This window comes from Pelecanus crispus, chromosome Z (genome assembly GCF_030463565.1).
Source record: "Pelecanus crispus isolate bPelCri1 chromosome Z, bPelCri1.pri, whole genome shotgun sequence".
Lineage (NCBI taxonomy): Eukaryota > Metazoa > Chordata > Aves > Pelecaniformes > Pelecanidae > Pelecanus > Pelecanus crispus.
The window spans coordinates 72,843,030-72,987,208 of record NC_134676.1 but is presented as its reverse complement, the minus strand read 5'-3'; the positions used below and the strand labels follow the sequence as shown (position 1 = coordinate 72,987,208).

The 144,179-nt window shown below is 39.8% G+C and overlaps 1 protein-coding gene across 1 annotated transcript; it reads right to left on the bottom strand.

The window, feature by feature from the left end:
• Positions 1-85,828: 85,828 nt before the first annotated feature.
• On the bottom strand, positions 85,829-87,679 carry LINGO2 (leucine rich repeat and Ig domain containing 2). Its single transcript, XM_009493366.2, has one exon. It carries the CDS (start codon positions 87,647-87,649, stop codon positions 85,829-85,831), a length of 1,821 nt encoding a protein of 606 aa, XP_009491641.1. The 5' UTR covers positions 87,650-87,679.
• Positions 87,680-144,179: the final 56,500 nt, after the last annotated feature.

Here is a 144,179-nt window from a genome sequence, read left to right as displayed (position 1 = left end):
AAATTAAAGCAAGACAGAGCATCCTTCACGGGTCACTGTTCGGCCTAGAGCATGTTATAAATCTCCCACTGGCTACAAGTTGTTCTATTTAAGTACAGGAGATGGCTATAGGGATGATAATTTATAAAGGCAGGGCTTCTGTTCCTAAAAACTACTGACCTGTGTCTGTCCTGTTTCAACCACAGAATGACCCACCCCAAAATGTACAGAAAGTGCAGAAGGAGATTCGCTGTCATGACTCTGCTACAAATCAGTTTAATAAACCACAGTTGTCTGCATTACCCCCTGTTTTCCCTCTTATCCTCCTTCCTCCAAGATGATGTGTCTTGAAAGTTGGTCTTGTGTCTAATATACAGAAAGTAATTTAAGGAGTCTTTGGTTTTGGCTTTAATGAAAACACATGATGTCAGAAAGTATTAACCATGTAGTCCGTAGCACAGGGTTGGACAAGTTAGAGAATAAAAAGATCAGATCAGTAAGTTCACCCAGCTGGCAGGGCAGAATATAATTTCCTGAAGAAGTATATAGAGGTTTCCAAGCAGGTACGGTACAGGACTTTATGCAGGGGAAAAGGCAGGAAATTAGGATTTTCCAGCCGATCCATGCCCATTGCTTCAATAGGACTGAATTGGCAGTGTCATGGTATGGGCACCAGATCTGGAGCAAGAACTGGTGTTGGAGGGGCATGGCCAATACTAGTGACAGCTCCAATACCTAATGACAAGGGAGAGGGAATCTCTTCTGTGTTCTGGAGTGTGAGAGAAAGGCGAAGGATCCTGTGGTTATGAAGCTGTCCCTTTTAAGCTTCTGTGTGGCCAAGAAGTATGACTTGGAGCAGGTCACTTGCTCTTTATCTACATGCCTCAATTTTTCAACTCTAAATGTCACTGCTCTCTGTGCCAGGAGATTTTATAAAGAGGCATGTCAATTATCAAAGGCTGCACTGATATTATGGTTCCAGGGCCATGCTGTGGATCATGGGCATTGACAATGCTACCAGGCTAACTGGAAATTTGTTGCTGGACTCTTTGGATGACCACTGGAGCAACACTTCCACTAATTACAGAAAATGAATTGTAACATGAACAGTCTGAATTCTCCCTACACATCTTTGATAACCCTTGCTAACCCTTACACACTATTTTTCAAGACCACAGACTAAAATGCCGTGGCAGTTAAAGGATGAGCAAAGTTTAAACAGCTTAATATTAGATGTATCAATATTAGATGCTGTTAGAAATTATTCTGAAAATAATAGCATATCTGAAGCAAAAAATCAAGCTGAAAATGGAGTAGGTCGTACCATCAAGTCAATTTGAACATCGAGTCAGATCTTTATTTAATATGAACTTCACGAACTCTCCTGCTGTCTGAAGCCAGACCTTCCCAATGGATATCAACTTCCACAGGGAATCAGGAGAGAACTGCAATTTAGATTTTCACTTTGCAATGGGCAGAGACTGAGAAAACACTTGCCTAGCTCATCTACTATGACAGCAGTTTGGTCTGCCCATACAGAAAATATACCCTGTAAAAACACCTTATTTTTCGCCTTCACTCTCACAGTGTATGTCAAATACACATCTTTTACAAGGAATAGAAAGGCAACATATTGCTGAGATAACAGGAAAACTATAATGGCTTTGCCCTAACAACAAACCAAGGGGAGGACAGCACAGCTTATTTGGCAGTTTTTCTACCTTCACTTCCATTAAAAAAAGATTGTAGGAGGAGAAATTTGAAGTGTAGGCACAAATAACCAATCCATATTCTGTTTGGAAAGTAAGGGCAGATAGGGTTTTTTGCATGGAATATTTAAAAGAGAAGAAAGTACATCTCATATTGTTCTGACAAGCAGTCTCTTTACTTTGGTACATTAGATAGCAGAGTCAGGAGGATGCTTGCAAAAAAAGCAAAGACAAGACAATCTGTGATCACACCATCTCCTCAGTCAGACTTTTAATCTTGCTTTAACTTCCATCTCAAAGTCAGTGCCGTAAATTAGTTTTACACATGCATCTGCACGTGTGTATATACACCCTAGGTTTGTGAGACTTTACAAAACTTGCCAATCTTTCCCATGTCCTGTGCCCACATTGGTTCTAGGGTCGTTCTTCTTTCTGTATTTGGTGTATGGAGTAGTACCACAGTTACCTCTTGCTCACATGCACCCTACTGATAAGAATAAAAATGTACTCAATTCCATTTTGCCCTTTCCTACCATCTGGGTTTTTAAGTGTTATTTTTTGGGTTGTATTTATTACTAACTGGCCTGATAGTATTTAAATCTGGATCTCTCTTGTGTGTATTTTTGTTGCATTTATTGTCATCTACCCACTAGGTAAGACTTTTCTAACTCCAAACTTCCAAATTTTGATGAAAAGCCTCCTAATAAATTCTGCAGGGAAAGTCTCATAACACAGTTCCTTTTAGAAGGGACATCCTAGCCAAGAAGTGGTAACTTTGCAGCCTTCATTGGTACAGCTCTGTTCTGTGTACTAGTAACTCATGCCACAGCTCTTTAAAAGGTACACTCTGATGACAGACCTGTATTCATCTGCATGCTGCTGATTGATGAATCCAGCTGCAGCTGGCTCAAACACAATTCTTAAAGGCAGAGGTATGATGCTAAGAAATTCCCACATTATTACATGACCAACACAGTGTCCTTATACTAAAATTAAGAATGATTTCTGAGTCTGAAAGTTTGGTGTTTATTCCAACTGTATCTGTTGGAAAGAAACAAATACTACCTCTCAGGCAGACCTTAAATTTTGAAAACCTAGCTTTTCTGGCACATGGTAATACATGCTGGAGACTAAATTAATTTTGCATCCTTTAGCTGTAGTTAAAACATTTTGGGTTTTTGCACATGTACAAAAACCAATGTAACTTCAGAACACTAGGGAGGCTTTGGGAAATATATTTGATAGGGGTGCTGAGAAAACAGAGTAAGAAATACATGATAAAAGTAAAAATTCATTGTCTTTTTAATGAAAGACTTTTGCATAAATTGTCAGGGAAGTTCACATTGTTAATGAGCATGATAGAAAAAGAGTGAACTTCTGTTTGCTTCCAAAATCTTGGTAAATGTATTGATGTGTAACTTTAACCTTGCAAGGAAATCTGGGTTTTGAAAGGAAAAAGACAAATGAACTTTTCCAGACAAAGCAAAAATCTAAACCTTATGGAGAGATGAGGTAATGAAAACCAGTTTTCAGATTATTTTCTATAATAGCCTTATTTATGAAAAATGAATTTTTGTAAGCCAAAGAAATAACAGTCTTAGCAAAACTAGGACTGTGAGGAAGCCAGGACAAGTAATGTTTCTAGCTTTCTCCATGCAGGCTAGGACATATTTTGACCTATGGTGGGTTTTCACTCAAGACATCCATTTCCAAAACTTCAAGCAACTGAATTTAATTGCCAGATAATGAAATGCTCCACATCCTGATAGTTGAACTTTATCTGAGGATATCTATTGTCTGTTGTTTATATGTGTTGCAATTATTTGAGAGAGCTTAAAAGCTCTCAAGGCATTGCCATGTTAAACCCCAAACCTTTCTTCTCCCATGACCCAAAGGGAGTGCATAACATGTGTCTATAGAATCCCCCCCTGCTCCCATGTTCCTCCCCCCCCCCCCCCTGCCCAAAAGTGACCAAACGAAATGAGTCTGCTTTGAGTCCCTGCTGCACTTACAGCTTGGGACTTCAGCTCCGGAACAGCTTTCCAGTGCTGCTGTCATGCAGCAATCAGGGCCAGTAAGAGGAAACAGCCTGCTATTCCCTGTGTAATTGTCATTCTTCGCTAAAGTGGTATCTCATGCAGAACTTCAGAAGGTGTAAGAACATAAAGCTTGCCAACTTCATTATACAGAGGACATAACCTCACTGAAACTTTTCTTTCTTGAGGGGGAGGGAGCTGAAAATATTCCTTACTGAATATTGAGACTGTATGGTCAGGATTACAAAACGTTCTGATTAAGGAGAAAATGCTGATTCATTTCCATTATCTGTCACAGTTATTATTTCCAGGGAGTGGTTTATGACACAGCTGGCACCAATACTCACAGCCATATACAACACATCAATACAATGGCTGTATCATTTTGACTGGCCCTTGCTTGAGTTATAGTAATGCTTGCTGGCGTTGTCTTGTTACAGGAGGCTTGTGTCAGCAGTTCTGCTTCTGCATAAAACCATTTGTTTAGGGGATTATAATAAGTCAGCCCTAAACATTATTCTGGGGTTGAATTATTATTATTAGCAGAAGTAATACTAATAATACCTTAAATTTATATTGTGCTTTTCAACCACAAGAATCCCCAGGCACTTCAATGGATTCACAGAGAGTATCATAACTTTACCAATCCCCCAGCCTAGGTACTTTTCATGACAAAACAGAACAGTCATTCTGAACTAAACCCAGAAATTTTTAATGGGGAAGGAAACATGTTTAACATTTTCTCACGAGCAACAAGCCAAATACATTTATCTGTATGCCCATCCCTCCTAAATATGCAGTGAGACCAAGATTGCATACAATGAATTCCTAATCAAGAGTGCTTCTTAATTTCAACTTTTGTGTTAATGTAAAAAAATTACATAGTATGTGAAACATTAAGGTTTACGTGCTTTACAAAACCTGTGTTCCCAACCATTACCATTTTATGGACAGGTGAAAATCAAATTGCTTATAAATTAAACAAGAAATACTCATTCGCCTGCCCAAATGGGGAGAAACCGGGTGGATATATAGGAGAATTGTGGAGCAGGCTTAAACCATCTGTCTAAGGGAGAAGAAGAATTGAGGATCAAAGAAGTGTCTACTCTACTGCTGTGAACTCTCTTTAAGGAGCCAAGTCAGATAGCCCCGATACGAAAAACATTTTCTCCATACATTATTTCACTTAGGCCACTAAGATAAATTAAGTCATTTCTACAAAAGCTCAAAGGATTGAAAGACTTACATTAAAAACTGGCTACCTGGAAAAGCTGTGGTCCATTGAATGCAAGGGAGACTGTTTGGCATCCATAAACACATCACCACCAGTAAGCTGAGAAGTAAGACAAGACTGGCAGTGGGGAAGATTTTGGCAGGGAAGATTGTTGCAGCATGTTGTTGCAGGACTTTTCCCAGAATGAGATAGATCCCGTCTTCTCCAGGCATGACAGCCTGCCTAGGACCTACAGTAGGGCAAAGTCAACTGAATGACCACAGCGGTTCGTTCTCCTGCAGTGATCCTGGAGCTGGAGCAGGGATAGAGAGGGTAAGGCCCTCCCATCCTGCCCAGGAAGCACAGCTCTAGCAATGAAGGGTCACACTATGTATTGGTCTGCAGGGACCTACTATAATTACAGTTTTTGCAAATGTGAGCCTATTAAACCTTGCAACAGTCAGAAAAAGTTCACTTCAGTCTATTAGACAATAAAATGTGAGAAGCTAAGGTCATACTTTTCTAATATACACATGTGCAATAATGTCCCATTTTTAAAGTGTCTAAAGAAAGCAGACTGACTGAAAACAAGCTGTCACTGAAGCACATTGAATAGCAGCCTGTGATGAAGTGACCTCATAAGACCACAGAATCATCCACAAATGTTTTCTCTGGGAACTCAGGAGCTGCATGAACCTCTGTCTACTGGAGTGGTAGCCTCTCCCCAAGCTGCCATAGGGAGCACTTCATCCAAATAGTACTCCTTTGGGATTCAAGACAGGCATCCCATCTATACAGGATCCTTGAGGCAGATACCTTGTTCCTGAATACCCCCGCAATGAGGAATATAGAGATCCAGATTTAAAATGTTCAGACTTGTCTCAAACTATATACATTATGGAAAAAGAAACTGAATAATAGAACAATTTTAAATTTGTCACTAAAAGAAGATCACTGGGCTAATATCCTTCTTTTCAGTATTAAAGTAATGAGAGAAGATTTAACAGATAAAATTGATATCCATCTACAGTCTAACTTGACTCCTTGATGCTAAAAATCTCTGGGCAAAATTTCATGGCTGATGATAGTCAAGAGATTAAACTAGATAACCATGATGAATCTTTCTGGTCTTGAGCTGTATTATTTTAAAATATATTTTAAAAACAGTCCCTCTGAGCACAACACTCAGTGCTGAAGCATGACATGCACAAATTCTTTGCTGCAATCTAGTCAGCATTTGAACCCACTGTTAACATAAAGTTCAAATAATGCCCTGCTCCAAAAGGTTGCGTGGTTTCAAATTTAAATTTAAATCATTCTTAGCAGAATAATAAGGTGAAAGAAGGGAAGCAAAGACATTTGATAGTACAGCTCTCACATTCCCATATCACACTTACTGATATTGGCTTGATAGAGCTTTCTGAACACATGACAACTTAAAAAAAATTAACACCTTCATAACTCTCAGGAGGAGTGACAAAGTTACGATCTTTAACCAGATGAAGAGAATCATGTTTGCTAAAGAAGAAATACTCTTCTGCAGCTGTCTGGTTATGGGCAGCATCTCTGCCTGTGGTGACATTTCCTGGCCTTGGGGTTTTTTTAAGCCATAGTCAGAGTGACTTCAGTTTTCAAACACTTATTATAATAATGAATATCGCAGTCATGCTGAGGATGGCATTTTATTTTAGAGGGTATTCTATTCCTGTTATGAACACCCAGTGGTCCTTACATCATGGCTAACTCTCCAGACATTTAGAAATGTCCAAGCAACTAGCCAGCACAACTTCATTAAGTCTCTGTAGGGAACAATTGTCATCCCTGTTGTCTGTTATCCTAGTTATCCCTTATTACTCTGTTACCCACCTGTCTGTCTTCAGATATCACTTTTGGACTCACAAATGAGAAGATTAGCAGCTATGGAAATGTGACCACAAGAACTGCTGCCCCTGGCATACCAGAAGAAAAACACACCATGGCTAACCCCAGCCTAACAGCAGCTAATATCCTCTTTTATGGTATAAAATGTTTGAGACAGTCCACCATACAAATACACATCCTTATTTCCTATTCTTATGTCAGTTAATATTCAGTCCTGGGTGTTCTCAAAACAATACAAAAGAGGGAAGCCTAATCCTTAGGAAGGCATACTCTATTAGCACAAATACCTAACTGAGCTCAGTATTGCAAGATCAGAGTTTAAGCAGTAGACCATTAGGCAGTCAGATTTAAGGGTGTTTAAACACATAAGAAATGCAGACAGGCACCCAATTTCTACTGAGAGTCCATGGGCGTAAGTTTATTAGTCCCTGAATATGCAGGAATACTTTAATTTCTTTATGTTTGGCCAAAGAGGACTAGAAGAAGACAGGTCAAACATTGGCAACACAGCTAGTTTTTTTCTTTTTTTTTGGGTCTACTAGGAAAGGTATGTTAGTGTTTGGCCATCTCTTTTGCATCAGTATATTTTCCCAGCTTCACAGCAATTGCCTCTTGTAACTAGGAATGACGTTTTCTTCAGAAGCCAAATACAGGAAGTTTCTTTAAAATAGCATGCCTGAAATATGTTTCAGACCAGAATTTTGATAAATGAAGACTGAATTTTGTATCTCTTTTCTAATGAGTTTCATGACATAACCCAAAGTAATCAGACAAACAAGTACTCACTTTGTAGTTCCTGTTTTATGCCATAAACTTGTCCTGGGTTTCACAACAAGCTCATCTTAAACATCTATTTCAGTGAAATTACTGGCTGCCTGTTTGAAAGTAGTACTCAGGATCTCTTACCAACAGAGGACAAGAAAGCTTATTATATGCTCTCTGCCAGACTAAGACATTGGCGTTTCCTCAAGGTACGCATTATTGTCCCCAGGTGACCACCAAATTTCAGTTTCAGTGCATTGGTCCAGTCGCTCAGACCTATGAACTTGTCTTGCCAAATATTATGATGCTTCTGCCATCACATCACCAGCATATCACTGGTGGCAAATAACCTAGCTATTATTTGCACATCTGCTGAGTAATATTATGTTAAAACATTACATGCATAATTATGTTCAATTATATTAAACAAACCTATTTCACGTAATGCTGAATCTCCAGGGCTTGCACGTCTTTAGTTACAGGAAGTTTAGTGCAGGGTAGCAGATGTTGTTGATTTTTAAGTCAGATAATACATTTAAAATGTCAAGTGCACAACAATAATTTCATAACAGATATTCATTTTAGGCAAATAAATAAAAGTCAAAATTTTTGACTTTTAAAGGCATCAGAGCAGTTGCACAAAATTTAGCATGCCAGCATCTAGTCTTGCACACATGTGAGCAAGCAGGGCATTTTTCAGACTGCAGACAAGTAAACAATGTTTCTACTTTCATTGTGGAGTCATTCCCAAGCTCATTTGCAACATGACTTGAATGTGCTGGGTTCCCTTCTCCTCTTTCCCTTCCAAAGTTTTCTTATCTGTTTATCCTTTTTCCTTCACATAGAGCTTTCTTGTGTCACAGATTTCACTCAGGCATCTTCTTTTGTCCAAAGTCTGTTTCTGGAGGGATATAGGTTCAGACTACAGATTAACACCAACAGTAGGACTGGTCAGTAGAACACCCACTTTGTAAGGTGCAAAATGCATTCCTTTCTTTTGTATCGGTCCCCCAGCCCTAATCCCCAACTCGTATATGCTGGTCACATTGTGTTAGCAGTCTGGCCAACACGCCATTAAGTCCAGAAGTTTTCATCAGGGAGGACAGAGGCTTGGTTGTCATTTGTAGAAATTAGCATGCTAGTGCTTATCACCCAACTCAATAAGGGACCTGTGATCAGTGAATAGTGATATTCCTTTAGGTTTTAATCCTACAAGGTGTTTTTAACACTCCTACTTCATCAAATGCTATAGATGCACAACAGTACTAGAAAGTACTATTACTGTCCAGTTTCATGCACTTAGAATCATAGAATCATAGAATCGTTTAGGTTGGAAAAGACCTTTAAGATCATCCAGTCCAACCATTAACCTACACTACCAAGTCCACATTAAACCAATCAAGGGTAGACTAGACTAAACCATGTCCCAAAGTGCCACATCTACCCGTTTTTTGAACATTTCCAGGGATGGTGACTTCACCACCTCTCTGGGCAGCCTGTTCCAATTCTTGACCACCCTTTCCGTGAAGAAATTTTTCCTAATTTCCAACCTAAACCTCCCCTGGCGCAGCTTGAGCCCATTTCCTCTCGTCCTATCGCTAACGACTTGGGAGAAGAGACCAACACCCACCTCACTACCACCTCCTTTCAGGGAGTTGTAGAGAGTGATAAGGTCTCCCCTCAGCCTCCTCTTCTCCAGACTAAACAACCCCAGTTCCCTCAGCCGCTTCTCATAAGGCCTGTGCTCTAGACCCTTCACCAGCTAATATACTTATAATCCTTGCCACACATGTGGGGTATTTACCCCTTGGTTTTCCTTCTGAAATCACAGATAGGAGAGTGTGGCAATGCTGAAGCTTATATTCCAGTCCAATTACAGGAAAATCTGGAATGGACTTGTTTATATCCATATCCCCACCTGATACTGCAAAATATATTTGTGAATAGTATGTATATGTGGAAGCAAAAGTGCTTTTTCAGGAAAATATTGGGGTTTTTTGCATATACCCATTACACAGCACAATGAAGATCTATGGCCTTCAGTACCTCGGGGCTCAGGAAGCCCAAGTGGCAGTCGGCAAGACTGTAGGCTCACTGGAAGTAATGGAAAAGATGTCCAAGACCTTTTTCAGTCCATGAGAGGTCAAGAGCCAGATGAAGAAATTAAAAATTCAGGCCCTCATCCCTCACCCACCCCAATAAAGTAATAACCAAGTGAATAATAAACATCTAAGTCACAGGACATGAAAAATGGTGCACTCTTATTGTGCTGAAGGAAATCCTCCATTTGTTGGCCAACACAGTGCAAAGAAGGCAGATGCCTTATTCTGTAACTGGCAGAGAAAAAGTGTTTATTTTGAGAGCACCAGCTCCAGGTAGGGCTTTGCAAACTATAATATGCCCTTGTCAGATACTCTCTGTCACATAACTTTTTGCCACACCCCGCAAAAAAACCATGAGGCAATAAAACTTTATAAGAGATTTTGTACATGTGAATCCTGGTCACTGTGACTAACCATCTGGCAAAAAAACAGAGCTGCCAGACAGATTCCCCCTCTTCCTACCATAATTCCTAATAGTTTTATTTCAGTTTGCCCCAACTCTGTTATGTACCATAGAAATATTATGTTACCATAGAGGCTGTCTTTTGCTTTCCTGAACTGGAAACATGCTGGGGGTGTACTAGCTAATACCAAAGCTAGCCTTAGGAAAAGATAGTGAAAAAATATGTTGGTACTGAGGGTTAATTGGGGAAATGCCTCCATGATATGAAAAGGTCCTCTGTCCCTGTCCTGTTCAGCCATCCATGGTCCAGCATCCACCAGGCACAAGCAGGTTCAGGGTTATCTTCCATTTTAGCCTGAGCTTAAATAGTATTAACAAATCCCAGGGCTGGGGCATGCAAAGGTAACAAAATACCACTTTGATTTTCCCTCTGAAATTGTACCTGTTGCATGTTAGTTGATTCAGAGGTGCTTGGTGATGAGTTATAAAGGACGGGACAGCACACACCCCCTTCCCATAAGTCTCAGCAGTCTGGACCAGCTCTGTTGCTTTTTGAGGCTCTGTTGTCCTCCTTGTGTCCCCTGCTGTCCCCCTGCTCCAGAGGGGACCAGCCAGTGCAACAGCTCACTCCCCATCTTGCCTCCTGCTGCAGATATGTGATTCCACATCTGTGATGAAGGAATCTCCAGGGGCAATACAGGTCAGTACAGTGGTTCCCTGTAAAACTGTTTTGTCCTTTTAATCATGCTAGGTCATTCTACCTCCAAACTCAGCCTTTTCCCTAACTCCCTGCAACCACTAAAACAATGTACATTCCTCTCCTTCTGCATTTAATGAAAACAAGGCTGTGTCTTATAAGGCATCTTCTCCTCACTCCTGAATTGCAAGCAAAAAAGCCAATTGTTTGTAGCAGGGGTCGAGCCTCTGACTTTCAGTACTGTAAATAAATCTCATTTATCTTTCTCACTTGGGAAGCCAACAAGCAGAAATATACATTTGAGAAAGGAGACTACCTTGCTCTGTACCTTAGGAACAGTAGCTAGGGACAAGGAAGACAGGCAGCTAGTGGAGGAGACCACTGGCCTAGATTATTTATAATGATAAATGGAAGTAACTTCGCTTTCTTCCAAAATTTTACAAGCACCAAATGGAGCTCAAAGCTGACTTGCTAGCCTGTTAAAAAAAATAGCAAAGGCCAGTTACATGAAGACCTCTATTGTTGCATGGTTAATGCATTTTGATGAGGAGGAATTGTGCTCATCAGCAATAAAATTGTTTAACTGTAAGTTGACACCTGAGTCTTCAGGAGCAAGGTTTTTATGCAAGATTTTCATGAGGATAAACAATATTTGGAGTCTTGGGCTGCTCTTTCTAACTGGGTAATTAACCCCAGGATTCATTTAAGAGGTTAAAAAGGATAATTTGTTTTTATAGTGTGGGAGCACATTTTATTCCTGTTCTACTTCTTTTAGCTGAAAAGACAATTTGGCTGCTGACTAGTATAACTTCCTTCATCTCAGAGCCTTGCCTTTAGCAGCTACAGAGCAAAATTTGGGGAGTGCTCAAGAGTAGCAGGAGGATCAAGACAGACCTCCTGAGTGAGTAGAGTATACCAGTGGGAGCATCTTGGAAGCGGTACTGAAGGAGTCATAGGGTCAAGCTTTGTTTCAGGTGGTGCTTTGGGGTCAGGCACTTCATGTTGTAGAGTTGTTATAAATGCAACATGGAGGATGGGTACTCAGTTTGCCTAGGTTGGTGCCCATGTAAATGCTGCAGGTGCTGAATTTCAAGGTGAATGCAAACCTTCCCCCTCTCCCCGCGCGCCCCCCCCCCCCCAATCTGTCTGATGCGGTGGGGGAAAAGAGAGAGAGGGAGAATTACTAACAGACTGAGTGTGATTCTGCCAGTTTGCATCAGATTGCAGTAGTTTATGTTGGGAGGAACAAGTCTTTTGTGTGTATGAGCACAGCACAGATTTCCCTCTGCAAAGGAAAAATTATTTTTTTTGAAGTGAATCATTGCTGGGAAGAAAATCAAGAAAACTTGGTTCAAAGAGCATAATGCACAACAACAGCCATGACTAGTGCCCTCACTTGAAACTACTGTGGAGACATTTACCTTAGGGAGGTACACGAAAGCCTTGAGATTCTTCCTGCTCATATGAGAAACTGTACCAAGCCTCACTGACCTATTGCTCAAGAAAGCCTGGGGCTTTGTCATAATGAAGTAAGAAGGAAGCTGAATAGATTTATGCTTTGTGGAACAATGCAGGAAATAACAACCAAAAAACCACCCAAACTCCAAACTTCTCTGATGAAGCAGAATGCCAATATTGCTTTAACTAAATTCTACCTCCTGCAGATAAGCATTCAGCAGGGACTCCCTCAGAGATCCCTCATTAAGAAGGCATGGTTGGTAGGCCAGCAGAAGCCCAAGTATATCTTTCAGCTTTGTGACCTCTTTGCAGATGAGCATGTGTCCATTATAATGTTTTCCTCCAGTGTGTTGCAGAAATGAATCACTCTTCTGCATGCAGAAAAACTCTCCGCACGTTGGATGAATTTTGCTTGCCACACACTGTACACAGAAGCTAGCCATATGCTTTCGTACCCATGGATGATTCCCCAGAATGCAAATAAGGCCACTTCCAGCCAAAAAATCACACATCAGAGTTAACTATAAAGACAGACTAAGCCTTCAAAAGTACTTTCACTTTACAAAGTGCAGTTCTGCCTCCATAACTTCTTGTCTTTTAGGCAGGAATCCAGAAGAACTAATGCCTTCACACTCAACTTTTCTTCCCCCTGTTCTAGCTTTGGACTTGCATAGCGCAATGCATAACCCACTTGCTCACTGTGAGATCACAGCAACCAAAATACAGAAGCCTGGAGTGAAGATGAAGATCTGACCTTACACTTTGTCTTTGAAGCTCGTGAGAGGTGAGGTCTCAAGGGTGGAAGAGGAAAAATGAGCACTGTGGCAGGAGACGGTTGCCAGGGGAAGTATGAAATAAATGGGTGCATAAAATATGAAACAAAACAAGAACAGCCCAAGAGTGCAAAAGGGAAGAACAGGAAAAGAAAACCATGCAAAGACAGGAAACAGGAAGAGAGAGAGACCCACCTTTCCTGAAGAGATGCTGTAGGTAGGCAAACACATGAAAAAGGAGAGGAGACAAGCCTTCATCCATTTTCCCAAAATCCTAGTAATCCTGTTATGCAGGAAACTAAGCCATGCCTTCCCCTAAATGCTTAGCTCTTCCTTCAGCTGTCCAAATCTCAGACTGCTTCACAATGGCCTTGATTCATATGCCCATGGGTGGGCAGGGTGTGCCCCGAAATCTGAGGGGGGTAGGAGGGGCAAAGTCTAAGCAGAAAACCTTATTGTATGGGTCAAAGAGGTGATACTCCCAGGCCTAGGCATGGCAGCTGTGGGAGACACCACCCTGGTCCACCTTGGCCAGTGATGGGTGCTGCTCTGCTGAGAGCCACCAGCTCTTAATGCAGCACAGAGATGAGAAACCTGCATTTCAAACACACAAGAAAGAGAATTAAGGATCCGTGTTGAGGACTTGTGAGAAAGGTAAGGCACTATGTCATTCAGAAACCCACACTACACGGCAAAAGCTTAGCTTGGGTGACCTTGGCATCCGAAAGATACATGACAAGACAAGAATTAGAAGGGGGAGGGTGAAAGAGCTGTATCTGCAGCTGCCTGTATAGTGAAATAACTTGATAAAATTCAGGGGTGGAAGGCACAGAATAAGGCATACTACAGCTGCATATCTTAGCACATGAAAACAATTGGTTTAACATGCTCTGAAGAGCTCATGAAATCACTCCCAACATTAATTTAGTTTACTATGTTTTTTTTATACCCATGAGAGAAAACATCCCCCCTCCCCTTCACTCCTCTTTCTCCAAGAGATTTAAAATTTCCCAGGACAGCACAGGTTACTGTACCCAGAGATTAACTAGCAAAGAAAATTATAGCCATTAGAGTTAAGGTGGTGTCAGCATTTCTTTTATAAACTTCTATTTTTATAGGGTTTATGAGGCTGACACAGCCATAAAAATTCACTGTAACCTGACCTACAGGACCATGCCCTGAGACCAAGAGGTCACTATTCTTCATTGTCTCCTCTCAGTTATTATTGAAAGCTTTTTTGGACTGTTTTTATAAAAGCCATAGAAAGAAAGAAATGTAACTCATGTGTCCCCATTTTGTAGAAAAATGACTGAGAAACTAATGTTTTCAAAATTTAATGAACTGAGCATTTATTCAGTAAGTCTTTCAAAATTAAAAGGTCATAAAGCTTTGGAGTGGCTTGGCTTAGTGTTCCTACATGGCTATTGGATTAACAGAATACACAGACAGCTTTTATCGAGCCCTAGGTGTATGTTTCATGCACTAAAAGAAAGCTTCATGACAGAAAGCACTGTTGGCAAAAACTTATTAAGCCCTCTTTAACCAATCTGCTTTTGGTTGGTTATGGGACAGAGAAACAGTTTACTTCTCCTCCATATCTCCATTCATCTGGTTGTGCAATGGTGGAACGGTCAAAAATATGGGACTTCCCACAGTTCCCCAAAAACCATCAGGCCCATATGCCTCGTGTTTTGGCCTCCTACTGATCCTGCAACCCCAACAGTCAGATTAAGGAGGAAAGAAAAATTTTGTCCCAGGATCATGGAGATAGAGAGAAGCTAGGAACTCTGCTGGCAGTGCGTGATTTGCTTGTGCAGTAGCAGCATAGTAATAGGGAATTGTGAAGTAGGACATTGACAGGTCAAATCCCAAGAAAATCCTGAGGCAAAGGCCATGGGTTGGATTCGCATTTGCTGTCAGCTGCTGCAGTTTTGCTGATTTGTGTGTCAGTAAGAGCCGAGTGAGGGATCTTTTGCTGAAGTGCTGATCCACCTTGGTGAGGTGTTGATAGATGGGTTCTCTGTGCATGTGTGATGTTTTAAAAACATATTTGGATTCAACTGCCTCTGCTTGCACAGAAGGTGGCTGGCACATTTTCTCCATTGATTTTTTTCTAACAAATCCATGTCCCTTCTGAGCCTGTTTCTTTGCTGTAACAAAACCAAGACATAGCCCCAGACCAGAGAGCTCCTTCACCAGCTTTTGGGGATTTACTTCCAAAGAGTTGCAGAGGCTACTCTCCCATCCCTTGCTTCAGGATCTGCTGCAGGAGTCTGTCTTCTCCTGAACCATCTCTGCAGCTTCTTTCACAAGGAATATCTGGCCAGGTCACAGGTGGGGCAGATAATTTCATATGGTTGCCCAAACCCCAAACCAGTGTGCAAAAAAGAAGCAGATGACTTTTTTCCCAATCCATGGAAAAGAAATCTCCAAGAGATATTATATTTTTCTCTTTCTTCTTCTATTTTCAATAAACATGTATACACATAGGCACCCCACTGACTTCTGCTTAAAATTAAGGATATAGGTATCTGAAGGCTATTTAAGTTGGAAACCATCCAGCATGGCAGACTAGTGCCACATCCTTCACTTAAATTACCATATGACCACCCTTCCAGCTAAGAATACACATTTTCAAGATTTGTTAGCATAATTCAAGGCATTTTACTGTGAATTGGCACTGACAGTTTACTGGGTACACACCAAATACAAACAACCTGTATCCTAGTCTTGAGGGTACACTTATGTGGGTTGCTTTACGGTAAACAGATCTCATAAATCACTTCCATGCACTAGCACTTAATTGTCAATGTATTCCTTTTAAATTGGGACACTTAGGAAAGACAGAAAAGGAGACATTGTTTCCTGGCACTGGTATCTTTTGAAAGAATCAACGTGTTAGTATTGTGACTTGTGTGTGAAATTGTTCCTGCTGAAGTCCAAGGCAATTCGTGGAAGCTGGGCTACTAGAGCAGCTCTCTGATCTCTCTCTCACAGTTCAGCTGGGTATCAAAAAGTCTTGCTTAAGACAACACCTCCAAAAAAAATTCTGTAGCTGTATAGTATAACTAAATAAAGCAATTCTCCAAAAGAAGACCTGTATAAAGATGGGAAGGCTGAAGAGGTGATGCAGGAGGAAAAGGCACTGGCAAACGTTGATGAGTTTCTGTTCCTCTGATATTGTTATTACACCAGATGATAAAAGGCTATTACCACCTCTCATGATAGAAAAGATGAATGCCAACTGCAGTGAAAAACTCCATTTATTTGAAAAGAGTTACAATATATTGTGTTACATAGAAAAACTCTAGAGGCATATCCCAATTCTCCTCACAGATCTGTCACTGTTATGGCTCTACAGATTTATGGGAACCAAAGAAAAGTCACTGTGGTCCACAAAGCCGTCTGCAGATTAACTGCTCTCCTGCCAGCTTCTGTTCCACAGGACAGGACCCTCCCTTTGTATGCTACATGCACTTACTTATGAGTGGGGAACATTACTTGCTGAAGGATTGTTATTGTACCAGTTTATGACACTTACTCTCCTTGTGATATTTAAGTTAATGACCTAGACCCATCTATTCAGGTGGGACTCTGTATATTTTGCTCTGGAAACAAGACCCATTTATTTAAGTTCTTCAACTGCTTTATGATCTAATGCAATATGTTTCTACCATTTAAGAACCATTGACCACCACCAGAAAATTACAGCCTCTTTTTCCCTAGAAGGCATGCTGATTACCAGAGCTTCACACCCTGTAAATGTTTTCAGTCTTAAAAAAATGCCAGCACCAACTGGGCATTTATAATACAACAATACTGCAAAATACAGTACTGCAATACAGTATAAATAACATGGAACATTTCTGAATTCACAGGAAACTGTGTAATAATGTCAGAGATGCTGTACATAGAAATGTGCCTAGAAAGGCATCCATTGAGCATGCATACAGGCATTTACTACACCTGTTAAACTGCCAAGAAATAAAGATCTTCTGTAATAAAGACCACTTGGGGTTCAGCTTGCACTTTTTAATCTCAGGTTTGCCATGGTGAAAGCAAGGAGATGATCAGGTACTTTGCTTCTGCTGAAACATGGTATTTCAAACAGTATTAAGTGGCTATATGCTGTGCCATTAGACTAAATGCTCGTAAACAGACTGGATCTTGGAAATAAGATGACATAAGCATCTGGGCATTTTAGAGGTAGAGTTAACCTGGCCAGAAAGCTGACAGTAGTGGCAATGGCACAGCATTTGGTATGAGACAGATGCTGACTAGCAAACCCTCCAGTGACCCAGCATCGTTAGGCTCCGGTCTTGCATCACTGTGCCTTCACTGCTCTTCTATGCTCTTGCCTTCAGCCCAGAAATAAGCCTACAAGAACTGTGAATCATAGAGACACATTGCACTTTCAATGACTTTAATTTCTTCAGTTATATTCAATGGGATCATACTTAATATCCTTTGTGGTGTGTCTGACCTTACAGTGAGTCCTGCCTCTAATAAAGCTATGAAGCACAGTTGGTTTTCTTTTTTCTTTCTTCTTTTTTTTTCTTAAAGATTTCAGATAAGGATTCCATTCAGGTTTAATATCACAATTTTGGATTTAAATGAACACTATCTGTGTTACTTACACATGACATTGCCTTCATCCATTATGCAAGATTCACAATTTCATTTAATATTGAGAATGCATAGCTTTTGTTATTTAGAAGCTAATACATGCTTGTGCTTTAAAAATACTTGGAAATAAGGAAGATGTAATTACAAAGGGTATGCTCCCCATTAACTTGTTTGTACACTAGAATATGTCTGGTCTTAGCTGTAATGCCATAATAGTTTTCCCAATGAACCGAAGAGAGAGGGAGAAACAAGCACACAGTTCCAATTTCAGCCTGAGCTTCAGGAAGGGATTAGCCTTTAATCCCCAAAGACAAAGATACAGTACCAGCCCTGCTGTTTGAGGTGCTCAGTTTCTTGGTATTCAGACACCCTCTATCATTCAGTGGTAGCTGCAGGTGCCTCCCTCAGTTCAGTCTATCTCAGCTCACATGTTACAGGAACAGGGAAAAAGAGCAGTGCTTAAATAGGTGTTAGCTAAACCTCCAGTTCGTATAACTAAGCATGCATTCTACTTCAGATGCATTTAGGCGGCAGTGTAGGTTGGTCAGTCCTAGGAAACGACCACCCTTCTCATGAGTTGGGGCAATATAGCCCTACAAATCTGCTTGGTAACAAATGGAAATTTTGCCACCTGAGCCTTTGACTCAGGATCTCTGGGGCATGCAGGGCAATGATGGATTTCCCTCTCTTTGGCTAAAGATGCTTGTGACAAGAGAGCAGAGTTGCTTGCTCACTGTTCTCTTGCCTTTCAACTGTTAAAACAAGTAAGGTCATAACAGCAGAAGGGAGCAGGGCTACTGGCAACCCCACAAACTTTCCTGAATATGGAAACAACCTTGGTGAGAGAAGCAGCGGAACAGCATGTGCTGCTAATGGCTTCCCTCTGAGAAGTGAACAGTCATGTATCCACTGTGAATCCCAGCAGACCAGAGCTAGAAGAAGGGGTCATATAGATTTCTCTATACTTAATAAAGTCCTTAGGGTCCTACACATATAGACTGTGGCACAAATAGGCAGTTTTAGGTACACTTATGACTCTGAAGCAATCAAGGTATCATCCAAGTAAATAAGCACTTTCACTCCCAGAGACCTTAGGAAATTAATAATTCGCCCCATAACCATGGCTATTCTTGGAGCAATGCACAGGCCAAACACCCTTGCATATTGCTGATGTGTAGCGCCTCTCTGCAAAGACTTTCAAAGCTGCTTTAAGTGGCTTGAATGCTAAATGAGGTTTTACCTGCAATCTATTTATATCAGAAAAGGTCCATTTCTGAGTTATGACTTGTATGTTTGAAAACTGCCGCGTGCAACCTATCTATAGCCACAAAGCAGCTCAAGGAGTTAACACATATTGTATATACCAAAGGGGAAGAGTTTAGCATGATGAAGCTATGGTAATTCAGTACCAGTGAGCAATTCCCTTTGACATGTAACACTGTGTTAGATTTCTCTACATTTTGTATAACATGGTGTCGTGTTTTAACCCCAGCGAGCAACTTAGCACCATGCAGCTGCTCTCTCATTCCTCCTGCCCTGGTGGGGTGGGGGAGAGAATCGGAGGAGCAGAAGTGAGAAAACTCCTGGGTTGAGATAAGAACAGTTTAATAATTGAAATAAAATAAAGTAAAATAATAATTATTAATAATAATATAGTAATAATAATATACAAAGCAAGTGATGCACAATGCAATTGCTCACCAACCACTGACTGATGCCCAGACAGTTCCTGAGCAGCGATCGCTGCCCCCCAGCCAACCCCCCCAAATTTATATACTGAGCATGATATCATATGGTATGGAATACTGCTTTGGTCAGTTTGGATCAACTATTTTGGCTGTGCCCCTCCCAGCTTCTTGTGCACCTGGCAGAGCATGGGAAGCTGAAAAGTCCTTGACTAGCATAAGCAGTACTTAGCAACAGCTAAAACATCAGTGTGTTATCAACATTCTTCTCCTACTGAATCCAAAACACAGCACTATGCCAGCTGCTAGGAAGAAAATTATCTCTATCCCGGCTGAAACCAGGACACATGGATTAAGTTCAGATGTGAATTCCAGATTTTCAAACTGATCAAGAATAGATCACTCTAACTCCAAAACTGGTAATTATAGTGGAAAAATTATCACACAATAATAATCAGGGGGAACACTTCTACAGGCACACAGGATTAATAAGATATATTTACCTGTGTTTATCTATGAAAACCTCACACTAGACTAAGGAAAATATAATTTCAACTTCTCTGTGAGACTTCTTGGTCACTTTGTACCAAACCTGAAAACAGGTCTGCACTTCATGTCTTTGGTTGCAGCAAGTTTTACCGGTGTGACTCTTGACTCCAGATTTGCTTTTTTTGGTGACGAAGGAAGAAATGGTTTGTTATTTTTATCAGTACTAATATTCCATATGTGGCAGAACTGTAACATCAAGGTACCCCCTTATCCTTCTTCTCTGGTGTGCTTGCCACTCACATAGTCATGAAGTGTCTGGTTTTGCCCAACTTCAGTTTCATGTACACTTACACAGTTTGCAAACTAGCCAACTGTTTGTTTGAACTAATATATATTTGCTGAAAGAGAAGTCATATCTGACCCAAAGATGCATTCCACTGAAAACAAATCCATTAAAAGCCTGAAAAGGAAACTAACAATTTTTTAAGGGTTAACATATATTTTGATTGTCGGAATCTAACCTTAAATGTATATTCAATAACCTGTTCAGAGCACTGAAATTTAGCATAGCCTCACTTACCTTAATGAGGATACGTTAAATGCCTTAAATTTTGAATCCACCCTGAAAAAGTCTGAGCTAAAAAGAGAAGTAAATGATCTTTTAAAGCTGGTAGGTGAGGGTGAAAAAGAAACTGGTTTTGTGTAAGAGAATAAATACAGATTTAGGAGCTTAACTTTATGCATGTGGGTTTGCGAATTTTGGCCTTAGGCTACAACATCACAAGATGGGCAATTTCTCCTTGGAAAGCTGAAAGTACATGATTACAAAATCCAATGGGTCTGTATTGGCTTTACTTTTTTCTCTGTTTCTTCAGCATCTCAAAACCTCTTATTTTTATGATAACAGATACACAAATTGGCATAAGGCAGTCATTCACTAGAATCAATTTGCGAAATTAATTTTATCCAAGAAAATAATTTAAGTAATCAAAAAAGGCACTAAACAGAAGGTTTTTCTGAAGAATTACAAACTACTTTAGGCACTCTTTCGAAAAACATACTCCCCTCTCACTAAGAGATGGAAATAGGCACTAGGCCAAATAGCTGCTAACAAATATTTTTTAACAAAAGCCACCTATTCCTATATTATTTTCTTAATTCAAAGTTCTTAGGGATAGTCTTCTAAACATAGTAGTTAACACTTTCTAGCTTAGTTTAAACTTGTGTTGTGCTGTGAGTTGGGTAACTTTCAGCTATTCCATGATTCTTTTGTGTCTACGACTTACAAAAGATTTCAGCATATGAATCGGCAAAACCCCTTCTGAGGGGCTGTCACAAATTAAAATGTTTCAGTATGCAGGGGTGAGTCCTGTCTCTTCTCATCTCATGGCTGTTCTGCATGGGCTTTTCCTCTTGCCCCACTTAAACCACTCTTTCTAACAGCTGATTTCTTAAATAATGGAGTCTTGTGAACAGTGCTGCTGGGACATGTTTTGCGTTTCCTGAGCATAGTTCTTTCCATTATGTTAGAATTATTTTCTCACCCCAAATATATAACAAGAAAATGCAGTTGACTGTTTATTGGATACGCTGAACTATTATTAACAATAATGCCTATACTTTTAGTGAGTGCTGGGTTGTGTACAGCTTCTTTTTAATCTACAACCCATGTACATCTGTCTTTTTATTACAGACACAAACCTCTTTGCATTACGCTTAAAAGACACGATCAGTTCTGGTGATAGAGGAAATGTAGATTTTTCTTTAAAATTATTTTCAGTTCATTATTTCATTTCTGAAGTTAATATGAAACTACTGAAGAATTGTCAGATTCCTTACAGTTAGTCTTAATAAAAGATGTATTCTACTTCTGTAGGGTTTTTACATCAATAATTAAGACGAATGCAATATTAAGTCCCCTAGAAGGAACACTTGTCAAATAGTTTAATATTATCTATTCTGAAGCTTTCAGTTGAATCCAATTAATATTGCTGTGCGAGAGTGGAGGACCTTCAGCTGATGCTTTTCAAATCCATCAAAAATCGTAATGAATACTTGTATCCATATTATGGATAAGCCAAGTCCATCTTTCTGAAATGAAGGAGGATAGGAACTTTGCCAGTCATAAAAAGCCACATTTTACATTTAAGTTGTTAATCCTGTGCTATCATTCATTGTATGTAATTGGTTTCTTAATTGCATCTCTTCAAAAATCCAATCTGTTCAAAGTTCAGCAAGCTCTTGTTGGTGAGACCAGCACAGTACAATCTCCAGTTAAATGTGTTTGCCTTTTACAGGTGTTACCAGGATTTCAGTAATGAACTCACTGAGATGCACCCATCAAAGAGTAGCTAAGAGAAGAATGGGATGATTCATTTTGTGAAGCATTTCTCATGCTTAAAGGAAACCAGTACAACTTTATTTGCAATAATGAAATTTTATTAACTTAGATTAGTAGTTTTCAAAGTTTTTTTCAGCCTTCCAGTGGGAATGTGCATCCCTGTAGAGCAAACAGGCAGACTGGCAGCAGGCTGGATTTCCTTAGCTATTTTGAGAATCGCTGTGTCTGTTTCCTCCACACATCAGAGATAGGCTGATTGAAATCTGTTGGCTCGGCAAATAATTGAAGAAGGCAGGATGTCTGATTAGAAATGCTGGGAGGAAGGAGGATGATATAATGGCTAATGAATTTATTTCAAGTTCATTGTTCTGCTGCAGGACTGTACCCAAGTAAGCAAATCCCAAATTTTTGAACATAAGTAGAGAAACAGCTGCGGAGAAATGAAGGCATTTCAATGCCTTGGAAGACTGTCCATCTGTGCAGTTGCACATTCTGGATAGAAAAATAACTCACCCCCTTTGAAAAAGAGAAGGAAAGAGGTAAACTTAGTATGAATATAAATGCATGAAACTCATGGAAGATAGAATGATAGGTTTCAGTTCATGAATGTGGTATAAATTTGATTAGGTACCTTGCTTGCCATGAAGTCAAATTTGCCAGTGGAAAGTACTGACTCTTGTATCTAGCCATTACTAGCTCACCCAGTCACCTGAGTGTCATCTTGGTAAACCATGCCACTTCCCTGACAAGTTGGTTATCTTAGTTCATATTAAAATCCATGTAAACTCCATGAGATTGTTTAAAATGACACTAAAACATATTACATACAGAACAGTGCCACAGAGGTACATGGAGACTAACTCAAACAAAGGACAAGATCAAACAACTTTATTTCACAAAACAGCCAAAACCACACAACAGAAACCAATGAGAAACAGGGGTAAACCAAAAATCAATCAATGCTCCGACAACATTTAACACATAACAGGTCTGAGGTGTCCGTTGGGATATGGTTACTACATGTCAACACATTTGAAGAATGATGAACCACAGTGGGTGTTAAACTCACCAACACTGTGCCCCATTTTTAACTTTGGAGGCAAGAGGCGACTGTGCCACCACTCCAAAGAAACCGGTCGGATCATGACTGTGGTCATGGGTGGCTTGTGTGACAGGTACACGCTGCCTCCCGTCCCCCATGAAGATCAGGGCTTTTAACACGGCGATCACTGGCTTTTCACACCTCTTTTTCGCGCCTTTTGTGCTCCACCATGTCCCCAGGCACACACAGCCCTCGGTAGGGGGAACAGGAGAGGCAGATAGGGTGCACAGCCAATGAGGCGCCTTGCCTCAGAGAGGCTTCTGGATCATGACCAATTATGACCACAGCTCAGACCCAACCCAGGGTATAAACGGGGCACCACCAGAGACCCCCTTTGAGCAGTCTTCTCAGAGCAGCGGGTCTGTGTTCGAAACCTCTCCCCTTGGGTTGGGACGCTGCCTGAGGAAACTTGCCAGGTTTGAGTGCCCTCACCTCCTTTCGATGAGTGATTTCTTCTGGATAGATCCTTGAGTGAGCCCTCGCTCCTCCTCCCCGGTGGAGCAATGACATCTTGTGGGTACCCACGAGAGAGAGTTTCCCCCTTGTGAGTGACCATGTGCACACACTTTGGATCATCATTCTTGTGTGTGTTGATGTGTAGTAACACCCCGACTGACACCTCAGACCTGTTATGTGTTTAGTGTTGTCGGAGCATTGATTGATTTTTGGTTTACCCCTGTTTCTCATTGGTTTCTGTTGTGTGGTTTTGGCTGTTTTGTGAAATAAAGTTGTTTGATCTTGTCCTTTGTTTGAGTTAGTCTCCGTGTATGTCCATGACAAGCAGTAGCTTAGACTTGTATGATTTCAGTTTTCTCTATACTTCTCAAACAAACAACTTTTCCATTTTAAATAATTATGAATGCTGTTTAGGTATTTTGTGCTTATAGTACACAATGGTATTTTGCATGCATAGTTGCTGAGTTTAATTCAGAAAGCAGCACTGAATGACCATTGCTTCCACACTGTTAAAGTGCAGAGACATATAAACATGTAGGTATGTGTAAAGCTGTAGGTGTGTTATAGATGCCTGTAATTTTTAAATTTTATCAGGATGGGCTGTCAGTTCTTCATCTGGCCACTTAGTTTCCTGGACACAATCAAAGGAGCTGAAATAGGATGATAAAATTAAAGTTACTTTGGAGGAAGGATGGGGACAGAGGAAGAAGATTGTCTGAGGAAGACCAATGCAGGGTAAAATGACTTATATGGCATCCTGGTTGCAAAGTAAACAAAAGCAAATGGCCTCATTTAAGCAAATGGCCTCATTTAATAGCCATTGTTTTCCTGATCAAAACGTGTCTTCTCTTTGTGTAACATTTGTGTGTATTCATTAGTGTGATTTATAGCAGTTTTCTTTCCTGCTGCACTCCTATGTCAGCAGGCAATTGCTCACGTGATGATCTATCATTGTAATGCAGAAGAAAAGCAGCATCTTGCAGAATCAGTGAACAAAGATTTTGAGGAGAGTATCTCAGCTGAGCTAAGAAACAGGCATTTCAGTGAGCAGTTACTTGCAATTCAATTTGAGGTACCTCAGTAGCTTTGAAAACATGCTCTTAGATCACAGAAAGAGCACTAGATGAAAGCAAAAGGTTGAGGAGCCACTTAAGCAACCTCTCTGTGAGTGATGTAGTAAAACCTTGCTAAAACTCAAACTGGAGCCCTTGGCCAGCTCAAGGGCAAGCTGGGATATGCTTCTCCCAGAGCAGAGGCATGGTCACCTCTTTGAAAGTCTGAAATAGGACTGGAGGTACACACAGTATCTGTTCAACTGAGATATGCAAAATGATAGCAGGTCTGTAATTCCAGTTTTTCTGGACAGAAGCAGGTGCTGCAAGTATGGAGAAAGTCTCCACGGGACAGCAATTTTCAGAGCTAGCTAGAAGACATTTTCTTTTGTGGCATGCAACGTATTTTGTAAGTATATGAATTAATTTCTCTAATTCTGTCAATTTCATCTCTCAAAATATTTTAGTATTCTTACTTCCTATGTGACAGTAACAACTTCATTTTTTGACAGGACTACAAAAAACACTATAGGACTATTCAAACAAGTCTATTTTCCTATTTCTATAATGAAATTCAATTCTAGCAATTGCATCTAGGCACTTCTTTTACTTCTCTTTTTATAATTCCGTTGACTAACAGTAGGATAAAGTGTACATTTCTGGACCAATTATATTTTTGAAAGAATCATTCCACTCCTCTTTCTGTCACTCCTTCCCCTAGTAAGCATAAATTATAAACTCTGGATATCTCAAAGATTCAAAGAAAAGTTATGATGTTCAATGCAAAATTTCACAGGTGAATTTTAGTGTTTGATATTCTCACAGACTTTAGCAAGTCTGGGTTCCCTAGAAGAACTGCTCTACAAAAATATGTCAGCAAGTTACTGTAAAAGTAATGCACTTACAGAAATCACTTACTTTTTACATTTTATTCACAAAAAAGCAAAAGCAATCAGATCTGCAATATTACTAAAAAAAATTTAAAACTTTTCTTACAGAAAATGTAACATGGCAGGGAATAGAAGATATCTGTGGGAAAAAATCAAACTTGTCCTAGGATAGATCTGCTTTCAGAAGCTCTTATTCTGTTTTGTGGTTTAGTGAACAGTGAGAGATTTCAATACTAAGCGAAGTAGTAAATCAAGAAGAAGCTCTCAGTGAGGCCCTGGATTAAAAAAGTGTTTTTGTGCTTGAACAGCCCATGCTGTCCTACCAAGACGTTCTTAGCCAAAGTTCCCAAGTAGAAAATTACTTACATATTCACACCTTCTTTTCCTACCACTAAGTATCCTCCATCCCTGGCCCAAAAGCTTTTAATCTACTGTCCAATTTCAGTCAAACTTGGTGAGTATAGAGAATAGAACAATTTGGGGTAACATGACAACAATCATGCTTCATTATTTCCCTTGCTTATAGAATGATTTGTAAATTGCTGACAAGAAAATTAGGAATCTGCTTTTCTCTCCAGCCAGGCTGGCCAGCACTTTCTGTCACTCAATTTATCTGATATCAGCCTTTGTTACTGATGCAACATAGTAAGCCCCACTTTTGCTGACTTTAACATCTTATGTAGCCACGTAACCCACCCAAAATATTTTATCAGACAGTTTGGTTTACATCTTTGTTGTACAGGTGTAAATGATTATCCAGAATGCACAGGAGCACCAGGCAAAATGAACGTGTATCAAAGATGCACAGCATCATAGTGTAAAGAGCATCATTCATGCAACAGGCATCCATTTAAATCAATAATGTGCAACGGTATGCAAGACACTTCCATTTCACTGAAGTCATGCCAAAATTCTGGCTTTGAATAAGAATTAAGAGGCTGTTTTAAAATATCTTGTACATCATTTTAGTTCTGGTCCTCTGAAACAGTAGTTAAGATTTCTATAAAGTTCAATGACATTAGCAGGGAATATTAAAGTGCTGAAAACTCAACCACAAAAACTTCTGTCAGCATAGGAAGGACTGCTGAGATGACTACAAAAGAGGCCTAGTTCTGTATAATCCAAGAGACTTCAGTGGGCAATGAATGACCTCCCATCAGTTCCCTGGAGCAGAGCTGAACTTCATGGCCTTCCAATATTGTGCTGAAACGTTCTGGATAGAAGTTTAGCAACAAATTGTATAAAAATTATGCTATTTAACTTATGGTTGGACATGGTTAGATAGCTCTATCATCTGTGTAAAAATAGAATCTTGAAGTGTTCCAAATCAAGAATCACCATGTAAATTATTGAAAGATGGATCTGAAATTCTTCTGAAACTTTAACTGGGACTCCTTGTCTTTGACTAGAGAGGGTTTTGAGCCTGCAGGATAGAGCTCTGTGCATTTTTTCAAATTTTACTTCCAAGCCAAGACAACTAAAAAACTTGAAAATCATAAAAGCAGAACTTCTTCTGCAATGCTGAGTCCAGCAAAAAGTTGTAAAAATAAACAAACAAAAGAAATTGTAAAAGTCTGAACATCATGAGTCCTGTAGAAATCATTTTAGCTGACAATACTGAAAAAGTCCTTTTGCAACATTGCCAACTCTTACCAAGCAAGTGTTTTTTTTCTGTGTTGTTTTTTGAATATGAATTAATCTTTAATGGGCCATTGCTGGTAAGCCTCTCAGACACAGTCTATTATTGTGCACCTGCAGCAAGACTATGAACCTAGCATCAAAGTCTATAAATGTGTTGTGGCTGCTTTTTGTCTATAATGGAGGGCTGGTCATGAGACAGGATCTTTGAGCCCTGGAAATTTTGCTGAATGCAACAACAGAAGTTTGGCCCCTTGACTGATCGTCTCCTTCTTTTTGCCCTCTAAAACTTATATAAATATAATATCAAAGAATTTAGAACCTACATAGGCAGCTCTGTGCCAAAGGCAGCAATGTCAGATTTTGTCCAAATGCCAAGGCTTGGTGTTAATATGTTGATTTCTGTGCAACTGAACCAAATTGCCAGGGTGAGACTCTTTCCTCATCCAGAGGGGCCTTGACCCTGCTAAATCTTGTTCAGAGGAGTCAGACTTCTCCTACTGCCTGGTGTTTGAGGGGAGAGGAGGGGAATGAAGAAGGAAATATGCAGTGAAACAAAAATTTGTGGATACTATTCCTCAAAGTCTGAACCTCTCCGTAGGAGGAAACGGAGTATTCAGAACGTTCCTGAAATAAAACTCAATAGCAACAAAGTTACTATTAAGCAGGCATCCTTTATTACAGCGCTGGGCAGCACTGTGGATCATTCCACCATGAGTGCTCCAACGATTTGGCAAACTTCCATAGATTATATACTATAAAGCCATAAATATTCATAGGATTTCTGAGAATACATCTACATAAACATGAGATTTCCTGGAACTCATTAATATATGCGAATGTCCAATCCGCAGGCGTAGTCGCCCTCTTTGGTGGTCTTCGGGGGTCCTCCGGTGGTCTCCAATAGTCCTCCTCACTTGTCCGCTAGTTGAACTTTGGGCCTCCTTTGTCCATATATGGTCATTGAATTAGCTCATCAGTCCTTTGAATGTTACAAAACGAGTTCCTTGAGTGCTCATCTTGGCACAGGTATCCTGAGTCTGTGTTATCAGTGCTTTACACAGGAAGCCTAACGAGCTTGCTTAAGTTCTGTTTTAATTGTGCCAGACAAGGAGTCACATTCTTCGAAATATCTGTCCTATTTATCTACTCTGCTCAGCAAATAACTAAAACTATCTGAGTCAGGGATAGTCAGAGGTTTAGCCCCTTTCAGGAGGACTGTTAAATATAAAGAAAGTCAAAGTAGTTCCATCTCGCCTGGATGATTAAACACAGAATATGGATGACTCTAACAGAGGCCATCACCTCTGCCACTCCTTTTTTATTTCCAGGCTTAAAATCAGTATTTGGTGGCTAAACCATGTGAAACCATTTCTAGGTACAGTAGAGCTGTACAAGCCTAAGGTTGTTGCTGTGAACACCTTTCATTCTTCAACTCCTCATATCTGATATATACTCATCAACTCAAAGAACCTGTGATGTTATAGAGATTCTGGCTTTAGGAAGGGCATCAAACAGCAGGAGCAGATGTGTTTCTGGGACAAAAATGAAATTGTTTTCATTGAAATGCATTCAGAAAGAAGGCAAAAATAGTGCTAACACTATCTCACTGTCCTGTGAATATTCTTGAGAGACAAATGGTGAACTTAGAAAGAACTTTTAGGTAGTAACAGATAAATCAATCTGTATTTAGATAGGAAGTACTTTAGGAGTTTTGTTCATGTTTTAAACAGGAAAGGATGTTTGTTGTTCTTTCTTTGGCTGTATCTCATATCCCAAATGCTTGTTCATGTAGCTTTGATTCAATTGATCTCCATGACCACTTCTCATTGCCACTCTATTTTAATCTTTCAGCAATTGAAGGGTACCTAAATATGGAAGGATTTTCTTATGCATGCAGTGGAATAGTTATTCATTTGTACTAATTTTTCATGATCTGTCCTTTGAAAATTAGAAGCTTAGCAAAAAAATAGCTCAGTGCAGCCGGATGCCAGCAAAACTGCACCTGTTTTTGCTTTGGATTCTTGTGCTTTGATGGAGAAGGAAAGAACAGAATTATTATGCACTCCATCCCTGGTTAAATAGATTATGAAGGCTCAAAATAGTCTGACAGTCAAAGAAGTGGTTACCAGACCAAAGCTGCAGGAACAGGTTATGGATGTGGACCAGATGGAGTAATGAACATAACATCAAAGTTGTTTCTCTTAGGATGTTAAGATTAAGACATTCACAAGGGTTTAGTGATTCTGCATAGTTTAGGCCATCAGTACCTGAAACTTAGATTCCCACCAGGACTAAATCTCATCAAATATCTAGAAAATTCAGCTGTTTCAAGTGATGTCTCAAGTTGTCAAAAGCCTCGTCTCTGTAATTCTGTGGTTAAACTACTGTTGTGGTTTGCTTTGAAAATAATTTAAGGTTCTCCTATTCGTGCTTCCATATATCAATCTTCACTGAAGCGTTCATGTGAAAGTGGTTGTCTAAGACCACCTTCCAGGTTTTTCTTCCATAATACATGTTAACATGTAGCTAGACTTTCATAAAGAATGAATAAGTTGTTAAAACTGTGAGACAATACAAAGATGCCCTCCAGAAAAAGCTACAGAAATTATCTGTATGGCTTTTATGGTGATGGATGACACAATATTAATAAATACGGAGATTTGAATATGTTGGAGTTTAAGAGAAATCAAACCTCCAAACCTACAACTTTGTCCAAGTCTTCATAACAACTAAATGTGACTACAGAAATCTGTTCCTGGAAAAACAATATAAATCAATCATAATTCACAAGTCTTAACAAGTTCTTTCACAAGTCTTAACAAGTTCTTCTATATTGGTTTGATAGTATTTGCCTGGGATAATCCTCATATGGCCCCAGTGGATCTTTGCTCTTCCAAGTTAAACTCTGGCAATCAGACTGTATAGTCTCACTTTAGAAAAGTAAATGGTAACAAGCAGACAAATGAACAACAGGCATAGTTGACCCTTGAGCACAAGTCAGTGTCTAGGCACACTTTTTGTGGACATCAAGATGTGATCGCACACCTTGGGCCTAACTTAACAACATGCCACAGAAATCTGTCTGAAGCGTGGCTGTGGCAAATTCACACTGCGTTAGGCAGACTTACTAGACAACTGTTGAAGACATCCGTCCAGGTCAAAGTCTGTCTGTTTTGTTATTAGAGAAGATCAGAGGAATCTTCACAAAGTGTTTTTAATGTAATCATAGTTACAAGCTGTGCTTTTTGGCTCAAGTAACTCATTAATGGCATGAAAAGGAACAGCGAGCCAGCTCTTCTTTGAGAAAATTATGTGGTAATGATAAGCTGCCTAATCCTTCAGGAGAACAGTCCATTTTGCAGAACAGATAATTTCCACGTAGTTGAAAGAACACCATGAAAGCCGCTTGAAGACTGGCAGCTGACTACTGTACAGAGGGATGGGGTTTTGTTCTGTGTTTGCCAGCCAGTCTAGGCTACCAGCCTAATAACTCTCTCAGTGCCTTATAACAGCTCTATGTAGACTCATTCAGAGCCCTTGATCACACCAGAAAGAGAATAAAGAGCCCTCCATACTCATGCAAGGAGGAAAGAAACCAAAGCATCTGCTTCTGTGAAAGCAAACCCATATAGCTGCTAACAACGCTTTACAGCAGCATCAGTGGTGACATGAATACCAGAAGTTTGAATACCATTTCTCATCTTGATGCTCTTTTTCATTAGTCAGCAATGGAATAGCATCATGTAAGCTGCAGCTGTTTTGGGTCTGGGCAGGGAGTAGATAGCTGTCAAAATGCTGAATTTTGGTGGACCAAAAAGCTCAGAAAAATGTGGCATGCATTTGAAGCTGTTGAGAAACTAAGCTTGTTTGAATCCAGCCACACACCTAGGTTTATAGTTCTGTTGTGAAAAGTGCATGTACTAAAATAGTGATAATGAGGAGTAAACCAGCTTCACTGAGAACTGGGGTTTCCCTTCTAGGCAAGGCAAGATCGAGCAGTAAAAGTGAAGACTCTCTCTGAATAGCATGGAGGAAAAAGGAATATGTAACATAACCCTCCACAGCTTCCCATGTGCCCAGATGGCTTCACTGGCAAAGCTTGTGCACGGAGAGCACAAACTGAAGTTCTTCAAGGGTCTGTGGTATGTGTGTATTAGATCCCTATGAAGAGACTTGGGACCAAACGTGTTAGGAAATGCTAGACTAACCAGTAAGTGAAGTCCAGTACTACAAGAAGAAAAAGTCATTGACCCTTAAGTCACAGTTTTTTTGTAGTCTCACATTGTTTGATGGACTTGATAAAGGATAATAGGCTCTCAGCTGGTTTACTGAGGAAGAAAACATAGTGTGTGCAACTGTGGCTGAACTCATGCCAAGCAGAGCTCTGAGGGGGAGCTGCTCTCAGTGATCTTATCCTGGACCTATGCAGTTGCACTCAGGGAATGCATAATATTCCCCCTGCCAAAGTTTTCACCCCTCCCAGCATGCCGCAACCAGGTGAGAAACAGGCAGCCATCCTCCCTGGCCTAGCCTCTCAGAGGTATACAGTCAGTCAGTTCCGACTGAACAAATAAAAAAAATCTTATCTGCCACCTGTTACAGGAATATGGCATCTTACAAAACTGTATGGACAGTTTTTTCTAGATACTTTATATCCTCTTAGATTACCTGATTTACTTGTGTGTTTCTCCATTTCTCACTGCACCACAGTGGCTGTAAGGAAAGGATGATATTCACAGGAATCACAGTGAACACAAGCGAGCAATGGTGACTGGGTACAGTAATCCTCTAATTTCAGACAACAGCCAATAACATTATGTGTGCCAATGTCCTAATGACAAAAAAAGGCCAGGGAGAAGCCATGCAATGATGATAAATGCTCCACTAGTTTATTCCATAATTGAAAGGTTACCAGGCCATTCTACACCATAAAAATACAAATAGTCCATGACTAAAGATCTAAGTTTTCAGATAAGTGCTATATACATTTCTTCACTGAAAGGGTAGTCAAGCATTGGAACAGGCTGCCCAGAGAGGTGATGGAGTCACCATCCCTGGAAGTGTTCAAAAAATGGGTAGACGTGGCACGTGGGGACATGGTGGTGTTGGGTTGACGATTGGAATGATGATCTTAGAGGTCCTTTCCAATATTAATGATACCTAGTTTTTTCTTTCATTATAAATAATCCAGCCATCAAGCCAGGAAGCATGAAATTGCTACTCTCCCCTTAATTGGTTTAGTGGTGGACTTGATAATGTTAGGTTAATGGTTGGACTGGATGATCTTAAAGGTCTTTTCCAACCTAAACAATTCTATGATTCTGTGATTTGTGTAGCATTTGCACCAACAATCCATCCCACATGGTGAGCAAACACAGAGGTGTAAATGAACTATTGCTTCTCTGACCCAATTGAAAAATCTCTTTGCAGGAAAGGCACTAATACAGACATGGGCACTACTGTAGAGAGGACTTAGGCTTGCTGATAAAATGCTAAAATTAAATGTAAATGAAGCTGTAATACATAATAGTTGTATTTCAGGTCATGGACAGCTGCCTATTCTTTACTGCACAGGTTGGATTGATGGAAGTGAGGGATTAGGCTGAACTCTGAAGAGCAGAAACCTGGCTTTGTGCTACAATATGTGGTGCAACAGATTACACAATTTCACACACAGAGTGAGGAAAGCTTAGGATCAGCTAAACTTCTTTAAGCTTTCCTATGTCTAATCTAAGAATGAATGTCAATAAACAACAGAAAAACTGTTGGCATTATTTACCACAGAGTGAACTGTGTCCTGGTGGGTTGTGGGTTTGCCATGAAGATTATTCTATTTTATTTTCTTACAGTCAATATAGCACCTTGTGAAAAACCTTCTGAAAATCAGATGTGACTGACCCCTTAGCAGTTTCTGTTACAACCTCACTGATCAGATGTAGTATCTCTTGGATGGTGGAGATATAATTTTCTGTAGGTGTTGTGCAAGAAGTGTAAAAGGGTATGTGCAGCATTTCAGAGGTCAGTGTGAGACTGCACATCTCCCCTGTGGCACAGGGACAGAAAACCCAGTGAGGGCAGTTTGGGGAAAAGGTTTTAAAAGTCTTTTTGGTGAAGGGACGACCCCGTGTGCATTGACCTGGAAAAGCTGAGCCAGAGAAGTATCCTGGTACTGCTACTGTGTTGGGGAAATTGTTGCTATTGATGCTGTACCTCCAGCAAACCCAGTGTTGTCACTGGCCATGGGGAATGAGGCTATGGGGTTATGTTTGAAGAACTTGGCTCATGCACCTCACATCTCTTCCTAGTGCCTGACTGTGATGCCAGCTGGCCAGAAAAGGACTAGTGAAGGATGGGAAAGAAGCTATGAGATCATTGATTCCCAAAGGAAAAGCCTGCTGGCAGTGACCCTTCGCCCTGGGGACTAGGACTAGGAAAGACTCCTCTTTAGTTTAAGGCCCCAGTCTGTGATTGCCAAACCTGTACTGCCTTTTTTCTTTCCGCCCCCTCCTGCCCCCCCCGCCCCTTACCCTTTCCATCTTTACTGTCTCTAAGTAGCAAAAATGATGCAGACTGCTGTTCAGATTAGGAGGATTATATACAAGTCCCACAGCCAGTCTTTCTTTTGAATTTGGAAAACTTCCATAATGGAATTAAACAGAAAAAGAATATTTAAGCAGCAACAGAAATGCAAGAGAGAAGGTTCTTAATGGATGTTTTCCAAATGACTCTCTGGGAGTTTCATACTGATGTGGCAAATTCTCTGTGAATGTACCATTTGCTACAGAACTCAGTTTTTCCATGACACAGAAAAATAAGTGGCATTGCTGCAAAATAAAACTAAACCATTCTGATGTGTGCATGGGCTCCATCTGCATACATGATATCTATTGTACTAGGGTTTAAATGTAACATGGTACATTTTAATCTGCTGTTTATAGAACCCAGTGGGGTTTTTGTACATAATTTACTCTCAGTGGTTTACGTTAGACGGGAGACCAACTGTAGTCTTCTTTTGCATTGTGCATGTTTTAACTCACAATTGAGAATAAAAACAAAGATGGCTGTATTCAAAGCACTCTGTTGTGGGATCAAAGGGAGATCATGGACACAATGCTTACTTGGTAGGATTATCTACAAGTTGCAATACAGTGCAAGAGTAAACTTCATTAGATCTAAAGCATGAGTCCAAAGCACCTTTCCCAGAATGCTGATGGACTTTGTGGAAGCTCACCATGGCAGTTACAATCCAATATCATAGCTGGAACACTTTTGTATCTAAAAAAGCGAAACAAAAACCCAGTCCAGGCCTTATGTAGTTGGGTGGTTTTTTTTTTTTTTTTTTGAGAGTGTCCATGTGCTCTCAATATCACTCGTGGTCCTACACAGTAAGAGTCTTCTGGAAGACCTGTTACTAAACATCATCTTAAAACGTGTTGCTGAGTAAGGAAGGTTTTCTTGGACTAGAATTACTTAAAGCAACTAAAATTCTGAAAATTCTTTAAGAACAACTACAGCAGAACTGGGGTGCCATTTCTGAGACAAATCAGGTCTCATTCTGGTCTTCATGAGGTATACTCAGTTGCCTCTCCCTTTGTCCTCCTAGGCTGTTAAAATATACTAGTTATGATAAAAAATTATACCAGAGGAGTGAACAAATGACAAAATGGTGCAATAATCAGGGTCAATTCCAAGGAAAGAATGAAGAAGAGACTTTAAGTAAACATAATTAAGATTTAAGATTAACATAATTAAGCTTTTGTTGAAGTAGTTCCATTACAGTTTGTGTAGGGTCTTTTTGTTGTTAATTAAAGCCATTTAAAGATTTTTTTCTGTCACCTCTGAAAAGTCAAGGGAAGGGAACAGAACTTCTTGACAAACCCAAGATTTCTGGGACCAATTCAGTAGGGTGGACAAAATGAAAAGCTGGCATGGGGAATTTTATCCCAAGTGATAGTTCTAAATGAAAAATAACACCTCACCAAACCATGAAAAAGCCTATTCACACATCAGATATCTTCCCACAAGAAGGAATGCAAATCAAAACCAAGAACTAATAGCTGTGCAAATCAATGGATGAGGATTGAGTCTGAGGAGTGGTGTCAGTGCCCGCTGACTAGTGAATTTCCCCATGCTTATGGAAGGTGTAGGAGCTACCTGTTTGACCCTTCCAGAGTCAGAAAATCAGCTGGTCTTGGCAGGGAAAGGTCTACAGGATAGTGTAGTGCTGATCACCTGTAAAATGACATCCAGCAGTCTAAATGAAAGACCTATGTAATATGCAATATATTTTGGGTCCAAAGCACCCAGTAAATCTAGAATATCTGATTTGGAAATCAATAATTCTTTGCTTTAATCACTTTAGTAACGTAGAATAATTACAAACTGTTACTTCTGAAGGAACGTTAAAAATATCAAAAACAATTAAAGGAGTGAAAGAAGCAAACAGTACAGAAAATCTGCCATTCTTATTTATTTATTAGTTATGTAGGTGTTCAGGGAATTAGTAGTTATTAGTAATTACATGCTGATTTTTCTTTCCAATTACATTTTGCAATATGTTTTGGTTTATATAGGAAATCAGAGACTGAATTGAAAGGGAACAAATCTGCAAGAGGATGTTATCGAACCAGAAATGAAGCTTTTTTAACAGGGATTTCTTGAAGAAACACTTCTATAAATTCCAAAACCCTAGCTGGAGACATGAATACAAAACAAGACAAAAGTTAGTGGCAGACTGGCCAGGCAGCCCTTCAATACCTTTAGTTTGAGACCACTGAACAATGGATGAAGGCTTAAATGATTTAGTACATGAGAAACTATGTGAATTTTTGATACAGGATATTTTAAATGTTCTATGTCTCATGTTTCACACCCTTTTGATAAACTCAAGATTTCTCCATTTTGCAATGAAACCAGCAATGGGATGCATGTCAAGGCTTCTGCCTGGAGCACAGAGAAAAAATCACAGAGGACATGAAGTAATAATGCATGCACTGAACAAAGAGTTCGGCAAAATTTGGTTGGTGTGGGCCTGGGAGACAGTTTCAGCTTGCAGACCAGGTTGCTTGTTCTGTACTTTTGCTTTCTGTGTGTATTTTTCCTCCTTGATTTTCAGAACTTGAAACAGAGTCCTCCTCTGGACCCTTGTAAGTCCAGATGCTTCCACAAAGCTCAACGGAGGTAGGGGTGCAAGGGGGAAGCAGATGTGAAAACGTCATTGCATTTCATTCTGCCTATAACTTACAACTTATTATAACTTACCTATAAAGCTCCTTTCATGTTTCCGCATTTCAGGAGGTATTTCCTTACTTGGCAATTTGAAAACACTTGAAAGGAGAGTCTTGCTGTACAGTAGTTGGTACTGCTAAGGTAGTTTCTTTTGCTAGAGTTGTACTCAGGTGCAAATCTGAAACGGCAGCTGCAAGTCATAGCCAGTTGCTGTAATGGAGTAGATTCAGTGGGACTCCCACAAGGGCTTACCTCAGAGAATGACGCAGAAAGCCCTGGTGTGCTCATATGTAGGAGAATTGACGATACATACCATAACAACACAATTACACCTTGTAACTTTGGTTTTATATTCCTTCTGAAAGTCATTCCCCATCTCTATTATTATAATATAAATATTTCCTGTTGCTTCTATAAATATTCAACTCCTCTTTTACCCTTGCTAACACCTTAAATTTAATGTTCATGTCACAGACTCCTAAACTTGATGTATAAAATTAATCTGAATTATGCTTCAGAGATAGATATTTGGGTTTTTTTTTCAAGTAATCCACAGATTTTTAGGAGCTTAAATGCTAATTGCATAGTAGTTTATTAATAACTTTATGTAAAACAGGTAGCATTTATATTAGTAAATGTAGTGATATTGATGTCTGAGAAGACACATTGTTTAACATGCATTTTACACTAAATGGATTTTAGCAGGACAAATATACTGACTAAATTATGCATTCCCTTTCCTTCACAGAGAATTAGCACTAGAGGGGGTGAATAAAATTTACCTATTAAGTAAAATTACCAAGGTTTGTGGGTAAAAAAATATCAGTCATAGAGGAAAAAGCAATCTTGGCTCACAAGTTTGTTTTTGAGAATTTATCAATGGGAGCAATGTTGCCAACAACAAGCATTAAGGAAATATGAACAGAGCCCCAAGAGCTGTATGTTTCTGAGTCAATCTCACATCAGTCCTGAAAGGTGGTTACAGCCCAGTGTATTAATATTTTAATATATACTGCATACTACTGCTACACAGCCAGAGGACGAAGCTAGCAAAATCCATCAAGATTACCACAAGGGCTGATACGGAATTCTCTCTCTCACAAACAATCTGTCTGTTTATTCTCTCCTTCGGAAAAAACTGAGCAGCGTCTTATCTTCAGTGCTGTCTCATTACCTAAACAAAGCAGAGAGAAAAGGGCTGGTGTTAGCCCACTCTGCAGAGGCTATTTGCAGCCTTTAGCACTTTCCCTTTCTTGCATTTAGATCTCATCACCAGTTCCCAGAGCCTGGAACAATGCTGCTAGGAGGAGAAATGGGGGTTTGCTCTAGGAAAAGAGTGGAACTAGGGCACTTGAGGAAAGCAAAGTATGGAAAATAATTAATAGGAAGAGGAAGATGGTTTAATTTTGAGTTGCTGCTCCCTTTTCCTCATAACACAAGACCATTTTAAGCTATTTAACTGTAGCAAACTGCAAAATTATATCAAAAGAGTTCTTTTTCATTTACTTTGTCATCAGACTGTGGAACTCACTGTCCAAGAAGTTATTAAAGATCAGAGCACACCAAGATTAAAAATTTCTAAACCATTAAGTTTGATCTATTTTGGCAAATCTTATGTACTATATATTCTATATAAAGCTTCTTGCTTCTCAGTCATTCACTTGGGTTGCCCTAAAAGGACCAGGAAAAAGGCATTCAAATGGGCATCTGGTACCAGATTCTGTTGTATCTCCTGAAATCTTAATGAATGTTACTTCTAGAGACAAAATCTTCTTGTAACAGGCTGGAGTTAACTTTTTCTGGCCCAAAAAACATATTGCAGAATTTGTAAAAACTTGTAGGTCTTCTGTGGGTCTTCATATACTGTGGTGCCTGCCATTTAAACAGCATTTGTTGCAGAAGGATATACATATTTAAATAATACTTCATTATGAACTCACTGACAAAACATTTTCTTCCTCTGTCATGGCTGAAAATAAGGCTTCTTTGGAAGAATGATTAAATAGCTTTTTAATCTTCCTGTACAAGCCAGCTGCGTGCAGAGACAGTAATATAGTAATAGAATCTTAAATTCAGTTCAGAATTTTACTACATTCCTAGAGACAGTTAAAATAAAGGTGTCAGAGAATATAAGATTTATGGGAGGATTCCCTGGCAGAATTATGTAAAGCCAAGGACAAAAAAAAAAAAAAAAATGTTGAAGGCAAATTGTAACTGGAGGGTAGTTTCTTCACCAAATATTTGGAAACTTGGAATTTGAAAGATTGGGGGGATAAGTGGTCTTATTCCCCATCACCTTCAACAAAGAGATGATTGTTTTAGAGCAGCAAAATGCATGTGTCCTCTTTTCCCATGAGTTTGGGTCCACTGTTGCTATGCACCTTCCATTCCCCTCAATAGCTGTCCCATATTCCTGGACATCCAGGCAGATATCACAGTGCCTTCAAGTCCCACTCCTGGTCTGCTGCTTTCAACTGTTAAGTGATATCCTCATCTAAGTAATATCCTTTAACTGCCAGCTGTGAAGCATGAAGAATGTGTCAGTGCTGCTTTCAAGCTGTACACTTGCTGGATGATCAGTGTGCTAACCTTACTTTGCAGATTTTGCTGTAGATAACATGTGAATTTTTCTTCTCCACATAGCCATGCATATTTTCAAGATTTGTTGGAGCTCTTTCTCTGATATGTTTCCACACCTTGGCCAATTGAAATCTACATAATGACAGTTTGTAAGTTTTCAGGGAGCTGGCAGACCAATCTAATCATATTATATTTGTCTATATAGGAAGGTAGGCTGGAACATGAAAATAAGAATTAAAGGATCAGAAATTACCAGTATTGAATCAGAAGGAATTTTGGGGGGAACCTGATTCTCTATGGCATCATGCTATTTATTATGTAATTGTTTCTTTAACTTTATACAATTTTCCCCTCAGACCTCTGATTAGTCTAATCATCTTTTTCTGCAACATTTCTGATTTTAACAGGTCTTTTTTGAATGCAAATAATCTGAATTGGATACCATATTCTAGGTGTGATTTGGTATAATGGCTTGAATATTGCACTCCATCTGCTGGAATTACCCTCTCTTTTTTTATTACTGCTTAAAAGCACAGTCACCACTGGCTGTGAATGAGATTGCAGGAAAAGATTAAAAAGCCTGTGTGCTTTATAATGTAGTGATTCTTTGTCTTGATCAGAGAGCTATCACTGGTATAGCCCTGGGTACATTAAGGCCTACATTATTCTATGTACATAGAGCAAACCAGCCTCAATAATAGTCTCACAAAGTATATCACGTGCCACCAAAATTGCAAACCTAAATGTATATCAAGAGCATTTGGTAGCTTACAAAGTACCTGTTGTATGCAAGGCGAGGAAAGTTTCTATCTAATTTTTAGGTAAGGAAAAGATGCATCAAGACATAAAAGCACTGACCCAGCCTCAGTCTTTGAGTCCATCTGCATAGGAGGGAGCTGTTCTGTTCCAGGTAGTTGCATGGTCACACTGGACTCCCTCTCCATTTCAATGTTTACACAAATCCAAAACAGAGACTACACTTGCAAAAATCTTGACCGCTGATGAAGTAGAATGACACAGTATTCGTATAATTTTCTCCTCTTTGTGGAAAAAAGGTATTTGCAGCTAGCTGTTTCTTCAACAAAAAACTACAGTTTAAGAATAAGTGCTGTGGGAAAACAACATTTAAAGAGATCTGTTTATCAGTCAATACATCTTAATTAATATTTCCATATGAAAGCTTTTGAAAAAGCATCTTCTTCTTTTGCATATCATTCGATTTCATGCCAGTTTTTTCCACACAATGTTCGCTGATACTGCTGTAATTTTCTTCAGAGCAGACAAACAGTGATTTACCAATAGCGATTATATTCAGACAGCCAGATTCCATTTGTGAAAGTGGAAAAAAAAGGTAAGGTACCACACCAGCACAGATGATAGACATTTGTAGCATAAAATGTTAATGGTATAAAATCTAACTTTTTCCAGCTCTGGCAGAGCCACTAGATCAGACCCACACTAAAATAAGTGAACAGAGACTAGAGTTTTAAATATACTTGGTTTGCCCTGCTTACTGTTGCCCAGGACAGAGTCTAAGTTTCTTGAGAATCACTGGTGACTTCTCTAGTAAAATTTGACTCTAGTGTTTATCACAGTGCTCAAGACTGAAAAAATAGTAAGAAAGATCATAAAGGCTGAAACTGCTGAACTCAAAGCAACATTAATTTGCAAGGGTGGTTTTCACTGTTCAGAAATACTGTCCATATAGCAGCCATTATTTTTGTTGGGCCATAGCGATGGGTGAAACACAGATTACAGAGTAGGACTACCACAAACCAGCTTCTAACCAGACAGAAGCAACCCACAATTAGCATTATTTCTGCATCTAGTGAAAAATCAAAGAATGGCTTCTTAAGCTTTTGCCAGCCACCCTTTTTTCCCCTTAGATCTATCATCTTCTTTCAGACCTATACTGTACTCTGTGTGGGAATACTCCAGAGTAGAAAGAAGCCAGTTTTCTCAAAAGATTTTATTTTCTTCTTGTAGTTGTTTTTAATAGGACTTGGATCAATGGTCAGTCACTGAAGTGTGAACAAGAAGTTCTCTTTACACACCTGTGCTTGGACTTGCAACCAAAACCACACAGGGATAACTGAAGCCTTGTAAAGGTTGTCAGTTTGCCTTGATGAGAACATGCTTGAGCCCCCATGTGTAAATGCAGAGCTCCCCATTTGTGCCATGCAATACACTGACTCACAGCGGTACTGGCTGAAGCAGATCCAAAGCTCCAAGGGCTAAACGGGAAGGTTTGCCCAGCCATGCCTAAGGGTGAATTGGGCAGGAGCTGTTAGCAATAAAGATCAGATGGTCTTGATCAGCAGTCAATCTCAAATGCTTCTGTGTCAATGGGACACTCCCATGCCAGCTCAGGGATCACAATGCTTTGATGACCATGGGGTGGCAATGCATGATCATGCAATTCTCCTTCCAGGCATGATAATGCAGTCTCCTCCTGTGGACAGCTCCCAGTACTGGATGATCCTGCTCTGGGTGGGATTTCCAAGCTCATGGCTCTCTGGACTTATCTTTTGCTCCCAGCAAAAGAATCCATCCACTGCTCCCCTGACTCAGCCCCAGACTAACAGCAGTCTTTTATTCTGTGCTAGTTCTGCACCAAACAGGACTAATGGGTTAAGAGCCCCTTTTTATTAGCACATGTAAGTCTTACAAGGCTCCATAAGAATCAGTGTAAACTTTTAATGTAAGTATGGGGTCTGCACATAGCAACAGCAGAGAGAGAGAAAAGGAGAAGAAAAGAAGAAAGGAAACCAAGCAAGCAGGTCCAAACCCAACACCAGGGACCTTGCCTCCACTCACCACAAAACTTAAGGACAGGCACAATTCTCCTCACTTTACTCATATGAGAAAGTGAAATGGTCTCTTGCATGCACATGCACACTCACACTCTCTCTCTTTTCTTAACGCTATCAGAGACTTCTATCCTTAGTCAATCATCCTTGCTTTAAATTTCTTTAAATTGAAATATGAGAATCTTCCAGATTCCGGGGGGGGGGGGGGGGGGGGGAGGGGAGGGGTAGCCCTTTGTCAGAGTAATTCCTGGGGATACAGCCCCCATTTGATGAAATGGAGAGTTGCTAGATTAGCAGAGGACTGGCCAAACCCCTGTTTTACCAACAACTAGCTTTAAGGAACCCTATAGCAAGTACACATTGTTGTACATTCATGTTCCTGTATTTTATTTTCTGTCAAATTAGACTCTGAATTTATGAATATAAAGATCTGTGTGTGTCTCATTGGGAATTTGGACTTTAGGCTATGCGCTTGCTAGCCTCAGCCTCAGAGCTCTCAAATGTATAGGCACCATTTGATCTACTTTCCCCAAATCAGTTTCAGTTTTGCACTTTCTCTGAGTGTATATGTGGCTCTTAGTCACATGCAAAAGCCCTGCGTGTTGCTTATGGGTTCATTTAGCTGCACTGGGGTGCTTACACTCAGAGAGAAAAAGGAGAAAAACCCACCACTGTCATGGGTAGCAAAGAGTATCTTTTCTTTGTTTAAGAAGATTGTGGTGGAAGGGAAGGAAACACCATCCCTGTAATTGTCACTGCTGAAGCAGTTGATGTTTATGCAGGCAAGACTTGGACTACCAACACTCCTAGCTGACTGGTTAAGAATCAGGGGAAATGTGCATGAAATAGACTTTAGTGCTCTTATGCTCTTTTCTAGATGGTTTTAAAAGACAACTCAGGGCAGAAAAAAAACCCTGTCTTTATATTGTTGATAAAGGACATACCATGACTCCTTTCTTTTTCAGAAACTTCCTGAGGACTTTTTAATCCATTTAATGCTGAGAGTATTCTGTTTTATTACATTGGTGAACATCTGGGATTTTAATATACTCTTTGTCCAGAATTGGGCAGCCCAGCTAAGTATTCATTACTTTTACTACCACCGGCAATCTTTGCTGTTCCTCTTCTGTAGGGGTGCAAAAAGAAGTTATTAATATACACCCCAGAAGCCTCAGAAACAATTACATTCCTCATATTTGAGAAAAGAAAATTAATACTACTAGCTTAACCATCCTTCTCAAAGGGTTTCAGGTCCCTTAAAAGGAAAAGAACTCCCTTATTCAATGCTTTTACTGCATTGTAAGCTTTTTTCTTCTCTCTTACCCATAGAAAATCTTTCAAAGTTATGGAGCAATTTCAGTCAGTGTCTGGCCTAGTGACACAGTTTATGCTTCATGAATTTCATTTAAATTCAGCTGATGAGCTTCCCACTTTGTAGTGTGAACACAGACAGAGCTACCTTTATGCCAAAGGTACTTCTGACTCCCTCCTGCAATTTCTGTGCTCTGTCAAGAGGGAAAGGCTGTTTTTTTCCTAGTTAGCAGGGACTGAATCAGAGCAGTGCAGCCTAGTGAAGCACCCCAGCCCAGGACCCATGCAAAGACGCACATGTTATCTTCTGTAATCCCCTGCATAATGCTTCTCTCATCATTGCATCCCCAGAGCCCAGGTAAACGTGCCAAAATGCAGACTCACAGAGTGTAAATAATATTTGTTTCATTATGCACATAGTGTGTTATCCTCATTGTTACATTTCTAAAGAGCAAAAATTTGAGATATCAGTCTGTGTTTGAACTTCCTGGTAAAGACATTCTGCAGTCCCCAAAGGGCAAATCCAGAATCTGAATTTATTTTGTGGGTTCCAGGTTTTCCTACTTTATCATGTCAGAGAAGAAAGTGTCTAGGGGAGAGATATAGATTCAGAACTACTATTGGGTATTCATTCTAAAGGATAATGTCAGATATACCTCACAGAAAAAGAGAAGAAACTAATCAAATTGTAAATGGTATAAACAGGAGAGAGAATATTATCAGCACTTGATCTCAGATAATCTATGCCTGTGCAGCCTCAGAATATTATTAATCAGCCCAACTATGCAAAAGGAAGACCTTCATATCTGTCAGGCAGCTGTCCCTGGACAGCTTATAAGTGCCTTGCAGTTAACAGGCAATCACTTATAGTCTAGCCCTGATCATTATTTCAAATACTTGAGAAATTATAGAATGATTAAAACAGTGAAAAATCCCATCACTCATTGTATTGACTCCCACATGTCTAATTCTTATATCTACCTCTGAACTTTAAGTCTGCATGTTAAATTTCCCTTGTTCTGGTTAGTATTTATCCTGTTGGATTTTCTCATGGCTTTGCTTTCATCATTTCCCGTAGGCTAGTAACACTCATTCTTAACTGACAGAAAAGGGTGTCCTCTGCAGGCAGCCATCACATCTGCTGCTGTTGCATATGCTACCCAAAATTTTTTGGTAGCCAGTACTTCATTCTGTTTTTCAGCAGTTAAGCTGGTGATGCTATACTCCCAATTGTAAAGGCCTTTTAATCTGGAAAAGGAAGAACAAAATATATAGCACCAAGAAGCTAAATTTTACCTGGAATTAAGAACCAGTTTATATAAACTCCCACTCATGCAGTTACTGTGCTTCCAGAGACAGAATAATATTGTTACATCACCTTTATCTACCATTAGACTGTCTGCTGCATTTTGTACTTTTTCAACGACTTGTTCCAATTGTGTAAAAAGCAGAATTTTCCTAAACACAGATATAGTGTTTTTTACACAATGCATTTGTGTAGACAGTTCCCTTCCAGCCGAAAGAAACAGGAATTTCTCCACAGGTTGCTTTCATTTCAGTCCTTCTCCAGGGCCCTCACTATATCTTCTAATAAATCTGAGATTAGAAGCCTAATACTACAGTGAAAGTGCTTTGCCATAGGATGTGAAATGTTGAATGTGAACAAATACATAATCTGAGCTTGGCTATATTACAAAAAATATGCTTTTGCGGGGAGAGAAAAGGTAACCTTTTCCTAGAAGGCTTTATGAGAGATCATGTATTCTTAGTCTACAATACCCTATAATTAAAACTATCATTTGTGCTGCATGCTAATTTGACAACAATGAGATCATTGGCTTGGCCTGACCTGTAAAAAACTTCTACCACCAGCTGTAGCACTAGCACTTGTAGCACCAGCAACATCTTTAGGACTATGATTTGTATTGATCCTTAATCCAGACTGCTGGTGTGAGTGTTTTGTGTATGCTTGTACCAAAAATACAGGTAAGAAGGGCACATCTAGCATTAATTATACATTACATGCGTTATTGTGTTTTTATACATTTTTTGGTATACATATATACATTTATACATATATAAACACATATATTTACAATATACATAATTATACATTACATACATGCAATAAACATACATTAATTATATTTTTCCAATACAGAGCCAAATCATCATCTGCAAGGTCTTACAGCCATTGCTTAGGACTGTAACTCAATGGGAACCACCACAGACAAGCAGTACTGGGCCAAATCCTCCAGTCTACAGGCTAGCAGAGTCCTCACAAGGCAATGTCTCTTCCAAAATAAGCTAAGTACCTTGTGGTGTGGAGGAAAAAACAAACAAACTAGTAATAATAACACTGGGGGGTAAAGGGCAGTGGGAGCAAAAGAACACATACCAGAAATTTAGTTTGTGCTAGTGATACTGAACTGCTTGATTACTCACAAACAGACCTGTAATATAGAAAGATGATGAAAAGGATGCTACCCTTGGATTTCCTCAGTGGATTTTCTTGGATTTCTACTGGGTGAGCCATGTGTTCTGCAGCATCTGCTAGCAAGCAAGTGAAATAAAATCCCAAGTGCTGATATAAGCAATGAAATTTAGTACTTTTAATAATGTAATTCTTTAATAGATATATATTTAATATTGATAATGTTAGAAATTTTACACAGTCATCTTTTGGTTGAATGAACTATTTTATCTCTGGAACAGCAGTTATTCTAATAGATAAAGCTATAAACATGAGTCATTCATATAATAAATGTTCCAGTGTGATATGCAAGATAGATATGTGTTCAGCCATGATCATCACCAGTGCTGCTTCTGTAGGCTCAGCTGATGTCGTTTAGATCAACAGCTTACTGTTATTAAATCTGTTGTAGATTAAAAGTTCAACATGAAAAGTTTATGAACATGCAAACAATATGTGTTCTAGCTTTGAGATCATCTAACTTACTTAAGTAAAATCATATGTCTTTGAAGACTAAGTTCTAAACCATTTTTTTTCAATAAAATGAACTGAGATTAGACATCCAAATCTTTGTTGGTGAAAGATAAGGCTTTAAAGAACTGTCTTAAAAATACTGTGTGTACCATGAAACCTATTAGAAAAGTTGTAGCAGAAAGAAAATAGTCAAGACAATTAAACCCACTTTTTATACAGTAATCATTTCAGAGCTTCAAAAGCCTCATAATTACTTCGTAACTCTTAACACAGAAACATTTGGCAAAAGCATCTTCTAAAGTGAAATATGCTTATCAGGAAAAAAACCACCTAAGACCTGAAGATGGTAAACACTAGAACTTCAAGTTAAAATAGAATCTTTTTGAATTAAAAGGTGCTGGCAAAATTATTAATGTTTCATAATTCAGTATTTTCAAATTACATCGTAAATATTTCCATTTAGTGTCAACAGATACACAGCATGAAATTTCAGCTGCACAAGTGAGTCCACTGAGTTCAGAGAGGCTATGCACACAAAGAAGTTAAGTCGTCAGTCTGAGTTCCTGAAGTCTGCACTCTCCAAAACAAACAGTTTACACTAATCCTGGAATTGTGTTTGGGCACAGTGTCAGACAGACAGCTATTGGCTGCCCCTCACCACCAGGCATAGTTACTCGCAAATAGGCCTGCTGATTGCAGAATAGGAAAGGAAGGGACCAAACCTCGCAACTTGAAATACCAGAATTGTTGATGTTTGCAGGATGAGCTTAGAAGAGTGACTTATTGTGGACTATAGTCTTTTTTGGGGGTCTGAGACATGTTAATTACACTGCCTTAGAAAATGACAAGTTCATGATTTGTAACATTTTATCAGCATCAATATCAGCTGTGAACAGCATTCCTAAACCAAATAAATATTCTTTCAGAACAGAACTGGTAGAACTGAATCTTCATTGTTTTTACTAGACTAACATATGCATGGAAATTTAAAGGACTTGCATGTCTGAAAGCTTGTCTTTTTTTCCTACTGATGTCAGTTGCTCAAATAGATTTTATCTTCCATGGGAAACCTCCTCACAGAGAACCACAAATTATCCCTGTAATTGGAGTAAACTGAAACACAGCAATGTACTCTAAAGAAATAATTCAGGCCACACCAAATTAACCTGCAGTTTTGGGAGGGCTGTTCCGGAATATCTTCTGCCATTTTTAGAGTAGACATGCATACATTTTACCAATTTACTAAGATTTAAATGGAGTTCATGAACAAAAAAAAATGGAACACCAAATACTGTGTAACTGCTATATTTTCAAGCTTTGCTGCATGCATGTTTGCTAGTACCAAAGACTACATTGTAGGGATTATTTGTTTTCCTGAAAAGAAGCAAATGGTGTTCTACTACTGAAGCTGAGGACACATCTTCAGCACTGTAAATCAGAGACACCTGGAGAAGGCAAGGGAATTAGTCTGGGGATCCTTTCCCAAATCTTTATTATGTATTTTTATATAGATATATATATAATGTATTTTTAAGGACCAAGTCTCTTTTCTTTCTTCTGTTAAAATGTTACATTTATATGACTCTCTTGTTTGCAAACATAGTCAGTAAAGACATGTGTGCTACATAGGTGCATTAAAGAAACCCTTTGGGTCAGTGCAATTTCAGTTTACCCTGTGCCCTCTTTCCTACCTGCCTTGTCCTTTGTAAATCACAGCCGTTACTCCTCTCTCTAAGCTAAAGTCGATCATGAGATCCTGATCAGCCTCTTTCTATACCAGGGAACAACATGTTATATCATTATCAGAATGTTTAAACATTGATAATGGAGCTCTGATCAGGAGCAGCAGGCAAGGATAGTCAAAGAATTGCTGGTGCATTCTTGGTTTTCTGCCAGTAAAGCCTTTAAGCTTGGAAGTTGTTAAGCTTGGAAGAATGGGTTAACTTGGGTTAATATTCAAGGCCAATAAATGAAAATTTATATATCAGGTTCCAGTTAATGTTCAGTCAATTATATAGTTGAGCTGATGTTCTAGCAGTGATACACTACAGGTTATAAGAACTGTCTCATGCATTAGAAAAAGCAGTGCTTCTTGTATAAACTTTTCTTACTGTGTATGGCCACTCTCCATTATATCACATTACTTGGACTCTGAATTTTAGGGGAAGTGCAGGATAGAAACTCTGTCATGTGATGAGATCTCCATAAAGAGTCTATCTCATTTTCCTCTGAGAAAAGATTGAATTAGTGCTTTTCTATCCTGCAAGAAGGAAGTGACATGCCTAAATTACTTTACAAAACTGGGCTGTGAAATTTTAAAATAAACTGAGTGTTAGAAAGACACTACAGAAGTGCCAACTATTTGCATGTATATTGATAGTTATATGTATTACTGCTTTGTATTGATTTCATCACTCCATTTCTCCAATAATCAAAACATGCATTCAAAGTTTTGGGATTGACATAGATTTTGACAGCATGCTATTTAAGACTTAAGAATTTATGAAGTATGCCCCCTTTACATACTTAAGTACTTCCATAGCAGGGTTAACTAGACTAGTAAATAGTTTTCAAGTGCTAATGAGGGATAGGATTAGTGCTTCAGCAGGGCTTATATATTTCTATAAATAGCTAGAAGATAATGTTACATTATTTCTAAAAGCACCTCTCTTAAATTATGCCCATCAATTACACTTACGAACTTCTGAAAAACAATCATTTTTGTAAGATATCTGTCAAAGAAAAAATTGCTAATTTACAGATGAAAGAATACTTTTAATATTTTGACAGTTGTATCCTCCTCATGCCCTTATCTTCAAGCCTTAAACTAGTTCAGTGGTATATAGTTTATTTACTGATATAGATGTTGAGTTGACTATAAATTTTCTATGCAGGACCCTGCACTTATTTGGAGAGTTCTCCATTATGGCCTTCATTATTGATCCGTTGCTGTAGAGAAGAAAAGTAGAGCACATTGTATGAGGCCTTGTGCAGGGATATTATTGCAACATCAGCACTCACCGCTGTGCAAAGTGGCACCTTGAATATCATTCTGCATCAAATATAGTTGATTTGGAAACTCACTCACTTTATGACCTTGACTTCCTTGCCTCTTTTCTCTGTAACCTTACATCATCTTTAAGTGGTCCCAGTTCTTTCCTGAAACTTTTTTTTTTCAGTCCTTTGAAACTCAATAGTCTATTGCAACATGACAATTCAGTGTCTCTGGGGCCAAGGGAACTGCAGTTGAAATATTCAGTAACTAGGGGAGGAGAAAAAGGCAAGGAAGTTGAGGATTTGGCCAGGATATGTCATCATGTTACCATTTTTCTCAGCACAGTCCTGAAAGAGATTGTTGTAAGAAAATCACACCTTTGCTTGAAAAAAGAAAATAAATTGATGTGCCTAAATGAAAAAAACCAAAATGTGGAAATGACATCTGTACACCTGTCTTCCAGAAGGATCTTTTCAAAATGCTTAAATGTCCTCTATATTATTATCTGAGACAGTTGCCAAGATTCTCTGTCCAGACTGAATTTCGCTTTCTGGTTAACTCACACCGGTGCTCTGAACTAAAGTAGGTGCTTGAAAAAACTTTCTGTAGCTTTCTCCCCCACACAGATTTGTCTAACTTGCAGATAGACATTGAGATGCTGGAGCATGTTCAGAGAAGGGCAATGAAGCTGGTGAAGGGTCTGGAGCACAGGCCTTATGAGGAGCAGCTGAGGGAACTGGGGTTGTTTAGCCTGGAGAAGAGGAGGCTGAGGGGAGACCTTTTTGCTCTCTACAACTACCTGAAAGGAGGTTGTAGTGAGGTGGGTGTTGGTCTCTTCTCCCAGGTAGCTAGTGATAGGACAAGAGGAAATGGGCTCAAGCTGCACCAGGGGAGATTTAGATTAGATATTAGGAAAATTTCTTCATGGAAAGAGTGGTCAAGCATTGGAATAGGCTGCCCAGAGAGGTGGTGGAGTCACCATCCCTAGAAGTGTTCAAAAAACGGGTAGATGTGGCACTTTGGGACATGGCTTAGTAGACATGGTGGTGTTGGGTTGACAATTGGACTGATGATCTTAGAGGTCATAGAACCCTTTCCAATCTTAATGATTCCTAGTTTTTACTTTCTTTATAAATAATCCAGCCACCAAGCCAGGAAACATGAAATTGCTACTCTCCCCTTAACTGGTTTAGTGGTGGACTTGGTAATGTTAGGTTAATGGTTGGACTGGATGATCTTAAAGGTCTTTTCCAACCTAAATGATTCTATGATTCTATGATTCTCTTCACAGTGATTTTCATCTCCAGTAGCAGCATACAACTTTGGTTACTTGTGAATGAAATTTCCTGAGATACTTAAACATTGCTTTTTATGTATAGTTTAAATGCCAATAGAAGTATAATTCAAAAGATATAATTTTTCAGAGCATTAAAAACTACTTATCAGAATACTTTTTGAGAGAGTATGATTAATATTTCATATTATTTACTGTATCTTCAAAACTGAACACTTTCAGGAGCTGCTAAACTATCATTTTGCTTTTGCCTGTAGTAGTTTATATATGATGGGTCTAACGCTCATACAGGTGTAAATCAGGAGTCACCCTGCATGTGTGACTGTTCCAGTAGCTCTACCTGTCTTATCCATTTTTCTCTCTGCACACAGGCAAGCTTTTGTTCTTGGGGAGATGTGCAGCTTGGACCGATAGCAAACCTGCAGCATGCAGAAGCAATGCTGGGAAGAAGGGAAGAAGGCATGAAAAAGAAAATTGGTTTGGTTCCATTGTGGTTTAACCCCAGTCGGCAACTAAACACCACACAGCTGCTCGCTCACCATCCCTCCACCTGGTGGGATGGGGGAGAGAATTGGAAAAAAAAAAAAACCCAAACCCATGGGTTGAGATAAGAGCAGTTTAATAGGACAGCAGAGGAAAAGAAAGTAGTAGTAGTAGTAGTAGTAGTAGTAGTAGTAGTAGTAGTAGTAGTAGTAGTAGTAATAATAATAATAATAATAATAATAATAATAATAATAATAAAAGAATATACAAAACAAGTGATGCACAACGCAATTGCTCACCACGAGTGAGTTGAGTACTGATACCCAGGCAGTCCCCAAGCAATGATCACTGCCCCCCAGCCAAACCCCCAAATTTATATACTGTGTGTGATGTCATATGGTATGGAATACTGCTTTGGTCAGTTTGCATCAACTATTTTGTCTGTGCCCCTTCCCAGTTTCTTGTGCACCTGGCAGAGCATGGGAACTGAAAAGTCCTTGACTAGCATAAGCAGTACTTAGCAACAACTAAAACATCAGTGTGTTATCAGCATTATTTTCATACTAAATCCAAAACACAGCACTGTGCCACCTACTAGGAAGAAAATTAACTTTACCCCAGCTGAAATCAGGGCAGGTTCCTTTGAGTTGTGCTTATAAAGTTGTATCTTGAACAGAGGCTCCTGGATGTTGGCACTGCTTTGCCATTTGCGTCGTTAAAGACTACTGCATAGCAGTTGGCACTCAGTACACCCAGAATCCATCTTGTAGTTTCCTCAGCTGCATTCGTGTCAGAAAAGAAAGCAGTATTTTTTAAAAAAGGACCAGGAACATAAATCTGATGTTCCTGTTACACTAGAATCTGTTTGTTGACTTCTCTGTAAATCAGAATTCACTAGAGGAAAAGCATGTCACAGGGAGGTCTTCTCAAATTTTAATTTTTTTCCTCTTGAATAAACATATCCAAGTTACACATACCTAAGGAGTATGTTCCTAGAAAGATAAATATTTAATTTATGTTTGAGTTTATCTTCTCTGTGACATACTGCCATGTAACTGAAAGTGATTTGTTTCCAGTCAGAAGGCAGAAATGGATTATCTGGAGAAGAAAGTGGAGTATGTTTTGTGGGAACATGGTGACACAGTATTAAAATGGCATGTTCAGTTTGGGCCCTGACTAAAATAGATTTAGCATGCAGATGTTTCTGGGCAGCAACCTTATCATAGGCTTAGGCACATGTGACAGTTTAGAAAAGTTATTTTTCTTAGAAGGTGATACATTGCACTGTACAGACTGTTAATTACTGTATTAATATCACCACTAAACCTAGCGAAATCTTACTCATTCTTTTTTTAATTAAAGTGGTTAGAAACTGAGCCAGCTACATGGCATATTCTTTCTCTTGGAATAGAAGAGCCTGTGAAAATCTTATGGCCTATGCTACTCATAAGGTCAGAGAAATTGGTCAAAGAAGCTTCCTCTGTCCTTCAAATCCATACGTCAGCTCATCAAATACCATGTAAAGAAACCATGGTGCTAACTTACACCAGATGATGACCTCACCCTGTAAGTATATAGATTAGGAGGATAATACATGTCTTTAATATCTGAATAAGCCATTAGGGAAGAAGATATGAGAAGAAGGGATTATTGACTACCTTAAGGGGAGCACAGATGGATGGCATGACTGAGGCATGTCATTCTACAAAAGTAGAATGCACAGCCTTTTTCAAGAAAAACACTTTCATATAACTCAAAGGATTAAAATTACTATAATTAATGAGCGGTTAAATATCTGTGGTGCATTTCAGCATCCCAGAAGTGCCTGCAAGGTCAATGATCATTGCAATTGCAGAGAAGAAATCAGCCTAGAAAGTTTTCTCTCTGAAAGCTTTGCGGATATGGTTTAGATTTTTAAAACTTGAATGTTATTTTTCAACTCAGTGATTCTTCTAACTTTGAGAAACACATCATGAACAAGTTCAGTCCTGCATGGGAGTGTGGAGTGGTGTTTATGACGTGAGGAGGGTTTATAGCTTTATTTGGCAAACAGGTTTTCAGATTCATTTCATAAAGTATTGCTAAGGGTGTCAAGGAAACCTGATGCTTTCTGAGTTTCCCTTACAAGATTATAAAAGAAATGTTTTAAAAGAAAGCTTTTAACTTTTCCATGGGGAGTTGCTCTCTTCACTCTCCAGGTCTTGCTAGGACACTTGGCTGCCACACTATATGGGCAGTGCCCATGTACATGCCTGCATGTTAGTCTAGCTCAGCAGGGTGCACAGGAAGAAAATGGCAAAGCAGAAGACTGAATTATTTTTTGTAAATCTCCTTTGACAAGATAAAGGTGCAGTTACTGATTTTAAAGTGGTTACAGAGAAAGTTTATCCTCCTTTACAAAGCAATCAGGTGAAGGTCTCTACTCACATGCCCATGTGAGTAACAGTCTTTACTAGAGCTTTGTCATTCCATGTTCTCACACATGCAAATATTGAATACTACTGGGAAAGGCTGCTGAGGATTTTTTGCTTCATACAGCCACAGTTTGCCCTGGATCTGCTTTAAGAACACAGAACCCTTACAGAAACCAACAGAGAATAAATAACAGCTTTATCTACCCAACAGACCTAATTTGAGCAACTTGTTCAACAAGTTTTTGATCTTCAAACCATAGCATAGGGCTTAGTGAAAGCATAAGAAGCTTCAGGAACCGCTCTTTCTTTTTCATTAGTAAAAGTTTTTTGTTCAGCATAGGAAGAAAGTAGAAGTCCTATTCAGAAAAAAAAAAAAAAAAAAAAGACAAAAAAACCCCAAAGACCTGAAAGCTGTGGGTTGGTCTGCTGTACAGAGTATCTGCTTGAAATAGTTCCATAGATTTATGGTGTGGCTTCACTGAATCATTGTTATGCCTTTCGCTACCCAAATATTGATGAATGACCTTTTTAATGGAAAAGAAGGATCCAAGAAAGATTAAAACACGGTCTTGAAGTTCTCATAACCTAAAGTTGCTCAGATTAGGAAGAACAAATGTAGGCTCTGAGCTAACAAACTAAGAAATCATTACAGAGGTTCCTCATAATAGTAGTAAATATAGAGGCATGTGCCTAACAATACTTGAAGGCCAGTTCTGCAGGGCAATTGAACCCTTTGACCACTGATGAATTTAATCAAAGAATCAGAGAATGCTTTGGGTTGGAAGGGACTTTTAGAGGCCATCTAGCCCAACGCTCCTGCAGTGAGCAGGCACATCATTAACTAGATCAGGTTGCTCGGAGCCCCGTCCAACCTCACCTTGAATATTTCCAGGGTTGGGGCATCCAACACCTCTCTGGGCAGTGCTTGATCACCCTCATCATAAAAAATTTCTTCCTTATGTCTAATCTAAATCTACCCTCTTTCAGTTTAAAACCATTAGCCCTTGCGCTGTTGCTACAGGCCCTACTAAAACTTCTGTCCCATCTTTCTTATAAGCCCCTTTTAAGTATTGAAAGGCTTCAATAAGGTCTTCCCAGAACCTTCTCTTCTCCATGCTGAACAACCCTAACTCTTTCAGCCTTTTGTCAGAGAAGAGGTGTTACATCTGTTTGATCATTTCTGTGGCCCTCCTCTGGACCTGCTCCAACAGGTCTGTGTCTTTCTTGTACTGAGATCTCCAGAGCTGGTGGATCCCACCAGCCACCCCCCATGCTCCATCAGACCTCACTGCTGCTCATAAACATGTTTATGAAAACCTCTTGTTGAGACCAGGCTGAGCTTTCCCAAGACAGGTAGTCACCATGGACTTGGACTGGACCCCATCCTAGTGACTGCAAGTCAACACCTACTGGAGCTGCTCCAGCTCTTCCTCCTGCAGCCATGGTCTATTTTCTACATGACAGATGCCCTTACATGGACCCTCATGCTTAGATCCAACCCTGTCCACCCATCTGTCTTTTTGTCACAGCTGTTCAAGACTGCTGGGACTCTCAGTCAACTATGCCTAAACAATCTCCTGTATGGAGCCACCCTATGGAGACCAAAATACTTTTAAATGAAAACACTATTATGTGGAAGCAGTATTAGAATGTAAGCTAAGATTCTGAACTTGTTAAGTAGATAAAAGTCTAGCTGATGTAGTGTGAGAGATTAGAACTAGAAGGGGTTGACATGCACCTCTTTTTGAACTCTCTGTGTCCTTTCAGAAGACATGTCTTATTTTTAGGCTTGGTTCCAGCCAGCTCAGAGGCTTTCCGGCTTGCAGCATCTGCCCAGCCCCTTCCACAGCCTACGAAGTGCCTTTTCCTTCCCTTCTGAGATCTGCCTACTCCCTCCTGCTCTCAGCAGTTTCTCCGCATGCACCGCAACCCCTCAACAACATGCAGCAGGTCTTCTCCCTGATTTATTGTGCTGCATGGCTCTTTCCCACAAGCAGATTTGTTTCCTCTCCATGGTACTCCCACACTGTCTGAAAGCAATGTAGGAGAACCATGAACTTAACAAAAACACAATGAAACCCCACATTTTTTGTTGTACCCTTATTCAGTGTTGAAAGTCAGATGTAACTTTTTGTATTTAGCCATTTTCCTCTTAAAACCAGACTTTGTTCCACTGTTTCTCCAGCCCTCTCTCTTTGGATGGGAAAAAGGAAATACCTCTCCTCATTCCATTTAATCCCTTGTCCAAGAATGTTTCTGTAGGTGGCTCGTAAGTTTTAACAACGTACTTTCCTGGTTGGTAGGTGAAGAGGGATTTGATCTACCTTAATCTACAGTGTTAGATAAATACTTTTATGTGGGCATTCAAAAATACTGTGTTCTCTTAAAAACTGCCTCTGTCAAACAGAATTCACAGGTGGTAGATAAAAGTATCTCCATTGTTGTGTGGCTGACATTTCAGCTCACTTCTACATCTGCCACATTATGTTCTCCTCTGTCTAACCATAATGTTCACATCACTGTTAAACTGAATGGTTAGCTAGTGCAATGATGCTACTTGTTTTAGAGATCCATTATTTCTCCAGAGAAGCAGGAGGTAGTCTCAGCTCTGAGACTTGCCGTGGTTTAGCCCCAGCCAACAACTAAGCACCATGCAGCTGTTCACTCACTCCCCCTACCCCAATGGGATGGGGGAGAGAATTGGAGGAGTAAGAGTGAGAAACACTCCTGGGTTGAGATAAGAACAGTTTAATAATTGAAATAAAGTCAAATAGTAATGATAATAATAACAATAGAATAATGATAATAATAATAACAATATACAAAGCAAATGATGCATAATGTAATTGCTCACCACCCGACGACCGATACCCAGACAGTTCCTGAGCAGCCATCGCTGCTCCCCAGCCAACTCCCCCCAGTTTATATACTGAGCATGACGTCAGATGGTATGGAATAGCCCTTTGGTCAGTTTGGATCAACTATTCTGGCTGTGCCCCCTCCCAGTTTCTTGTGTACCTGGCAGAGCATGGGAAGCTGAAAAGTCCTTGACTAGCATGAGCAGTACTTAGCAACAACTAAAACATCAGTGTGTTATCAGCATTATTTTCATACTAAATCCAAAACACAGCACTATGGCTGCTACTAGGAAGAAAATTAACTCTATCCCAGCTGAAACCAGGACAGACTCTACACCACAATTACTGTGTGAGACGCTCACAAAGCACCAGTTTTTTGGATCTAGAATATCTTTTCTGTGATGTAGGATTATGGTTCTCTGCTGAACTAAAATATTTACAATTTTGGAATAAGTTGTTTTTACTTGCCTCTGACAAGAATTGACCTTAGACCCCACTGATGTGTTTCATAGAGTACTTAAGCGTTCAAAGAAAGTTCAGACTGAAATTCAGGAGCCATGCATTTTGGCAAGGAATGATGCCATTCATATTCAAAACAAATGAGGATAATTGAGTTGAGCTCAGTGAGAAGACAATTGTGAAGAGCCAGGAGTTTTCCTTTCACTGAGAAATGGAGATATCTGCCAGGTGCCACTGAGCAAAGTGAGGTGACAGCAGCTTCCAATGACTATACGAGACAATGACTGATGAAAACTGCTTCAAGCAAGCACTGCAAGTCTTATGCCAGAAGCGGTGTGTCTGCTGATAGAAAAACAAGAATATTAAAATTAGAATTAGTAGTTTAGACACACAAGAACCCAATGCTTGTAAAACAAACAAAGTGCAAGAACATCTGGCTTGCTTTCTAGCCCCCGTGTTGCTGTCAGTTTCTCTGTAAACTCTCTATATTTCTGAGTATCCTTTAAAAAAATGGAGGGAGTAAGTAAGAGCTGAGGAAAAGCACTCAGCTGATGGACTTGATTATGGAAGGCCTTCTTGGTCCTGTCATGAGCAAAGAGAACATTGATGGCTGCTGGGCTTGTAGCTGCCAACAAATCCCGCATAATATCAGGTCCAGTCTAAAATTGAAAGTGTCCAAGCAGCCTGGGACTGTCATTCCTTCACTGCATCAGTCGACAGGGTACCCGAATACTGCACCTTTAAATGCCATACCTGTGTTTTAAAGCTTTCCTTTTGCTGTAGTGCAAAAGGTGATAGAATTGGAAAGAGGTTATGGAACTACTCTTGTTCTAGGGAGGCATCTTTGATGCATGATATTTTAGGTATGTGATTTTCGTACCTTGGTCAGTTATTGAATCCCAGCTGCTATGGGTTTAGTTTAAAAATAAACACATTTAAAAAGTAATTCATTTTCAGCATGAGAAGTGGGTCAGGCAAAAACTAATTATTTCTCTGCTCCTCACAGCAGGTCGATGTTGCTGGTGTCTGTGAGGAAGAGAAAGCTCAGATTACACAGCTGTCATTATGTTCTTCCTTTCACAGTTCAGATTTTAGTATGTTTAAATATTACTTTGAACTGCCACCATCTTCTTTGCTTAAATATGAAATGAATAGTAGCACTAAACCCAACAGAGCCAATGGTAGTTTGCTTTGTTTTGAGTTGTTGCCCCTACACAATCTGTAAACACAGTCTTTGCAGGTTATAACCAGATTTGTCATGGTATCTGTTTACTTGTGCTGGATTTGTCAAGGTCCAAGGTTTACCTGCAGCAGGTGCTGTACAAATATATAAGAAAGATTGAACTCAAAGGTGATACTCTAGCTAAATGGGAGAGAGCACAGAAACTCCTTTTTTACCTCTCAAGGGTGAGGTGCATGCCAGCAGATATGCACCATTTTTTTTTTTTGATCATGTTTCAAACTGACGCCTAAGCAACACTCTCTTAAAAGCACTGGCAAATAGGTATGGATTTAATTTGTGTTTGGAATTAGGCATGCTCTTAAGCACTGCACAATACACTAGGGATCTGTATCTCTTACAGTTCCCCAGCTATCTCTGTCCTGCAAGTCTTTATGGCCATCCCTGATGGTGCTGGACAACACATGGACTTGACTGCCAGACTGCAGACTGAGCAGAGCCACCTGCACATCTCCAGCTCCATCATGGCTGTCCAGACCATTACAGGTCATCTCAGAACCTGCTTACTGTGCATTAGATACTGCACTTTCCAGGGACACATTTTCTGCCTGGTACTGCCCTTTGAAAGTAGAGCTGTGTCATTTCTGATTGTGAAAATCTCTGAAATTATTTCAGGTTCTGCTGCTCCTTCATGTTCAGCAAGAGATGCTCTTCTCCCCTGGAAAGCATTCACCATGAAGGCTTCAACTTCCCAACTCTCCTTCTTCACCTCATATTACCTTCTGCAACACCTAACTGAGTAGGAGTGCCTCTGATTAAATATGACAGCTTTTTTTTTTTTTGCTTGGTCTCTCCCATCTGTGCTTACCTTAAACATGTTGGAAAGTTAAAGCCATCTCATATCATGATAAATTTCAAGATTTTATGCAAAAAGATGATGATTTCTTCCAACTCTCTGCAGAAAGCATATTTTTCCCCAAAATGTGTGGAAAAACACATTCTAGATTCTTTAAATGTTTATTTACCAAAGTCTCGTACTTCAGCTGGGGACCTCCTATCTAGCAGCCTTCTCCTTTTTTGCATTAAAATTTTCTATGACATTTCTCCCAAGGATTTTTGTAAAGTCCTGTTTTCATATTCTACTCCTCTTTTAGCCTTACTTTTGAGCACCACCACTTCTACTCAGATCTGTTTCTTTATGGGTCACCTTGCTGTTATCTGATATGTGGTACAGGTGGAAAGGTGTTCAGGGAGATTTTTAAAATGAACTTTTCCAAATAAACATTTGAAAGATTGCTTCTACTCCTCCTCATCCATATTCTGTGCCATTCTGAACTCTTGGGTTATACAGTGAAAAGTTCTAAACAGGGCTGAAATGGTGTTCCATCAAGAGAGGCTTTGGAAGGTACCCAATTTATCATTATAAGTCCGGTCACGTTCAGTACACTGAACTATCACGGTTACGGATTCACAAATAACGTAGGCACCTTTCGTCTAGTTCTGCTGCATGAACTATCACGGCCACACTTAAAGCATCTGGTCGCGTTCAATGACCACTATCATGGCTAGACCAATAAATCAAAGCAATTTATTAAAGCAACAGACACACAGGTTCTTTGGATTACCGGTGGTAAATTCACTGACTGCAAGGCACATGCAAATACCAAAGCTTTGGACAATACAGATGCATCAAAAGACATAAAAGCGACTCTACAGAGGTTTCTAAGTTTCCCGGGGAGGCACTTGGTAGGACCAAGTGTTAGATTCTTACCCAAAGGCGTCCCAATGCGGGGGAAGAGAGGCTCAGCCCGTCGACTGATTGCAGAGGTCAGAGTAGTACACGATGGTATCTTCCCTAACATCCCCTCTCTCTTAGGGTAATTTATAGTATTTTTACACATCAGGTGGAGCTTGGGGGACTCTAGTCATACATACTTTTGTTACGATTGGTGTAAAACTTTCTCGCTTCGTTTTAAAGGTACAGGCTCAGGCAAATGCAGAGCACAGGCTCAGTGAGGAGCGGTCTCACCTTAGAGGCGGGTAGGTTTTGGGATGGAGGTGTGTTTTGGTATTATAATGATATTATAATGAGCAAAGTTTACCAAAAGGACAGCATTTTGTCAAAATCATGACAGCTTGTTGGCTCAGGGCATCAATTATGCAGCTTATCAGTGCCATGGTGCTCTTCTGAGTCCCTTATCACAGAGCTTGGCCATGGTGTCTCCACACCACTCCTCCCTCTGGGCAACTCCCCTTAGAGCCAGCACACCAGGCTCCCCTGATGTTGCCGACATCCAAGGTTGCAGGCTTAGGGAACTTCCTGTGGGATAGATTCCTTGCATCCAGCTGCATTCCACCCGGAAAGCTTCTTCAGTGCTGTGCCTTTCTTGAAATCGTAAATCTACTTCTTCAGTGCTGTGCCTTTCTTGAAATCGTAAATCTAAGTCTAATGTCTAAGTTACCTCCAACAATTACTCCACAAATGGGTACTCTGAAATGTTGGCTCCTGGTAGTCTTGGACATGGTGTGTTTCCATTGGCAGGCCTGTAAAGCCTGCAGAGAAGGGCTGGTGCCTGTGCTCCTCCAGGGCTGAGCTGCCTCCAGCCCTTGGAAAGATGGACCTAGGGTCTCCATAGGGACTCTATGTCCTGAGTTAGACCTGCCTGTGGACTCAGTCCTCCTCTTGGGTTTACAATTCGTTTGCATGTGTGAGAACATGGAATGACAAAGCTCTAATAAAGACTATTACATAGCAGGCTACGTACAGCTGCTTCATCTGATTCTGCCCACCTGGCTGTTAGGTGCTTGTGTTTGCAGCTTGCTACCTCTAAGAGCCCAGAATTTTGGAGGTGCTATATACACAGATCTGGAACAGGGTGTAACTATGTAGGAGGATACACTTAACAGATAGATTAGACAGAAGATCTGCAGCACTCATTTATTTTCCCAGATTACATCTTTTTTTTCTAGCTGATGCCATTATTCCCATCTCTAGGAAAAATCACTTTTGCTGAATTGCTGCCAATTACAGTTAACCACTAGTTAATACTTTAATCATTGCAACACTACTCATTCTACCCAGAGCATCTCACTCAACATTTGCTCAGACTATTATGATGTCTTAGCACCCAGCAGACACTTTTAATTTATAGAAAGCTTTTCTCTGCCCTCAACCAAATTGCAATTTTTCTTTCCTCTTATCTATGTTAGTTATTATAATGCATTTTGCATTGAAAGGTTTCTTTTTTTATGTTTTTTTTTCTTAATTCAACCGAACACACAATCATGTTATCACTTATAAGTATCTTGAATCAAAAATTTTACCAAACTGCAGTGTAGCAATTATGCAAATAAGTGGACTGAACGGTTTTAGCATTACAAAATTAGCATACTGTATTTAAGAATAAATAAAAAGTTATAATGAATTTTAAATATTTATGATAAGTTGTTTATCATAGAAAATCAGCACAGCACAAATTTTGTGTGTTATTTCCTCTACTAATTTTCTCTTGGCTTACAACATGCTGTTATGACTAAGAGATTTGAGACATGATCCTCAGCTGGTTTAAATTAGAGGAACCCTACTGATTTTGATGAAGTTTTGTTGATTTATATCAGCCATAAGTCTGCATCTCTTCTACAACATGCTGTGAGAAAGACTGACAGTGGTCTGGACTTCATGGAATAGGTTGTGGTTATTCTTTTACTGAAATCCCTTTTTTTACTTACATTTTGTCAAACTGCATTTAGGGATAAATTAACATTCCACACTTTTTGCATGCTGCAGCTGTATAGAGAAGTCTCTGCTCAGATGCTCCATTAAGTCCTAGCTCTTCTCTGAGCAGGCTTGCTTTCACACATCCCCTGACTTTCTCGGACTTCCTCTCTGTTAGGCTGGGAGAAGACCCACCAAGCAAACCTTCTTACTTGCAACCACTCCAAGGCCTTCAGTTGCTTCAGGAATCAGGTCTGAGGTTTCCAAAAAATGTTAATTTGCAATGGTTAGCCTCCAACCTCTGGCTCTTGGATTGGACCCTCCAAACACCAGTCAGCTGCTCAGCTGCATGAGAAACATAAGTTCAGCATGTCCCTGAAAGGCATTTTCAGATGACCTCATCCTGGAGGTCACCATATGCTCCTTGATTGGCACTCCAGTCACTGCAGATGAGAAAGAGCAGATGAGGTTATCAGTTGCTGTAAGGCATGGCTGTGATGTGGGCTAGACAGGTGAACACAATCTGCCCCATTCAGGATGAATGCAACTAATGTGTACCCTGATCAACTTTAAATGTAGATTACTAGCTAGGGGAGAATAATAGTGTCACTGTGCATACACTGCATATTTCTGGATAATTTTGAATTCTCCACTTTAAGTGAAAGGGTCAGAGGGATAATCAGTGGTACATTCAGAGCTAGAAGTTATATCAAAGCCAGGTGTCCTCCAGATTTTGCTACTCTGAAGAGAGTCTAGACCATTCCTTCCAGCGAGAGGCAGCTATGACTTTTTCCATCCCCACATTTGTTAATCTTTTCTGTATTTCAACAGAAGCCCATAGGAGCTCTTGGGGGGTGTTTTCTCCTGAAGATATGGTTTGGCCATTCTGCCCCCCTCCCTTAACTGATTTTTCTGTTTTTCCCTGTGCTTCATTAGTGCCTAAATAGAAAATGAAGTCAGAGCTCATGTGAAAAGCAATGGGTTTTAGTTAAACATAAAAGTGTCCTTAATATGCAATACAGAAAGCAACAGGCTGGCACTCAGGAGCCTAGCTTGATGGGGGCATGGAGACCCATCTTTATGCCTCATGCTCCCTTTATGAGTAAGGAACACAATACTTGCTGTGGTCAGTGGTGGGTCAGCCCCAACTGAAATCATGGGGAACTTCAAACAGGGCTTTGCATCAGGCCTTTCTTAGCCAATTTTCTGGAAAACACCTGGTGATAAACACTGCCCTTCTCTCCCTCTCTGGCTCTTGCTTTGGATATTTCAACTCCTTGGCTCTGAACCTTGTTTCCAGTCAATTAGCTGATTTTATAGTTTTTAATTCAGGTTAATATTTATGAACAACCTTGCCCACTTCTTCTTTAGACTCCAGATAATTTAATTTTGAGCAGGAGTCAGGTGAGAGCTTAGCTTGGATCCCTAGGGATGGGTGGCCTTAGTCACGATGGAGCCTCAGGAAAGAAATGATCATGGAAGGAGCCATTGAATTTTACAGAAATTGGGAAGGTAATTGCCCACCCAGTGTAATTGCCCACTTCTGTGTATCCTGATTATCATGGAGCTAAATGATGGCAAACAGCTCTGCACTGAGCGCTGGTCTAACAGATCTATACCTCTGTTATAGCCAGTTTATTAGTTACATGCCTGTGGTCTGAACAGTAATGGAGTCTGACAATACGTTATAAAACAAAGCAGTAATGAGGCAGTAGGAAAGATGAGCAACAATGCATACATAAAACGACTCACCCAATCACCAATAGCAAACACAGGATTATAAGTGATGCCATAGCTCCAGCAGACCGCCAGGGACACTTAGTCTCTGGGTCATCTGGTAGCAGCAGTCAATCGTGCAAATGTCTTTTGAATGCAGGTAAGAGTCATGACACCTCTTGTCTCCATTGATGGTAGTGTGGTTTGAGAGAATCATACCTTACAAGGAATGTGGACAGCATCCTGCCTACGCTGCCGATGTTGGTCATGGGGCAGGGTGTCAACACCTATTAATTTTAAGAGAACCTTCAGGGTGGTGTCTTAAAGAACTAACATTTTCATTTTCTTTTTATCTCTACAGTGTTTAAATATTACACTTTTTAACATTTCAGAGAGGTGCAAGGTTGTATTTAATTTTTCACTCTTTCATGATAGTATGATTCACTTGGGAATGGGGCAGAAACATGGTTTACACAGAAATCCACAGAGCTGGACTTTGGTCCCAGACAGACAGATTTCTGTTTGAAATTGCTGGCTATTTGTTGAGTAAAAAGAAAAGTCTCCTATCACCTGGGAGCTTAACATGAGCTATGTAACTAAGAATGCCTTCTTTTTTGTTTATATTCCTGAAAAATACAGTAAAAAGAGACATAAAGTATCGTCAGACTGTTGGAGATGAACAAGTGCTACACACCATTTAAAACAAGGAAGATATCTTGGTAATGTTCAAATGATTTTGCGCACATATATACTGACTGCGCCTTTGTCTATATACTTAGCAGCTTTGGCTTGCAGATGCCACAACAGAGCTAAATTTTCAGTTACAAGTGCAACCCTCTTTTAATGGTGCTCATGATGATCTCGGACAAAAAAATCTTTCAGCTTCATCATTCATTTCAGCCATAAGGGATTATCTTTTCTTTTTCTTACTTTTTTGAGCTATAGAAGTATGGAAAATATGGAAAAACTGGGGGAAAAAATTACACTTTCCCCACAGGTCACGTTTTAAAATGTTAACCTTGTATAACTGGTAAGTGACAGAACTAGAAACTTGGCTTGTAGGAAAGTAAGTTAGGGTTGAAGTTTAAGAAGACTGCTGTAGTTTTCCAGAGTTGGGGTATCCAGAGTGCAAGTAATACATACACTCTAGGATGTGTTTTATTTCAGTGCAAAAGTTGTTGGGCATAGTATAAAACTTATTTCTGGCTGTTCTACAGCAGCTTTAGACCATGAAATATCTCCTCTGGCTTACAAACAGTTTTTTTGTTCAGAAACACATTTGTCCTATTTTTCACTGCCTGAAGGAAACATATTCTAGGAATAATACATAACATTAAGGTTGTTCCTTTCATAGTTACTAACTTTAGGAAGAATTAATAAAAATTCTGATACTTGTACTCAATTATATAAATAAGCTTTTTTCTAAGTTTTTTTCCCCTCCATTATTAGATATAGCCTTTGGTATATCACTATGATGCTATTATTAATGACTGCATTTACAAACTCTCTGTACAATTTTCTACCTGCACTGATGCTGATGGAAGTATTGAATATTGGGTGAAGGGGGAAAATCAGTTGCTCAGCCAGTGAAATCTTCACCCACAAAATGTCCACAGCAGACTGTCAAAGACAAATCTTATTCTTTGGAAAGGACATCAAACTAAACATCATGTCAAATGTATTGATGTGATTGTACACTAGGAAATGTTATGATAACGACTTGGACCCTATTTAGAAAAATAACAAGCCTGACAATACTGTTATACAGACTAACCAGAACATGGAGTGAATTTCTCTGCTCAGAGGAGACTAGAAAATAGGACTCAAAGACATGGAGCACAGGGTTATTTAGTTCTGATTTATGTCACTGTAACAAAAAACACTGACTAGAAAAGAGGGGGAATCTCTGTATCCTCTCAATTCTACAGATGTACAGTTCTTTCTAATGTGTTCTCCAATATATAGGCTATGTATTAATGTAAAGTCAAGTGGAAAAAATAGCATATATGTATGTATTAAATGCCGTACTCATTCATATGAGAGGGCAACAACAAGAGTGACCAGCAAAAAGTTTTTTGACAGAAGCTATACTGTTTTTCAGTCTGATCAGTCAGACAGGACTTGGATTTCCTACTGCTGCTCTTTCAAGGTGAAAAAGGCCATCAGCCAAAGAAACTATAACAGGTGGAAAGTGCTCATTGTGCTTTACACTCTGTAAAATCTGTCTCAACCGTCCTAATTCCATCCTGCAGCCTGAGCTTGCTGAAAGCGAACTATGGGCATCAGAGGCTGTAGATAGGAGATAGTATGTCACAACATGCTAGAACAGCACTCTGTAGCCAGAGGCATCCTACAACTCTTCAATTCCTCTCTATCATTGTCCTGTATTCCAATAATATCTAATATCTTCACACGATGACCTATGGCAGCAATAATGTATTTCAGTGAAGTCTCTATAGCAAATCCCTGTCTGTCTTGTCTCTTTGGGCCTAGGCAGCTATGATGAGATAGAAGAATAACACATAACAAGGAGAGGAGTTTGATAAACTTGCTCTAATTCCCCAGTGTCAGCCCAGCACCCTCATATCTTACTGCATGCTAGTGGGCCTTCAGCTTCACCAGTAGTGATGGCAGTTGCCACTGCTTCTCGTGGTGGCATGGCCTCTTTACCTGCCATGAAGCTCACCTCTCCTGCCCTCTGATGAGTGCTGGCAGGTGTGCCGGGAAACCCCAGAGTCATAGTTTGCAGGTTGACAATATCATGTGTCAGGTAGATGGGCAGATATCCAGAAACCTTAGATCACATCTAGCTCAAGATGACTTAAGGTAAAAATAAAAATGCAAGTATTGATTCATGACATCCAAAACAGACAACACAATTACAGATATTTATAAAATTCACAGATTAAGAAATTAAAGGAAGATGATTCAATCTACTTACAGTAAAGTTACACCATAGTAGCATTCCTTCGGTCCTTAGGAGTAGCCTTTCTCATGAAAGTACTTTAAGTCTTTTAGCAAGAGCCCTCTGAGGGCTCACATGCTCTCTAGACCTTTGCCACTTGGTTGGGAGTGACTCAACACCAGCCTTGAAACTTCAGACTTGCAGTATGTCCTGGTTTTGGCTGGGATAGAGTTAATTTTCTTCCTAGTAGCAGGCATAGTGCTGTGGTTTGGATTTAGGATGAGAAGAATGTTGCTAACACACTGATGTTTTAGTTGTTGCTGAGTACTGCTTATGCTAGTCAAGGACTTTTCAGCTTCCCATGCTCTGCCAGGTGCACAAGAAACTGGGAGGGAGCACAGCCAGAATAGTTGATGCAAACTGACCAAAGGGCTATTCCATACCATGTGATGTCATGCTCAGTATATAAACTGGGGGGGGTTGGCCAGGGAGCAGCAATCGCTGCTCGGGAACTGTCTGGGTATCGGTTGGCAGGTGGTGAGCAATTTGAGCAATTGCGTTGTGCATCACTTGCTTTGTATATTATTATTTTTATTTTTATTTTTATTATTTTATTATTTTATTATTATTTTATTATTATCATTACTATTTTACTTTATTTCAATTATTAAACTGTTCTTATCTCAACCCAGGAGTGTTTCTCACTCTTACTCTTCCGTTTCTCTCCCCCATCCCATCATGGCAGGGTGAGTGAGCGTGTGGCTGCATGGTGCTTAGTTGCTGGCTGGGGCTAAACCACAACACAGTAACAGGGCAAGAACAGCTGGGCACCAGAGGACTGCAGGTCTATGGTTCATGTCTGCATCTGTCAGCTACCATAGGTGAAACCTGGGAATGAACATGATGGTTGCCCTGTCAGAGGCTGAGTGAGTGCTTCCAGTGCTAACACCAGCGAATTTTGAAAATGAGATGAATCACCTTAGATGGGAAAGGACACAGTGAACTGCCAGATAGTTATAATAATGTAGCTATTCTAGAAATAAAACTACTTCTACCTATGGTAGAAGAAATTGCTTGGATACATGTTTAGACTTTTGGGACTCTTTCGTATAGGTATTGCAATTAAAAACCTTCCTGGGCAGATGAATTCCTGTTAGGCATTACACAGCTAAAGAGAGATAGATGATCAGATTTAAGGCTCTGAGATAAACTCAGGAGCCTTCTCAAGTCATTTTTTGCTTTCTTTTAGCTAACCCACTTGCTCTGCTAATCTGGGTGCTGTAATAAACAGATGACATGCTGCCCTACTGTGTGATCTGCTAGGGTTGTGGGAGTGCAGGAGAGGGTTTTGTTGGTATTGTTTTATTTCTCTTCTGGAACTCATTTTATTTCCTAGTTTGATCTGCAAAATCTGATTGTATATTTCATAAATTACAATGCTTATGTAGGATATATCTAATATTTTCTGCCTCTCTCTTCTGTTTGCTTGTTTACAGGAAAATAGAGGGCACAAAGGAAAGAAAACCAGCAAGAGTCTCAAAGGTCTCAAAGTCCTTTCACCGAGAAGATAGAAGCAGCTCAATTAGTTATTTCCATACCCAAAAGCTTGTTCCAAGACAGCATGATGTAGCCTCTCAAATGCATGTTAATAGAGCCCTACACTCACTACATTATGACACTGAAAGAAAGAGGGGATGACAGTCAAGCTGACATTTTCATATTTTCAGTGGTATAGCTTGATGTGTAAATTCCTTGGCAAGCTACATTACCTCACCCTCCCCTAACTTCCGCTACAAATTTATTCTGAAGGAGATGCAGTCAAAAGCAGCGTCTTCTTAATTTCTTTTGCCATCAAAGCAACCTCCAGAAGTCAAACCAAACAAACCAAAAAACTCATCAATACTCTAAAAAATCAGAGGTATGACTATATTACCGAGAGTCTGTTCCATTTGGCATTGAGATACATTTATGGTCTTAGTGTCCGCAAAGCCATGACAGACTTCCGGCAAAGCAGTGATGCCATGAAATGTTTGGAAGAATGTTGTGCCTTACATACTCACAAGAACAGAGCCCTGGGGGCTGGTGGATGGTACAGATGTGCAGATTGATGAACACCTGCTGTCCTCGAGGCCTGTGACCTTGCTTTGGAAGTGTTGGTTGTTTTACAGTCCAGGGAAACTAAAAGTGCCCTGCAACTTCCTCTTAAGAAGTCAGACAACTTGGACAAGCAAATGGACGTGCCAACCCACCTGCAGCACAGTTACCATCTTCTCATTGTTTTCAGGGAAAACAATGAAAGAGCAATAGATATTTCAGTAGCTGAAGCAATACAAATACTTTTTATTTGTTGTTTAAAACTATCCTAATTTAAAAGCAGGTTAAACGGTATGTATCCAACCAGGCAGTGCTGTTTTTGTGCATGAGAAACAGGTAACTGGCTGATGGAGGAAGCTGAGAAAGTGGTGTGCTTTTCATCCACAAAACTATAAGCACTGAACCTTAAGGTATGCACATTCACTGCATTAAAATCAAGGTACTATACTAAACTGATAAAGATGTAAAATGTCTCTTGTGGCTATAGTTCTGTGTACTGAAATAGGACAGTGCTGGGCAGTGAGAGGAGAAACGAGTAATGAGTGAATCCCATAAGGGCTGTTCAGGTAAATAAAGATGATGTTACACTGATTCAATCATTACACTGTGAAAAACTGCCTTTCTTGGATTTTTTGTTTGTTTGTTTGTGGTTTTTTTTTCTTTTTTTCTGTTGCTATCTGGCTCAAGCATGGAAAAATGACAAGATGATTTGAGGGCTTTTCTTTCCATATCCAATCCTTTCTAAAATCTACCTGCAATTTATTCCAAATGACTACAGTGTACAGGAGCCTAATCATTCTGGTACTAAGAATGGGATCAAGACTTCTAGACTGGGTGCTACACACAGTCACAGCTTTAGCAAGATTTTGAGCTGAAATTTCTGTCCAGCCCTTTTTATGAGTGAGACCCATGTATGCAAGTGTTGTTCCCAGATTAAATTTATAGCACTCACAGTTTTCATAAGTAGTTGAATTTAATTTCAAAATTTGGTATTGTCTGTTAACATTTAAATTGCTGTGTACAAACATTAGTTCTAGACAGCAACTAAACCTCACAGTTACAATTATACTCAAGCCTTGTATGCTGTATGTACTTACATTTGACATTCATTCAATTGAATTTCTTGCTGACTGGAGACGAGTGAACTTTTCTTATAGTCAACAGTGTCATAAAGTCCCAAAGAGAAGCTTGCGGAGTTCTGGTCTGTGTTCCCTATGCTAATTATGCATTCATGGCACAACATGTACAGGCTTGAAAGGCATATGTGGTGAATATGTAATAACAATTTTATTAAATTTATTAATGCTTGCCACAACCAGCTCTTGCTAATGCAAGAGAGCGAGTGGGAGTTCTACGTGCTATGTGCTCATTAATTAATAAGCAGGTTGTACAGTACACAGACTCTGAATATTAATGAATTTCTAAATATAAAAATCACATTCTCTTGAAACACAACATACAGACACAATAATGCCAAGGACAAAACTGCAAAAAGTTGCAGAAAAGGATCAGCATGACAGGAAGTGAGACTGGTATTGGCAAAGAGTGATTTGCACTCAGTGATGGGAGTGTACCAAAGTACCAACAGGAAACAGAAAGCAAGAGCTTGGCTCAGACAAAAGAGTACTATAAGAAGGAGTGTTTGGTATGGAGGAAGGGTAGTGGTTGGAGCCATGGCAATGACATAGATTGACAATGCAGATGAAACTCACATAATACTGAGAAGTGGTGCATAGCTGCTTCTTTCGTAAGTCATATAGAGAGGGTGAGTGAGGTACAGACATTGTGAATTGCCTTGCCACATGTTACAGGATCCTGAGAAGGGTTAAAATATTCTTTTCTGTATGCTCCAGCTAAGATGGTGCATTCAGGGTGCAATGTGATGCTCTTCTCATCAAAAGTGAGTACCTTCTCATTAAAAAAAAAAGAAACCACCAAACAAAACTAAAACCCAAGAAAAAGACTAGTGATCTTTCAAAAGGGAGGCAGATTTCCTGATTTTGAGCCAGTGAATTACAAGCATTTTGCTGAAGCCAAAGAAGTGTAAAAATTAAATTAAAGTAAGTTAGTCCTGTATAAAAGTGATGTAGACGGACTTGAGTAGTCTTGGTAGGCTCTTTCTAAAGAGGAGTATCACGTGGCCTGTCATGAGGAAAGCCAGCCACATGTCTAGGAGGGAAGACAATTCTGTTAAGAGCTCAAAGGCACCATAGAGATAAAGACTGTTAGTGCCTTCATTTGATGTAGAGTATGCTTAAACCTAAAAATGTACAAACAAGAGGAGTATTGCCTCATAATTTTCCTGTAAAGTTCATTCAGGGAGGACACAGCAAGAATGAAACCTATCAAACACAGCAAAAGATGTGAATTTTAAAACAAAGCACCAACAAAGGAGAACCTCCTGCATAACTGTTCTGGATAAGAAAGGCCTGGCTGAGTTGTGAGAAGTCCCGATAAGGATGCAAGCTGCCACTAAAAGCGACTGTTAAGAAATCCGATATACTGCTTCCTTAACATGGATTTAAGCTGTAACAGAAAACTGTTGCAGTATTGCAGTAGCACACAGTACTGTTTCTGGTATTAAAAATGTACCCATAAGCCCTTGATCTTTTAAACAACACCTTTTCTGGAGAAAAAATGCGCATAATCTCAAGCAGAGGAGCAGCTGGTAATGGTTTTAACTGTGTTAGCTGTGTGCTGGATGCAGGGGCTGTGATGTCTCTTTTGTTTCTGTTGTTTCTAACTGAGAAGTCAAATGATTCTTTTCATTTAGCTGGCATAAAACCCCCACCAGCTTTGAAGAGATTTGTGATGTGCATAGACCAAAGACGGATGCAGTTACTTGGCAACCTCCAGTATGCTCATAGCAGCAACAGGATATATTCTTTACAATCCCTGAAGTCAAGCCCTTGTCCTGGGGCACAGAACGCTTTGCTTTGGTTGTTCTCACTCCAGCTGGCCTTTGTGTTCTAACATGCTTGGGGCGTCTGTGCTGTAAAATTATTTCTTTCACAGGTCTGTGTGGTATGTTTTTGAGAACAATGTCTTTGTCCTTTACCTTCATGGAGATGCAGAGTCACAGCTCTTTTCTTTTGGCCCAAATTTATCCCTTCTCAGAAGTCCATCCCTACAGGGATTATTGAGCCAGTAATTCTCTCTTCAGTACCTGCAGAAATTTTACAAGAGCTTTTTAAAGAACATTAGCCTTAACTGGCTGGCATAAAAAAATACACAGATCCCAGATACAAAAGGTAAACTCTTATTTGGCTTCATAGACCTCCTGGCGCTCCTGTTGCAACACCACCTTGAGGATATTAGGGTGGCCCTGGAAAAGGGCTGCCCAGATATCACACTGGAGGCCACCCACTGGAGCCTTGGGCACCATCCCTGCAGCCTCCTGCTCAGGCGGGAGTGGTGTGTGCTGTGGAGAGGATGGTAGGGATGTCATGGAGTGATAAGGGCTGCAGGCATCTGGGCATCCAGCCATGACTGGCTGCCAGCAGGTGATGGCTCTGTGATGGGCATTTTGTTGTACTCTGAAGTCGTCTTCCACTCGCACTGAGAACTTGATGGGCTGGACAGGGCCTCCACAGAGGGGGAAGTCTGGTTTCCTAGTGGCCCACTGTATCACACTGCTGCAAGCATACCTCACAGTGCCTGGCTGCCTGAACCAGGCGGGGCCAGGGAAACACGGGTGACAGCTCCAGGGATGAGCACCAAGAGCTGCCACCAGCAGCCCCCAAAGCAGGACACAGCACCAGCCAAAGCCTCACTTGACTCTCCAGGCCTTATGCACACACTCAGCAGGATTCCAGGCACAAACCAGGCTGGACCAGATTCTACCAGTGCCTGGGGATGACTATCAAGCATGGCATGGTCACAGGTTATTGCTTGGGTCCATTGCAATGGGCCATGCCAGCGGTGTTCACCCTGGCAGCACTCTGGCTGCACCAGTGTGCCTCTGCACACTCCTCTGGGGCCTCCTGCAATGCCCCTTTCCACTCACTCCCCAATTTTTTTGTCTTCTGCTCAGTATTAGTGTTTTACACTGGTCACCAGGGTCTTGGCCATGTGGTCCTGTTGCCCCATTAGGTCACTCTGGCATCTTCTTCCTCTTGGTAAGGGATTTTGCTGTTAGAAATCCCTCTGTAACTGCCAAATACAGTTGTCCCAAGGCTCGTCTATGCCTCAAGTGCTCCTGCCTGTTGTCTGAGCCCTGCTAACAGCCCTCCCCATAGGCTGGTTGCCATGGCCTAAGCCAGACATTGGAGAGAAACCAGAGCAGTGCAGGAGTGTCAGTACCTGGACAGAAAGGGACTGGCTGCTGGCTGAGGGCATGTCTGTCTCCAAAGCAGAGAAAAGTTGTTTCCTTCCGTGGGGGCAAATGTGCCTCCTCTTTGGCAATGGTGACCAACAAAGGAAGAGGTGAACAGTGGGGAAAGGGCTGGCAGAGTGGCTGGGATGAATTAAAGACACCTGGATTGGCATCTCCTCAGCACCCAGATCCCATCTACCCCACGCTTGCCTGGGGACAAGGCACTGGGACAAATCCTTATACTTACTTGGTGGTCCTGGGTCTGGATGGGGACACCACATGCTGAACTGACCAGTTAAACACTGGTTGGAAAGTGTGGGGAAAAGGCAGAATGGGAGATGACACTGACATGGCAAGTGCTGTCCTAGCTGGGGGACACTACATTTATATATGCAGGAAAAGCAAACTCACTAGAATAGTAAAGAGATTTTTTTTTCTTTATAATCAATATACTCACTGGAACACTATGTGTATTTCCAAAACTATAGCAAAAGACTGGAATGAGAGCCTCAAACTTTTCCTGAAAAAGCACAGGTGAAACAGTAATGGATTTTTATCTTTATTTTTCTTTTTTTTTAAAGGAAAGTATTTTGTTTTTGTGCCTCAAAAGATGGAAGTCATAACCTTGTTTCTCATAAGACGATTGAAACATAGAAATCAATTACAACAATGTGCTTTTGAGCTTTTATTTCTTCATTTAAGTAACTGACAATTCAGAAGGACACAGACAATAGGGTGTAGCAGAACAGTGTTACGATTAAAATCGATTTCTGTGAAAAACAATTACAATAGCTGTTGAAAATCCAGGAGGGGTTGATCTTTTGATCAGAACAGACTGCATTTTAGGAAAGTATTTGTAATGAAATTAGGTGCTTTGTGGCTTTCCTTTTTGAACAAGGGGAGAGGAGAATCCTCGTGTTAAGATAGGATCTGGAGGGAGCATTTTATCACACTGAGAAAATAATTTTCCCATCAAGTATATCTCTTATCCATCTTTCTGACTTTTCATTTTTACATCATAAAGCCCACCAAAGCAAAATGCTTGTGTTTTTTGTAATGCATACTCTCCTCCTATTTGCAGTGGTTTGGGTTTCTGCTTCAGTATGTTAAGCCTTAAAGGACAAACTGATCTCTTACATGCCTTTTTTTGTGCAGTTCTCTAAGATGGCATGTGCATTCAGCAAATACTCCCTTCAGTTCTCATTGACTTGAACACACACCTTCTAGTGTCTTGAGTTGATGGCGGTCTTGAATGGCAAAATGGATGTATGCTGGTTAATCTTGTTCCCAAGGACCAGTTGTTATTTTTAATCATGCCAGATAGGCCTACTACCTCAGAAACAGTTCCCAGTGACTGCTGGATGCGAGGCAGTAACTGGCCATTAACTATCAGATGTGCTTCACTGACATTCACAGCAAATTCTTCTGGCTTCAGTGCTAAGGCAGAAGCTGGAAATGGGGCAGTTCCAAGTTTTTGGGTCGTGTATAAGCAAAACAATCTTGATTAAAAGATGAAGATGAGGTTGGCCATGATTCAGCATTGTGGCAAATAGAGTAAACAGAGTGGCAGGACAAATTCCCTATGATAAACATTGGCAGCAGAAATGTGAAAAGCGGATACTCGTTACTTCATCTATTAAAGAGTTGGAGAATCTGTGGGAATGCTAGCTTTCTTTCAATAAACTTTGATTAGAGACTAGAGAAGCTATGGGGCCTATTTTTGGTAGTCTTGTATAAGAACCAAGTGGAAATGTTTTTGTAGTAGTAGTAGTAGTCTGAGTGCTTGACAGTTAGCAACCTGACAACTGATGTGTGGCTTGCATTCATTTCGACATCTCTCATCTATAATCAAAGGCAAAGAGACAAATCTTCATGGATTCTTTAGGAGATGAATCATGTTTTTTACGCATTGTAAAACCACTAATTAAATGAAGTATTGTGAGGTCCTTTCATGCAATATACCACTGAATTGCAAAAAAGACAAGAGTCTAGTTGGTGTGCATCTTTCATGACAATTTTCTTTTATATACTGCCACTGCTCTGCAAAAGCATGTATTCTACAGCTGTTGAAAATGCTGACTACAGGGGAGACCACTGCTGTCACCACATTGCCATCACCCTCTGGAGCACGTTGGGCAGCAGGGATTGTATTTCTTAAAAAAAGGCTTTCTTTGTCAGATAACAATGCCTATTACTGCATACCAACCTACATACAAAATTATCATTCTGCATGCAGGGATGGCTGAACCATAACTTCTTGGCTTTATAATCCTTAGGGATATGGCAGTCTTCCTTTTGAAAAATAAATATTGTTATTGTATTCTCCACAGAGTTAGAGGCCCAGAGATTTTGATTACAGCTCAGAAATCCTGAGTTCCAGCGTTCTGGTTGTGTTATTAGCCAACAGCTATGCCTTCCCTAAGTCAGGCAATGCTGATCTGATATCTTTTAGCAACATGCGACAGCCTGCCAAACTCATGAAAGCCAACACAAGATTCCATAAGGCCCATTAAAATGCAAGCTTTTCTATGAATCAGAGGACTGTATTGGCTCTAACCCCTTTGCATGGCATGCCTGTTCTATGTAAAAGCAAAGTGATATCTGCAGGGCATTAGAACTGATGCACTGCACAAATGCACCAAAGGTTCGTATCTTTTTAAGACAAGTTGTTGTTTGGTTTCAGTGATAGTAATACTTTACATAATGGATGTAATCTATTAGTCTTTGTACATATAGCAAAGAGCTCTTGTAGAAAAAGTAATAGATTAAATTTATTATTATTGTCTTCCTATAATAAAATAAGTGTGCTCTCCATCACTTGTGCTTCTGAGTTATATAAATAGCAAAGTTCTTGGAAAATAGCTCAGAAAAATATAACTTCCACTTAGGGTCTGATGAGGTAAATAAGATCTTCCAGCTGGTGATTACACCTTTAACTAGCTGAATGTATCCCCTAGCTATTAATTAATAAACCAGCTCCTGCAAACCAAAATAATTTCAAAGTTGCTTAGACAAGGTGCTAAGTACCAGTGTCATATAATTTTTTATGCAAGTTTAACTTCTTACTGTATTATGCTTCCCCTCAATTACTAAGGTTGAAATTTATCCTTCCAAGAGAGAGGAAAAATAAGGGTTTCCATGGGGAATCTTCTATGTCTAGGAATTTAGACCAAATCTCCAAGCCTGCTGCTGAATCTGTAGACAGCAAGGTCAGCTCCTTTGCAATAATTCTCTGTTTCTTAATTCAGTAATTTCACATTTATTTGTGCTTTCCCAGCATGAATTAGTAGTCTCTCTCCAAGTCCAGATAGTACAGGAGATGAATAAAGCCCTTTTTTATAGTGTGTCATCTACAGCTGTATGTGGGAAGGTTTTATGATGCAGAAAATTCACTGTGAGCATTCCCCCATGTGAGAATAACTCAGTCTCTGTGAATTGAATTTATTAATTTGGTAAATAGTGTGATTTCCCATTTCCCACTACCTTTTTCAAATACCAAAATGTTAAAAACAGGCATTTCTTAATATAAACTTTGGATGTCAAGATTTGTTTATTAAAAATTACCTTGGTGTCCAATATAGAGCTACTAACTGTGAAACAAATGTTCTATAGTGGATCTGTAAAAGTATAAGTATTCTCAAAAATTTGTGAAAGTGATTGTGCTCTAGAAAATTCTGGAGGCTTTTTAAAAGCTGAAGTCATGTTTGTCTGTTAAGAGTTATCTATAGATATTATAATTTTTTAATTAAAAGAGTAGCTCTGGAGAGCACTTTTTCTTTCTTTGTTTTGTTTAGACCCTGGCCTTTATGTGGATTATTTTAATGAATTTGTCAGTGATTGCCTGATGTGATGGTGTTTGTCTCTATCAGGTTATCAGGGAGAAAACTAGTAGTTTCTTCTACTGTAAGAACTAGAAATTACACATTAGATCCTGTGACACAGGAACAGGTTCCACCTCTTGAGACAGTCTCAGGTAGTCCAAAAAGGTAGCTTGAATTGTGTAAAAGAAATCTAAAGTGTATGGTAGAGGAAACTTTCAAGGAAACAAACTCAATGTTCTTTGCAAACTCAATGTTCTCAATGCAGTGGTAGGAACAATGGCTTTTTTTCATGTCATACTGAAGGCAGTACTGCAGTACACTGCAGACTGTCAATCAGATTACCAAATTAATTGAAAATAAAAGAACATGAAAATAAAGCAGATTCTTAACACAATCTATAGTTAAGTTTAGCCCACATATTCAGTGCATTTGACATTCTGATACAGGGGCGGGTACAGTGGTGCATGTTAGCCAAAACCTTTTGGATGTGTAAAATGCCAATGCAGAAGGATAAGACAGATTTCAGGAGGCACAGGAGAGCTCAGATTCAGAAATCCAGCAGCAATCTTCCTTTCCTGAGGTAGCAATAACAACTTCGTTTTTCCCTTCGAGTGAATCGGACCCTGGTTTAGAGGATAATGGGTTCATGGCTGATAAATCTTATTTCACATGGTCCCAGAAAAAATAAGCAAAAATCTCTGTTGGCAAAAGTACCCAGCTGTGGGAGAATGGGAGTAGCAATAGTTTAGGTTATGGCCTGTGTCCTTCTTCAAAGCTCGTATCTGCCATAGATTTGGTGGGTTGTGGCAAGCCTCAGGGGTTTCAGGCTCAACAGAATATACTTTCCACCACTTAATTTTTCTGGTGCAGTTACAGAGGAGTTTGAAACCATGTTTCAGATGCAGATTCTCAGTATTGGTTGCCTTCCAAGTGACACGCAGCTGGTGAAATCTATCTTTCTGCTGTACTCTCCATGACACTGGTAAGTAGCAGGTTTTTTATTCCAGCATTAGCCTGATTAGCATCCCCATCAATTACCTGTACACGCTGTGCAAGTGAAAGTGAGGGAACAGGCTGGCTGATACCTTGCATGGAGAATAAATCCCAAAACATATCTGAATATGACTTAGGTTTTTCTCTGTGTCTGAGGGCTCTATGCAATGAGGTAGGAGGGAAAGTGAATAGATGAAAAGTACCTGCTAGAGTCTTCTCTTTCTGACTGTAATGGTTTATACTTTCGGTTAAAGGGTGGTAGGTCTGAGCAGATTACCTGTTGTGAAGACTTGGCTCTAAGGACCTTGGGTCTGGTGCTGAGAAAACTGTATTTTTCTCATCTTAGTTTCCTCCACTAGCCCTTGAAAAAAAAGTGATCAGCTATAATAAGGGAAGCAATGTAAATTTTCTTCACTTTTCCCAGTAAATTTTGCCACTCCATGGAATAATTTATTTGGGTTTCATTTTGAATAAGTATGATACACATCATGACATAACCCCTAAAATAACTTTTAAAATGACATTCAGGACAACTGTCTTGACAAACAAAGCTTTTTTTTTTTGCTTTTTTTTTTCTTTTTTCCATTGTATTAGCATATTTTGCTCAAACATGAAGCAAACTTATGGACAAACCCGACTTGTCATGTGCTTCATGGATCACAACAGCAAGGCTGTTTCATTTCCCTCCATACTCATGATCATATATATTAAAATAAATTACAACACATTTTTTCTGGTTAACCTTGTCACCTTTTAAAAACAATATACATTTAATACTTGAAGTAAGAAAGGAACAAAACAAATATAACTCTTTTTTTGCACACACAAACATATACATATGAACTACATGTGCTTGCAAATAGATTTCATTAAGTGTGATGATAATTTAATATATATGCACTATGGCATTCCCTCCTTAAACAATAAGAGACTTGCTATCACATGTACTTGCCCAGAGGCCAACTTCCTGGCTGTAAGCTCACCAGATCAGGGTTGTCATTTACTTCCTACTTATACAGTGCCCAGTGTAATGAAGCCAAAGTGTCGTTTGCTTTTTGGTATCAAAATAGCATAAATGAATGCTTTAAGAAGCAATAAGATTCTGTTTTCTGAAAGATCAAAATTAGTAATGGGTTTACATGTTGACAACCATCTTCACAGCTGCCTTGCCTTGAAATTTCAAGCCATTGTTCTTGGCTTATGTGTGAGGAGATAATGTTGTTGACTTGCAAATACCACATATAGAAATAGGCACACTTCTTTAAGGTTACAGATTTTCTTTTTCTCTTGCCTTTTTTTCTTTTTTTCCCAGAATCTACATTGTCATATTCTCCAGCTCAGTTAGCAGTGGTAAATATTAAAGCAATCCAGAATAAAAGGTATGCCACAAGGTGAGAAATAATTAAAACATAAGCTCTGCTTATTTTCCACTATAACCTGCTTAGCAGAAAGCAAAAAACATAGATTCCTTTATCAAATTTCTAGTGTAACCAAGGAGTAACAGAATGGTGTCAAGAGGATTTCTCCTGATTTATATTGCCTGACTAGAGTAGAAAATCTGTTTTCAATCTCTTGCTTTAGCAATTCTGCTTCATGACAATTTTCGTACCAGTTTGAATAAATACAAATAATCAAATTATGAGGTGAAAGTCTGCTCTTTTGTACTCCTCTATGAGCTATTTGAATATGAAGGATAAAGTACCCTTAAATTTAAGTTGAAATAACATGGAACATTTTCTTGACTATGCCAGTTCTTTCCTTATTCTGCTGAGGCTATAAATACAGACTCTTATTTCCAGCTGGCCTTATATCCAACCACCTGCTTCTAGGAAAAAAAAAAAAAAAGACTCGGACTCATTCAACCTGCAGATTGCTTTTGGCATGTAGCTATCTCAGTAGCAAGAACCTCACAGAAGTCAGTTTATTTCATTTGCAGGAGGAGATATACTCAAGCTGCTGCTTCCTTTTTTATTTCTATTTTTGGCTTAAAGAGGGTTTAAGATCCTGCTTTGAGATCTAGATTCCAAAAGCCATGTGAACATGTGAAACTAAACCAAACCCAGAGATCTTCATTTGGCATCACAGTCATTTGAAACCAAGAAGGGAAGAGGGCAGAGCTAAGAGCCAGGCAAAGGACGCATGTATCACTGAACCAACTGGCTGTGATACTTCTAAGCTGCCAAGGGAAATTGAGTTTGTAATTCTTATTACAGGTGATAAGAACAGGGCATTCAAATTGCTTCGCTAACTTAAATCTCATTCATCATTTCAGTGATTCTCCAGCAGTCAGGCCCTTTGCCTTTTCCAGAGATGTTCCTTTAACTCCTCCAGGCACAACTGACTTTTAAAATGCTGGATGAAAGTTTTTTTAGTTCTTCTTTCCTAGTCCTTTTTAGCACAAAGAGCAATCATCTAGGATACTGAAACAAGGTCAGAAAGCATGTATCCTGTGTTTTCTCGTATGCTGTCTTATGGCAAAACTACAGATCAGTTGCAGCAGACTGCGATTTCTAAGATAATGCTGCTGCCCTGGTTCTTTTATTTGAGAAGACCAGAGTTACAGTTCAGGGAGGAGGGGCAGCTTGACCATGTGCTCCTTTCCTTGCTACTCCATGTCAAGCCACATTGTGAGCTGAGAGGATGGGAATGGACAGAGCAGTAATCATGCTAGCCCTAGGTAGACTAGAATCATTCAGGGGAAAAAGATAATTAGCAAACTGGCCAGAACAGGCTTCCCTTTCCTCACTTCTTACTGGATGTTTCACTGCTGGGGATGGAAACAGCTACAGTGAAACAGACTGTAGCTTATTTGCACAAATGTTGCCCTCTTTGAAGAAAAATGAGCAAGGATTGTCCATTTTATTACTGGCTAATGGACCCTTTTTTTCCCAGGATGCAGTAGCAGCAAAAACCCTATATGACTGCAGTTTCTTGGCTGTCTTTGCTAGCAGCTGCTGTTGTCCTTGGGCAGCCAGAAGCTGCTTGCTCTACTGGATTTTCAGCCAATGCTTTGTCTTTTAATGGGTTAAATGTGGGCCTCTGGCATCCACACATCCTGAAAGTTTTTTGGGAAAAGTCCAATATCTAAACCAGATATCTAGGCATGGTGTAGGAAAGTCTATTTCTACTATCTTTGATGTGATTCAGTCGCAACATGGCCTACATTTCAAAGTTCCTCCACACCAGTTTTTTCTTCTATCACATGGTTAAATAAGACTTTCCATTAAATAGTAATGCTGACTTCTTACTGTGTCTCATATGTCTCAACTACAATTTGTGGTGTTGAGGGTTGTAATGTGGCTTGCTTTCTTAGTTTTCTTTACGGTGGTATAATTGTTACCATCATAGGTAATGCAGTACCATGATGCAAGAAATAAGGGAAAAAAGATAGCTACCATTTGCGTAAATAAAGGAAAGCTTGAATGGCAGTGTGACAATGATGTCAACTTAATTAAAAAAAGTTTACTTAAAAAAAATACCTAGTGACATCAGCTTGTGTCAACAGTTCTCTAGGGGCTCAGTGTCTCCTGGCTGATTTCAATTGTATCTGGAGCTGTGGACCCTGTTGGCACTGGGAGAATGTGTGAATGGTGAGGGGAGAGGGGGGAACAGAGTGTAAAAGGAGTCTCCCAGTCTGAATCTAACTGAGCTAATATTGTGGACATAGCCTTTCTAAAAAGAATGCTGCCATGTTAATAAGAAAGGAAGAAGGGGGGGAAAGGGGGGAAGAGAACTAGCTCAAAACCCAAAAATAAGGCTAAGGTGGGGTGCTGCTTAGTCTTAATCTGTCCTTATATCATTGCAAACTCTTAACACATTGCTGCAATGTCCTTTTTAACTCACTGGTGGGAAGTCCATCCATCCAGAGGAGTACTGGTCTGTGGAAGTGGACTTCAAAACATATTTCTGTAAGGCTCAGCACTCCTCTTACAGGAATTATTGACAAGGATACTGTGGTACCTGCTTTTTCAAGTTGCTCTGCTGGTTTTGACATTTTTCAGTTTTCTCCTTTTCTGCAGAACTGTTGCTGCTCCTCAGAGTCTTCTTGTACTGACTGCCGGGTAAGTTCAGGCTTGGCCTTGTGCCAGCGTGGGGGGCAGCCAGTATACAAGTCAGAGGTAGAGGAAAAACCATTCTCTCTTTTAGTGGGAGGTATGCGCTGTCCACTTGTTTCTGAATATATGAGAAGGGAGTCTTGTGGGTCAGATGCTTCCTCACAGCCCAGTCCTTATTCTCCCCTGCAGATAAACTGTGGTGTCTCCTTGATCTCTAGCAGAGAAGAAGTGACTCCTTCAAGAGGCAGAGTAGGCATTCAACCACTCTGTTCTTAAAACAATTGCCAAAAAGGTGCTTAACTAGGTCTGACCCTGACACTGTATGCCTTATTCACCCAAAACAGCCACAGTGAGTGTGTGTACCATGAATACATACAAAGAAGACTATGTGGACCAAGATAAAAGCTTGTCTTTCAGTCTTGCTGTACTCACTTCTGTTAAGAGATCATAGAATCATCGAATCATTTAGGTTGGAAAAGACCTTTAAGATCATCCAGTCCAACCATTAACCTAACATTACCAAGTCCACCACTAAACCAGTTAAGGGGAAAGTAGCAAACTCATGCTTCCCGGCCTGGTGGCTGGGTTATTTCTAATGAAAGTAAAAAACTAGGAATCATTAAGATTGGAAAGGACCTCTAAGAACATCAGTCCAATCATCAAACCAATACCACCATGTCTTCTAAACCATGTCCCAGAGTGCCATGTCTACCTGTTTTTTGAACACTTCCAGGGATGGTGACTCCACCACCTCTCTGGGCAGCCTGGTCCAATGCTTGACTACCCTTTCCATGAAGAAATTTTTCCTAATATCCAATCTAAACCTCCCCTGGCACAGCTTGAGCCCATTTCCTCTCGTCCTATCGCTAACTTAGAATCATAGAAGCATAGAATCGTTTAGGTTCGAAAAGACCTTTAAGATCATCCAGTCCAACCATTAACCTACACTACCAAGTCCACACTAAACCAATTAAGGGTAGACTAGACTAAACCATGTCCTGAAGTGCCACGTCTACCCATTTTTTGAACACTTCCAGGGACGGTGACTCCACCACCTCTCTGGGCAGTCTGGTCCAATGCTTGACTGCTCTTTCTGTGAAGAAATTTTTCATAACATCCAACCTAAACCTCCCCTGGCACAGCTTGAGCCCATTTTCTCTTGTCCTATCGCTAACTACTTGGGAGAAGAGACTGACTCCCACCTCACTACAACCTCCTTTCAGGTAGTTGTGGAGAGTGATAAGGTCTCCCCTCAGCCTCCTCTTCTCTAGGCTAAACAACCTCAGTTCCCTCAGCTGCTCCTCATAAGACCTGTGCTCCAGACCCTTCACCAGCTTCGTTGCCCTTCTCTGGACACACTCCAGCACCTCAGTGTCTTTCTTCTTTTCTATTGAGGGGCCCAAAACTGGACACAGTATTCCAGGTGCAGCCTCACCAGTGCTGAGTACAGGGGGACAATCACCTCCCTGCTATTCCTGATACAAGCCAGGATGCCATATGCCTTGCCAAGTCCATGGTGAAATAAGTAGGCTGCAAAAAGCAGAATATTGCTGGAGGCAGGGAGCAAACACTGATTCTTAAAAACTGAATACTGACTGAACTCAAGGCAATACACACAATGCTGACAGCTCTGCAAGGTGGTTCTCAGCAAGAGCAAGTGGTGATTTTCATCACCAGCACACATTTCACATAGGTAACTAAGCACATTACTGCTCAGAAATCCTTGCAGTGCACTAACAATGTAATCACTTTTTAGAGTCATTCTAAGGGAATAGGGGAATTCAGCAATTCATAATTAATCCTAAAAGCACATTTTTTCTAGTTTTTTTTTTCTTTTGAGAATTTTTTTTTTATTGTGTCATTTAATATGAAGCAATGAGCTGCAACTGTCTAGAATTTAGGAGAATTTTTGCTTCTAACATTGATTTTAACATTTAACATGAAATGACTGCAGGGGCAATAGATTACTAGTTGAAAAAAATACAATTACAAGGGAAAGGCACATGCAAATGTCTTCAATGAGCAGTTCAGAAACACTTTGTTTTATCCCCATTTGTTTCTTTAACTGCCCACATTAAGGTACAGTAGAGTTTTGGACTTCAGTGCGGTGGTTATTACAACAGCAAAAATAATTTCCCTGGTGTTAGAATTTAGTCAGGGGTTATTCCATTTTATTCATGTTCTATATACTGTCATAGAACAAAGAGGATTAGTCTCAGGCATCTCCATAACTCTGCAACTGTCTAGTTCAGAGTATAAAAAAACAGGAAGCAAGAAAACCCAACTCTAAACTTAAAACCAACTAAAGTGAAGAAAATTCTAACAACCCTTGCATCCTCCTCAGTTTGATGACCTAAAATGGAGCAACAATGCAAAGATCAACCACTAGGAAAAGAGATTCTCAAAACTGCCTAGCCTCGGGTCCTACAGCTATGTTAGGGGTACACCTGGGGAGCGCAGCTGGATTTTACAACTTTTGGCACATTTCCCTTCATAGGAGTGGAGGATTTTTATCCTGCTTAGAAAACCTCTGCCAAAGAATGTGGATACTAATTTTAGAAGCACCTGCATCCCATTATAGGTTGGCCTGACTTTGGTTTCAAAGTGCTGATACCTAATTTTAAGACTGGGCACAGGCTCTTAAATCACATTAATCTGAATGTTCTGTCTTTAATATTTTCATATTCATTTTAGCTAAAAATGTACATAGTCATTATTATCCTTACATCAGTTTATGCCAATCATTTATAAATTGTGTTAGTTATCAACCACTTAGCAACAAACCTATGGCTCATAATTGCTGGAAAATTGAGAGGCAGCTGAACAACTCTGTATCTTCCCATTGCTGAGAATTTCAAAATAAGAACAGTGGTATCAATGATAAAGAATAAAGAATAAAGTTTCACTTCTGAGCCTTTTGAGGTTTTGTTTAGAGGCAAAAACCAAAAAAGGTTACTTGTACTGAACTAACATTCCACTTCTGTTTTCTCTCCATGAAAAAGCTTCCTAAAACCTGGAAAAACTTGCCCCTCTTGCTCTAAGATACTGCCCCTGAAAGAAACATAACCACATAGTTATTAAAATGGCATCAAGAATAGCTAAGTAATCTGTTCTTGGAAATTAGCTTTGCATTTATGTGTTATCTACAAATATACAAGATGAGAATGACAGTGGCTAGAGGTTCATTATGTCTGGCAGTATGTTAGCCTTTTTGAGGCTATCATGTTTTAAACATTATTTTAGCATTATAATCCCCATATTATGCATGGACAACCATAGTTTACTTGGCATTGGAGAAGAGTTCATTCCTAGTAGCAGAGATTTGTATGTTTTAATTCACTCATATAAATAGTAAGATGACGATATTTTCCAAGGAGGATGCAGAATGTACTACGTTCTTTATTTTTGCCCAGTATACATTAACATTTTAACAGTAGCTTTGAAATTAAAAACAGGGCTAACAAAACCAGCTCTCTCTCTTCAAGGTAGAACTCAGCTCCTCTATGCCAACCATGTCTAGTGGGTTGCCTTCCCTGGGTGAGATCCAGGGCTATGTTACAGTAAACTGGTCCAGTGTGATATCACAGTTATAAAAAATATTCCATTCTGTATCAAAACTAGGCACATGCCTTATGTTTATATGAAGAGAAGATCAACAGAGCTGAGCATTTTTGCTCTCAACTGTTCATCTCTGGACTTCTACATGAGGAGAAAAATATCTTATGTTATTTCTAATTGGTAACTACAAGAGTCTAATTTGGGTTAGATGGTAGTTAAAAGGAGAGTGACATCACACTTGGGTCAGTATTGGTGGATATCTAAAAGCACAACCTCTCATTTGTATTGCTTTAAAATGTACACAGTATAGATGTAGATTAAAAAAAACTACCAATTTTTTGTGGTGTTGAACCAACTAGAAGGGATGATGCAAGGTTTTACCAAATGAGATCTATAGATACAAATTTCACTGTAGAGTATGCTTTAGACAAATGTGTCTTTTTTCTTTAAGTATGTAAATCCTACACTGTAGGTTTTTTTTTCTTTCTTTTTTTTATAGTGGTAGAAAATGTTGAACAATTGTCCATGAGCATGAGCCAGCGGTTCATTGCTGATATCCCCAGAATGCCAATATTTGCAATGCAAACAGTTAGTACAATTTATCAGTTCTATGAAAGGCCCTGACATATCTGCCTCTAGGTTTGGAGGCTCTGCTGTATAACCACAAATAGTCTTTCCATTTTCATGTAACCTTTTGATACAGTGACAGCTGCATTAAGCTGCTTCTGCCTAGCAATTCCACATGCCAGGCTGGTTTAATTGGTTTTAATGCCACAGAAAAAGCACTGCTAGCAGAATACCATCAAATCATTTTCATATTGAACCTTCGTGGTCCAGCAACCTCCCCTTCAACCACAGCACCATTGTTTTTGCGAGGGACATATTCAAGGTCAATGCTGGTTTTGTGTTTGCCTTTCCCTCGGCTCCACACAAAAAGAAGGAGGAAACAAAATAAAACCACGCCAAGGAATGTGAAACAGCCCATAGCTGTGGACACCAATATTGTCTTAAGGTCCAGAGAGAAGGTGTTCACATTAGTTCCATTGGAACTTGTGTCATTGGAGTCTGTCATATACATAGGGGTCCTGTTGGCATAAAGGAAACGGTCTGAAGTAAACCCCTTCACTGTAAGGGAGGCCGAATAAGTGTCGTTCCCAGCTGCATTACTTGCAATACAAACATAGATCCCAGTGTCCTGGTCTTGAGCAAATCGGATCTCCAGTGTGCCGTCTCCCAGCACTGTGGCTCTTCCATTTGATTTAGTTGTGATCAACCTCCGACGTGGGGTAACCCAAGATATGGTAGGCTGTGGATCCCCATCAGCATTACACATCAACTGCACTGTCTGCCCTTCCTCCACTACCAGGTATTGCAACTTCTTGTCTTGTATCTTGGGCTTCTTACAGGTGAAATAAAAGGAAAGAGCTGTGCTGTGAAAGTCTTTGAATGACCTCTCTTTGACACTGTCTGGGCCCGCACACATTGGTGGCTGGCCTCCAAACTGCAAAGTGGGTTGCCTCTGTAAAATCCAAAGGAGACGGCAGTCACAGGCCAGAGGATTGTTGTTAATGCAGAGGACCTCAAGGCTTTTGGGGGAATGGAATACATTCTCTTCTAGGGTTTCTAGCAGGTTTTGGGACACATTAAGCACACGTAAGAATCGGAGCCCTTGGAAAGCATGTGGTTCAATGGTACGTAGCTGGGCCCCCACCATGTGGAGTTCCTGCAGGCGCACTAAATCTGAAAGCATGCCTGCTTCAATGGTGCTGATAGGGTTGTAAGAGAGGTTTAGATGTGTCAGGTAAACCAGATGTTTAAAAGCAGAGTAAGGTACTGCAGACAGGTTGGTGTTGGTGATGGAGAGGGAAGTAAGGTTGAGCCCATACAAACTGTTGGCAGGCAGCATGTCCAGAAGGGGCCAGGTGTCTATCTCTAGGTCTTTCAGGCGAAACAGTCTTTTAAAGGCATATGCAGGCAAAGCATTAATGTTGAGCTGTTTCAGATGCAGACTGATGAGGTTGTGGAGGTGAGAAAGAGCTTCTGTTGGCACAGCTGTGAGGTTGCATCTCTCCAGGGTGAGCTGCTCCAGGCTAAGCAGTCCGCTGAAGGCCCTGTGTGATATATAAACCAAATCATTGTCCCCAACCTCCAGGGACTTTAGGTTATGCAGATCTTGGAACATGTAGTCCAGCAAAATGACAATCTTGTTTTCACTGATATCAAGCTTTGTTAAGTTTGACAACCCAGTGAACACCCCAAGGGGGACCAGCTTCAGACGGTTTCCTTTCAGCCTCAGGGAGCGCAAGTTGAAGAGGTTGTTAAAGGCTCCAGGTTCCACATTGGCAACTATATTGTCACTGAGGTCGATCTCCTCCAGCAAAGGGTATGACGTGAATTCCTCGGGGTTGATGCTCTTCAGTCGGTTCTTGCTGAGGTCCAAGATTTTGGTCTCAATGGGAATGCCCTCTGGGATGGACATCAGACGCCGTCGGTGACAGCTAACAGACTTGTTCTGTGCTGAGCATTCACAGCGGGCTGGGCAGCCTGTGGTGGGGCCCATGAAGACTAGCAGCACAGCCAGACCCAGGAACAGCTGCCAGCATGATACAGCTGTGTGACGCATGACTCCACTGATCCGGTCTAACCCTCCGTCACGGGCCTGTGGGGATGAGGATGGGAAAGGGGAGAAATTACATCTGCAGCAAAAGGAGATCTCTGATAGTTTCGCAATACCATTTCAAAGCAGGCACATGTATTTTCAGTTGAAACAAAACAATAAAACCTGTTGTGAATGGAAAAAGCAACAAAAAAGCAGATTTTCCTTCATTATTATTGGGCTTGTCGAAGGATCTGTTTATCCAGCATTTCCCCTCCAGACGTCAGAGGAGACAAAACAACTTTTCGTACTGCAAACAGTAAAGGAGGTTAGGTTTTATTCTTTTCCACTCTCCGTGGGTCTCCTCAAGACAGTGCTGTAACTAATGCAGAGATAAGCACCATACAGTCTGCAAATAAGGCTAATCACATTTGTGATAAGTTTACAGCATTGGGCCTCTGTGAGGTGATATGAAACTAGGGTTTTGCCTTTCTTATTCATGTCAGTGTTTTAAGGCAAACTTTAATGATGTATTATCTTCAAGAAAAGGAGCTCCTTGACAATGGAAAGATTCTTTTTAACATTTATTGCATACATTACAGCAATAAATAGGTGGAGCTTGTTCACACATACAAATACACAATGACTCAGATGGGGAAGGGAGAACTGGTATATCTCTGGTTCGAATTTGTATTAAGGACAAACTGATTCTTTACTTTTACTGCACAGAGAGATTTTATGTGATTTTTAGAACCAAAGATATGAGAATGGTTTACAGAATACATCTTTGTACTTCTAAGACATATAAACTAGCTCCGAGAGAGAAAAAAATGAGATAAGATGAACTGTCTGTGTTTGAGCAGCACAATGTCCAAAGAAGCACAAGAGATTCTGTGGAAAACACAGTTAGCAACAGATTTATTCATTCCTGCCTTCAGGTTAAAACTGAGGGTAGTAGAAGACAAGATAACCTGTATTAAATTAACTACCCTTAAGAAGTTTTTTAAGAAGTGCTTAAAAAGTTTACAACTTAAACCTGAGTCAAGTTTTGTTTGTCTGTGTGCAATGATGTGGATTGTATCAGAAAAGAAATCCTCCCATACACAGAGAAGGATTCATAGATTTAAACAAATATGGTATAACTAAATTTAAGATCTTATTAACAGTTGTTTTAGCAGATCATATTAGACAGTTATTTTAGCAACCTGTTAGAAGTACATAAAAATAATATTGAGTAAACCCCAGACTGATGAAGAAGAAACTCCCACCAGTAACTGCTGCAACATCACCATACTCCCATCGCAAACAACTTAGGATGTGGTAACTCACCAAATCACCCTGCCTGAGAGAGGATGGTTGCCCTCTCAAACTGTGGATGATCGGTAGCGTGGGGATTCAATATGTGAGAAAAAGAGCAGATGCTTGGATCCACTGACCTTATTGTATCATTAACGATCCTCAAGAGAAATTGGGTGGTTTGGATTGTAAACGTTAGCTTTATTATAACTGGACTAAGTAATAAATAGCTGTTATGCTTTGACTGTTAAAAACTTAATTGGGTGAACAATAAATTCTCTTGGAGCTGCATATAAATTTGACTGACCATAAATGAATGGTACACATATTACTCTTCTTATAACTCTGTGAAAGAATATCACTCTGGACTGATGTAGCTTCTTCTTTCCACTCGGACACTTCTATGCAGAGACTAATAATATGAGGCAAATTCCATGCTGGTTTTGTGATGTAGTCTGGGGACCTGGATGGAGACTGTTCTTTATTATGCTACCTATAAAAGCACATTTCAACTTTGTCCTAGAAGGACAACCTGCTGAGATTCATTTAGTTCCCCCGTTAAGTTGTAGTCTTGCAAGTAACTATTACTAGTTATGCCCAGCTGTGACAAAGGTTTTCAGAGATAAACTTCACTTCATTAGGCAGTAAGTTAAAACTGGAAATCTATAGTGGTCTGTGAGTTAGGTGTTTGCAATGAATTCCGATCAAAGGGGCTTTTGAGTGCTCTGATCATTACTTTCAGAGCTCAGTCTGTGAGGTTAGTGCATTCATACTGATATTTCTAGCACACAGGGAATTAATTTCCTACCTTATTCACCTAATGTATGAAACACAAAGTAAACAAGTTCAGTGGAAGACAAGCACCCCTGGAGCATTTGTTTTAGATAACAAAAATATGAAATGCTTTTTGCAGCTATCCAAGCCACCTGGTAAGTAAAACTTCTGAGGACTATAAAGTAGAAGATGGACAGTATAAAAGATAATAAAAGGATTTTTTGACTGTGCCTGGAATAAAGAAAAATATTGCTAATAAAGCATGTCAAACATTAACAGTTGTCTTCTGCAAGATCATGTGCAGACAGATGAAGATGGATATGCATTTATCTATAAGGGTGTGCACGTGTGTGTATGCACTTGTGGGCAAGCAAGATTCAGAACTGAGATTTAAGCCGGAGTAAATTACACATCAATAAGGAAATTGATTAAATCACAAGTCAGGAAAGCAGAGTTTACTTGGATCAGTAAGTACAGGATAGAAGAAAACAAATTAAATGGGTTATTTCAATTTACATTGTCCCAGATGATACTACCATGCTTCCTGTTAATCACATCTGTGACTACACCCTTAGCTTTGAACTGCTTTGTGCAAAAATGACTTTATCTTCATTATGCAAAAAATGTAACTTTACCTCATTGTACAAATAATGAACAGAAGGTAAAAAGGTCTAGCAAAGGAAATAGGGGCAACTTAAGGATTTCTGACTCTTTGCAGGACAAGGTGAATTTTGGGAGAAGCCTACAGCGAACTTTGACCAGCTATTGCTTATGTTCCAGTTTGAATTTAATGAATGTAAAGCAGTATTTTCAGGACATGTCTGGTAACATCACTAACAGGGCCTCCTTTGGGCCTTCAGTGTAAGAACATTTTGAAAGGATACAACTTCATTCTTAATGTATATTTTGTGTTACTGTGATCACCATTGCTTATTATTATACATCTATTAAAAAACAATGCTACTCTTTAAAAATCTGAATGAAATTATACCATTAACAGATATTTTTCACTGCAAGATGATTTCCTGCAGTGAAAAATGATTTCCTACATTTCTTTAGGCTTGTGAGATGTTAATTAATTGGCAATCTCACTGGCACTGTGCTGAACTATCAGTATCAATGTTCAGCATTACGTCTTTCATTCCTGCTTAAAAAACCCAGCACCTACATACTTTATCCTTTGCTAGTATAGGAATTCCCTCTAAATATCTGCAGGATTACTTCGTTATCCTTCTTTGCATCCTGCTGTGCAACTTTTCTTCATTGTGATACATACAAGAAAGTCAAGTGCATGCATACAAGTATACATATATACATACATGTAAGCTGAAAGTATATTTTTGCTCTGTGATTGTACTATGCCTTGCACTGTGGAATACTTCTTTAAAATTATAGCTTGTTAGCACAAAAATTCTAATAAGTTAATAAATAATTATGAAATGGCAGTTTTTACATGGCTGAATGTTAATGAGAACAAGTAAAATTATTTTCTCGACCTTTCTGGGGTATTTATCATGCTTTGATACACTCTGGGAAATGAAATATATCAAGGAATTCCTTATTGAAAAATAAGAATTAATTAACCATCTCCTTTTTGTCTTTCTCTGGCTCTGTTTCTTAAGTCCAAATTCAAGAGTCATGTTACTGTTGGCTGATACTCTTTTTCAACACAGGACCTCAATCAAAGTTCAGCTGTGCAATTAAGAAAGCTCATTAAAGTTATTAGTTAATAGTTCTGTGTGATCTCACCCCAAACAGCCATCACTACTGCTTTGAAATGCAAATACTTTTGCACAAAGTTCTGCAGCTTTGAATCTACCCGTAAATGCTTTACATTAATGTGTATGTTTCAGTATCCCATAGCTTTTAAATTGAAGAAGTATAACAAAAAATAAATAAAAAGGAACTAGGTGCTTCCTCAGAACACTGTGCAATTCTGACTATGATAGATAGGAATGTGTCAAGCCATACAAATGTGCTCTCCCTCAAACACTTTGAAGCCTTTATAGCTAAAAGCTAGAGTGCATTTGACCAGGCTCCTTTCCTTGTCCAATCTGGTGCTCCAGTACTGTGTGGAACCAGGGTTTAGCCAGAAAAGATGAGAGTCAGAAGATCTGTTTCTGTCATTAGCTGCATGTTTGATGCTCCAGCTTGGTACATTTGATCTCACCTTTCCCTCCTCTTTTCCCAGCCTTTTAGACAATTAAAAAATCCAGTGGATCACATCAGAGATGATAATTTTGCCTGATGCTGAGGTCACTTAATACTTTCTCTTCTAAGATTCCATTTTCAAAAACATAACTGTATTAAATAAACTTTCCAGGATGAAATGTTGCATGACAGGTATCTGACTTGTACTGATTATTCACCTAAATGCTAATCCTGAGAACCAGCTGAAGTCCTTATTTTAAAGGTGTTTTAAACTGTATCTGTCCTTCACATTGGTCAAGGCATAAGGCATCAAGATGGATTTTTTATGAGCCTGTGCTCAGGGAAGGTAAATTGTTTTTCCTCCATCTTTCTTCTCTTGCTTGCTGAATTTTAACATTCCTATATTTTGGATGCAGGAACAGATACTGAGGAATATGAAGGGTCCTGTCTTTACCATTCCTGTCAGCATCTGTCACACTTCAGCAAGTAGCAAGCCAAAACCTTTGCTCAAACCTTTGCAACAAAACACCTTTTCTTGTGTGCTCAGTAGACAGTTAGTGAATATGAGCAGCCAAAACTACTGCAGATTTTACCTATGCAGTGTAAACTTTTGCCCAGCTTAGTGTGGTTTGGGAAGGTTTTCACTCACAACCCTTTCTTTCAACTACCTATCACAATTATTTTGGAAGACCAGCTGATGTGGCTTTCCTGCACTCTCCTGTGATGCTGCACCAGACCAGGTAAGGGCAGGGAGGGTGGAGTCCTTGCTGCTGGACTGCGCCAAGGTGGCAGTGATGGGAACTTTTGCCCAGGGGATGAATGTGAACAGGCTGGGAAGATGACAGACTGAGATGGTTTTAGGGACAGCCAAAAAGAAACATGAAAATATTAGACATTTAGGAACATTCTTACAGTGAGACACAATGCTACAAGGAGGGTGAATGAAATTCTGACTGACATTTTCTGACTAGACTGTGCAATCTTGACATTTCTGCCATATGGTCTTTCAATGTAAGAGCTAATGTGTAGCAAAGGCTTTGCCTCGCCAGGTCTTGTGCCAGCAATTTATCTAACCTTAGTGTACAGATCCCAAGCTCTATCACAGGCCAAGTGAAGCCTACCTATACACACTCCAAAGGAGGATTTTTCTTTAAATCAAAACATCTCAGAAATGATTCAAATGAACTATGGCATACTAATTTCCCTGCTTCTTTAATCCAACCTTTTTTGCTTATGCAGGGATTTTTTTTCTCCCTCCCTTCACTGGTGTTGTAAACATCTCAGCGTTTAAATAAACTACAAAACATGACATAGCTATCTATCTGCATATATCTGCTGTTATCTGAATAACAGCAGCAGCAGCAACAGCCAGTCTGCCAATTCATTGAATTGGAAACAAAATTCTGATTAAATTATTCTGTAGTCCTGGGATCATTCTCTACTAAGTCATCAGGAAAAGTTTCATGGGCTAACACCAACTCAGAAACCACAGTCAAGTTGCATTTGTTTTCAGAAGAAACAGTACTTGTTTCCAATGGTACCTTGGTTATACCTCTAAGACTGAGACCCAGACCAGTATCCCATTATAACAGACATGATACAGAAATGGGAAAAAAAGCAAAAATAACAACCAGAGGAAATTTTGAGTGGCTTATCCATCAGTATTGTTGTAAGACTGGTTAAAATCTTTGTACTAGGTGCTATAAAACTAGGCAAGTGGGTATAGTTTTTGTCCCAAATGCTTAGATTATTGTTTGAATCAAAGTGAAAGAAGCAAGTGTGCCAAAACCCAGAAGATAAGAAAATTGCAATGATAAATTAATGTGATTATACAAATTACCTGTACAAGTCTTAGAAATCCATATTGTCTGAAATTAAGCAAAGAAATGAAGCCACCAGTACACCTTCTGTTTCTACCCCAATGTTTTTAAGATTGATTTACCAATTTCTTGCAGTTGTGACAGAGAAAATTAATTTCAGGAAGAAATTTGAAGGAAAAGATAATAAACCTTAAGGGTTATCTCACAGGAGATATTTCATGCATAAATAACAGGAAAAGAAAATGAAGATATTTGCAAGAATCACAGACAAAGTGACATTCCCACTGATGTTGTTGGTAAGTTGAAGGGGAAGAGGTTTACAAAAAGCTTATATGAACAATTGTGTGAACGGCTGTAAAAGAGGCTTGGCAGTAAAGTAAAATTCAGATTTTTTTGCATAGGTTAATGACATAAGTCAACCATTCAGGGAAGGTAACATTACTATCATACCCACACAATTAACTACATCATAAAAATTGAAAGTGCTTGCATTGAAACACTTTTTGACAAAGAATTCCTAGTTGAATAAATTAGTGAACTACTATGAATAGCACATCTTTTCTGCCATCTATTCCTTCTGAATGTAGAAGCAAGTTTTTGAAAAGTAAAATTCTTCAGAATTGCTTCTGCCAAGTTGTTCTCTCATGTCTAGTAAATAGTATCCGTATTTTACTTGTGAAAAGTGGTGCCACTAAGAGGTAAATATTCAGCAGCAAAAACAAGAATAGCACAATTAACATGACTATAGATCATAGAATCATAGAATCATTTAGGTTGGAAAAGACCTTTAAGATCATCCAGTCCAACCATTAACCTACACTACCAAGTCCACACTAAAGCAATTAAGGGTAGACTAGACTAAACCATGTCCTGAAGTGCCACACCTAAATGTGATAATGCAATAATGAAGAAATATACAGAGTTATATTCTTGGTAGTTTGTACTACATTTTGTTGGAGCTGCTTAGTACTGGAAGAGCACCCAATCATTGTAGCTGAACTCCATACCTGGACTTGGTGTTGACTACTCTGCATGGTAGTCTGCTGAGTGATGTGTGACAAAAAATGATGCATATTACATTAAAAGAGTCCACATTTTTATTAATTCACTTGAACCCTAACTGATACTAAGCAAAAATCCATCAAGCTCTGTTTCACTGATGATTCTTGCAAGATTTTAATGTTCCAGATACTGAGAATGACTTATAACAGGGGAAGAAAGGCAAAGTTGTCGTAGTATAGAAGGGGAAACCACATGAAAACAAGCAAAGAGCTAAAGTTGTTGCTCTTGTGGAATACAGCAGTCATAAGAATAAAAACCTCTTGCAAGTTAGGATTTGTTATTTCAAAGAGGGCTTTGTTGTGTTTCACAGTGTATCTAGAAAAGTGAAACTCAGAAAGATCTGCTGACATGAACAGGACACTGAACTAGAGGATGTGAAAGTGTTAAATACTATACTTGCTTCTCATATCTGCACTAATTAATGCAGTCTGAATAAATTAACTCAAAACTAAATCAGTAGGAAGGCTAACTTCATTAATGAAAGAAGGGAAGCTTTTGTCAACAGCAGTTCTACATTAAAAGATTATCTTTCTTCATCTTGAAAGAAAGTCTTTCTTCTAAAACTGTCTGGGCATGGCCATAAAGATGACACCCCTGTTGCCTGGACAGTATCTCCTATGTTGAAAAACAGGGATGGAATTTTCTCTGAAGTTTTAATTCTAACATCCTTCTGGTCCTCAGCTTCAATGAGTGAGGATCTCTGTGATGGAAAGCTACTGGGGAAAAAAAAGGAAACTGCTTTAAATTTGGGCCAGTAGCAGACTTTTGAGGGCTAGTGCATTCAAGCATAATTGAATCCCACTTCAATAATGCATTTAGGAAGGCACAAGCAATCTGCATTGGATCTAGGACATTATAAGAAAGGTTGTTTATATAACCTGTTATAAATGGATGTTTCGATCAAATACCTGCACATTAAAGATATCTCTATGGCTGGCAGAAAAAATGAATTGTTCTGATAATATGCTGACTTCCACTTTTTGTAAACAGACACTCAGTGGTATTAACAATATATTTTGCAAGCCTCTGTCTGTTAGCATAATTTCATTGTTGTTAGATTTAACACCAAAAGATCTTCTTTGTTATCTTATCCACACACACAACAGGAAAGCTAGGATACAGTGACCGTACTGGCTGTTAGGAGAGGCAGATGGATTAATGTGGCATCTGTATAACAAAGGCAGGTGAGAACTTTTTCCCTAGCAGCTCTATGTAAATACTAAACAGGACAAAAGGGAGACCAAAACTGCATGGTACTCCACAGGGTATGGGCCTGGTAGAATTAATTTTTAATGTCAACTACAATCCTGTGATTGTAGTCACAAAGGAGGGTTTAAAACAGTTTTAATCTACTGACTTGGGTCTCTGCAATTTTTTTACAACAGCAGCACAGAGCCTGATGACAAATCATGGTATATAGAAGCTAAAGCCTATGCACACAGAACATGGCCAGGAAAGCTAAGAGATCGATCAGTTAGTACTACAAGTGCTGTTGTTGCTTCATAACACAACTCAAAGTCTGTTTAGCCAAAAGGCTCTGAATACTTAAGATGTCGTATTTTTAAGAAACCTTTTTAGCTAAGTACATCTGAAAACCCAAATGCCTTTTGCAAAGGTAACATTAATCCATGTTGGCTGGAGGTAGATACAGTTTAAAGTTTATAGCTCCAACTATTTGAAAATAGTTAAAAATTTAATTAAATGGAAATCTGAAGAAACTGAAACCAATGTATTTTCTTTTGTTCTAAGACAAGAGAGGTGGTGGAGTCACCATCCCTGGCGGTGTTCAAAAAACATGTAGACATGACATTTTGGGACATGGTTTAGTAGGCATGGTGGTGTTGGGTTGATGGTTCGACTAATGATCTTAGTGGTCCTTTCCAACCTTAGTGATTCCTAGTTTTACTTTCATTAAAAAATAATCCACCAAGCCAGGAAACATGAAATTAATTATTACTCTACCCTTAATTGGTTTATTGATAGTGTTAGGTTAATGTCTGGGCTTCATGATCTTAAAGGTCTTTTCCAACCTAAATGATTCTATGATTGTGTGATTCCATAAGAATCTCAAAAGTATGTGGGTATGGCACACGCAGTAGTGGGGAGACAAGATACATTTAGTGAAGCTGTAATGCATGTGTAATTACAGTAGAATGTATCTGGCTAATACAAGGAACAATTAAACCCATCAACTGTGTGGTTTTTTCCACCTCAATAGCATGTTTGCAGCTGTTCTACTTGTATCTTGCACCAAAACCCTATCAGTCAAAACAAGGAGCATATTTGCTGGGGACTGTCTTCATATCATCAAATGAAAGACCTTCAGAACATGGCATGAAAGCAAGTTGCTGAGCTATCTGATGCTGCTCTTTGTAGACTGCAGGAGTAGTCAGAGTCTGGAGACACAGTACAGGATTTACAGCATTACATTTGGTACATTAAAAATAAGCACAAGAGAATAAATGCATTTGTTAGTTCTTGTCAGAAGGCTGTCTGTTGTAAATTATGTTGAATTCAGAGTGGCTATCCTAGCAGAAAATTGTGGCCAGCACTCAGAGGGTGACACAAAGGAAAGAAGGGATATATTTCAGCTCATTGGTCAACACTAATAGGTTATGCAGGAAGAAATTGAGTGATAGATCCAGCTGTAGCCACTTAATGTCTCAGATAAGGAAGATACCCTAGGGACAGCTGTACAAAGCTACTGCACTTTGAATTAAAATAAAGTTGATCATAATGTATACACTTGAGAGAAAAAGAAAATTGTGAGCTGCCTTGGGGATTTCTTGTTTGCTAAAGGCATTCTTAAAATATATTTAGATTCAAAATCAGCCTGCAGAAGGGTCCAGGTAGGAAATTTAGAAATAAGACCTGACACGTTGACAGGTGAACAAGACACAACCATTAATCTCTGCTTTAGTCATACCAATACTTCATAAATGTTACTCCAGATACCTACTGGTGTCAGCATGAGCTGAACTAAGCCACTATGTTGAGAGAAAGAGGAAGAGAAAGAGAATGTGGAAGATTCAAAATAGTTGAAATTCTGTAGTCAGATTTTTTCAACTGGGTCAGGGTTATAATCAAGCCCTTGATTTGGGACTGACCCATTGCAGAGCTCCTGGTATCAGAGCAGTGCTGTAGGTAGCTCCCAGGTGAAGCAGTCAGGAAGATGCTAATTCTGGTATGCTTCACAGCCAAACTACTCTTTTTACACTTGAAACCCATTCTTCTGAGCATTTACTGTCACCCATTTCCTTGAAATCTGTGCCCACATTTGCTAGGGCATCACTAGCAACTTTCCAAGAGCTTTCCAAATGCGGGCAATGGAAATTGTTGCCTCATGACTTTTGTGACCTGATGTTTATACATTTCTTTGGAAGTAAGAGGGATTTCCTGAAAATCTGCACTTCATTCAGTTAGTGTCAGACCAGATGAAGGCACTTTTTGTACAAGGTAAAGCCTCTGCGGTTTGAATTAGTATATATTTGGTAAATATTTCCTTTAATTATTAGCAAAGGACAAATTATACTTTCACAATATCCCAAGCGCATTTATTTTTCTGGTTAATCACACACACACAAAAGCATTAAAAAGCATAGCTTTCCATATTGGGTTTACTAATATACCCTACCATGCTAGCCCTAGTTACAAGGGTAATTGTATATAGTTTTAAAGATAGGCCAGAAAGCAATTTTTTTTCTTTCTTTCTGTTCCAGGGAAAGTAGCCTGTGTCTATGTATTCCTGCTGCTTCCTAAAGAAATTGACATATCACGCTCACAGTGGGTGGTGCTCTGTCCTGCAGATGTTCCTGATCTATATGTGATTTCCAGAGACTGATGCCTGGCAGGAGACACTTGATGTCCTGGCAGCAATGAGCTGGTGCAAAGCTACAAGTTCCAAAACTGCTGCATTGCCCAGTTTTTTTTGCACACGTTACAAGCTCATCCACTGAATTACTGTCTCCTTCGAGACCTGCAATGGTTCTTCATAGCACTGCTATAGTGTCCCTCTACAAGTTGAGTAGTAAACCTAAACTACACTCACATCATGTTTGCAGTAGTTTTCTTCCTGGTTTAGATCTACAAACATCAGCTCAGAGACGGCGATTTAGCTTACAGTGTAGTTTCTATCTCACTCTATTGCTGTACAGTGCAACTCTACAAAAACGAAAAGTGTTTTTCTCTTGAAAAATATTTTAACTTTTGTTGAAAAGCTTTTTTCCAATAAATTATATTTTTTCCCTTAAAACATTTTCTACAACAGTTGTGTTTCATTAAAAACTTAATATTCTATCAAGAAACAGTTTCAACAGATAATTTTCAACCAGTTCTATGTTCATGCATACTAGCACACACAAAAATGCACATATGCTTAGAAGTCTTTAAAGGAGTGTACTGTTTATACCATCTGTAATAATACTCTCTGAGAATAACATACTTGTCCTTGTCCTAAATAAAATTAATGCTAAAACATCTTTCTGTTGCCACAGCACTTTCAGATGGCCTAATTAAAAAAATAAAATAAAAAATGAATGCTTGAGTCTGCATGGATACATCTATCCATAATGATGTCTCAGTTTTATTCCTAATTAAAAGCTCATTAATATCAAAGACAATTGTAAGAAACCCAGATGAGACCATATCATTTGGGATCTTAAGACTGAAGGCACCCGTGCTAACTGAAAATTTACTTAAACTGAAATTTACTTATACAAAAACCTCTGCAGGGGCAGTGTGAAATAAAGTTTTATACTACTGAAATAAAGTTTTATACTACAGCAAACATTGATATACCTCTTGATGAAGGCTTTATGTAATATTTCACTCTTTCAGTTAATTTCCAGCTCTGAAATGTAACTTAGGCCAAACAGTAGCTGGAAAAATTGAAGAAAAGAGGAGAGCTGAAGGAGAGTGATCAGTTCACTCTCAAAAACATTACACATTTTCAGTATTACTGGACATGGGAGTGGGGAGAGGGATGCAAGTAAGGAGGATGCATGCATGGGAAGGATACCATTGGAGCTGTGCACAGGAGATCTTCCTGCTTCTCTTCCAGTGGAAGATGTGTTGCACATCTGTGTCACTTCTGATCATACACTACCATAAATGCAAAATCTCTGTAATGACTGAGTTAAATAAAAGAGGCATTTATCTTACTTGTATCCTGAGGGGAAGATTATGCCCTCTGAATCTGGAAGTAAAGGATATCCACAAAGTAAGGGATGCTGGCAATTTCCCTCTGTTCTGAAATATGTGATATGACTTTCTCCAAAATCCTTGCCAGTAAGCTATAATTCATTTGATTGGGAAAATTCACAACAGTCTTAAACTTTGTTACTTAACCCAACGACAAACATTGCTAGAATGATCTAGAATTCAAGAATGATCATAGAATCATAGAATCATAGACTCGTTTAGGTTGTAAAAGACCTTTAAGATCATCCAGTCCAAACATTAACCTAACATTACCAAGTCCACCACTAAACCAGTTAAGGGGAGAGTAGCAAACTCATGTTTCCTGGCCTGGTGGCTGGGTTATTTCTAATGAAAGTAAAAAACTAGGAATCATTAAGATTGGAAAGGACCTCTAAGATCATCAGTCCAATCATCAAACCAACACCACCATATGCACTAAACCATGTCCCAGAGTGCCATGTCTACCTGTTTTTTGAACACTTCCAGGGATGGTGACTCCACCACCTCTCTGGGCAGCCTCTTCCAATGCTTGACCACCCTTTCCGTAAAGAAATTTTTCCTAATTTCCAGCCTAAACCTCCCCTGGCACAGCTTGAGCCCATTTCCTCTCGTCCTATCACTAATGACTTGGGAGAAGAGGCCAACACTCACCTCACTACAACCTCCTTTCAGGTAGTTATAGAGAGCGATAAGGTCTCCCCTCAGCCTCCTCTTCTCCACACTAAACAACCCCAGTTCCCTCAGCTTCTCCTCATAAGGTCTGTGCTCCAGACCCTTTGCCACCTTCGTTGCCCTTCTCTGGACATGCTACAGAACCTCAGTGTGTTTCTAATATTGAGGGGCCCAAAACTGGACACAGTATTCCAGGTGCAGCCTCACCAGCGCCGAGTACAGGGGGACGATCACCTCCCTGCTCCTGCTGGCCACACTATTCCTGATCCAAGCCAGGATGCTGTTGGCCTTCTTGGCCACCTGGGCACACTGCTGGCTCATGTTCAGCCGGCTGTCAACCAGCACCCCCAGGTCCTTTTCAGCCAGGCAGCTTTCTAGTCACTCTTCCCCAAACCTGTAGCGTTGCATGGGGTTGTCGTGACCGAAGTGCAGGACCCGGCACTTGGCCTTGTTGAACCTCATACAGTTGGCCTTGGCCCATCGGTCCAGCCTGTCCAGGTCCCTCTGCAGGGCCATCTTACCCTCGAGCAGATCGACACTCCCACCCATTTTGGTGTCATCTGCAAACTTACTGATGGTGCACTCAATCCCCTCATCCAGATCGTTGATAAAGATATTAAACAAGGCTGGCCCTAAAACAGAGCCCTGGGGAACACTGCGCATGACTGGCTGCCAACTGGATTTAACTCCATTCACCACTACTCTCTGGGCTTGGTCACCCAACCTGCTTTCCACCCAGCAAAGAACACACCTGTCCAAGCCATGAGCCACCAGCTTTGCAAGGAGAATGCTATGGGAGATGGTGCCAAAGGCTTTGCTAAAGTCCAGGTAGATGACTTCCACAGCCTTCCCTTCATCCACTAAGTGGGTCAACAGGTCATAGAAGGAGAACAGGTTGGTCAAGCAGGACCTGCCCCCCATGAACACACGCTGTCTGGGCCTGATCCCCTGGTTGATCTGCACTTGCCTGTTGAGTTCACTCAATATGAACCACTCCATAATCTTTCCCGGCACCAAGGTCAGGCTGACAGGCGCACAGCAGCCCGGGTCCCCCTTCTGGCCCTTCCTGTAGATGGGCATCAGATTGGCAAGCCTCCAGTCATCAGGGACCTCCCCTGTTAACCAGGAGTGCTGATAGATGATGGAAAGTGGCTAACTTTCCATCATCAGTGTTTATTTGTTTATACAGTGTTTATTTGTATGTGTATATATAAGGATGATATCAGTTATTTGGCAATTAAAAGTTCCTTTTCAGGCATTTCCCCAACTAGGGCTAATTACTATGATCATGCTTTCAGTCATAGACTCATAGAATCATAGACTATCTCAAGTTGGAAGGAACCCATAAGGATCATCAAGTCCAACCCCCTGTTCCTCGCAGGAGTACCTGAAACTAAACCATATGACTAAGAGCATTGTCGAGATGCTCCTTGAACTCAGCCTTCTCTTCTCCAAGCTGAACAAACCAAGGGACCTCAGCCTCTCCTCATAAATCTTGCCCTTGAGGCCTTTCAGCATCTTGGTCATCCTCCTCTAGACACACTCTCATAGTTTGATGTCCTTCTTATATTGAGGTCCCCAAAACAGCACACAGGACTCGAGGTGGGGCTGCACCAGTGCCATGTAGAGTGGGACAATCACCTCCCTCGACCAGCTAGCTGTGCCATGCTTGATGCACCCCAGGACATGCTTGGCTCTTTTGTCTGCCAGGGAACACTGTTGATTCATATTCAACTTGACATCAACCCAGCCCCCCAGATCTCTTTCTGCAGGGCTGCTCTCTAGCCTCTCATTCCCCAGTTTGTATGTATAACCAGGATTACCCCATCCCAGGTGCAGAATCTGGCACTTGTTCTTGATGAATTTCATATAATTGGTGATTACCCAGCTCTCTAGTCTATCCAGATCTCTCTGTAAGACCTCTTTACCTTTGAGGGAGTCCACAGCTCCTCCCAATTTAGTATCATCAGCAAGCTCACTTAATGCACCTTTGATTCCTGTGTCCAGATAATTTATAAAAACATTAAAGAACACTGGCCCTAAAATTGAGCCCTGGGGAATACCACTGGTGACTGGCCACCAGCCTGATGTAACCTCATTTACTATAACTATATGAGCCCAACCTGTCAGCCAATTGTTAACCCAGCATATTATGGACTTATCTAGCTGTGTGCTGAACATTTTGTCCAGAATGATACTGTGTGAGACACTGTCAAGAACTTTGCTAATATCCAAAATACCCACATCTACTGGCTTCTTTGTTCAAGGGCACTAAGACGTCTCTCAGTAAATCTAGCATAGGTATTAAAAATAAACCACCCTTTTTTTCCCCTGGAATTTTATTTAATTTACTTTATTTTGAGAAATAATTAACTGGGAAATAAGCTACAGGCCAGAGCCACATATGTAGTAAGCAACTGTCTGTTTCAGCTGGGAGATCTAGATAGCAAAAATACATGTAGGTATCTAAAGGTGTCTTTGGGTATATTTAGATACTTTGTGAGCCTTGTCTGAGTAATTAATTTTTTTTGCATATACCATATTAGTATTCATGACCTCTAACTGTTCATATGTGCTATGTAAGGAGAAGCCATAAGCCTCAGAAGAAAATTTTGACCATGCCCAAACTCAGAGTCCTCAAAAAACTCTCCAGATCCATGACTTGTTATTGGTTTTCAGGGTCTCACACAAGAAGATCATTCAAGATATTATACTCAGTGTGTTTCTCACAGTTGCATCTCAGCCAAATTCTGCTTTGGTGTTTAAGAATGCAGAAGAATGATACTCAAAAAGGAACAACTGGGCTGTGCAGATTCCTCCAGTACATCCATTTTTTTTTGTTGGGCAGCCAGATTTTAATTCAACAAATTTTACACAATTCACAGCCCAGAAAATCCTCTGTAAAGGAATAATCCTTGTTCTTGTGTATGACAGAAATACAAAACCAGCTCCTTTTCTTCCACATGATAATTTTTTTCAAAGCTTTCTGTGCTCTTCCATTTCATTTCCTGAATCTGCATCCAGCTGTATCAAAAACATTGCAATAATGTGGCTTGGCAATTTCACTAGCTTCCTAAATGAAAGCAGGGGAGAAAAAAAATGTAGCAGTGACCACTCCTCTGCTTGTTACTGAAGCAGCTGGTATGGGAATAAGAAGAGTCAGAAATAAACACCTGGTGGACTCTCAAGACAGGTTCTCTTTCTCTCTAATTACTCTTCTCTGAGAAAGAAAAAGACCAAATGCTGTGCAAAATTCAGAGGATTCACACATTTTTGGGTTTTTCTGGAAAGGGGAAGAAGCAATGAGTATTTGTTGGCTTATTGCATATAATTATAGATGCACAGAACTGAGTTATAAATTTAAAGGAAATCAATACCACACCCTGGCAGATTATACAAAACTGTGAAGGATGTTAAATGTTTCTACAGTATTGCCTTTGCTGGCTGAATAAAAATAAAAATGATTTACTGTTTTCCTTCTTTCCTAAGGTTATCATAACTTCTTGCTTATAAGCAGTTATATACCATAATTGAATAAATACAAGAATAATATAGCAATCACCCAAAACTCCATTTTCTGTCTCTTTCAGAACAGACAGAACACAAACTGTCTAGTGGCTGCAGTTAGTAAAGTAACATTTCGTTAGTGAATAGTAAAATGATAACTAATTCAGTCCCATCACAATAAAGTCTAGGTATTCCTTTTCCCTTGTACAACTGCCTGAGCTCAGCTCAACACCTTTCAGAAAGCAGCTGGTGTAAAAAATACAGGAATGCTCATAGGTTATTCTTCTTACTGTATATTTAGTCTGTCCAGGATATAAATAAGCACTATATCAACCTACCCAGGTCTCTCACCAAGCAGTGACATTAGACATTGCATTCAGACCCTTCTTTTTTGTGACTTTATGCCTTATATCCCACTGGATACTTCAGCTTAAGACTGGGGACAGAGAGGATTTGCTGAAAGGACATCCCTCACCTCCTGTGCACACCCGTGATCAGACCTGTTATTTCATGGAAAACACCGATTTTTCCTCGTAAGATTTTAGTATCTGACCTAACATTAATCATAACATTATGGTTTTACTATAATAGCTTTGAATGCTAAACCCAGATTTACAACACTGTCAGCCAAGCTTCTATGGGTAACATCAGTGAAAGCCTATTTACTAAACCACCGTCTGTCAGGATGTGAGGACATATGTCTCGTATCTTGTGTTACTTGAAAAAGTGCCTGGCCAAAGAGCTGGTCAAAGTCTGGTGCTTCAAAAGAACTTGTTTCAACAGAGCGGTGGGAACCGTCCTCTTGCCTGGTGCAAATGTGTGCTCTTTTGTGCCTCCTCTTTCTTGGAGCGGGTTCAGAGTGAGGGATTTTGGGCTGAAATGCATAAAGGTGTGGATTACTTCAGCAGTGCTGGAGTGACAACTCTTGAGACCCCTGCGCCTCTTGCAGGTGGACACTCGAAACCCGGGTGTGGTTCTCATGCAATTGTGGATATAAGACCTGCTTCTGGTGTGCTCAAGTCTGTGTGGGCATGTTGTCAAATGGCAATCCTGCTGCTGAATACAGGCATGACTTGCTAAAATGATGTTTCAGGTTTTGAAGACAGTTGAACGTTTGGTCTCACAGACTAGCTTCACTTCCAGCTAAATCTTCTATTACATAAGAAAATGAAAAGGATCTTGTTCCCCCTGCAGTCAAAGCAGCTTGCCAGTAGTATCACTGGAAGAAGAAAGCTGTGAACCAAATTCCAATTAATTTCCTCAAGCAAGTAACTTTGCCAGTGGCTGTGCGCTTGTGTACAAAGTGTACAGTCAGACATGTACTAAATAATAGTAAGATTTTACTCACTGTCAGGCTTTCCCTAAGCTTGTAAGCTTTTCTGCAGCTTTGATGCATCTGGTACAGTCTTCTGCATCTGGATGGGACTTCCTCAGGTAATTAAAGAAGATACAGAAATGCTCTTTTTTTAATATTACCAGCAGTGGGTATCTCAGATCAGAACGCTGGATTTTCCTTCCTTCCTTATTATATAAACTGATTTCAAATAAAGAGCCCTTTCTCTTCCACACAGATTCTTATATCCTCAAAGGCAGCAATATCACATAATACTTAAAAGCAGATGAACTACTGAATCCAACAGGATTCATATACATGAAGTCAGTTAGGTTAATGATAACTGTTTGCTCAATAGATGACGTTTCTTTTTCAATTTCTGTCTCTTTAACCTTCCTATAACTGTCTGGGTTTTTTATTTTTTCCTCTATGATAGAAAATCTTTATTTTTTTAATGGGGTCATTTAAACCTAATCCCTTCTGCTAGAAAAAAAAAAAATCAGAAAATGTTGTGCCATCCCATCTTCAATCAGTCAGTATAATACAAAGCATACACTTAGGAGGCAGAAACAGAAAAAAACCGTGCACTTCTCTAAGTGCATAGATGCACTTAGTACAATTATAATGGCAATTCTGATAAACTTTGAGCCTCTAAGTTTTAAGCTAAGCTTCTGGATCCCAGTTAGAGAAACCAAGTCCACTTTTACAGAAGTAATTTCAAAATGTTGAGTTTGAGGAACTGTCAGCTCTAAAGTATAGAAGCAAAGACACACCAAAAAAGTTTAAAAAAGAAAAAAAAAGAAACAGTACAATATTATTTTTATAAAATTTTAGGATTACTTCATGTTAATTTTGTGGTTTGCAGGGATGGTCTGATTACTGAAGTCTGAATGTCTGTCATTGCTTATGCAGTGGCAGTGTGGGACAAGTTGGTAACCAGTAATGGTTACCAGTGGTGGAGAGTAAACAGCAGAGAATTACTGTGCTATCCATACTTGTATAAAATAAAAGATTATTCTGTAGAAAACTGATAGATGAGAATGGCACAGGCTAAATTTCAGTATTGTGATTTAGAACTCTCCTGCACAAGCTTCATTCTCAGTGTTTGGGAGCTCTGACAGTCACTTGGGTAAGGAAAACTGCACACCTCAATTATCTTCCAACGTCTGACAGAAAAGAACACAGAGCTAGTAATGGACATTATATCTGTTTTTTGAATCAGTGATTCAGAATGTCTTTTTCTTCATTCTTCTTGCAGGTCTTGATGAACTGAGAGTTCCCAAAAAGACTTAAGAAAACTATTGCATAAAACCGAGAACTGGTAGGCAGTTAGCCACTCTGTGGGATGTTTAATTAAAAATAAAATGGAATAAAAATAAATACAATACTCTTACTGGGAGAGGGTAAATTAACTGCAAAGTTAAGGTTAGACAGACTATATAGCATTAAAAATTACAAAAAAAGTCTTTATGTCAGCTATGAAGCCTTTGGCTAGTGTAGCTGAGCACGTAGCTGGCTGTTGTGGTCCAGCCATGCTTGCTTCTGGATTTCTGGGAAATTCATATGTGAATTAAGATGTGTTCTGTAATAAATTCCAGATCAAAGCCATATATGAATTGGGGTTTTTGACCAGTGATACTGAAGACCTTTTTCACTTTCGCTGTTGCCTGAATTTGGGGAGCTAAAGCTCCACACTTATTTCATTAACAACAACCACATGTTTAAGGAAAAAGGGTTCCCAGCTATTACCGTGGGAGCAGATTTTCAGCCAGTATTTTTCAGCGGGGTCCCAGGCTAAGATCCTTCACTGTGGAGATAAGTATCCGGTTTTATGGACAACTTAGCTGCTAGAAGTGAGAAAAATTCATAAGACCTAGGCATTTATTTTGGCATTTGAAAGGACCACAACGTTCTTGAAAAATCCTTGACATAAGAGGGTGTTCAGCTGCTGCTGTTGTCCATGTTTCTGGTTCCCAGACTAAGGATTTGGATCCCTAACATCCCATTGATATTGTCCAGGCAGATTCCCTGCACAGTGACGTAGGACTTGCAGTAGGACCAACTACAGGATGATGTCTCTGGTCTCTAGACTGTCCCTTAGTTTTGCCCTGCTCTATGGAGAAGGGAAAGGAGCACGATGTTAAATGGCTGATAGCATTCAATACCAGCTACCACAGTTGGGTAGATTGTATTTTTTCCTTTTGGGGTCCATCAGATGAATAGTTCTTACTGAGCCTTAATTAAAGCCCAAGCCATTTGAAAGGAAGCTGACTCATTTTCATATGGATTATGTTAATGCATATATGTTTGTAACTTTTAAGTAACCTACAGATAATTTGGAAACTCAAATAACTCATTTGTTAAACATACTTTCAGTTTACATCTAAGGAAGGGCAGATGGGCAGATTAAATATTTACAGTTAGAGTTCTGGAGCTGGAGAGGTGACAGCTAGACAGCTGAGCCTTTGCAACAGACTACTTGTAGGCTTTCACTATGCATCACTTCTGAAATGCAACACATAAATTTACAAAGCCTACAAGATTAGACCCCTTTTTATTTCAAAGATGTCCTATGTAAAGTCAGCCAGAGTGGGAAGGTAACCTTAATCATTAATGAAATAAGGATTTTTAGATGACTACTGTGCCATCTGAGACAGAACCATGAGAACACCATGTACAAATGAGTATTGGAAACAGTATGGTTGTTTCCTCTGTGAAGTTTTGACTCAAATTCTTGTGGATTAAAACTTATTGTTGATGAAGAAAATGCATTATATCTATCTACAAAGCTGAGACCATAGTTTGTTCTTCCATACCATTCTCTCCATTTTCTTTTTAACACAAACACATTTTAAACAAGGGTCACTTGGCTGCCAGTTCTGTTCACAGTTAGGAAATTTAATGCCTGAAAATCTGAAACACAAGTCAATTAAAACAGTTGGTCAATATCTGCCTTGCTGTTTTAGTGAAAGGAAATTATGCTGGTAAATTTTCATTGGTTCTTGACTGGTATATAGTTACTGTCAATAAAGAGGGCGGTGCTTTCTTTTTAGACACTGCTCTGTCTAACTTTGCTTAAACTGATTTTTATTGATACTTGACACACATTGATATGTTTTCCTTTAAGAAATGCTCAGTTTAGCTAATTTAGCTTATTTTCTGCATAGCAACTATATCCAAATACCAATGTGTAACCACTGACTGTAAAGATCTCATGAACAAGAATTTATAAGATGAAGTTAGCATCAGGCAGCTGTTTAGAGAGTGCAAGTTGGAATTTGATCAACATTTTACTAAATTCTGCACTATCAACTGCACAGAAGAGGATTTTAGGTAGTTGCAAAGAGTGCGGCTCTCTGCTTATCACTCAAATAAGAGTACTGTTGAGACTCAGTGACCAGCCCTTGTCACTGGAAGATTGTGGAGTAATTGCTGGAGGTGACTTAGACATTAGACTTAGATTTACAATTTCAAGAAAGGCACAGCACTGAAGAAGCTGTCCAGATGAAATGCAGCTGTATGCCAGGAATCTATCCCACAGGAAGTTCCCTAAGCCTGCAACCTTGGATGTCGGCAACATCAGGGGAGCCTGGTGTGCTGGCTCTAAGGGGAGTTGCCCAGAGGGAGGAGTGGTGTGGAGACACCATGGCACATGTGATAAGGGACTCAGAAGAGCACCATGGCACTGATAAGCTGCATAATTGATGCCCTGAGCCAACAAGCTGTCATGATTTTGACAAAATGCTGTCCTTTTGGTAAACTTTGCTCATTATAATATCATTATAATACCAAAACACACCTCCATCCCAAAACCTACCCGCCTCTAAGGTGAGACCGCTCCTCACTGAGCCTGTGCTCTGCATTTGCCTGAGCCTGTACCTTTAAAACGAAGCGAGAAAGTTTTACACCAATCATAACAAAAGTATGTATGACTAGAGTCCCTCAAGCTCCACCTGATGTGTAAAAATACTATAAATTAGCCTAAGAGAGAGGGGATGTTAGGGAAGATACCATCGTGTACTACTCTGACCTCTGCAATCAGTCGACGGGCTGAGCCTCTCTTCCCCCGCATTGGGACGCCTTTGGGTAAGAATCTAACACTTGGTCCTACCAAGTGCCTCCCCGGGAAACTTAGAAACCTCTATAGAGTTGCTTTTATGTCTTTTGATGCATCTGTATTGTCCAAAGCTTTGGTATTTGCATGTGCCTTGCAGTCAGTGAATTTATCACTGGTAATCCAAAGAACCTGTGCGTCTGTTGCTTTAATAAATTGCTTTGATTTATTGGTCTAGCCATGATAGTGGTCATTGAACGCGACCAGATGCTTTAAGTGTGGTTGTGATAGTTCATGCAGCAGAACTAGACGAAAGGTGCCTACGTTATTTGTGAATCCGTAACCGTGACAGTTCAGTGTACTGAACGTGACCGGACTTATAATGATAAATTGGGTACCTTCCAAAGCCTCTCTTGATGCAACAAAGGTAAAAGAAACAACCCAGACCTTCTGGCTTATGCACAAATATAAAGAGGAGAAAATAAGCTGCAAATGCTGTTTATTCCCCTCTGTCTGCTCTGGGACTAAAAGAATAAGTTCTGGATGAGTATTTCTCCCTCTTTTCTAATACATCCTGCCATATGGAGGAAAGAAAAGAGAATGAATCCCTGCCTTCACATGGAGTAGGATGAAGGGGAAAAAGACACAGAGGAGCTAGGAACGGCAATCTGAATGCTGACCTAAAATTCCCCCCAAACAGTTCTAAACAGCAATTTGGCTAATGGCTATAATTTAGAACGGCTGTGCATCCTTGGGAAAGCACGGGGGGCGTGGGTGAAGACTAGATTAAGTGTATCAGACTCTGATCCACTTCCCACTGCCTGGCTAGCACGCATGTTCTCTGCATCCCTTTGCACAGTCTGCTGGTGCCGGTGGGAGGACCTTCTGGTCAAGAGCTTCTGCCATATGGAGCAGCTTTCCTAAATCTGTCTGCTTCACTGAGTCACCATTTCAAGCAAGACTTTAGTGCTCTTCCTCGCTTTCCCTGTATTACTAACTTCTTAACAATGCAAGTGTTTTATTTAGCTATGGCAAGCAAGCCACAATATTGTCTGACCAAATGAGCCCAGACAGCAAAGTTGTGCTCAGTTACATTTCAGGCATGCTCAAATGCTATGTGACTGAGTGGCTTTTAGCACTCAGAACACTGTAAAAAGGCCTGATGATGACACTTAAGGAACAAACCCAGCATGGCACAACAGCACGTGCACAACAGCATCTGATTCATAAACATTTCCTCTATCATCTTTTGAAAGGATGACCCAAAAGGAGCCTTGAAACTTTCCTAAAGTCTTAGAATCACAGAATCATAGAATTGTTTAGGTTGGAAAGGACCTTTAAGATCATCCAGTCCAACCATTAACCTAACAAGGTCTTGAGGAAGAGAAGTTATGTTTATTCTTGACTTTTCCTCCTAGAAAAGCCCTCTACAAAATCAAAAATATTGGGACTAATATAAACATGAAATGTGTTGTTTCTGAATAAATAACAAGTCTTATACAAATCCTGTAATGTGAATAATTTAAACTTATATAATTGCCCCCCCCCCCCCCCCCCAGCCTCTTCTGAGATTTACTTTTGAATTCATAGTCTCAAAACTGGGTAAGTGGGTTAAGTCTGAGGTTGGTATTTCAATAATGCACAGACCTAAGAAGCAAGGGGCAAAAAATGAGCAAGCTATAGTTCAAACAAGACTTCTACTGCTAAAGAGCACCTTATACATTAGGTATTTATCTGAATTTACTTGAGGATTTTCATGTATGTCCTTCTTTTCAGAAAAGCAAATCTTTGCAGTTTTAGTTCAGAAAAGTTTTAGACAGTGTCCTGCCATGCCATCTGGTGCTAGCTGGTTGTTCAGGCAGAGCATATGCCATGTGTTCAGGAACTGTTTTTAGATGGCTATAAGTATGTACTGCACTTGCCAGTCTGAGGTATGATCAAGAAAATTGTCTAAGTATCTGTAACAGAGACCCAAAAAGCCAATCTTGCGTACTACCACCTTAATTTGCCAAGGTGATATACTGCTCTTTGTACTTATGTGTGATTTGTAGCTTTTCCAGTGGAAGTGATAACTTTGCTCCCTTGTCTCAAATTTTAAATTACACTTGCACAATATGAAGTATGAAGTATCTATGGCTGTCAGCTCCTGGAAGTACAAGGACTATAACAGAGAAATTTTTAATTAAGATAGCATTAGAGGTCTGTACCTCACACTTCCATTTCATTGGCCTTTTCAACACTCCACTGCCCTGCTGGGTAATATTGGTATATAATTTTTATATACCAATATATAATACACTTTTCCTTCCATCATATTCTGCTTGAAACATACTGTTAATATACCAACCAGAATACCTGTTCCCTGATATAAATTCTAGAAGTGATGCAAAAAAATCTCAAATATATATGGTTATCTCTGTTATATGATAAATATCTGGAAATATACACCTATATTTGCATGAAATGATATGTGCCACTTGAGGAAATGCTGAATACATCATCCTCAGCTCTGATTTAGACCCTATTTCTCAAAACAGCTGCTATACTACTTGAAATACCTTTATCATTAACTTACCAAGACACTGATGAGTAAGTACTTCCATACATATATTCAGCCCGGGTCTCATGTGATTTCAAAGTCTCTTTACACCACTGGTGAGACTGAAAAGTTTTAAGGCAAATGGAAAAAAATGAATGTAAAGCAAGAAAGTAAATGACTCCTTCAGGCTGAAGAGAATAAAGAAATCTCAAAACAACTATGATATTGGACTTTTGTTTTCTCCAGTCCAAGTCTAGCAAATTAAATTTTTCATGCAAAGAAGCCATTCATTATTTGGCAACAACTTTTGATTCTCATACAGTGCAGTAAAACCAGAATCAAGCTACATTAGCAATGCCAACTTCAGCAAAAGGTAGGTAATGCTTATGTAAGAACTAGGAACACTGCCAAGAAGAATTGAATACATTCTTTTTTCTAAAACTTTTTATTATCTTAATAAATATATAAAGCCCTAAAGCAAAATTCAGACATGAAAATCCAGAATTTTATGAACTATGTATTGCTGTATAACTGTGGTGGAGTAGCATACTGAACCATCTTCATATTTAAAATAAAAATTAAGATAGGAGCAAAATGCTGCTAATGGAATATGTAACAAAAGAAGCATATTAATTGTAATTTGAAAAATGCAGATTTTTAAAATGGTTCTGGATGTAGACAGGGCAAGAAATGAGAGTACAAAACTTTTAACAATCTCTTTCCCAAGTGCTTACTCTCAGGTCTCCTTTCAAAACACCTTGTGGGAGACACAAGGAACAAAGAGCCGTTATTCAGGAGACAGAATAGTGTCTTTGTACAATATTACAATATTAGCACTTTGGAGTACTGTTTCTTAAACCCTAGTCATTGGTTAACTGATGATATGTGGAGCCCTTCGTCATCTTACACACAGTAAAACTGACTTGAGAATACAACCGTGAAAGGCAGCAAAGGCTGAGTTTTAATCAAAAGATCATTAAGATCAATGGCAGATTTTCAGCTGACTTGGGGAAGTTTTGGACCAAAGCTAAGACAAAAACCTCTCTCTATCACGTGGAACAGTGCACCGATCTTTAAGAAGCTGTATAATAAGATGTTGTGACCCTGAAAAAGTGTAAAAGGAAGTCATGTGCTTATGAAGACCAGTGAAAGTCAACAATCTTGAAACCTGTTCAGGGCAGGTCTGTTCAGTGTTCAGCTGTTTGAAAGCTGTTTGAAAGCAGAGGATGCTTATAATTTATTCAATCTAGCATTACACAGGCTGAAAGAAGAGAATTCAGAATTCAGAATTCAGTGTTACATCATTGATGAAGCCAGAAGAGGGAAAATCACAACTAACCAGTCTGTGGTCATCTGTGGAAACAGATTTTATAACAAAGCTTCCCAGCAACTATGGTCTATGTTGTCTCCAGCTTTTACAAACAATGAAATTATGGGAGGATAACTTCTAGCAGACTATTTCTGCTTCAAGAAAGGTACTTTGTGTGGGAAAGTGATGACCTCAGACTTCTCTAACAGCATGTGAATGACTGCATTTCATTACTGAATGTGACACAGCAGCAACCCCCTGAAACATTAGTACAGAGAATGCTATCTGGCGAGAAAGATTGTTTCTTTGAAATTCCTCCACGCAGGATCTTGACAGGTCTTAACTAAGTCCTGTTCCAACAGTATGGGATCAGTCCCTGTTTCTGCTTTTCAATTTAAAAGCCTATGAGCTGTTTTTTTTCTCTACTATGTAACACCATTCACTTTAAAGCTCTTGACTGAAGGGACCAACTCCCCTGCTGTTGGATGCTAAACTGTTCACCACTAGGTTTGGGCCACCTATCCTGTTTTTTCTTTACTCTCTTGATGCCCTCCTGGCAAGTCTTGGGGACCCTTTGCCAAAATGGCTATGTACTGCTGCTCTGTGCTGGAGGCCGCAGTGGCTGCTAGTGTCTGCAAAGGTGGTCAGTGTGGGGTGCAGTTCCAGCACAGAGCGGCACCTCGACACAGTGAGCCGCGTTTTGTGCTTGGTGAACTGTGCTAACCTTCTGACACCTTTGTTTTTTCCTGGTTTCTTCGTGAGGCAGCCAGGACCCTGGAAAACTCCAGCTCGCTCACATTTATCATGGCGACACTTCTGGTGTTGTTGCCATCAATAAATGAGACAAAATATTGGGCTAGATGAGCCCCTGCCTAACCTGGTATGGCTGCTTTTATCTGCTGCAGTACAAGGTGACCTTGTACGCTGAATACGTACCAGTTTAAGTTTCATCTAGAAGTTGACCTGTGGCTTTACAGGAAAAGCATTTTACATGTAAATATTCCTCAAGTGTCATTTAAGTGTCTCACTTTCATAAGCATTATTGATTTAGTGGAAATTATTTAGTCCCAGAAGACAGAAAAATGTGGTCATGCATAATACCTATATGACAAAAGAAAACAACTATTTGCATTATATTTAAAATTGTTTACTTCAAACAACCAGAAACACAAGAATAAACAGCATTTCCCTGCTTTAATACTGATAAGATAATGAAGTTGATATGTGGAGTTCACGACCTCCTGCTTGTTTGTTTCTGCAAACCCTGATTATAGCAGTCATGTAATAATCAACAATCATCTTTTTCCTTCTGAAAGTCTGCCACAATACTTAAAGCACACATGAGTTTTTTTCCCTGCTTCATAGAATCGAGAAAAAAGCACAGAGAAGGGTTGTGGTGCAAAATGTTTTGAGACATAACACAGAAGCACAGAGACACTGTGAGCGTTTCCTCAAAAACCTTGTGAGTTTATCAGCAAGCGGCAGAAGAAATCCCAGTTTAATTTACCAAAGCCACTAGGTGTCCCTGTTAACCTACAGCAGCAGCGGCTCTCCCAAGTCTTGCTGCAAGATACAAACACACTTCATAAACCTGTCCAAAGAAAATACAGCACTACCAAATCAGGCAACTGTTCTTTGCAGCATCATCTGCCCAGCTGTGCATCACTTCATCGTACTGTCCATTACTTTTCCCTTGCAGTCTTTTAGGGGTGCGGTACCTGCAGGCAAGGTCAGTACTAGTCAACTGCACTGTTTCCTGTTCATTAAATGAACCATGTATGTCCCTGGCAAAGGTTTTTTGAGACTGCAGGCTTTCTGAGACCACACAGTTCTCAGTCAAAAGCCAGGAAGTTTTCTGTGCTGTTCATCGCACCGGGTGCATCAAAGAGAATAATGCAGCAATTATTGAAAAGATGCTGTTATTTTAGTTCTGGCTGAGTAAGACAAATACATCAAGGCACCATTTTTTGCTGCTTCATTTTTTCTATTCTCTTGTTTTAAAACAATTAAGTCAAATATGATTCAATTTAAAAGCTCATTCTTGGGAAGGGACAGATTTTGCAGTATTTCTGATGCAAATTTAGGGACCCTTTAAGCATCTGTAAAAGATTGTAGCATATTACTTTTAAAGAGCTCATTTTCACATTCAAATAAGATTTTTATTATTGGCATTACTGGGAGCAGTGCTCACCTAGTATTGCACTCTTTCTCCATTCTAGGGGCCTCTCTATGCAACCACAGCATTAAGTGGTCTATCTTCTGGTAATGAAAGAAAAATAATGATGTTTACTTTTTGAATGCAGTGTTGCCATTTTCAGACAATAGCAGATAGCTCTCTCTAATTTGCTTTTTATAAGCTAGAGCTTCACAAACCAAAAAATTTTATTCACAGGTTGTGTTTGGTCTATTTTTGCCCTAGGAAAAGACTCTTTTTTTCCTCTGGTGAAAAAGGAAAAAAAACACCAAAAGCCAACACTGCCCCCTCCCACCTCGAAAAAACCACACGCCCTTCCCCTGAAACTTTTGGCATTTTGGCTGGTGCCCAAAATGCCTAGGTACAACGATACCTCACTGGAATTATAGTCTGGCTGTGGCCTACTTCTGTGCGCTGGGATTTCTACAAGCGGGAGTACTTACCTCTGTAAGGCATCACTATCCCTTCTGGAAAAGAGGTTTATTTTATAAGAATAATAAATTATGTTACACTGTGATAGAAACAGTTCTGCCAGAAAGATGAAGCTACAGAAAAACATTGCAATATAACATAACAGAACTGTAGATATCACAAAAAAAAGAAAAAGCCAAAAAACCTCCAAACAAAAGACAAACACCCCCCCCAATAAACCAAAACCCTAGCAACATTTGGAAGGTTTGCTAACAGTTTTCTTCTTACAGGCCATTTGAAAATATATGTATATTATTTACAAAGCAAATTATATTCTTGAGATTGTTTTTTTCAAAAATACTTCAATGGAAGCTGTTTTCTTCTTTTTCCCCCCACTTTTACATGGTCTTTTGGTTTAAAGTTTCAGGTCTTTGGTACCAGGCCTGAGAAGATATTCTGTTCATTTTTCGTCATGAGTGATGATTCTTACTCTTATACTGCCCTTCGTCCACTGGAAAATCTCTCCATTTTCACTAGCAAAGTCCCATTTTTCACACTTGTTTGCTTGTGGAAATTCTGAAGAAATTCAGTGTGAATTTTTCAAGATTCAATGACCAACTCCTTCTGAAACATTAGAGCCCTTTAAATCTGCAAGGTAGTACAGCTTAATGTATGGCTATAAAAGCAAAAAAACACAATAGCTTTTTACTCACTACTCTTGGTTGCCCTCTTGGTGCTTTTTAATGCATACACAATAGTGACATGCAATAGAGGTAAGTGCTTAATGAATGCTGTCAGGATTTCAATACTGATTTTACGCAGCAGATGGTTCTCAGGCAAAATAGGAATACTGAAATATTTAAGAAATCACTATTATTTAAGAAAATTTTCAACCGTTGTCAGAGAAAAGAAAGGAAGAATGGAGAACACAGTCTTCCAGGCTCCTCTTGACCTTGATTTCTTTAAGTTGCCAGAGCAAGGAACCAGGGAGGATGCATTACCCATACAAAGGGATTATCTTCTTTCTATAATGTACAGAGATGCTACTGATGAACCCTGACCAAAGTAAACTCATGGTTGTCACCACAACTTAAAAAATCTTAACTGCTACCCAATGATTACTACCATTCTTCCATCAATAGACTTAAAAACCCCACATGCTACAAAATTTCCTTCATTCTTGCAAAACTTTTCTTGCTGTTAATTCATTTTCCTCTTTGGGATGGCCCAGAGATGAACATTATGCAAAATGGTATTACCCAGTTTTGTTTATGGTGGTTAACTTAGAGCAGTGGCCAGTTGGATTGTTCTGTCCCCGATGGATATCTGTAACACAGCATTCTGTTGTGACACCGTCCTTTGTTTAAATCACTGCATCCATTGTATTATGATAGAAACAAACAACCTGATGCAACCTCCCCTACCCTGGCTGAAGCTTTCCTCTCAGTTCATTGTTGACATTCATGCATCACTAATTCTGAGATATTTAGGAAGAAATTTTTAACTGCAATACTATCAAATACAAGTGAAATTCAGGTCATAACCTTTAGTAAGAATAATATAAGACAATAAAGAATAGGATGAAATCTCAGCAGCTGGGTGAGGACAAGGGTCAGCACAAGGCCTCACATGTTATCAGCGTACCATGCAGCCTGAAATCAACACACTAAAAAGGAGTCTCTCTGGGAATCAACTTTAACATTGCAAAGAAAACTGTTAGTCTTGATGCAGAGGAATTGGTTTACAAAGATCAGGGTCAGAAGCATAGTTCCTAGAGCCTTTTTTTTTCCCTTTCCTTTTCCTTTCTTATGCTTTGCTGCTCCAGTCAACATGCACACAGCAAGACATGATTGACAACCTCTCAGTGGTGTTGTGTTTCAAAGATCAAGCAGATTTCCATGGTCTTCACTGGAGCAAAGCTGTGGGGAGACACCAAGCTACAGGGAAGGACAGGTCACTGCCTGCAGGAGGCAATCCTCCTGCAAGAATGAAGCTGTATGCTAAGAAGCAACAGGATGCAACAGGAGAACAAAATAGCAAAGGGAAGAAGAAAGAGGGAGGGGGGAATAAAATTAAAGCAAAACCATAGTAACACAGGAGAGGCTATGACCAAAAAATAGAGGAGCTGGGCGGAGGGTGGGGGTGGGGGGAAGCTAGAGAGAAAAGAATGTCTGTAATTTTAAAATGTAAAAAGATCAGAAGATAAGGAAAGAGATGAAAGATGAAAGATACTGCATTTTTCTGGGTTCAACACTTAATTGATTACTCTGTTGGACAAACTGTTCCTGTTCTATACAGCTCAATAATAATCCATACATAAAATGGGACTTACCACCTTAGCTAAATTAAACAAACAAAGGAAGAAAAAAATATTGCTTAACAGCAGAGTGTTTATGGCAAAATCTATAATTCAAACAGATGGAAAAATATGTTAATGGTTTTCATTAAACAGCAAATCTTTGCAGGTTGGCAAAAAAGATGGAGTATTACAGCAAGGCCATTGGCCTGTGCAGAAAGGTTTTAAGGCTCAGACTGGGATTCAGGAAATGCAGGCACGTACCTGGCCTCTGTCACTGATGCTCCACTTGGGTCAGAATAATTCTCAGTTCTTGGTCTTGGGTCATTCTCAGTTCTTCAACACTGCCTTCCTCTCACCGCTTTCCTCATTTGTGTAATTGATCTGTAAGCCCTTTGGGAACTGACAGCCTCTTGCTATGAGAGCATGAACTGCTGAGAGCCTTTTAGCTCTCAGCTAAGTGTTAGCTGCTGCCTCTTCACGGTCCTGTAACTCACATAAAAATTACTCTTTACTTTCTCTCTGCTCAGCACGTTGTGCCATGCGCCTGGTGATACACTGTAGACTGGTACCTCAGTTCCGCATGTGTGCAGTACCATCTGCACTGGTATCACCAACAGCACATATGCAAACGGTATTGTGTCAGCAGCCTATGCCCTGTGTGCTGACCACCTCCATCCAGGTCTCGTCCCCGAATGGTGCTGGGGGTCCTGGCTCTCCCCCTCCCTCATGTGGTGGGGGGCAGACCAGAGCTGCTGCTGCTAGCTGCGAGTTAGGGACGGAATGCCTGAATGCAGAGAGGTGCCGGACAAGGAAGAGATGCAGTTCCCTCTTGTGCTGCAAGCTTGCCCATGGCTGAGCTCCTGTGCGAGATGCCATGGCTACTGGTTAGGACTGGTTGACTTTAAGTAGGTGTTTACTAAGGAATGTGGAAAGAAAGATCCCTTTCCCATCCCCAGCCAATTTAATTTCCAAGAAACCTTTGATTTTCTGTACTTACACAACAACAATTTCTTTGGTATTATTATGGTGAAATGCAAGTGTTATTGCCATTTGCAAAACACAACCTAAATCTTATGATTATTTCTGAACTGGAAGCTTATTATTTTGTTCCACCAAAGCCAGTGCTGCTCTCGCTTTTGCTGCATGCAATGCTATAAGGGTGTTTTTATTAACATGAACCACAGGTACTCAGATATTTCTTATCTTTGTGCCTTTGATCCTGTGAGGGGGTGAAAACTGCACTGCAGTTAGAAGCATTCTTACAGGAAAAATGAGGAATGCAATATTTATTTTTTGATTCAATTGAAAATATTTTTTATTGTTTCTCCCCACCAGCATACCAGAGTCAGAGTGGGAAGGGGTTCGAAGGAGTGAGAAACAAGCCCATGAAAGGGGCTTATCATCCTCAGACACCACAGTCAACTGTATCCAGTATTTCCTCATCATCCACTTTTTATTAAAACTACTACAGTTGATACACTGGACCCAGCTCCTAATACATCTTTGCTGGGGACCACAAACTTGGTGGCTTCAGAGTCACACCAAGAAGCCTGCTTCTGTTGATAAGCAATTATCACTGGGAAGAAAGGAGAGAAGATAAAGTCTTGGTCTGTAAGACAGAAAGACAGTACCATTCACCTCTGGTGCTATCAGTATTTCAGGGTAGTTACTTCTGAGGAGCAAACACATGGGAAGTTAGGTTGCCTGAACATATTTTTGTAAGATACTAGGGAGTCTGAATGCAAATTAAATACATCCACAAAGAAATGATTCCATTATTACATTTTCATGAGCTTTAATAACAAAATTCCTCTGGACTTTCTGAAAGCAGAGTCAAGCTCCAGATTTTAAAATGAAGCTGGAGCAGCAAGACTCAACACATGGAACAGAAGGCTAATAAAAAGGATGGATGGAGAAAAAAGGATGTGAAAAATAATCCATGTGCATGAAGAAAAGTACTCACACGAAATAGTTTATACAGCTAATATTTAGAAAAGAACAGCAAGCTAGAAAGTTTATAGAACTGCATTCAGAGATTTGGATTATATCAAAGCTATGTCAAACTGTACAAATCCTCAACTTGGAAAACTCAGCAAGGCTTTCAAGATGAAATTTAAATGTATAGTTAATGTAGGAAAAGCTGTTGCGCAGATAGTAGTTAAAATACTTTATTTTCCTGTGTGTATCTCAGTAATTCCTCCACTGCGAAGTCACAGCAACTCTACATATAATATATGTTCACTTTGTATATCAAACCTCTGGTCTCTTCAGAATTAAACTACCTAAGCCTAATTATAAACACCAGTCTCTGCCACCAAATAAATGGGGCAAAAAACCCAGCCCAAACAAAACCCCAAACAGAAACTGTTTTCCTATAGGTAACTTCAGAGATGGGGAAGTTCTAGAAAGCTGTTCTGCTATAATATCGCACTCCTTCTCAGGAGTAAAAACATTAAACGTAATCACAGTTTAGGCAGCAACAATCACCTCTAGCTATCTTGTGTGATAGGTGGATCCAATGCCCTACTAAAAGGAGTGGTCAAGATATGCAAAAATCCACATCTGCCAGTTTACATTTATAGCCCTGGTACAAATGTGTAGGACTTGGCTCTAGCCATCTTCTTCCTTGAGAGAGCCCTTTCAGTAAGAATATTATGCTAAGTTCAGAAAACTGATCATACCTTTGACTGCACTTAATTATTTAGTATAATCTAGCTAAACATTTCTCTAGAGATGTACTGCCAGAAAATCTGTAGGTCAGGCAGCAGTTCTGTATAGGCAAGGTCAGCAGAACTGAACAGCCACAGGCATATGCAAGGATATATGAACAAGGTAAGCCAGTATGCCAGCATCCAGTCTCATGGTGGCTGTCACATATGATAGGCTTAGCTTTACTAGTGTGCCATTTAATTCAAATCTGTTTCTTTGTCACTTTCAACATTTCGGTTTATTTAGTTTTGCACTGCCAAGAATCATAGAAATGAGTCCAGAGAAGGTGTTATATATACTATATAAAGGAACACCCAATTTATCAGCCGGAGGCTCTGATCTGTTTAATAATTCTCCAAACATTTGTCTTCAGCTTTGCAAAATTTGGCATTTTCAGTTTGGTTCAGTGTCTTGAGTCTAATTTTAGATGACCACAAGACCAATCTTTTGTTTTAGCAGAATCTTTCCCATGCCATCTTTAGATTAGAGATCATGCAGCTGTGATTACCTAGCAGGTAACTGAGATACTATAAAGATGGCTTTTTCTGTGAGTCTCTACTTCTGCAATGGACTCAAGCACCAAAAATTAAAAATTAGGTATGTGCTTTGCTGCAGCGTTTGAAATCCCAGATGTAGACACCCAGTCAATCTGGGAACCAAGTTTACCTTGCTAGCCCTGCTAGCATCAACACACAGAGCTGAGGCAAGAGTGACAAACTCAAACAGACGATCTTCCCAGAAGACAGGAGAAGAAGGTATCTGTCATGGTTCCCTGTGCAAATGTCTTTTAACAGATTCAATGCACAATGCTGCTTACTCAAACTTTCTGTTATAATCTCACCCTCTATCAATTTTTACTAGGCCTGAGAAGAGCTTACTGTATTAATACTCTAATGCTTTCTTCCCATACCTTCTTTTACACTCTTGCATGCCCTTTGTGCAACTTTGCAAATAAGAGATGCTGCTGGTATTCTGCTCAGAGCCCAGGCTGCAGATGTCAGGCTGTAAATATCTGCATACACTGATTATGGATACAAAAGAATGTATCCCCAGCTCATGTGAAGTGATGGAAACCCATTGCACCCTACAGATCTGTGCTGTTTATGTTAGCCAGGAAATCTGCTCCTCTGTCATTTGCTATCACAATAAAACACATTAAACCAGTATGTTCTATTTTCTATTTTCTAAAAGAAATAATTTTACCTTGCAGGGATTCAGAAGTCCAAAGAAAATACTATCCTATTACCATCTTTTAACTTCACACAATAAAGTCTCATTCAATTTATAGCTGGTATCTTAGTGTCTTTGTAACCAATAAATTCATGTCAGCAATCAGATCCATGAATATTTTTGCGTTTAATAGGTATAATTTCCATGAATCACTAATGGAATCAGTAGGAGGACATAATATGTATGCAAAAAAATGAGGAGGTGCCCTTCAGAATCCTGGAGGGATTTCATCAGCACAAAACAGCCTGTTTCTTCACTCTACAAAGCCAGGGGTTTTGTCCCAATTAGGAATTTCATGGCAATCTGTAATGCAGCTCTGGGTGGCTGCACTGGATTTTTGTTTCATGTTTTGTGAGCACTATTAAAAAAAAAACCAAACCCAACTGTTTTAACAAAGCTGAAACTTAGATGTCTGGAAATAACGCTGTTTCTTAGCCTGATGTCCTGGTTTCAGCTGGGATAGAGTTAATTTTCTTCCTAGTAGCAGGCATAGTGCTTTGTTTTGGATTCAGTAGGAGAATAATGCTGATAACACACTGATGTTTTAGCTGTTGCTAAGTACTGCTTATGCTAGTCAAGGACTTTACAGCTTCCCATGCTCTGCCAGGTGCACAAGAAACTGGGAGGGGGCACAGCCAGAAGAGTTGATCCAAACTGACCAAAGGGCTATTCCATACCATAGGACATCATGCTCAGTACAGAAACTGCAGGGAGCTGGCCAGGGGGGCAGCGATTGCTGCTTGGGAACTGTCTGGGTATTGGTCGGTGGGTGGTGAGCAATTGCATTGTGCATCACTTGCTTTGCATATTATTATTACTATTATTATTATATTGTTATTATTATTACTATTTTACCTTATTTCAATTATTAAACTGTTCTTATCTGAACCCAGGAGTTTTTCTCACTCTTACTCCTCCGACTCTCTCCCCCATTCCATTGGGGTAGGGGGAGTGAGCAACTGCGTGGTGTTTAGTTGCTGGTGGGGGCTAAACCACGACACCAGAGCAGCATTAAACAGTTTGGCTAATACAGCAATTTTCCACCCCAGTTTAATGCAAGGTGATTGGGTGAAAATGCTCAGGTCCTACATTGGCTCTGAATAACTGAAAGAGAATTAGTTCATTAATGGTCTCAGAACTTACCAGTAATTCATCACAAAGAGAAAGAGGTAGGAATAATTCAGTCTTTGTAGAGCTTTGGTTCAGCCATAAACTGTTAACAAGATTCAGTACTTTGATTTTACTTGAGATCCACATGGACTTTAATTGGCTTTGGAACATGGATGACACTAAGCCTCTTCACATCGAGGTTTGTAGACCACATTCTGTCTGTGAGTCATAATCATATACACATAAAAAGGGAGTGATTTCTTGTGGCTGAGAACCCTACCTAGTGATAACTGCAGGCAGTGGGCAACCTTTTCTCTTCCCCTAATACTCACAAGGCAAGAACCAGCAGTAAACTCTTGCCTTTAATTATCCATGCATTTCTATTCTGTTTCACACCACCTATAAAACCTCCTCCTTAATATCTGGTACTTCCAAAGAACTGCTATGTATGTTATTTGCAAATCTTCATCAGTCCATTGGAAGAAGAAGAGTCGTTATGGATTCTTATTTTTCCTGGCTGGCAGCACCTTTGTTATGGGAAGGATGTTTACCAGTCTGTAGGAGTTCCCTGTGACACTTGGCATATACAGAAAAAGAAAAGATTTTGTCATTGTCATTCTTATTAAAAGGGCAACACTACAAATTCGCTGACCAACAGCCATGTGGTGCATACAGTGGATCAGCACATCCAACACAAATAGATTTCATGTCAGCTGTGGCTGTATCTTGCTGGCTTGTATCCAACAAGTGTCTGGCCTAGAGCTGGCTCGCAAGAGCTGCTGGCTTCTTGGACTGTACCTTTTGCAGCAACTTCAAGAAGACAATATGTGGAAGCAAGTAAGAAAGTGTTTTTCCCATAGTATTGACTCAAGCTTTGTATGTTGTTTGAGGCATCTTTCTTGCCACATTACAAATAGCTTCACGTGGTGTCTGTCTTTATTATCGCACAGGTAATGGTTGGCTTTCTTCCCTGGTGCTTGACACAATGGCTAGGCTCACATGCCAGGTGGGGCACATACCTAGTCTTCCCACACGTCATTCATTCCATCATGAGTTTTCTTGTGATAGGCATGCAGCTGTTAGTCAAAAATACTTTTCAAAGTTACTCCCTTTTGAGTGCAGCAGCAAAGTAGTAGTTACTATTTTTCAGTTAGGTAAGTAGGTTTAAGACAGCTTCTGGGACCCTGTCCGCTCTGTTTGCTTGAGTATACCAAGTGCCAGTAAACCACGGGTATTTTCTTTATAATGCAGTAGGTAAGGCAAATCTGAAACCACCTTTTGGTGCAACAGCAAAGGAAAGACACTACCTATGTGAAACTTAACACAGCACAGTCTGATGAGCATCCACCAAATGCACAGCACACAAAAAGAAAATCAACTGGAGGAAAGGAGAAACTGAAAAATGGGATTAATGGAGGGAATTGATTTATTTAAAAAAATGAGTATTCAGCACTGATAAAATAAGGACTCAGAATGCCCCTAACAAGTTCTCAGGAAAGAAAGAAGCTCTTTGCCACCAACATATGTACTTCAAATTATATCATAACCTCCTCAGACATAGGTATTGCACCTTGAATAAGGCCAACATGAAGCATGTTGGTTGTGACATCTCAGGCAGCTGTGCCATGTAAGCAGAAAGCTGGTGTATCCCGTAATTGCTTTACAAGGCAGAAGATCAGATGAATTAGCAGGTGGAATTCCACAGCAGGCTCAGCTCAGTAGCCATTGACAGGCATGTCTGCGTTGCAGCAAAGCAACAGGGATTAGAAGGATGTTCTCCACTCAAATCCCTGTTACTCTTGCATGGTTGTTCTTTTTGTGATAGCAGCACAGAACATCAAACAAGATGTCTGAAGTAATTGTAATTGCATTATCATGTTAAAGCTTATTTCACCACAGCTTTCGGAACATGATCTCCCATTTTCAAAGACATACTAAAGCAATAAAACTGAACAGGATTCTTACAAGCTCTCTAGACCAATCCATCCCTGAAACCTGTAGAGTTATGCCAAAAATGAACCTGGTGCTTGAATTTAGTCATAAATGAAAGATTTATTCAAGTTATTAAATAATATATTGTAAACACACCACTTTCAAAAGCAAATAACTTACAAGAAACCTGCTATTAAGAGATTCAGATTACAAGTTTACCTGACAACTTCATACAAATATGTGTTCCTGATTTGTAGGAATTTTAAAGAAGACCTGTTAAATTAGGAATTCATTTCAAGCACAGGTAGCAGACTGCATTTAATGTGTGAGATGGGAATAAAAGAATTTTAAAACATGAGAGATGGGTAGAGGAGGACACAGAACACACCATGCAATTTACGCTAGAGGACTTGTTTGTCCTTGTTATAAAGAAAATAAATCTACATTAAATGGATGCAAATTATTACTTTATGGAAATAACAAAGGAGCACAAGTATGAGCTTCTGTTAACTGTTGTACACAGCTAAAAATCTTATGAGCATCTGGTTCCGGTGCCTGGAAGGTTGGTGTGGTGGGTTGACCCTGGCTGGATGCTAGGTGCCCACCAAGCCACACTATCACTCCTCTGTCCTCAGCTGGGCAGGGGGAGAAAAATATGACAACAGGCTTGTGGGTCGAGATAAGGACAGGGAGAGATCACTCACTGTTGTGGTTTAGCCCCAGCCAGCAACTAAGCACCACGCAACTGCGCGCTCACTCCCCCTACCCCGATGGGATGGGGGAGAGAATCGGAGGAGTAAGAGTGAGAAACACTCCTGGGTTGAGATAAGAACAGTTTAACAATTGAAATAAGGTAAAATAGTAATGATAATAATAACAATATAATAATGATAATAACAATAATAATATACAAAGCAAGTGATGCACAATGCAATTGCTCACCACCCGACAACCGATACCCAGACAGTTCCCGAGCAGCGATTGCTGCCCCCTGGCCAACCCCCCCAAGTTTATATACTGAGCATGATGTCCTATGGTATGGAATAGCCCTTTGGTCAGTTTGGATCAACTCTTCTGGCTGTGCCCCCTCCCAGTTTCTTGTGCGCCTGGCAGAGCATGGGAAGCTGAAAAGTCCTTGATTAGCATAAGCAGCACTTAGCAACAACTAAAAACATCAGCGTGTTATCAATATTCTTCTCCTACTAAATCCAAACCAGAGCACTATGCCTGCTACTAGGAAGAAAATTAACTCTATCCCAGCCGAAACCAGGACACTCACCAATTACTGTCACAGACAAAACAGACTCAACTTGGGGAAATTAACTTATTTTATTACCAGTCGAATCAGAGTAGGATAATAAGAAATAAAAGCAAATCTTAAAACACCTTCTGCCCACCCCTCCCTTCTTCCCAGGCTCAACTTCACTCCTAGTATTCTCTACCTCCTCCTGCCAAGCAGTGCAGGGGAATGGGGAATGGGGGTTGGGGTCAGTTCATCACGCATTGTCTCTGCCGCTCCTTCCTCCACAAGGGGAAGACTCCTCACACTCTTCCGCTCCTCCAGTGTGGGTTCCCTCCCATGGGAGAAAGTCATCCATGAACTTTTCCAATGTGGGTCCGTCCCACGGGCTGCAGTTCTTCCTGAACTGCTCCATCGTGGGTCCCTTCCATGTGTACTTTCCATGGGGTGCAGTATTTCAGGAATGGACTGCTCAGGCATGGGTCCCCATGGAGTTGCAAGTCCTACTAGGTCCTGAAACACCGTACACAGTATGAGTAAACAGGAGTAAGGTTAAAAGTGATTTCTTCCCTTTAACAAGTAGATCTTGAGATCTTGAGAACTTGCAAAAGTTTACAGAAGAAAGCAGAAAATGCTAGCAGGTAAAGCTGGAACTACCCTTGTGAAGGCCTTGTAATATTTTTTTTTCCTATTTTCTATTCTTAGTGCTTGGATAACTGTTTTAGTAAGTGAGGTGCCAGTGGGTGTATATTCATTTGGAGGAGGAACTTCATTATGAGGAATGTAAAGCACAAAATCTACCCTTTTTTTTTTTTTTTTTTTTTTTCTTTCCAGAATGTATCCACAAAAAGTGGGGTTTTATATAGGTTTTCTGGAGAGGATACGTTGTTAGAGGGGTATGCGGGTGATCATCCTGACTCAAATTCTTTAATCTTTCCTTTTCCTTTCTGCTATTGTGACCTTTTGTGATACTTGCAGCAGGAGGAGGTGAGAAGTAATAAAAATCAAGTGAGGGGATGACTTTTTGAATCCTCAGTGCTCCTTTTAAGGTACTGTTCAATCAAGACTTATTGTCCCAGCTGTAGTTAAAATAATTACAGAACAATTACAGTCTAATGAGGAAAAATGGTGCGATCTACTCAAAATGAGTAAGAGAGAGAGAGTAGTATTCCTTGGGACTGATAAAGCCACCTTATATGCATGTTACCAACCTACAAAGAGAACAGGAAATCTAATATGTTTGGCAGCTAAAAGCACCACCCCGTGCTAAATGTTTTCCATACACAGGGAGACAGAGAGTTCCAACCTCAAAGGTCTGTCTTTAAAAGCTGAAAGGCTGGTGCAGAGAATCACTGATACTGCTAAGAAATGTTGTTTGCTTTTCTGTCTTCCCATTTTATACTATTTAATTCCATAAAGTAGGCAGAGAAATAAGATTTTCAAAGGTATTTAAAAAATCTTGTGATTTCAGGACTTATATTTGCGAGGATGGGTTCAGCACTTAGGACATGATCTCATGTTGACCAGAAGGGAAAAAGTGAAACAAGCAGTGTTGTCTGACTTTCAGGCAGTCTTCAGTTTCTAAGTGCTGAATGGCCTTTTGAAAATGGGATTATGGTTCATAAGAGCTACTTGGTAAACATGCACACTGCCAGCAACAATGCAGTAGTGAAATACTTGATCTGGCACTTGTATGGGTAGAAGCACAGTTAAAATTAAGGGCAGACTTCTCAATGATCTATTGCAGCTCCTAGACCAAATTTATCTTAGTGAGATAATAATTTTCATTGATTTTCAGCACTCATTATTCAATGCAGCTGACAATCTGGATCACCATAGATGCAAACTGATGTCCTGTTATTCAACTTGCAAATCATGGTTGCCCACCCACTTTGCATAAAGGAAGATTCTCATGGAACATATGGGAAATCTCATTTCTGTATGGACTCGATATTTTACAGCAGTTTTGCTCTCTGATTAGAATTTAGTTGAATTTCTAAATATAGTTATCACACCACTAAACTAGGAATTTCTGGATGAAGCCCAGTCAGTAGGAATGGTAAAGAAATACACCTTGTGAACTCAAGGTGATACTACTGTCGTGCATTGTGTGCATAAAACCTAGCCTTTCCTCCTATCCCATCCCTCCTGCTCTCCTGAAGGTTTTTTAGTCAGTTACACTTTGGATCATGATTTCTAACCTCTTGAATATAAATTGGCATTGTATTCCTTTGTGGTTGGATTTTAACACACCTCCTGCTCATCCTGCAGAACAGAAGCAAAACACAACAAGGAGAAACACCTAGGGCTACAGATGTCTAAGTCACTTGGTGTCAAAGGTGACTGTGGTGCATTCTCAGCATTCTTCTTTGTTCCTTTTAGAAATGGATCATGCAGACACCCCAATAATTAAATCATTTACTTACTGGGGGTTACAGCAATTGGTAATGATCAAGACATTGCACAATCAGCAGGCTGCACTCATTTGTTCTGCTACTTAACATCACCACTGTGAGAACATCATTGTTTATTATGGCTCACAGGCAGTAATCATTTTACATAACACGAGGATTTTTTTCACTCAATTGCTTTCATTCTTTAGGCTGATGAGAATAATCATCATGCAACAATTACTTGCACCTCTACAAATGATGCTCAACAATTTAGGTCACTGAATGTACTGTATATACATTTTTGTGGGGTACATGTTTTCCTTTTGCACCTTTTAAGGGATAAGAATAAAAATCTAGATCACTGCCATCTTTTCACCTCTGCTGAGAACCCTTATTAAAATGAAAAGACTAACAGTGTCCAGTAGCAGGGCACTTTTCAGTTATCATATGACAGAATTCAGAAGCTAAAGATGTAGGTGAAAGATTAGGTAAAAAACCGCGACCTACCAACATGGACACAAATGAAATAGCTAAATCCACTGGGCACTGACTTGGTCTGAGGATTTACTTATGAATAATTCAAGCTGTATCCATTGTATCTATTGGCAGCTGAAAATACTCCAGCAATCTTTTCAGCAAATAAGTATAATAAAAACTATATTCTTCAATACACTCACCTTTTGATCTGCTAGTAGGAGCTGACATAAATACTGATCTCATCCCAAAAGGTTTGCATCTGATGTCCAATTCAGCATTAAAAATAATGCTAGATGAGCTTGTAATTGATACTGCGAGCAATTTTTTTCTCAGCCAAAGAAGGCAAAGGATCCATGAGTTTGAAAAATACTTAACTGAAACAATGATTTGAGAGTAAGATGGTGTCCTGGTTTTGGCTGAGATAGAAGTAATTTTCTTCCTAGTAGCTGGCATAGTGCTCTGGTTTGGATTTAGTAGGAGAAGAATATTGATAACACACTGATGTTTTAGTTGTTGCTAAGTAGGACTGACACTAGTCAATGCCTTTTCCAGCTTCCCATGCTCTGCCAGGCACACAAGAAACTGAGAGGGGGCATAGCCAAAATAGTTGATGCAAACTGGCTAAAGGGATATATCATACCACATAACGTCATGCTCAGTATGTAAACTGGGAGGAGTTGGCTGGGGGGTAGCAATTGCTGCTTGGGAACTGTCAGGGTATCTGTCAGCGGGTGGTGAGCAGTTGCATCGCTTGTTTTCCCTGGGTTTTGTTCATTCCTCCTCTTTTTGTTTTCTTTTTCACCATTTTAAAAATTATTAACATTATTATTATTATTATTACAATAATATTTTATTTTTTATTTCAATTATTAAACTGTTCCTATCCCAACCCAGGAGTTTTCTTACTTTTACCCTTCCGATTCTCTCCCCCATCCAACTGCAAGGGGAGGGTGAGCAAGCAGCTGCATGGTGCTTAGTTGTCAGCTGGGCTTAAACCACAACAGATGGTCAAATGCAGGACTTCGGCATAAATTATCTTCATAAAGAGGCAAACTTACACAGAAAGACTTCAGTCCTGGAGAAGAGGATTTTGCGTTGGGTTCTCTGCATAAATCCGTTGAGTCAATTCACTCTAAGAATTCAAAATTATAAGATAAGTGAGAATCATGAAGGCAGATATATGTGGGAGAAGACAGCAAAGGATTTCACAGACTACTCAAAAATACTTCATAGTTTTAAGTATATTTTGTTGCTTTTGTTCCTTTTCCAACTTTCCTTCTTGTAGATGCAAAGAAAGAAGAGGGGTTATCATCTGTAGAAATTTTGGCAAAGCACATATGATTGCACGGTGAAGAGATTCAGGAATCAATATTTCTAGGCAATGGGACTTCATGGAAGGAAGTACAGAAATTACGTTAAAATTTATTAAGTCAAAACTGACTTTAATGTTTTGCAGGAGCAGAAGAAAGAATATGAAATGAAACTGTAAGCAAATTAGACAATCTATAGAGAGGAACCCACGGGTGGCAGGGCAACATTGGGGGCGAAATCGATAGCCTGCCTCAAGTGCATCTACACCAATGCACGCAGCATGGGCAACAAACAAGAGGAGCTGGAAGCCCTTGTGCAGCAGGATAGCTACAACTTAGTCGCCATCACAGAAACACGGTGGGATGACTCTCATGACTGGAGTGCTGCACTGGATGGCTATAAGCTTTTCAGAAGGGATAGGCAAGGGAGGAGAGGCAGTGGAGTGGCTCTGTATGTTAGGGAGTGTTTTGATTGTATAGAGCTCAACAGTGGTGATGATATTTCTTATGGTCTCGACTTATGGGTAAGGATGAGGGGGAAGGTCAACAAGGCAGACATCCTGTTGGGAGTCTGCTATAGACCACTCAACCAGGATGTAGAGATAGATGAAGCATTCTATAAGTGGCTGGCAGAAGTCTCACAATTGCTAGCCCTTGTTCTTGTGGGGGACTTCAGCTTGCCAGATATCTGCTGGAAATAAAACACAACAGAGAGGAAACAGTCTCAGAGGTTCCTAGATTGTGTGGAGGATAACTTCCTGATGCAGCTGGTAAGTGAGCCTACCAGGGGAGGTGCCTCACTTGACCTGCTGTTTACAAACAGAGAAGAACTCGTGGGAGATGTCATGGTCGGTGGCCGTCTTGGGCTTAGTGATCATGACATGATAAAGTTTTCGATTCTTGGTGACATAAGGAGGAGGGGCAGCAAAACCAGTACCATGGACTTCCAGAGGGCAGACTTTGGCCTGTTCAGGACGCTGGTTGGGAAAGTCCCTTGGGAGGCAGTCCTGAAGGGCAAAGAGGTCCAGGAAGGCTGGGCCTTCATCAGGAAGGAAGTCTTACGGGTGCAGGAGTGGGCTATCCCCATGTGCCGCAAGACAAACTGGCAGGGAAGATGACCGGCCTGGCTGAACAGGGAGCTTTTGCTGTGACTCAGGAAAAAAAGGAGTCTACCACCGTTGGAAGAAGGGGCAGGCAATTTAAGAAAAGTACAGGGATTTTGTTAGGTCATGCAGGCAGGAAATTAGAAAGGCAAAAACCCATCTAGAACTCAATGCAGCCACAGTTGTAAGAGATAATAAAAAATGTTTTCACAAGTACATAAACAACAAAAAGAGAGCCAAAGAGAATCTCCATCCTTTGTTGGATGCAGGGTGGAACATTGTCACCAGGGATGAGGAAAAGGCTGAGGTACTTAATGCCTTCTTTGCCTCAGTCTTTAATAGCCAGACCAGTTGTGCCTGGGGTACCCAGCCCCCTGAGGTGGAAGACAGAGATAGGGAGCAGAATGGAGCCCCCGTAATCCATGAGGAAGCAGTTGATGACCTGATATGCCACCTGGACACTCACAAGTCTGTGGGGCTGGATGGGATCCACCCGAGAGTATTGAGGGAGCTGGCAGAGGAGCTTGCCAAGCCACTTTCCATCATCTATCACCAGTCCTGGTTAACAGGGGAGGTCCCAAACAACTGGAGGTTTGCCAATGTGACGCCCCTCTACAAGAAGGGCCGGAAGGAGGCTCCAGGGAGTTACAGGCCTGTCAGCCTGACCTCGGTGCCAGGGAATATTATGGATCTCTTCATCTTGAGTGCGGTCAACAGACGTGCAGGCCAACCAGGGGATCGGGCCCAGCCAGCATGGATTCATGAAAGGCAGGTCCTGCTTGACCAACCTGATCTCCTTCTATGACCTGGTGACTGTAGTGGATGAAGGGAAGGCTGTGGAGGTCATCTACCTGGACTTCAGCAAAGCCTTTGACACCATCTCCCACAACACTCTCCTTAGGAAGCTGTCGGCTAATGGCTTGGACGGGCATATTCTTCGCTGGATAAAAAACTGGCTGGATAGCCAAGCCCAGAGAGTAGTGGTGAATGGAGTTAAGTCCAGTTGGCAGCCGGTCACAAACGGTGTTCCCCAAGGCTCTGTTTTGGAGCCAGTCTTGTTTAATATCTTTATCAATGATCTGGATGAGGGGATTGAGTGTGCCCTCAGTAAGTTTGCAGTTGACACCAAACTGGGTAGGAGTGTCGATCTGCTTGAGGGTAGGATGGCCCTGCAGAGGGACCTGGACAGGCTGGATGCATAGGCTGAGGCCAGCTGTACGAGGTTTAACAAGGCCAAGTGCCGGGTCCTGCACTTGGGTCACAACAACCCCATGCAATGCTACAGGGTTAGGGTAGAGTGGCTGGAAAGCTGCCTGGCGGAAAAGGACCCCATGGGGGTGTTGGTAGACAGCCGGCTGAACATGAGCCAGCAGTGTGCCCAGGTGGCCAAGAAGGCCAACAGCATCCTGGCTTGGATCAGGAATAATGTGTCCAGGGAGGTGATTGTCCCCCTGTACTCAGCACTGGTGAGGCCACACCCAGAATACTGTGTCCAGTTTTGGGCCCCTCAATATTAGAAACACACTGAGGTGCTGGAGCTTGTCCAGAGAAGGGCAACGAAGGTGGCAAAGGGTCTGGAGCACAGGTCTTATGAGGAGCGGCTGAGGGAACTGGGACTGTTTAGTCTGGAGAAGAGGAGGCTGAGGGGAGACCTTATTGCTCTCCACAACTACCTGAAAGGAGGTTGTAGTGAGGTGGGTGTTGGTCTCTTCTCTAAAGTAATAAGTGATACGACGAGAGGAAATGGGCTCAAGCTGCATGAGGGGAGGTTTGGATTGGATATTAGGAAAAATTTCTTCACGGAAAGGGTAGTCAAGCATTGGAACAGGCTGCCCAGAGGGGTGGTGGAGTCACCATCCCTGGAAGCATTCAAAACACAGGTAGATGTGGCACTCTGGGACATGGTTTAGTGGGCATGGTGGTGTTGGTTTGATGATTGGACTGATGATCTTAGAGATCCTTTCCAACCTTAATGATTCCTAGTTTTTACTTTCATTAAAAAATAAGCCAGCCACCAAGCCAGGAAATTATTACTCTCCCCTTAACTGGTTTAGTGGTGGACTTGGTAATGTTAGGTTAATGTTTGGACTGGATGATCTTAAAGGTCTTTTCCAACCTAAACGATTCTATGATTCTATGCTCCCATATGGAATTGAAAGTATGATCAAGAGCTTTGCAAAATGAAAAAGTGTATGAAGTCTAATGTTGGAACTACTCTCTATAGTAGCAATATTTTGAATATACTGGAGAATAACAACTGAGAAACTCAGCAGAAGACTGGTGTGCTACTCGTTTTGTGGTGAGAGAAAAGCCCTTTGGACAGGGGAGAAGAATAAGGAAATGATGGCATTTAAGGGGGGAAAAAAGATGCAGGGCTGCCTTGAATGTATGGGAACAGCTGAAGACAGAAATGACAAAGAGACAGGTATCGAATCAGGTCTTGTCTTTAGTGATGGCATTAAGACTGATGACAAGATAACTTGTTTATCACAAAGAAATACATAGTGACAGGAAATTACAATGAAGTGGCAACACTGTAATATAAATTATTTGCTTAAACTGTGGCAAGGCATTAGCGTATTGAAAACGTTTTTTTTGTAAGGCTGGATATATGAGCAATCTCTTTGTGCGACTGTGAACAAATGTGTATTTTGTATATAAAATCCTTTTGCGTATATTCAGATAGTTACCCACTAGTCCATTATTGCTTAAGCTGGTCTCTATTTCTGATAACTTCCTGGCTTTCTGCTGCCACAGTTACCATGGCTAGGGCTTGTGCAAGTTCCTGCACCAGGTAATTATAAATTAAAGATTCTATGAAGGCTTGAAAACCCATTTTTTGCAACTCCTGCTTTTTATCTAGGTCCAATTTTTCCAAAGTCTCAAAGCTGAATAGGTCAAGTCAAATCCTTCTAGTTGTATTACCTGTTCAAAGAGGAGAAATGCTCTACTCTGAAGAGAACAACCTTTTGAGTTTCAAACACTGTGCTGAGTAGACAGTATTTGTTAGGGGCAAAGCATGACTAAGAGAGAGAGAAATCTGTAACCACAGGAAGAGTACAAAGAGGAAATCCAGCAATCCTATTGAGACTAAAGAGCAGTGGACTTGTGATCTACACGAGCATGAAATTATACTTCTCTAAGTGAGTCTGACCCTAACATTGGCTGCATTCATGGCACCTGTTGACTGATGACATCATATTTATTCATATTTCAGGTAGCTCACTCATTCTGTAAATTAGTCAGGTTTTTTATCCCCTTTTCTGCCACAATTATTAGGCCTGTTGAGTGAGAGAAATAAATCCAGTCTTCTGCAATGCTAGGCTATTACTATTTCTTGTGGTTTAGCCCCAGCCAGCAACTAAGCACCACGCAGCTTCTCGCTCACTCCCCCTACCCTGATGGAATGGGGGAGAGAATTGGAGGAGTAAGAGTGAGAAACACTCCTGGGTTGAGATAAGAACAATTTAATAATTGAAATAAGGTAAAATAGTAATGATAATAATAACAATATAATAATGATAATAACAATAATAATATACAAAGCAAGTGATGCACAATGCAATTGCTCACCACCCGCCGACCGATACCCAGACAGTTCCCGAGCAGCGATCGCTGCCCCCTGGCCAACCCCCCCCTCCCCCCCAGTTTCTATACTGAGCATGATGTCCTATGGTATGGAATAGCCTTTTGGTCAGTTTGGATCAACTCTTCTGGCTGTGCCCCCTCCCAGTTTCTTGCGCACCTGGCAGAGCATGGGAAGCTGAAAAGTCCTTGATTAGCATAAGCAGCACTTAGCAACAACTAAAAACATCAGCGTGTTATCAACATTCTTCTTGTACTAAATCCAAACCAGAGCACTATGCCTGCTACTAGGAAGAAAATTAACTCTATCCCAGCTGAAACCAGGACACCATTGTATAGGAAATATAACCACCCATCACAGAAAATCAATAAAAAGATGATATTAGGGGTTCTATTCTTAAACCATTTGGCAAAGCCATATCTTATTGTAATCCATGTGCCCCCCACAGCCTCCTGTTCCTACAAAGGCAGTCAATAACAGTGAGGGAATAGAGAAACTACTAAAGCTCTGTTGGTGACCAAGGACCAGAGAGCCACAGGATACTGCTTCTGAACAGAGAAAATGCTGAATCTAACAGGTAACGTTAGAAAGAAGGCGGCACAGAGCTGCTGCAAAGATGGAACAATATTTAAACTGTGCTTCCACTAAAGTACATAAATGGCATCATTGTCTAGTTATTCAACACCTTACTCAGATATGGTAAAAAAACCCAAAGCAAAGCCATCTGACAACACTACACTGCAGGGTGAGTGGCCAAAGGATTCTTTGACAGTACAGTGATCCCAGCCTGTGCTCCATTAAATAAGACACACTGGTTTCTCCCTCTTCTCTACAGCTTCTTAGACGAAGATAGTAAAAACTCAAGTGCCAGCACTGAAGGAATGCTGAGAAGTAATGAAATACTCTAGCAACGCTGGTCTATATTAATAATTTAATTAGTAATAATGGAAAGTGATATATAGGATATAAGAAGGCCATCATGGAAATGACAGCACAGGTTTCTTTTTTAAATTAATAATGTACTCATATGTCAGCGTTGAACATTTTCATTGAAAACAAAGAGAAAATGAAGCCCCCCAGAGAAAAGCTTTTAGCTCTTCTAATAGTGGAACTTGAAATGATATTACAAGGAACTGGTGTCTTTTGATGAGTGACAAAAACCCCCAAAACCCAAAACAAAAGCACTGCTTAAAACAGACAATTGATACTATTCCTCTCTGAAATTTTCAAAACATAACTATGTCAATGTGAATTTCTGATGACTTACGATGCAGATAACTTGTTAAAAAACCATCAAGCTTTCAATTAGGAAGCTTAATGTTACCATACTAAACCATACCTTGGAACAACAGTGAATATCAACCTCTACCTTTGTTAATCAGTGTACAGGAAATTCCTTCTTACTTGAACCCTTTGAATTTGTATGTGGATCCTTTTTAGCTAATTACTTGAATGCAAAGCCCATGTTAACTTCTTCTTAATGTATCAAATGGAGTTGAAATTTTAAAGAAGGTAGGGACTGTTATGACCTTAATCAGACTTCTGTTCTATCCTCCAAATTCCAGCAAAACAAATTTCTTAACAAGTTTCTTATCCTAAGAGAGGAATTGAGGCTTTGCCTGTACCTATCCTGCACTAGCTTAGCTGACCTAGCTCAGAGCACAGTTACCATCGGACCAGGGCAGTGAATTAGCAGCAGAGCATTTACTGAATTAGCTGAACCTCTTTTCATCTTCAGTTTCTCTCAGACAACTGTCAAATCTGGGTTATCCTCAAACTTTAGTACAGGTTGTTTTAAAATCCTGTCAAGTTTTAGTTTCATTACTTATTCCAGTAATTAAGTAGTTTTAATTACAGTTTAATAATGAGCAAGTAATGCATAGATTTTGGGAGATTGTGCCTAATGTTTTGAGCATGGACCCTTCCATTAAAATTCTTGCTGCTCCATCATTATTTATGTTTTATACTCCTCAGCCTACACACTCTCCATTCCAAAAAGTGAAACAAATGGTGGGCAAAACATACTTCTTTTATCTTTACGGGTGTTAGAACTGACACCAAGGTAAGATAAATGCTTCTTTCAAGGCCCTGAAAGAAAGCTGCTTTTCAGCCAAGAAATCCATATTTTTGAAGTTTCAATGCAGTATGATAATCACCAAGAAGTCTTTTTTTATCATTAGTCCCATGCTGTTCTGCTCTTACAATTATAACTTCTTTGGTTTTATAGAGAAAAGGAATGTTAAGCAGCCCAAAGTTTAAAAAAAAAGTTGTCACCTATAAGCCTAGAAGTCTTCTTTTGGTTTGCCCCAATTAAAGAAAAAACAAAAGCATGCGGTCAGTCAGCTGTGGTCAGTGAATTTGTCTTGAGTGACCTTGTATTTCTCTTCTGATTTACTCTTCAGAGAGATTCATGTAGCTGGACTGAAGGAGCTTTACGTGAGCTGGTAGCTCTTCTTTATAACATGGGCTTTGAACTGGTGAATTTGACTGAAAAAAATCAAAACATTTCTTAAAATTTGGTCCAAGAAATACTCTAAAAGGACATAAACTCAATTACGTGTAAGGAGTTTTCTTAGCTCCTACGTGAGCCAACTGGGAAAATGCAAAGTGCTTTATTTATTTATTTATTTTATTTTATTTTATTTATTTATTTAGTCATTTCCCTGGGCAGTACTTGCAAAGCTTTTAAACTACTTCAGACTCAGTTTTGAGACTTACAATGATCATTCATGAAAAGACTGCAGTGCAGGTGGAAATGGGACTTCTGACCAGTCTGACAGAGACTATATATACTTTCTTCATTGATCGCAGAGTACAGTAGTTTCCTGTTTGTCAGTGTAGACTATATATAGCAATGCTTTATAGTCAGTTTTTCAGAGCATGTGCTTATGCATTACAATAGCATATAGATAAAAAAATCTCAGCACTTTTTTACTGACTATATGTTACATCTATTCACCAATGCTTTTTATAATTGTGGAAAATTATTCACATCATTTGTTAACATGGTGAAGATGTATTCCCATTTCTGCTTTAACAGACCTTTGTATGTTCTGAACTTCAAAACTGGGACTTGGTTCACACAACTTAGAATTGTATATCTGTGGACTGCAATTGCAAAAGACATGGCTATTTTACCACATACCATAATATTTGCTGTTTGTGATATTCTCTGCAAATCCTTCTTAATCCCTCAATGAACAAGCAAGCAGCACCAAATATGTATCTTAGGCAGAGCAAAGGAGTCTACACTAAGTTTCCATTCAACAATGTGGCAGGCCTGTGGACAGAACGGATTCAGACTTGATTAGATTTTGAGCTCTATTTGGTTGATTAAAATAATTCCTCACCCTTATCAAGGTGTGACAGAGACACCCAAAAAAGCATCTAGCGGTAAACAAGGACAAGCTACCCACAGGGGAACTGAGAACTAGTCTGACATCTACTACAGTTTATCAGGTCAAGGTTTTGTAGGGCTTCATCAGCTACCTCTTGTTAAATATCAGAAACAAACCATTAATTCCAGTATCAAATTCATAATGTACTCATATTTTAAATACCTCCTGAACCTACTGCTTTCCCTGCTGAAACTGCTAGGCTTTTACTCAGCTGCTGTTTATAAAAAGACAAAGGGAAACATACCCCTTTTCTTAGTAACAAATTGCTACTTTTAAGAACAGAGTTTGCTTTAAAAAGCTTCAAGTTTTTTCTGGTTTTTTTTTGTGTGTGTGTGTGTGTGTGTGTGTGTATGTATTAATGAGCATAGAATAGTATGTACTAGCTATCATGAGAAGTTTGTATGATTCATTTTTTCCTTTCAATTGTAGCACTTCTCAAATATTCTAAGCTAACTGTTACCTCCTCAAAACTTCACTGTATTGCTTTCTCAATTATGTTTTTTTATTATCAAGGCAGATTGATTCTTTAAAAATTAGCTGAATTTCTCTAAATCCCTAGCTGGTTAGTTTGTATTTTCAATAACTACAATTAATTATTTTGTACAAAAAACGGGAGGTAGTGGTGTGTAGCTGTAGACCAGAAACAGTAGGGATAGAAAGGCTTTCCTAGAGAAATACTCCATTCTTCTTATTGCTTAAAGCATTTTTACTAATTTAGTTGTCTGACAAGATTTATAATGCAGTCATTACAACAAGGATTTATCATTTTTTTCAGGCAGGACTTGATACATTAAATAAAACAGTCTAATGGTTCTCCCTTGAAAAAACAACCCACCACATTATTGTATGACAGACATTTTTCTTTTTTCTAGCAAGGTTTTAGGCAACTGTTTCAGTAAGATTCACACCCTGCTCAGAGCAAAATTATTTGAGAAAAGTGAGGTTTTCACAGTCTTGTGGAAATATGCTTCCTTGTGTTCTTTTCACATCGGTTCCTGAGAAAAACAAAGCCCAGCAGTTTTCTATAACCAAATAAGCATCTACATATATATACAAATTATGTTTAGTTTCAGAGTATACTACCTCATTAAGTTCTATAGCTTCATTTTCACAGAGGCCAAGACCAAACAAAACTCAAACCCCTTTGGTGGTTACTTCTGCACTTTTACAAATTCCTTCTTTTTGTGTTAGTCTGAAAAGTATAGAAAAACTTCAAATGAACCTGACATTGGGCCTGACTATATATTTGGAAGAAACCACTTTCCTTCTGAAGTTTGAAAGTGAGGATACATCCAATAATATATATGCATATCTATATATACATACATTACCTGCAGAGCCTAAGGAGAATCACAACTACAATTTGCCTATGGCAACCTAAGCATGCCACTGCCATTCCATGAATCTTTTAGCTAAAAGCTGGCTGCTTCCAGGTTTTGGGTTGGAGCCAGAGGTCCCACAAGCAAGCTGCTAAAGTGCTCAGAAGGCAGCTGGTAGAAAAAGCTAGCAGATAACAATTGATAGTTTAAAAAAAATTCTCAAGAAATTTCTCAAGGTATTTCTTAAGTAATTGCTCAGTTTTTGCTTTTTGATACTATCTGAAAGATTGAAGTGGTTATCTGGAAATTACCTAGCAGCTATGAAAAGGCAAGGGACACATCCAGGGATGACATGTGTGTGCTTTTAGGAAAAAGCATAGGCAAGATTTCTTAATGTTGTAGAGGATAATAAGAATTAGTTGTAATTTTTTAATCATATAGGGTTTTTTTAAAGTATCTTTCTGTACAGTAAAAGGCACTTATTTCTATTAGAATATGTTCCAACTAACCTCCTGCTTTAACAAACACTAGTTTTGTAGGACTTGTATACATGATGAACTTGCCTGTGTGTGTCAGCTGTTTCTTTTTCACTCTTCCCCTAAAAGAAAAGTACGGTGTATGTGATGGCTTGCTATGAGGGGAAAGATCAACATTTCCTTAAAATCTGCAAATGTCATACTTGAGGTATTAAAATTGTCGTATCTTTTTTTTTTTTTTTGCAGATATATGTTTTAAAATTCAACTTTAAATTTCATCTATAACAAAAACATTTCTTCCTGATAAGTGCAGAACCAAGAAGAAAAAAGTTATTGAGAGTGTGTGAGGATATATTCCACGTTAAAGATTAAGGGGAAATGGACAATGACAAACTAGATCTGGAAAAAGTGCTGGGTTTTCCAATATTTGTGAATCACAGATTATAATTTATAACTATTTTTTTTAATTTTTCTTTTATTTTTCAATTTCATTGGACATTTTACAGCACTTCACTAAATTGCATAATAAAAAGTGTAGCTTGTTAGAAAGAATTGTGGAAAGTCAGAACACTAAGGCTATACATATATCTTCTCTGACACAGCAGAGCTATGACTTCTTAGTGCTGTGAAGTGTATCAAAATTTGGATAATGTCTGATATGAGTGTTTGACATTGCCATAAGAATACTGGTTTACATGCATGTGCTCAGAAGGTACCAGACCAAACAAAATATCAAAAACTACTTGCAGACAGTTAAATAAGATTTACCACAAAGCTACACTTAATGGTCTCTTACTGTGCCTCCTTCTCTTACATAACATGCACACTCTGTGTTTTCATCTCCAGGAAAAAGTAGTGAGTTACACCCACAGTGTTTGGTAAACTGAAAAGATGAGTTAGTCATACAGATAGAAAGGTTGACTCTGAGACATACACAGATAAATTTGCTCAGGAATGAATGGATGGCTCTGTCCTTTGTCCTGCCTCTCTGCTAAGAAAGGCACAACTGAAAGTTAGGCCTGGAGAAGAAATGCATGTATTGCTGCTCTCTACCATCTTGCTCTTGCTTCTATTATTGCACTTACCAGAATGCATGTATTCCTCAAGAACTCTTACTATATTTGTACTGTTCTCCTCCTATACTCTATCTACAACTCCCCTCTGTCTCCACTGCCACAGTGACAGTGTACTGTGACACCACAACATAATCTCTGCACTTACCACATCTGCAGGAAAGAACATCTCTCATCCTTTCCCTCTCTCCTTTTCCTAACAAGTATCAGTAATTACATGGTGAACTGATTTGAATAAAATTGTGAAGATGGCTCTAATTAAAAAAAAATCATTGCCCATCATTTCAGTAAGTACAGGTTAGCTAATTACATGGCTCAGTAGCACAGAGTTAAAAAAGAGGGGGGAAAAAAAAAAAAAAGAAGTGCATTTATGTGTCTCTTCAGGGGCATGTGTGGTTTTGGCCAGGAAAATGCCAGAAAAACACATGCTTTCTCTCTCTCCTTGATGAGGTTTCAAAGCTCGCACAGGCAGCTTGGAGACTACTGCGCCACTATGATAGGTGCTTATTCACAGACTCCCATGCCATTTGTAGAGTGAGCAGGTTGTCTCACACTGTTCTGTCTTTGCCACTGAACAAGTAATTGATGTGTAGCCCATATGAAGGGTATGGAAAACTTTGGGGATTTAGGTTTTGGCATACAGAGAATGAATCACTGATCTCCAACCACACCTAATAATGCCCACGAGTGAAATCAGGTACTGACTGGCAAAGATATATGCTGCAGTAGTACGCACATGCATAAGGACTTTTGTGTTTAATAGAAACATTTACTGAACTCAACAGAATAACATGATAAGAAAAGTCATGGCTTCCCAACATCTGGTAAGAATCATAGTATTAAAAATATAATCTAAGGGGAGCTTGTGAAACATACCAGAGAACATAAAAGGAAGGGGGGGATAAGCTTAGGTTTTTACTCAATAGTGTTCGCTGGAAAAAAAAAGACATGGTAGAAAAAATGCGCTGGGGAATCAGTACTGGTTATTGTTTAATTTCCTTTTGAAGTCATCCTATTCTACTGAGCTTCAGAGACCATGCAGGACCAGTAAAAGCTGCTTTCAAAAATGTCATTTTTATATAAGAAAACAGACAATTTAATTTCTAATGACACACAACTTTGGGGGTTGCAGCATTTAGAACTTATTTTTGTCCTCTCTACTAAGAAGAAGAGGGAAGAGGCACAATTTTTTTGTTTGTTTTCCTGCTTTTCCACCTCCTGATCATTTTTAGTTTACCTATAAAATGTGGAAAGAAAAAAACAGATCAAAGAGATGAACCTAGCTGAAACGATGCTAGAGGAGTCCAGGGGCAATTTGCTGCTCATTAGGAAAGATCTCCACAAAGATCAAATAATAACACTGAAAATGCAAAGGGCAGCATGGTATATCAGTGTTGAACTTTGAGCTAAAGAGTTGGTTTTACTGAACTAACATAGCTCCAGCAGATGGGATCTAATCTCATCAAAAACAATCCACCCTCCCACTTTGCAGTCTGCAAAATCCCTTTGAGGAGCCATATGCTGCTGCTGCTCTTCCAGGAAGTTATTTCCAGTGGCTGAAGGTGACTTTGGATGAGAGGCTTAACCTCTATGTGCCAGACTCCATTCACATAGCTGCTCCCACTACAGAATGGAGTTCATACCCAGGCCTCTAGGTAACTATTATTCTACCCTGTATTAAAGGCAAAATTGCGTGCCCATCAGGATTAATATTATTATTACTATATGCTTATTGACCCTATTAGGCCACTTCCTTTGTTATTCCCCATCAATGTTCTCTTTTGCTGGGACTCAATGCTGAGACAAGATTACTGCTACAACTGAGTGAAATTCAGTATGTATCAACTATGTTGGATAACTGGCCAGTTAGGTCCTGCATGATTACAAGCAGTACTGACTTTTGATTAATATGACTCTAGAATGAAGTGAAACGTGAAGAAATATCCTCACTGAGGAGGCTGGGTAGTGCAAAGCACAGTGATGTTAACAGATGCTACTGGTTGTATAGTAACCTGAGGATAATTCAGATCATATCCATCTTTTCTCAGCCATGCTCTGCAGCTGTTCACAAACACCCTTACATGCTATATGCATGGAAACTAGTGAGGGCTGGCAATCAAATAAAAGGTGATTTTGCTCTCAATTCCTTGTCATACCAGGACTAAATTCTATGCGATTGAACTGAATATGGTTGAAAGGAGCAGAGGCCACTGAGAGTTATACTTGCAGAAGAGCACTGGGGAAGGGGCTGTGTATTCTATAATTATACTACAGCTGCAGCTCTACTTACTAGATGCAGATGGTTAGCAGAGAGCCAAAACTTATTCCCTGCTTTATGCCTGTATCTGTGTCTCTCCCTCTCCACCATTTTCCTTCTTTTTCAGTCCTTATATAGGTACTCTCTAAGGGTCCCCCAGGGGAGAATTTATCACAGCTGCCATGGAAGTCTATTTTCATATAAGTCCCTCCTGAATCATAGGATCAGGTCAGCACTGCAGTTTTGCTTTAACAGGCTTAAAATTTTTAAGTCTTTCAAAGTGGGCAGAAGATCAAAACATCTCAGCTGCAGTCTCAATCTGAT

Bases quoted from the DNA above. Each gene is read 5' to 3' on its own strand.
- LINGO2 (XM_009493366.2), bottom strand. From the start codon at position 87,649: ATGCGTCACACAGCTGTATCATGCTGGCAGCTGTTCCTGGGTCTGGCT.